Here is a 136,155-nt window from a genome sequence, read left to right on the forward strand (position 1 = left end):
CAATATTTGGAACCCAATCCCAGCTGTATACCCAGTTGCAGAGAGCTGTATTGGCACTCCAGGGGCTTCTCGGGAGATGTCCAGAAAGACCCTCAGAGGGTCTACTCTTCATTACCAGGTAACAGCCACTGCTGTCTTGGATGCGGTCCAAGTTATACAGTCCTCTGCTGACACTTGTGCATGGCAGTGGCCTTGTACAGTCCCAGAAAACTCTTGATTCGGTTCTCACAGATGCAACAGGACTACTAGTTTATAAAGCTTATCAGTCCTTGGAAACTTCCACAAACTAACTTTTTATTAGCCACCTTTCCTGTCTTATTGGACTATTGTTTTCTGGTAATCAGTTCTCTGTCCAAACCTATAGATCCTATAGAACCAATTCAGAGAATTCAGACAGAAGAGTCCTTTATGGCAAGTGTTACAATGGTGGATTAATCTTTTTGATCTTCTCAGTGTTGTTAGGAACTCACCTGAAATACCTTATCCACCAGTGCACTGTACTGTCAGAGGGACCTACATACCACAGAGCAGTCTTGAAGGGAACAGCAAAAAGGATTAGAGATCTAGACAACATAGCCAGTGAAATAAAAAGGGAAGAACTAGTGTTACTATCAAGAGCTATCAAAGATATAAGAATCTGTCTCAGAAACTGCTAGAGCAGTACAGCACATAAGTAGTCTTAAATTACACTTCCGTTAGATATTTATTAGGGTAAACTTTGAAATGTCGGGCACATGAGACACAGTTTCACAGGATGGTAAAGACAAATAGCTACTGGTGTTTAAGAACATGCTAGATTAGGAAAAGTGGATGATTATTTGTACATAGAAATTTAAGAATCCCACCCCTCCTTCCTTTTATTTTTACCTTTATCAGAAATTGTTCTGTTTAAGAAGACACATAAACTTTTACTTAGAACCAGCTTTTTAATGCTCATATAATGAACCAAAGGAGAATAAAAACTTATTTATATGTATTACATACACACGCAAAATATTTTAATTTAAACACAATTAAAATCTGTCAAAAGATTAAAATAACAAAAAATATCAAATTAAATAAGGACCTTCTCTGGACTAGAGCTTTAGGTCATTTGATTGTTTACATTTGGCATAAAACACACTGGAAAAGTAAAAAAAAAAAAAGAAAACAACTATATGTGAACCTACTGTATATTTTGGGGGTTTCTGAATCCAGAGAATATACCAATCGTCCAATATGAGATTCAATGCTATCACCTCAGCCATGATGCAAGTCTGTAATGATACTCAAAGGATTAAAACAGACTTGGACAAGGGGAATTTGGTTAGAAATTAGAAAAGACTTTCTAATGATAAGTTTCATTGGGCTTTGAAAACATGGCCTGAGAAAGCATGAAATCTTCACTGCTATTGGAGATTTCAAGAATAAATTTTATGTAAATGTTTCAGGTATGAATTAAGTATAATTCTTCCTGCCTATTCCCCACCTTTTGCAGAATCCTTTGAGATCCCTCTTCTATTATTTAAATGATAAAATATGTCTATTCACAATACATTCAAACCTCATATTATAGTTGATCTTCCAATGCATATGTTACAGAATTACAGCAGAAGAAAAGCAATTTACACTTTCCTTTCTATCAATCATATACAGAGGAGGAAAATGTGTTAATTCAGGTATTACGGGCAACACGAAGGGTTTCTGTGGGTACCTCAGTAGCAAAAGGAAGACATGGGCTCACAGCACAGGCTGCCCAGCTGAGGCAGGGACCTGCACCTGCTTTGAGCAGGGACCTGCGCCGGCTGAGCTTGGAGGTCCCATCCAACCTGCTCAATTCTGCCAGCCTGCTCTGGAGATCACGGGTGGCATTGTCAGGATTCCTACAGATCTGGATGTACTTTTTTGGAGCGTGCTAAAGAGCTTATTCTCACAGTTGCCTGTGATGAGCATGGTTCTTCTTGTACCTAAAGGTGATGCTGGACCCACGCAGAGACTGGAACCACCTGAGTGTTCACTTATGCAGTGTAGCTCCAAGTCTATGTGTATGCTCAACACTCCTCCCAGATACTACTATTTGTCAGCAGATCTCTGGATCTGCTTCGCAAGGTTGCTTGTTCCTGCCAGTACAGAAAGCAAGAAGTGTCCTGTGCAAAATGAACTAGAATTTCCATAGGAGAAAATTGTTTTGCCTTAAGAATTCTTGTATTCCAGCGCTTTAATTCCTTTCAAAATCAGGCCCAAGATTACCCCGCTTATTAAACTGTTGCCTGCTCATTTTGTTCAATATTGGTCACAAGACAATTTGATTCATGAGTTCCAGGGTCAGGATCACCACAGTATATGGCATTATCAAATCTGGTTGTAATTGTTTGCCGATCACGTCTTTTTTTATAGAAGAAATAGAGTGTAAGGCCAGTTCCTGTTAGAAGAAGGAAGATCAACACAGCAATCATCCCACCTAAACTATTTGAGGATGAAACAGCAGCTTCATTTTTTGATGCTGTGAAAGACAAAACAGAACAATTACTACAGATGACCAAAGACTGTTATTGCATGCAACAAACATCTCCCTATGTAAACCAACTGGGTGGACTGTAAAAGTACTGAACAATCATAACAACAGTTAAAATTGATGCATGTTGCAGATGAACAATGCAAAATTTGGCTCGATTTATGTTCATTTTAAAGGCAGTATTATACAGTACCACAGTACACCATTTGTAAAGAAGTAAAAATCAATAAGACATCCAGTTTGAGAAAAGAGCTCTCCTTTTAACCAAATTTAAAGTAAAATAATCTGCAATAGTTAAATATGTATTTAAATTAAACTTTTCTGGAGGCAATTTTACTTGGAAATTATAAATGCCTATAAACTTATTGAAATTTCTGTTTAACGTGCTTATAAGAAACCAACTTACCTTTATTGACAGGTGAGTCATGGGTTGGATCAACTTCAGTAACTTTAAAATTAAAAAAAATAGATATTATACACAGTTTGCAAGCAACCATTTGAAGATTAAATACTGTACACATAATTTTTAATTTGCGTTGCTATGAATTTTAAATAATCACAGACCTGTTTGGGATGGAAGGGACCTTAAAGATCTAGTTCCAACCCCCCTCCTAGGGGCAGGGAGATCTCCCACTAGACCAGGTTGCTCAAAGCCCCATCCAACCTGGCCTTGGACACCTCCAGGGATGGGGCATCCACAACTTCTCTGGGCAACCTGTTCCAGTGCCTCACCACCCTCACAGTAAACAATTCCTTCCTAATATCTAATCTAAATCTACCCTCTTTCAGTGTAAAACTCTTCCTATTGCCACACCCATTGACAAAGAGTCCCTCTCCATCTTTCCTATAGGCCCCCTTTAGGTACTGGAAGGTCTTCCCAGAGCCTTCTCTTCTCCAGGCTGAACAACCCCACCTCCCTCAGCCTGTCTTCATAGGAGGGGTGCTCCAGCCCTCTGATCATCTTCATCGCCCTCCTCTGGACCCCCCCAAGTAGGTCCGTATCTTTCTTATGCTGGGGGGCCTAGAGCTGAACACAGTACATGGAGGTGAAAAACATATGAAAACATTTTCCCTGACAATTCAGGGTGAATCTATCAAATATTCTTGTAAAAAACATTTTGAGGAAAAAAAAAAAAAAAAACAAACCAAAAAAACACCAAAAAACAACAAACCCAAATTGCTGTCTCACTTTTAATTGCTTTTTTTTGGTAGGGGAGAGAGATATTCAAAGTTTTTACACTTCCACAGTGTAAAGCTTCACACTTCACACTGAACAACTCAATTTTTTACACTTGCAAAAGTGAAAAGCACATTTGTACTTTGTTTAAGCTGTATTTTTAAGGAACTTTCTCTTCCTCCCTTAATTGCTTGGGGAGTACGATTCAGTTAATTGTTTGCAGGTCTGGCTGGCTGGGGCATACAAAGCTCATGGATGACTCCGTTGCCAACCTGCCAACATGGGGAGATCCACAAACAGGAGATTCAATTGGTTCCACGTTGTATCTATTAGATTTGTGCAGTGGATCTGTTTACCAAGGGCAAATATGGCCTATTTCAAACTCTCTCCCAGTTGATGTGTGCAAAGACAGCTGAATCTGTGTGTATGTGGTGACTCACGCCAGCTGCCAAAAAACCACAGGGCCACAAGTAACCATTAAAAAAGAAATGTACTATGCTGTTTGGTTGCCTTGCATGTCTCCCTATGCCTGTGTCAGCAGAGAAATGAAATGGGCCCCACCGCCCAGCCACACTTCACAGCTTCTTCTTGGCCATCCAACAGATTCCAGCACGCTTCACTGGCACCCACCCCACCAGCATCACCTAACTTCCTTCTGCAGGAGCTCCGTGACTTTGCACTGCTGCCCTTCAGCTCAGGTGTCAGGAGAGTGCCTGCCTTTCTTCTCAGCACTAGTTTAGGCATCTATTCATTATCTACTGCCACTTGCACTCTAACCATAATGGCTCTGAATTTTCTCCCCACTTTCATCAGGTGATGTGTCCTCCCCTACCGCAGGGTACACCAATTCCAAGAAATCAATGCTTTTAAGCTGAGAAGAGGAAATGGTGACAGGTTCTTCTCCAACATTGCTTCCCGCTGTCCTTAACAGAAGTTACTCTTGGCTTTGATGCAGATGCACGTGCATCAACATCAATACACAAAGCATAGCCGGTGCATAAGCAGTTTGGCTTGATGTATATTAACCACTACTTCTAAAATAACCCAGTGCACAGAAATTCAGAACTTACTTTTGGGGATTTTGCAGATAAAATTCTGGTCAACAGAGCAGTAATAGTTCCTCCAGGTTCCAGTTGAGACATCCATATCAACACAGTATTCATCAAAAATTGCTGTAGGCTCTCCTTTCTCCCAGTTGACAAATTCTACTCCACTTCTGTCTGTCCATAGCCATTCCCCTAAAATTATAAGTATTAGCTAGTGAGTGAATGAAGTGGGGAATCCTTTCTTGTCTACCAGGCATGACTCTGATTATGGAATTTGTTAGTTGATTAAATTAACATCACAGTGGGTTCATTTCTCACTCTTAACAGTCAGAGGCATTCAGATGGGAGCATACCAAATGCAAATGCTCACAAAGTTAACTCCATCAGCCTTCAGGGCCGTGGCTGTCAGTGATGTGAGGAAGACATGCCCAGGCTGCCCGAAGACTTTTAGCTGAAGGCTGTGCCAGAACTCAGCTGTGCCTGAGAGCCTGAAGAAAAGCAGAGTACCTGCACAAGCCACGTGTTGCAGTCCAAGGATCCAGATCACTGAGGAAATATTCTTTATATGTGGAACCAAGTTAAGTAAATTGCTGCTTCATTTCAGCCGAATTAATAAATTATCTTTGCAGACTGAATCATCTCTCTTTAATAATTACTCCCTGCTTATCTCCTGCTGAGGCCCATCAAATAGCAATAATTGCTATCTCCGCTCCCTCAGGGTGTGCTTTCATGGCAGCACATCCTGATCATAGAATGGTTTAGGTTGCAAGGGACCTTGAAGATCATTGAGTTCCAGCCTCCCCTGCCATAGGCAGAGACACCTTCCACTAGACCAGGTTGCCCAAGGCCACGTCCAGCCTGGCCTTGAACAACTCCAGGGATGGGACCTCAACAACCTTTCTGGGCAACCTGTTCCAGTGCCTGACCACCCTTAAAGTGAAAAACTTCTTCCTAACGTTTAATCGGAACCTGCCCTCTTCCAGTTTAAAGCCATTCCCCCTCGTCCTATCACTACATGCCTGAGTAAAAAGTCCTTCCCCAGCTCTCCTTTAGGTACTGGAAGGCCGCAATAAGATCTCCCCAGAGCCTTCTCTTCTCCAGGCTGAACAGCCCCAACTCTTTCAGCCTCTCCTCGTAGAAGGGGTGCTCCAGCCCTCGGATCATCCTCGTGGCTCTCCTCTGGACACTGATATAACTCACAACTGCCTCAGTGCCACCTCTTCCGTCCCCCCTATCTGCAGCTGCACTTTCCTCTTGCCTCTGCTTGCACCGCATGTGGCAGTGTAGTGGGCCAGGTCAGGAACAAATCACTGCTTTTGTACCATTAGTTTTCAATTAGAACGGATGAACTTGGCCCACCGTGCAACAAGGTGCCTGCCATTGCTGGTGGTGACAGACAGGAACTTGGGCAGCCATGACCAAGGCCACTCCATGCAGCCCAGTCAAGACTCACTCTGGAGATGTACCCTCAAAGCCTGCCATGAAAAACGGGCTTCAGAACTACAATGATATAGAAAACAGGATCAAATTTGCAGTTTTAAAAAAAAAAAAAGATTTTTTTTTAATTAAAATTTCCACCGAAAAATTTATGAAAAAAACCTGAAATTTAGATTAAGAAATGTTGCTAGGCAGCTTATATATGCTGCTATTCCCTGTGTTGTTTAGAAATAAATTTCAGATTAAGGCTGCCTCAGCTTTTAATTACAAGACAATATTTTTCTTAAAAGACTAACACTGGTTAAATGTCAAGCACTTCGAGTAAAGAGAAGTGACAGGAAACATTTTAATCAACTACTGCAGTGCTAAGCTAGAACCTTTTACAGACTGAAATACACTGTAATTATAGTAAAGATGCAAAAAGCATAGACTTTTTTGGTGGTTTATGTTTTAAGTATTTTAACAGAGAAGCTATTAAACACTTAACCGTTGATTTCTTTTTGATTATCTATTTAATATTTAGTACATTAATATTAGTACTTAGTATTAGTCTTATTTAGAATTCTCTTTGTTTATTTAGCATTTATTTTCATCTCAGTATGCATTGGAAAATAATTACCATCAATATTTTTGAACAATCCTATCCAAAATTTTCTGTATTCATTTGCCATTGGAGACAAATGAAGTAAGAGAAAGTTCATTTCAGCTGAATCTTCTATGGAAACCAGAGCAGCACCTAAAAATATCAATTAAATATTACATATAATTTTAGCAAGATTTTCCATTAGAAATTAATTATCTCAGTAAACAATCATGACATGTTTTGTGATCAACTTTTTCTTATGGTAGAAAAGCTTGACAATAAATTTAAATTAGCTGCAGCTTATAATTGATATACATACACACACATTTATGTATTATCTCTTGGTTCTGCATTAAAAAAAAATAATACAGAAACAGCCTAATAAAAAAACAGGCACCTACCCATCTGAGTACATATCATGGAAGCGTGAGGCCAGCTTTCCTCAGAAGTGATGTGAACATAGTAGCAATGACCACGGAAGGGAATCCAAGATCTACCACGCTTTGGTTCAGGACACTTTCCAGAAAGCTGTGGTGGTTCACTGGGGATTAACTCTGTTAAGGTGACACACAGGTTTCAGTGGGGTCTTAAAAGCCACTGGAAGCTTGTACTCCTGCACCACACACCAGCCCAACCAATTTGACAGCAATCCCAATAAAAGAAACATCCCAGAGACTTAAGTAATGATAAAAGGTTGAGCTAATCATGGTAAACTAGTAATAAACTATACTGGTTGGAGCTGGTTCTCCAATCAGCTAAAGAAGGTTTACATCAGTTTTACCGCAAGGCAATTTTTACTTACAACTTGTGAAACAGAATGAGGAATGAGTCAGTATGCATAAAGGATCTTGACAACATCACCACAGGCCAGTGGCTTGTGTCCAGCCAATTCGTAACAAGGTTGGCCAGAGAAGCTGTCTGTACCTGCCCTTGTACATACATCCTAAACTCTGTAAAAGTAGAATTAGTAGCCTACTGCGTCACCTGATTAAAACCAAAGCAGAGCTTAAATGAATATAGAATTTGCTGTGAAGTATGGTGCAGAGATCATGAATTTCGTATATAATTTAAAATATGTTTGAAAATTAGGTACAATATCTGAGGCCTAAAGTATCTCAGTAGAAGCTTTCCAGCATCTTAAACTTTTAACAAATATAAATTAATCAATTTGGTTGCTGTACTGACAGAAGTTTCTTATCTCCCAATATTACAAAAGATACTTTAAAATGTAAAAATATATCATCGATATATTTATAGTTAGGCTAAAACTGATCAGTTCTGTAGTTCTTGACAAACAAGGATGCAGAAAAGATCGATTGCTTGTGGCATGAAATGTCACAGTTGTCTTCATGAGGTGCATGTGTTGACTGGTTTGTGAAATGAAATGTCTGAAAATCACTCAAGAGAGACTGGATCTGGGAGTCCTTCCTTAACTAGAGCAATATTTTATCACAAGGCATACACCGTTTATCACAATTTTGCATCTGTGGAAAAGCAAAATTCAAATAAAGCCATGAACATAAATGCCAGACTCCCAAATCACATTTCTCCCAGTCACAACTTACCATCAGACTGTTTACAGAGAGATAAAAAGGTTTCATTGCAAGATGCTGTCTTCCAAAACCCATCCAAATCTAGATAGACACAGGCTGTGTTCTTATTTGGCTCTCCACTGGCCCAGTTATAATACCTGCTTCTCCTTCTATCTGACCATACATAATGGCCTTGAGTCTAAAAGGAAATGACAATAAAGATTGTGTCACGTGCAACGATTAGGTTGAAAGAACATTAAGACTGCACTTGCAGGTATGTAAAAGTTAGGAAACATCAGAATCATGGTTTCTCACACAAAATTAATTCATCCTCTGTCAGGACGTAACAGTCTGTCCCAGACTTCTGCTCTCCACAGCAGTTTAGGCAGTGATCCTACAGATGTTTATTTGGAACCCAGCCTACATAATTCAATTTGCACCATCTTGTGCATACTGTCTTGTGCGGTAGCTGGGCAAAGGGCCTTGCAGTAACAAATGTGAATATACAATTGAAGATTTTATCAATATCATATACACACAGATCAAACATAGATTGCGGAGAAACTATTGTTAGCATTCCTCTAACACAGGCTTCTCTATATATTTAGAAAGCAAACAGAAAAAGCAAAAGTGCCGCTGGAGAGAGGAGTACAGTGATGTTTTTCATGAGGCACGTGCCACAGACCTCTGCTGCCCATGCTAACAGGGCTTGTGGTAGGTTTCTAGCTCTCGCAAGGAGCAGCTACTTGAGACAAGCTGAGCATGTTTATTTTTAGTGGATTTCACCACTATTTGCAGAGGATGGCCAACATTAGGCACAGCCATGGCTTCCATCACCCTATCCTGCACAGCCTAGACTCTTCTTCCCGTGATCCTTGGAGGCAGGCTGCTATCCAGTTCTTTGTGCCAGTTCCTTTCCTGTCCTTTTTCCTTTGAAATCCTCGGCCACGTTTCATCTAGGATTCCTGTCTAATCCTGGTTTCCCAGTGCCTTCCCTCACTGAAGCTCAGCTCCAGTTCCTCTCACCTCAGCACCTGTGCCCTCTCTTAGTCCTGTGTCCCACAAAGCTCCGGCTCTACAACTCTTCTTTTGATTTCCTCACAACTCTGGTTCCACAAATATCCAGCTGCATCATGTTCTTTTCACATGCCTCTAATAGATGCTTCCCCTTTCAGGCCTTTCTACTCTTTGCTGACTGAGTCTGTGGACAGTTTTACACAAGGCACTGGCTTCAGCTCCAAAAACCAGCCCAAGGTGTCCCCACCGCCAGAGGCCTGCTCCTGTCTTTTCACTGCACCTTGCCATTTCCCCTGTTGCTCTGTACAAGCTCTTACAGCGCTAGGCTGGAAGTTAAAATGAGTCTTAAAACAATCTCACAAAGAAAGAACAGTTTTTAATGCAAGTAGTTGCCATGGTGTGCTCCACAACATGTCTTCAGAAACATGAACGTGTGGTAGACGGTGTCCTAGGAAGTGGAAACTTCGTAGCCACTTTCACCACTGAAGGCACTATCTACTGCAGATACGTCCTTGGTGGCATTTGAAATGCAGGCTGTGGCAGCTCTCACATTACGGCCAAACATTTGGGTGTGTAAAGCCTCTGAAGTGGAGGGAAGTCAGGTATCTCAGCGAGACTTTGATGGCTGCCACACATTCACAGATCTGCACTCACACGGGAGCAAACAGCGCACACAGCAGTGGATCCTGACAACCTCTGAGCAAGAAATATGGCTGATCTACGTTGATCTATGGTAGCAGTATGATTATCATAAGCATTTGATGGACATACCGTGTTGCTATTAAAACCAATCCATACAGGTTCCCCATGCTTTAATATTTGTAACCACAGGTAAGATTCGGCATAAGGATCCAAAACGCTGGCGAGTTCTGCAAACTGATCTCTGCAGTTCTTCTGTGCTTCTTCCCAGCTCATTTTGTAGTTGATGACTGCATAGCGGTCGTCACCATAATTGTTAAAGCCAAACATCGGAACTATGGGTTGGGAGTTTGGCAGTTTAGGGTCTGTGATGAGCAAACAAGCAAAAAGAAAAGTCAAACGCTTTATATTGGCTAGACATGTAACACAGAGAAGATCTAGTGTACTAGAGTAGTTAGGCAATTAAGAGAGGCCGGAATAACAAATTAAGATGCACCCCAACTATCACTATGCAGTGATGAAAGCCATATTTTCACGTTCTGTGACAAAATTTTCCAACTCTTGTCAGAATAACCTTTTAGCATACATATCTCTATCACCTCCAGAAATGTGCCCTGCGAGCTCCAGACCTTCCCAAAACATACTGTAACTGTGTAGGTCATTGAAGGGAACAATCCCCCCACTTTTTTCATGATATATTAGCATTTGTTGTATTTGTGACAAGGAATAGAGTACGGTAAGCACACCATGAGCAAGCAGTGGGATGTAAATGCTGCTGATGAAATTACCTCAGTAGGACTGTAAAGGAAATCAAGCAGGGCAGTTTTTCAAAACAAAGAAATTGTGTTGCTTTTAAGTATAACAGCAGAATTTTGGTTTTGAAGAATTTGCCCATATAAAGACAAAATACCATCCTCTGTCTCTCCCTCCTGATCACCAAAAATAATAAAATACATGATGATCAACAGATTTACTTCTTTTTTATTTATTTACTGATCCAGTCTTTAAAACAGGAAATGTTAAGAGGTTTTCTCAAAAAAATAAAATCTGTGCTCATTTTGTTAAAATGGTCCATAGCACATATGATACTCTCAGATTAATTTCAGTTAAAATAGGGTTGAATATGGGAAAGTCACTTTTAACACCAATTTGTCATAACCACAATAAATCAGCTGTACTAGAAAGTGGTGAAAGAAAACTCACCAGAATTTTTCTGGCATATGTAGCTTTTGCTTGGTTTACATTCTTCATCTTTCCATTTCCCTGCCTGCTCAATAGGGTTCTTCATCATAAAGACACAGTCAACCTACAGAGGAAATGAGATTAACAAGGAAAACGTGGATACGCAGGAAACATTCCTCCTCCCGCTGGATATACAGACCCACTTGCCACACGCAGTCGCACACAGATGAATAACATGAAGGTCATTATATGAACTCACACAAGCAATGGTCAGGAGCAGTACATGACAACAAACATTTACGACTCAGCCCTAGGAAAGTTTGCACTTGGATGACGGAGGAAGCTGCAAAGCGCAGCACAGAGGCATGAAGAAGAGGCTGGGACTATCTGCGTGTATGTAATCTGTGCATGCGTGTGTGTGCAGGTGGACATAGGTGTGGTAGGTCTGGCCCATGGGACATTTCAGCTCTGTTGCTGGTTTCCTGGAGGCTATGGGGAAATCCTCCTCAACGCTGAAGCTTGCCAGGAGAGCCGAAATCCTCTTCCTGCCCCGATCTGGCATGAGGATCCAAAGCTGTCACCACAGTGCAGTAGTGAAGAGGCAGTGATCAGAACCAACCTTTTGTGGAGGATACCTCCCAAACCCCTTCCCCTGCAATCTGGGCTCTTTACCTTCAGCCTTTGCCTCCCCCAGCACAAGAAGCTGCTGCTTGGCTTTCTGCAGCGGGAGGCAGCAGGTCTCCCCACCTCCTATCAGCCTGACCTCGTGCTACCTCCAAACCCCCTCGGGAGCATTAGACCAGGTCTTGGCTGCAAATGAAGGAAGATGTATGAGGAGCAACTTGTGCAGGGAAATGGGCATAGCCTTCTATAGAAAGCATACGCATGTGTGAGATGGGGAAGTCCTGCATGGCAGCCGGCTAGGACCTCACAGAACTTCTTCCTGTTTTAGCTGGACTCAAAGCAAGTTGTTACGAAAAAGAGAGAAACTTTGTAAAGCTAGCACAGGAGTCAGAAGCAGCACTGTCAAGTACAGTATTCTACATCATAATTTTACAACTACTGTATAACACTCAGTTTTGTCTTGCAATTAAACACAAAATGGTATAACAGGGCTGAAAGTTTCAAAGCATGCAGAAGAGATCTTTCAGAAGGAAGATTTGATAGAAAGTATAGAGGAAGAAGACAAAAATGACAAAGGAAGATGAAGAGTCTCCTGGTTTTGAGGATTTTGTTGAACATACTTATCTTAATAAGCTCAGTACCAGGAAAGTTAAATATAAACAGTTATCTGAGTGTTTTCATCAAGTCGAAATAACATTCACTGTATCCAAAATTATACAGTTACTGCTACACTACTGATTATTTGAATCAACTCATCAGTCATGGTAAAAGTGAGGGAAATTGCGCACTTGTCTGAATTTTGCACAATGCTTCCAAACCTCTGTCTGGATTCATTCAGAATCATGGCAAAACACAGAAGTTCAAAAAAAAAAAAAAAAAAAAAAAAAAGGTAGACCTCCCACATGATTACTCTGGTCCTAAAAGCAACAAGATTACTAAAAATCTTCATAAAGGAAACAACAGAAAATATAGTTGTAGCTAGATATATTTTATTCGTCTACTAAAGTTATAACATTTAAGTGATAAACAGAAATTAATGTTTACCTTACTATAATAACTTCGGGAACCTTTTGCCCAATTGGTATAGTAAACTGGGCTTCCATCTGTCCATAAGTATGTGTGCTCCTGATTTATGTCATTCAGTCCAATCCAAGCATCAGTTGCAGCAGTTTTTAAGAGGGACATGAGGAAAGCTGAAGGAAAAAAAGAAAAATTGTACAAGAAGGGAAACTGAATGCACCTTTCCCCAACAGTGCAGAATTTAGAGTCCCTGGAACCAGGATGATGAATTTTGGTTCCCTCCTTTTTAATAAGGCGGTAATCTTATGGTAAAAATAAAAAGAATAGATAGTTATCTGATGTTAGTCAGGAAAAAGTATTTACAAACTCAAAACTGGGCAATTTTTTATTCATAAAATTGTTTTTAATTTTTTTTTTGTACAGAATTTATGTGTATACTCTTCTATGCTGTTCATCATCTGAGGAAGCAGAAAAAATGTTTTAATGGTATTATGGGAATTAACATGAGTACACTAAACCCTGGCATATAGAAAATGAGTCTACAGACTGTGCACTCCCTTTCCTTCTTTGGTAACTACTTCATTAACCAGACTTAATAACTTCATTTCTAAATAGGCATAAGACAAATAAAGCTACTTAATAAATAACCTAGTATGTATGTACTGAGATCTCAGCTTTTCAGAAGGCCAGATTTTGTTTCCCTTAACTCCTGCCTGGACTGACTTTCCGCTAAAAGAACGTCCTTCCTCTGCTGTAGAAAAAAAGTATAAACCACAAGCACTGATGGAGCGAGCTAGGAGATGGTCCATGCCCAGCCCTCAGGACCTGAGGCATTACATTTCCTGAGCAAACATGAGGCCTCATGAAAAAAAATGTAAAAAAACCCAGCAGGCTGAGGTCCAGCAGAGCAAGAGGAACAGGAGGAAATTGGGACTCCAGTATTGGAGCCGCCTTCTACCTGTGTCCTCCACCTACACGCCCAGCATTTGGCTCAGCAGCTAGGTGCATGGTGCTTTGCTTTGGATATTAGTACCTTTGTGTGCTATTTTTACGTGTACACTTAAAAAAATTAAAATGTGGACATATTATTATATGACATGCCCTTAATACAAAATCTTAATAGTTGAACAGGATTAATTCCTTTGTACGTCCTATATTAACCCCAAAGCTATGGTTTCAAAAATTAACGAAGACACTAAAACCTATGCAAGCATTTTTCCAAAGGTGCAATTTCTCATTCAACATAATTTCATATTAATATGCATAAACAACAGTATATATTGCAGAAGCTGCAACATCTGTTTTAATCTGTTTATCAGGAATTACTTGATGTCTCATCCAGTATCAAAACATTGGTACTTTATACCTTGCGTTTCCTTTTTTGATATAGTAGCCAGATTTCCTCCAAAACTAATACAATTGTTCCGTGCAGCGTGCCATGTCAATGTATCGTTTTCATTAAGACCAAATACTTGGAAGCACTGAAAAACAGAAATGTGCCAAATCTGTAACCGGATGACATTTTAATTTCTGGTGAAAGCATCTTTGTTGGTAACGAACAAGATAAACTGGATATTTTAAGCAAAAAGGAGATTAGCTGATTTAATAGTCCTTTCTAGCTTGTGTTTAGGTCTTTATGAAAGAGAAGATCTATACTAGAAAACTAACATAAACACCAATATTTTAGCAGACACTTAGAAGAAGGAATATGTTAGTCCAATGATTTTAGTAGAAGTTATGTTAAAGCTTCTGACCACACTTCTGAGGTGTGATTTTGTGGGAGGAATGCCTAAGAAGACCTCAGAAAACAAACAAGGATGAGATACGGTATTGAAGTTCAACATCTCGGCTTCTGTTGCCCTGTTTGTCAAACCAGCTTTGGTTCTCACAGGATAATCACAGAAAGAGAATGATTCTGACATTACAAAGAGAACCATGAATTTACCATTTCCTGTAATATGATCTTTGAGATTTAACAAAGACGTCATTACACAGCTTTGTCAGAGTCAAGCAACCTAAATGTGCTAATTAAAGCATGCAACTGAAAAGTTAATCAGGAAATTTGGGCAAAAAGTTGGGCAGAAGGGAGGCAGGTCCATGACAGTCAGAAGTGGTTTGTAAACACTTGGAGAGGAATCAAGGAAGGAGCCTTTGGAAGTTCCTCTTCCAGCAGGTGAGGAAGAGAGAGACCTCGTAGCTTGAGAGAGCACCGTGAAAAAGAACAAACTCCGAGTTTGTGACTCTTTTGCCCAAGACTGAGAAAGGGAAGGAAAGAGGAGACAGCAGCAGCGAATCTCAAACAAAGGAGCTGCATCAAACTGAAATCATATTTTAGCTTAGCCAAAAGGAAAACAGATGGAGCTAGATGAGGCAATGTAATCAAGGATTATCTTCATTGCTAGGTGTATTCTCAACAGTGTACGCTGTGTTTTTATAGCTTTTACAGCTTCATTGTTGACAGTCTATGGATTTTCAATACATACAACCTCTTATCGTGGAGTATTGTCTTCAAAGAAGGCTGAGTGATCTTACATAATAAAGTGTGGTGAAGCTTTTACCTGGATTATTTAAAACCTTAACAGACATTTGGTTGTAGAAAAAAAAATAATAATGATAAATTTGCTCAAGGAAAGGTGCCTTAGTGACTTAAGACCCAGGGAAAATTAGTGTCCAGGCAGCTTGCGACAGCCAGATAAGCTCAGCAGAGTAAATGAGAACATACAACAGCTCCACACCAGCAAAGTTGCTCAAACATCCTTGGCAACACTAAACACTAGCAAAAATATAAGGTTGCTCTTTCTTCTTGCATGTCTCGTGACCTCCCTCATAACTGCTGTGATCTCAATAGAGGCTATAATTTATATTTCAGGAATCGTATTTTTATAGTTTTTAGATATACACAATCAGAACATATTTTGTGATAACTGAAAACCCTGCTACAACTGAAAAATGGAATCTAAGATAGTTTTTATTCTGCTCTTTTTAAAATACAATATACTAACATTTCATACTGCACCTTGTTATCAAAGAGGAGCCAGTCTTCTGGACACCCACCCTTTGGTGGTGGTGAAGTAGGAGCAACAGCTGGACGAACAGTATCGTTAAGCCTTTCACAGATGAATAACTCAACGCTGCCACAGTTGAGATCATTCCATGTACCTGAAAGCAAATTAGAATAAAAGAAAAACAAAATGCAATTGAGACTGGGATAAAAAGTTTCCTTTCCTAAAGCAAACCTATCATAGGAATTAGACCCGACTACCTGTATTTCTGTTACCTGTATTACCTGTATCTGTATTTCTTTCCCTCAGAAATAATGAGTAATTTTTATGTATGTTGCTTAGAAATATTCAGGTTTCCAGCAACATTCAGAATATCAATATTTTGTCCGAGAACAGAAATATTTCAATACTGCAAAACCATAGCATTGCCAAAAGGGCGTTTTAGTTCAAATGCTTAATTCACCTCTCTAAGGACTGTAAGATCTGTAGAATCACCCTGTCTACATAAGGTACTTGATCCTTGTTACCTCACTACCTGAGCTTCTCACAGTCTTACAGTCTTCTGGATATCATTTCTCCCTATGGAAACGTGATGTAAGAATGTAACATTATCATCCCCATTTAACAGATCAAGAATAAACAAGAAAATGACATTCGTTTCATTAGCTACAGACACAAGGTAATTATCTACAGCAGAGCTAATCGTACCTTATGTTTCATGAAGATATTGTTATTATAACGCAGTGAAGTTAAGGACATAATTCATCTAATCTTCAAGAAGATCTCCAAAACAGGACATAATATTTACTCGCTAAGTGTTCACTTCCTTCCATTTGACCTCTAACAGAGCCTAGGAAAATTACCTCAGATAGAGACTAGAAATGTTTAAAAGTAGAAGAGATTAACTGCTCCAAAGAAGACTAAGTGCTTGGCTAGTGTAAGAACAATTACTTGCAACTGTGTATTAAAGGATATTTGTATTTTAACTAAAATAGTGTATAGCATTGTTTAGCAATAATCAAAGCCATGCCCAAGCCCTAGATTTTTAGGAACTGCACAAATGATAACAGACACTGATGTCTTCGAGAGGCAGTCATAAAATGGACAGAGGGTAGAGGAAAAACAATACTAGCTCTATCTGCAGATGGTCTGATGCTTAACTGATTTGTTCACGCTGAAATGAAGGGACAAAGGTATCCCAATGAAGGGACTGAGAGAAGCTCTGCCAAGAAGGACTCGGGGGTACTGCTGGATGAGAAGCTCAACGTGAGCTGACAATGTGCTCTTGCAGCCAACCATATCCTGGGCTGCATCAAATGAAGCATGGCCAGCAGGTCAAGGGAGGTGATTCTGCCCCTCTACTCCACTCTCGTGAGACCCCACCTGGAGTACTGCGTCCAGCTCTGGAGCCCCCAACATAAGAAGGACATGGACCTGCTGGAGCAGGTCCAGAGGAGGGCTGCAAAAATGATCAGAGAGCTGGAGCACCTCTCCTATGAGGACAGGCTGAGAGAGTTGGGGTTGTTCGACCTGGAGAAGGCAGCTCTGGGGAAACCTTATTGCAGCCTTTTAGTACTTAAAGGGGGCCTACAGGAAAGATGGGGACAAACATTTTAGCAGGTCCTGTTGTGCTAGGACAAGGGGGAATGGCTTTAAACTAAAAGAGGGTAGATTTAGACTAGATATAAGGAAGAATTTTTTTTACAATGAGGGTGGTGAAACATTGGAACAGATTGCCCAGGAGGTGGTAGATGCCCCAACCGTGGAAACATTCAAGGTCAGGTTGGACGGGGCTCTGAGCAACCTGATCTAGTTGAAGATGTCCCTGCTCATTGCAGGGAGGTTGAACTGGATGACCTTTAAAGGTCCCTTCCAACCCAAAGTATTCTATGATCATATGAATTTTTCTGACAAAGCCAGGAATCAAATTGCAGGTGTAATCCAACGTGTTAGCTACATAGAGCTGAATTTTTTAAAAGTGCATAAAAGAAAGAAGAGAATATGATTTTATTTTCCTATGCTTTTACGTTGTCAATCAGCCTGCTCACTATTATAAATGACCCAGCCCTGCACCTGCGACCCTCCCAAGCCTGTGCCACACCGTGAAGACTGAATGTTGTTACAGCACCCACCTGTTTGGGCATACATGACCACACAGTTTTCATCATTATTTGCAAAATTGGGTTCATTTGGAGCCCAGGCAACATAGTTCACTGGAGTTCCATCCATCCACCTGAAAGAAGTTGAATTAATTAATATTTCTTTGTAAAGGACGTATTAGGGCTTTGTGTTTTAAGTTTCCCATATCCTAGCTTACAAACAACTGTTGTTCTCTGGTAAAGAAAACCAAGACTTCCACTTGGAATTAGTGAAAAATATCTTTACGCCAACTGCCTACTCTGTTGAACTGGATCAGGTCTGAACTAATCTTCTCAACTGGTGGTCCCAGCCTTTCTGGGTCTCTAAGCATTGACAGCCTGCAGGAAACACACCAGTGTAGCACTGGACCTGGCTTTGCTCTGGAGCACAGAAACAGAAACCTGAGCCTATTTTGGTAATTTTCTGGGTCGAAACGCAGTAATATAAGATTGTAGGGGTAAGAAGGAGCCTTGAACCACACACTGGGGACCACTTGGAACCATTTTGTTAAACAAAGGAAATTTTAATGTTATAAAGATATTGCTTTCAGTTGTGCAACAATCATTTCCTAGTTTGGCGAGCCACAAATTTATTCTCAAAACATCGCCAAGAAAAAAGTGAAAAAGCCTGAGTGTGCTGGACTGAGAGCCTCCAGACAACATCAGCTGCAGATTGGTGTTTTTCCAGTTTTGGAGAGTAAGCAACTTTATGTGTGTTTTGCAAGTAAACTACAAATAAGGGATTCAACAGGATGCCCAGCTGCTTCCACTTGCAAATCTCCTGAGCCAAATAGGAAAAACCAGTACATAATAAACCAGGAGAAATAATATAAAGACAAATAGTGGCACTGTCATCCAGCAGGGAGGAGGATGAAACTAGTGAGAAAGCAAGGGAGAATTGGACAAACAACAGTTTTTTCTGAGCAGTGGATGGGATGTAGAAAGAAGAGGCTGAGACTCGTCTGACCAAGCTTCAAATCCCAGGAGAAGGCACCAGAAAAGAATGAGGGGTGGTGGGGGAGGGGAGAACGATAACTGGAGGACTGGCGGGGAGGTGGAGAAGAGTGCCACAGGAGAAATGTGTGTGTAACTCATTCAAGGCTCCATGGGTTGTTTAGTATATCCCCAGGGCAATTTGTTTCTGAAGACATTTGTAGAAGCGTAATGGCTTCACGTAGCCTGGAGCTGTCCTGCCCTGGGCTCTGACAGTAAAACCATCTGGAAATTACCTCCCAGACAAGGGCTTTCCAGTATTGGTGTTTCAACGCTAAAAACCAACGTGACACCTCACTGCAGCTTTTGTGGTTTGTTTTTGTGTTGGTTTTTTTTTTTTTTTTTTCTTTGATCATCTGAATATTCAGTAATGTCTGCAAGTACCATCTGGAACCTCCTAGAGTCCTCCAACCAATTTTATCTTTCACCTAACAAGGAAAAGGGGATGACTCTGCACTGGCTGTGAGTGAACATCTCAACCTCACAATGAAAAAGCAGGTTATAGAACCAAAAGAAGGGGAAATAGCTAGTGAAAATATAATGAGAGAAGTGCTCTCCGCAGGAGCAGATTTGTATTTTAAAACTTTATGTCAAAAATCTGTCTACAGCCATGTCTTGTCAGTCACTGAACTTCAACAATCTTACAGACAGCCATGCCAAATATTCACACCATGAGTCTGAAAAACTTAATTTGTTTTTACTTACTGGAATGTCTTATCAAGGCTCACACTTAAGCCAATATAAAAGTTATTTCCCCAGTCTTTATAGAAAACCTAAAACACAAAAAATGAGAATTTTAATGAGCTGTAAGAAAACAGATTTCAAATAAAATAAGCAAGCTCTCAAAAACTGGTTTAGTTTCGGTTGTATGATTGTATAGTACGCAAAGCATAGGGAGTTCCTAGGATTGTGCAGCTGAACTGCAAAATACAAAATTTTCCTCCAATTTCCAGTATTTAATTTTTTTAAAAAAGAGAGCAGAATAGGATGAAAAAGAAATGGAGCAAAAAGAAGATAAGAACCACCTCTTAAGCAGGCTATAAAGTAACACAATATTTTTAAGAGAATTAGGAAAACATAATGAGGATTTGCCGAAAGGCTACAAGTAAATGATGGGGTTTAGTACTTAGCCATGTGGAGGAAAGGATAGAATCATATTTGTTTTTAATAGTATGAAACTACTTCCAAAAGAGTATATCATTATCAGGTACTCTTTCTATTAGAAAACATTCTGGCTTAAAACTTTTACTGAAAATCTGAAATACATTTTGAGAAAAAAGGGACAAAGCTTTTCTTGAAGTCTGTGAAAACAAAGAGTTGAAAACCAAAATGCACTCAGCAACTGTAGGTTTCAGCTAAACAGAGCAAGGTTTTTGAAAGTTGCTCCCTGAGACTGTTCATGAAAAGAAGCTGAGGTTTTGTCTACATGTAGCAATTTATCAAAATAATGATTATGGGAAAGCTGCTAAGTAGATAAGTCCATGACAGGTGGCACTGATATATTTTTTTTTTTTTTTTTTTTTATGATGGGGACCACTTTCTAATATTTCATAAGCCAGCTGAAAAGGGTGCAGGACAGAGCAGTGCATTTTTTAAGTAAAACACATTTCTTACATATTTCCAAAGAAATTTTCTTTCACTTTCAGTTTCAACAACAGCAAGATCACCACCATTCTTCTTGCAAAAGTCCCTGGCTTTTTCCATAGGCATTGTTTCCTTGCTGAAGTAATATTCCTTGTGATTATATATTATCCAGTCATCTTCACCAACGATATATTCATAATCTGCAAGGCAAAACATTAAGCAGTCTGTAATAGAACTTAACATCTTTATGCATTAATTTATTTCTGTTATTGAAAGAATGAGACTTACTGAATGTGGAAGTAGGCTCTGGTTTCAGTGGTGCTCCTGCAATGTAAATCAATACCTGAGTATATTATGTTTCTCAGACATTTCTCAATTAAATATATTTATACAGTTGTTAGCATTTTAATTCCAAGTAATAAAATGAATCTTAAGAGTTACTCAGCATGCTTATTTTTGTCGTAGAATTTCTCAGAATACCAGGAAAAAAGATGTTACGCTGAGCAAAATACCATATTAGAGCCAATTACAAGTTAAGCTTCCAGAAACTATGCTCAACTTTAGGCTGATGTATTTCACTTCCTCAACATGCTGCATATACAACCTTACATTTGTATCTCACAGGTGAATTCATAGTTCTCAACTGCTTTTATTTAAATTAAAATGTATTAAGTGTTTCATTGGGCTTGATGGCACAGCTGGCTCTAATACGTGCAGATAGTGTAATCAGACCTGGGAAGGATACTCATATCTGTCTCTAAAAGTTGCTTAAGGAAGAAAGTCACCTTACCTTTTTTTATTTGGCAAACATAGTCCCGCATATATTCACAAAATAAGTCATTCCAGTTCATATTATTGTAGCCACTAAACACGCCACATTTTTCATTTCCATCAAAGTTGTTTGGTTCTCCACGTGCCCATTTTTCAAAGTTCACCTAGAGCAGAAACACAGCTTTGTTACTATTTTCCTTTTAAAGTGAAACAATTGTCTTTTATCATCCTGTTAAAGAAGAATGTACTTCATTTGATTTCATCATCCATCTTGTGCTTTGATGCCAGACCTTGTAAGAAGAACATGACCCTTGCATATCATAATGATTCGTCTGTGTATTTATAAGACGTGTTAGTAAGCCAAGAAGTTGTTGCCCTCTTTGCTATCAGGAGAGATTAAGTTCTCCTGCCAAGCTCTAGAAAGAATTACATAAGTACTGTCACCTGACCCCTGGGTTGATTATCCTGCTCTGATGTTTCAACCTGAGACAATCCATCAGTGCTGCCACATGAAGTCGGGCCTTGCAGACCTTGATCTCCTTAAGACGGCGAGGGCAACAAAGCCTAGCTTGTGCAGACACGCAAAATTATTTCTAACAGTAAATGACAGATGGGAATATAGAGATTAATACAGACAGATTTGCTTAGATCAAGAGAGATATTCCATCACCTTTGGTGTTATTTCATTACTCTAAATGTCATACTTTCATCTATAACTATGAAGATAAAGACTAACTCCGAGAGTGGAATCAGGTAGTAAAGACTGAAGGTCGCTTGTGGCTTGTACAGGAGGAGTTGTGAGAACTATCTGCCAAGATATACATGGAAAATTAAGCAAAAATATGGAAGAATAAATTATTTACTCACTGGTGAGCCATCACTCCATATAAATCCACTGTCGGAGTCCAAGGCACTTAAACCCATCCAGAAAGAGAAGTGAAGATAATCTCTCTTTCTGAATCATTACAAATATAGACAATGAGACACCACATGAAATAGAGAAGGAGAATATATATCATTACGTTATTCTCAGTGTTTTGACGCTTGAAGTATCATTTAAGATAGTCATATAAAGTAATCATTCAATTGTCATGTGGGGAAGAACACGGTGGCACTGCGTGTTGCAGGAAGCAGTGAAACACAGAGTTTCATGGGCAGCTGTCATGAGTCCACAAATACTGAGTTAAACGAAAATATATTTTTAGGTTTTGGTTCGGCCAAGTAGCTTAGGCATCCAAATTCAGGCATGTCTGTACTCATAGTCTTGATTTAAACATTTATATAAGCACATCAATAGGTCAGGCTTTCCTTAGTCTCCCAATTTTTCCCCTTAACTAAGGAAAGAAAGCAGCCCAAACTATTCCTTTAATCAAGAGTATCTCATCTGCTGATCAAAATGAGCTAAAAAGATCAGTTTTATCCCTTTGCACTAAACTCCGTTGAAACCAATTTTGATGATCCTTCTTTCATTTTTGTGCATGTTCAGACCACCTCAATGCACAGCACCACTGTCCCAGAGGCCTGCCAAGAAACCCTTTTGCTCACCCCTTTCTATGCTTTTCCTTCTGCTGCTTTGCAAGGATATACATTGTCTTTGCAAAGTAGATCATCAGAAATCCTTTATGTCTTTCAGAAAGGTCATTTTTTAATCACACACACATTTAAACGATGCACTGTGCAGGCACTTACAAGCTAGCTATTAGGTTTTGTTCCTCTTCACTGTGGATACATGCCAGATCTCCTCCGATGGCTCTGCAAAAATCTCTTGCCCCAAACCACGTTTGCATTTTCTCCCTTCCTTCCTGAAAGATCTATAAAAAGTGGACAATTAAATACTCTGTTGAGTATTACAGAAATTTAGAAACAGCATTAGGGTCTTCTATCCTTCATCTGGTCTCCTGGTCTCTAATTTTATCACTTAGTATTTAATTGTGCAACCGTAAGCCTGTGGTCTTCTATCACATTTTATTATTGCAGGTTTGGTTTTCCTGTCATCTCCAAGTCCCAGTGACTCCAAATTCAGTTCAACCTACATACAGCACTTCACACCACCTGGCAATGGCTGGAGACATGTTGTTACCACAGACTCTGTATCAGGTGGGCAAGGTAAAATCCACCTTCCATGCATACACAAAACATATTCTCATTTGCAATGACAAGTGTTTACATTCAGAAGTTAAACACTTACTTTGAAGCAGAAGCTGCTCTGAGGAATGGATTGCCATCCCTCTGGGCACAATGGGAGAGGGGTCGTCGTTGGAGGAGGAGGGGGGGTCACTCCCTCCACCAGCTGCTTGCAGAGAAACATATTTGTTTCGTCACAGTTCAAAATATCCCACAATCCAGCTGAAGTTCCTGTTATCATGGCCACGCAGCCTGACTCGCTTCCTTCATGAAACATAAAATTTTTAAACCTTATTTATAAATAGCTGCATCTTCTCACAGCATAGGCTACTTCATTAAATGTAACCTGCCCTCCCTGCGTTTGGATGCCAGCAGCTCACAGTAGCTCACAAGCACTTCAACTGAATCCACGAATAAATTTTATCAAATTCTTTTCACATTTCACTATGAAACACCCATCAAAGCCATCAAACAACAGCAAATGGTACCAACGGACACATGCAGTCCCACATGGTCTACTGGAAGGAGCGACCATGATCCCTGTTCTAACCCCTTTAGCACAAACAGAAAGTTGCAACGTCATTTTTGCCACTTTATGCCAGCGGAGTTTCTAAACCACTATTTAGCTTCCAAACCCTCACTTCCCAGGTCCCCAGAGCAGAAACTCAGTGGCCCTCGTGGCACGTACCAGGCATCCCTGCGTTCCAGTGGGTGAAGGTGACCACATCCCCGTTGGCCCACCTGAATGTCCCCTGCTCCTTTGTATCTGAGAGACCAATCCAGAAATACTTTGCTGGGTTGAATCCAATTACAGAAGTCAAAAAAGCTTGTTCATATCTGTGAAGAATAAGTACCAAACTGATGTATCGCATTTTATCGTCATTTGCTCATTTCTTCAAACAGTTCATTGTAGCAAATCTGATAAAGTTAAGGTGATTTGTTAGTATGTGAGAAAAGATAATTATGGATTGAAGCAGGGGCAATGATCTTATGTTAAGAGTTCTAACTCTTACATAAATTAATTTTTATTTTATATTTTGGTAAAGTAAATCGTGTTTATAATTTAGAGCGATTCTATTCATTTGTAAGAACAGCACAAGCCAAACAACACTTGTGTTAATGCATATGTGTAATTCATTCTGTATAAATAAGTGCTACAGTGTTTTTACTGAGCTTTATGATAAGGTCTAGTTCTTTAAATCTTGTTACTCTGGGGAAAAAAATCTACTCTTATTCTAAAAAGGGTAAATTTCCAGATCTGCTTGTTGCAAAGAAAAGGCTGAAAAGCTCAAATCCAGAGGAAATAAATAATTCCTTATTTTTCTGTTTATTTTTAGTTAAATAAATTTTAAAACGATCTGTCAATTTGGTGTTGATGCAATTTTTTAATCCCTGGAGTCAATAACAGTGTAGGTGTGTAGTAGCAATGGCTTGAATGTTTGTATTGAGGACGTAAAAGCCCCTGATGTATTTTGTAGTACTTCTTCCATTCTACCATAAATTTTCCAGCAAAGGAGTGGTGTCACACGAGACACTATGAATATCCGCAAAGTAAGAAGAGATTTCTGTTTGGCCATTCCATCCTGGTCGCGCGTATGAAAAGGACAAGAATTACGCTTCCCTACCTGTCTCTCACAGTGGCCAGGTAACCTTTGTTTTCTTCACAGATTTTGTTTGCTTCCGAAAATGTTGCTGGTAACTGCCCCACGGAGTAGCAGTAAAAGCCATGCTTCATCCAGCCCTGTCAGCATCAACAGCAGAGATGCACGGAGGGGCTGTCAGAGCGCGCACCACTGTACGCTTCCAAAAGCCACGTTAATGCCACATCCCAGCTCAAAATTAATCTCAGAAACCATGAAGGGAAACGAAGAGGATAATCAGACATAGCTTTTGCAACCACAGCTGTGTGTCTTGCCCCTTCATAAAGGACACAGAGGTGGTCTTTGCAAGCAGTGAGCTGTGGTTATGTCCTGGAGCTGGCGAGCACGCTCATGGACACTTTGGGGCTCCTGCATAAAGCCCACTTTGCTTTCTCTTCATGTGAACGTAGCTGTTGTGAGAGGCTACGAACAAGTTGCAAAACAGTCAGCTCAAATATTCCTGCCTCCCAGGGCGGATTGATTGACCTGAGAAGGCTGCACGCAACCCAATAACGTCACGCAGAGAGCAGCTTTTATGGGTGAAGGGACCAGTTCTGCACTGGGAGGGAGCTGAGTGAAGCGCACGTGAAAGGCAGTGGGAAATCAGAAGTTGACCTAAATTTTGTTTAAATAAAGAAAATATTTCCCCATTAGGCTGAGATGTATCAATACATGTGAAATGAAATTTTTTTTAGGGCTCCACCAAGAACAGTCAAAATAATTGACTTCTGTGATACTCACCATCAATGACAGTGAAAGTAAGATGCAACAACCTTTCACTGCTTTTGTTTTACACTTACTTTCTGGCAGCCTGGGTAAGTAACCTCAGCTTCCCCTGATTCTTCTGCCAAAGGTTTCCTTTTACAGACGTAACCGAGTTTCGTTTCGCAAGCGCTGTCAGCCCAGGATCCACCCTGAGCACGGTAAGAAGAAACCACAAAAAGAAGTGAAATCTAGAGAAAACCCGGATCCAACAGGAATATTGACCACCCTCAGAAAGAACCCTTCTCTCTTCTCATGGCTGAGGCTTTCAACTCTCTTCCTTGCCCTGATGCTTTCTCCGCAACCCCCAAATAGAGAGCACAATAAAGACGGCGAGTGCCACATTTCCTCAGAGCTGTGAGAATGAGGGTTGCGGGTATTAAAGGTTCAGTGGCTGATGAGAGCAAGAAGGAAGCATGCTCTTCCACTCTAATGTCACCAGCATAGTATTTATTACGTTCATATAAGCAGATGACGATAGCAAGGAAATGCTGGATAAACTAAACACAAAATATGAAAACTGTATTCTTTAAGCCTTTTTTCCGTAGTATTATGACGTGTCATTTTACGCTGAATATAAAACAAGATAAAATTTTTTGTACCTAACTTTTTGCGCCTCCAGTAACACGAGCCTCCAAAGTAGCTCTAATCAACCTAGATTTTACGTGGTTTAGGGCAAACATAAGAAAGTCGCTGCTCCAAGAATGTACTATGCAGCTATGATCAGCCATGCTGAATGTGGGTGACGAGTTACTTCCGTCAGTTTCAGACAGATTTGTTGCAACTGTTGCAGACCAAGTCTCAGCCCAGTGTACTGGTTCTGGTGCTCCACCATGTACCTTCCTAGATCTGCTCCCCAGTTTCTCTGCGCACTGGGATATTCTGAATTAAACCGAGTTCTTAAAAGCCTTTAAAATCCTTGTCCCTTTTTACTTTTTTTCATTTTTTTTTTTTTCACAAATGTTTTCCTTTCTGGGGGCACAAAGGACAGAAGAAAGCATGGCAGTGGGAGAGGGATTTTTACCTCTCCCTTCATAACGACGCAGTCTGCCTTATTCCGCGTGTGGGTCGGCTCTCCGTGATGCCATTTGGTATAAGTCACAGGTGTCCCATCACTCCATTCAAAATACATTTGAACCCTGAAGTCATTTAGACCAATCCACAGCTCATCGTCTGGCTCTGGGAACACAAAGGGAATTGTGGATATGGGTATGGCTTAAGATGGAAAAATCACATCTCACACCCACTTTTTGCTGACCAAGGACTTTTTAAAAACCATTTAAGATCAAGGTTACAATGATTAAATGAATACTAACAATAGCATGATTCCAGATGAAAAAGTGACCGGCAGGAATACTCACTGTACCCAAGCTGAGACACTGCAAAGCTGTACTCCTCAATATTGTGAATACTCGCCAGCTCTCCATCTTCTTTTCTGCAGGAAGACTGGGCTTCTTTCCATATTTTGGGTGTTCTGTAAATTCTATAGCAATGACCTGCATAGGGAACCCATCCCCTAGGGCACTTAAAAGGCTTTAAGTCACCTAAAAAAAGTGATTTCAAACAATTAATGAGCAGTCCTGCTCAGTGCTTTCTTTTAATCAAAAAGAAAATTACTAGTACTGACACGAACTTTAAATATTGACACACATACAATGGAGAGAAGCAAAAGTCTGAGGATCACAAAGAATACAAAACAGATTTTTGCATCCCAGTTTTGCTGGGAGCTACTCCAAAAACTCTTTTAAAGAATGAAATAACCACTGAGTAATTTGGCATGCAAACTTGCAGGGCACAGCTCTGTGTTAAATCCCCCTCAGTGAGGCTGTGGGTACGGCCATGTTTTACAGACTTTATCTTGGTGAATTTCGGAGATTTTGTATATTTTTTCTCTGGAAACACCAGTTGCTCGGGAGCCAGTTGGAGCTCCTGCAAAGCCCAAATCACGTATCAGAGAGCCTAGACACGTTTATGTTATGCCGGACGTGTCAGAAATCCCATCCGCACAGAAATGCCACACGCTTTGTTCAGCGGCTGTTTCTTGGTGTCAATTTAGATTGGCCAACCGTCTTCTGCTGCTTTGAAGGTTCACATGGTCTGCACCTATAAAGTAAACTGAAGAGGGCAGGATGTGCACCCAACATTGGCGAGTGATCAAACACACCGCTCAATGCTCCCTGAACACAGTTTTGACCCGTGCGAACTCGCATTCCCCAAGGCAGCACCCAGGCACGGTTTGGAGGTTAGCACGGGCCAGAAACCATTCCCAGTAAGCTGTCTGGATGCAGCCAGAATGTACAAGATGCCAGCTGTGATGTGCCGTTGATCCCCCAAGCCAGAGAATAGTCATATATACTGGTATATATGTATTTGAGGGAGTTACTGCAGAGTTAGTAACACACTGGGAATTCCCAGCCGAAGTAACTGCACACCATTTCCTTCACATAGATAAAATCTAATTTGCCCCAGGTGGAAAAGGAACTCAGTTGGGAAAAGGTGCCAGCCCCAAATTCTGATTTTTTCCTTTCAGAATAGAGCAAAAAGGGTCAGAGAGAGCAGGGGGAACAGGAACTCCGGCTGACATCTTTTTGCAGAGCACATTTTTAGTGTATTTTTCTGAGCTTAGGTATTCATCAGTGTTTTGGGGCCTGGGTAACATGACTAAATACATTATCCTGCCTTCTTTAGTACCCTGGGATCTATTCAAAATGATGAACAACATCTAGACATCATCTTTAAAATGAGCCAGAAAATTAAAGTCTTCCCAGTGTTTGACTCACCTCAACAAGTGTAACCCTTTTGTTTTGACAATATACTGTCATTTCATGTATGACAACCTCCCAGTGCTTCTTACGCACTGCAAAAATAGCCTTATTTTAAGACCAGCTTACCTGAGACAATAGTGGAGGAATCTGAAGTGGAGTTTCTCTTTTGGCAGATATATCCCAGTTTCCGATCACACATCTGGTTTTCCCATTTGCCGTTCCTACCTTGGAAGGTCCCACATATTTTTCCGGATTCCTCAGAGGGATTTCCTTTAGGAAAGAGGCACAACAGACAGAGAATCCCCCTGTTAACATTAAAAATGTTCACCTCATCACAGGAGAAAAAGCACAAATCTTTTGCAGCTGCAAAGCTACGGGTGTATTATTCTTTAGAGTGATAATTCCCAAGAGAGGAGACGAGGGAGCACTGCTGGGATGGCCAAGAGGGCCAACATCTCAAACATGAGACTTGCTCTTCTCCCAAGCACTGTTTAAGAAGAAATCCAGTGTGTTTGAAGTGCTGCAGCATACAGAAAAAAAACCAAAACCTTTATACAAATGAAGCTTTTTTATCAAATCCTTGTGGGGTGGTAGCATTGCAAACAACTCAACATCCTTTACTGTTAAACATTGGACATGAAAGGCATGTTTAATTCCACAGGAGTGCTCACCCTTTGGGTTTCCCTGTAGTCACAGCAGCGAGCATGAAAATACATAATATGGCAACATTCAAGACAGTGACTTAAATCCCAAGAAAAGAGTGGAAATTTACTAAGATAATGTACATCAGATAAACTTCATAAGCAGTGACTGAGAAGAACAATTGAAAATATTTTTTATGCAATCTTTCTCTTCAGTTTTTTTTCTCTTTTCTTTACATTCTCTTTATATAATTTTTCATGATTTTGTTTTTTCCCGAATTTGTTTGAATAATATGCCTGATGAGAAAATTGTGGAAGGAAAAAAAAAGTAGAATGAGCTGTGGATATTTGTTTTTAACTGTTTTCTTAGGTGAGCTATCTGCTTTTCCTGGGAAATTCAGAATTAATGGCGATCCATCTCTGATGTGACGCCTCTTACTGTAATATCCTACTTTTACCATAATCCCCTGTAATCTGTGAAAATTCTGTGAAACCAAAGGAATAAGTGAACAGGAATTTGGGGCAAGGAAGAGAATTCTGGCTCAGACACTTATCATCATTTCAGAAAAGTTCAGTTACCTGGAGCCCAGTTTAAGTATCTGAAAGGACTGCCCCCAATCCACTGCCAGCCACTGTCAAGTGCACTGAAAAGACCAGTCCAGAGCCTTGCATTGAGACCCAGGTCACTGGTGAGCCCTAAATGGCCAAAAGAAACCAACAGTCAAGTTATTAAATGTCTCTGATTTTGTACGTTAATCAATAAAACTTGAAACAAAATTTTAAAGCATGGAAAAACAAAAAGTGTCATAGCAGATTTTTTGAATTTATATTATATTATATTATATTATATTATATTATATTATATTATATTATATTATATTTATTATATTTTTCCACTACTTTAATACTCTTTTTTTTGTGAGAAAGTGACAAGATTTTTTTACAAATGTCACTAAGACCTACTTTCACATGGTAAATATAAGAACCCATGTTAAAGGTCTTGGATGAGCTACATTTTAACCGTATTCATTAATTTGTTTGTTGATTTTTTTACTTTACCTAATAAATACATTTCTTCATGAAGGTCTGTGATACTTAATAATTCTGCGTTCTGCTGCTGGCAGCTTTTTCTTGCTTGGTGCCATGTCAAAAGTGACTCTGAGTTTATCTGATAGTGGGTTTCTGTCACAGGATTTGTTTTCCACAGGTCACTGTGGATCGTGTCTGTAAAACATGATAACAGCAACTTGACAAGATAATCATACTTGCTAATGCAGAAAATAAAATCTTCATTGCAGACTAAAACTGTGTAACTGTATGATTTACTAAGTTTTCACACATAGTTTTTCCCACATATATACTTGGTCCATTCAATATTAATAATACATTAATAACATAAGGAATTATTTCTCCTTACACATGTAATTTTTCTACATTCACCCTGTTCTTTTTTATTTATACAACTCATCTACTTCTCTCACAGTTCAAGCCACGTTAACCCACTCTGATATATTCTACCTGTACATACACATTTCCCTGTTCCCTATACAGAAAATCGTGGTCTCCACATTGATTTCTTATCTTGGGACCCCTCTTATGCTCTCCCAGACCTCCCAACATGACAGAAACCATTGTTTCCAATCAGATATGAAGCAGGGGTGAAGGGGTAGGGTATTTGTGCTGGGGTTACCGGAAAGCTGTGTTGGGTGATTCGTGGGTGTAAGGAACACCAAAGGCAAGCGAAGGTCACTGTTTATGTCCTGCACCCTTCCATTCACTCCAGCTCTCCTGTTCTCTGCTCCATCCTATGATACGTCACTGTCTCCTCCTTCCCTATATCTCACCTTCCTCATCCATTGCACTTCTTTCTGCCTTTCAGTTGCCCTGACTTTCTTCTCACCGAGTCATAGGGGTTTTATATTCTTTCTGCCATCAATCCCAGTCACCACCCTCACAATACTCCCTGTGTGTACCAGTCTCAGGGGCACCATAGAACTCTCCTCATCTCAGCTGGAAGAACAGTGAGAGTGAAGAGCAGATAGCTCATTTTGTCATTGCATAGCCCACCCTTGAACCAGGCTAGCCAGAATCCAGTCCAATCCTACTTCCACATCCCAAGGACACTTTGACCATGACAGTGGATGAAACCTTTGCTTAATGCCTTTCCTGAAGTCTTTATAAATAAATTACCTTTTAGTGGACAATTTCCAAAAAATTGGTCTTTATCAAAATCTGAAGAAGTCGCACACCAGAAAGAACCTGTGTTGTCGCTCCGAGGGATGCACTCAGCGTACCATTTACCCTTAAACTTAAAAGGGAACACGCAAGGTGCACCAAAGGCATTTCCTCCCAGTGTGTAGATATCTACAGAGAGACACATAGAGCAATAGTAGACAGTTAGCATCAGATGTTCACCACAGTGTCTGCTCAGAGGCAGCCCTCTACGGACACAGCTGAGTTGCGCAAGAGCTCAACACATCAATGCTTCATTACTACAAAGCCTTCCAGGGCTGTTGAGCCAGTTAGCCCTGACTATGGCAAGATATTCAGTATTAAGACTCTCAAACAACCCTTATTTGGCCCTTAGACTAATTTCTGTCTAATTTTTTTCTTTTCGTTGCTATCTGGACTACCGTGTCAGAGGTGCTTGTGACTCAGCTTCTCCCATTGCACACATACTGCTGTCCTCGGATGATTTCCCCCCCCCCCCCATATGGTTGAAGAGACTTGGAAAGGAGATATGAGAATAATTGATTACTCTTCATAAGAGGAAGTTTTATCTTAAATTTGCAAGTCACTCCGCTGGGAAGTGACGTTCCCATCTCTGTGCAGTCTAATCTGCTGCTGTCTGAACAAAATTATGACAAGCATCAATCATTCCAGCTGGAACTGGTGCGGGGCACAGAAAAATTTCATCCCTTGTTATTTAACTTCCCAACCTACCAGTGGGATGCCCACTCTACATATCCCGAGAGGGATAATAATGCATGGAAAAGGAGATCTGACTCTACAGCGATCCTTTGTCAGGGTGTTAGGCCTTATTGCCTCCTAAAGCTTTAAGCACTGTTTTCCCTTTAGTTTTTTTTCCAACTTTTTCTTCTTGCTGAGCCTGGAAAACACCGGGCAAGCACTATTAAAAGTGGATTACATCTATGTTAACTAGAAATTAACTTTTAGAGATGCTACATGGTCAAAATGGTTGGACTTGATGATCTTAAAGGTCCCTTCCAACCTCACTAATTCTATGATTCTATGACTTGTTCAGTTAATCCCATTTCAAACCAAGTAACAACAACAATATATATTTAAATTGCCACTTTACAAGTTGATCAGACAGACTTTTGAACAGTCATAGATTTCCTCCCACTGTTGCTGAACAAACGGAATTCCCATTCTCCCTTATGACTACGTCATAGGCCTTTGCCATTTTATTCTTTCTTTTGGCAGAATTGCATTTCCCAGGTTACGCAGATATGTATATAGTCATATTTGCCTTGCTTTTCTATTCCCTATTCGTAGTCAGCTCCGCTACTGAGGCCACTGTAAGAAAAGGGTTGCCGCACGACAAGCAGGCGGTGGAATGCTTTGTAAATAGGGGCAGTCAGGTTACCTAGAAATAGAGATTAATTTTCAGTACTCACCCTCATAGCGCCGGGAGCACACGCTGTCTGCAGTTCTGTGGATTTTCCACCTGCTCCCTTTGCCTGGTGATTTGGACAACCTGATTTTCTTCCCCTTCCCTTTGCCGTAGTTGAAAAATAAATCCTTGCCGTGGGTTGCAAGCGTCTCATTTCTACATTCCCACCACTGGAGCTCATTCGTCCTGTTACAGGATTCCAACGTGACGGCAGCCTCCTCGTCCTTGGTGAACACTCCCAGGCACAGCTTGAGGGCCATGCTCAGCAGCTGCGTGGCAGAGACCCACCTAAACTTTTGAAACTCGTTGTGCTCATCACAAGCAGTAGTTATGACTGAGCTAGAGTTTTGAGCTTGGGCGCAGAGCTTGCTGTCTTCATTATAAATTGAAAATATCCCGCTATCTATAAAATACAACGAGAATGCGAACATCTGAGGAGAGGTTTCATAGGAGATAAGTCTGTTACTTGCTATTTGACAGTCTGCTACAACAAAAAAATTGAATCTATAAAGTATACAGAGAAAGAAATCAAGGGAAGTTCATCATGAGTATGAAGGATATTTATGAAAATGTTCTTAAGATGGAAGTAACACAGAAGCTGAAAATATAGCTCTTTCAAGAGAAATTGCTCTTCTTCACATCCCTCCTTAAAGCACACTGTTCTCAAAATGCCATTCGAAAATGACCTCTATTAAATTTCATGAGCTCTACAAAGTTGCACCACCACACAGTAGATTAAACAGGCTTTAATTTTGCAAGTGGAAAGGGCTTTTTGCTTCAGAGCTATTAAAAATATTTTACATACTCAAAATTCAACCATTTTTATATGGTTCAGAATGACATTGTAGTCTTCAGCTCATCAAGCACGTGGGATATTTTTCATTCTTGGCTAATTATTTTGGAAATTTTTGTCAACTGTGCAAAAAGTCATTTCTTCGCAGAGTTCAGCTTGTGAGTTTCTCAGGAGGGAAGCCACAACTTGCAACATCATCACTTCAGTTCTGAGCACAGCTAAGCTAACTAAATATCCTAAGTGCCATTAATAGCTACGCTTGTAGTTAGAAACGTAACACACTGCACAATAGGGTCGTGTTTCTTAAGACCGACTTCAAAAAAGAGGCACAACTTCAATCTGCTCCAAAGCTTGACCATTTTTGCAGCTCGCCTTGCATCCCTTAACTCCCCTCTAAGTGACCACAACATCATCCAACTCTCTCTGCTGTCCCGTTGAGCTTTACTACCCCCCAAGGTTTCTTGCCAGGGGTGGAATAGTGAAATGGGGCTTCGTAGCCCCCCACCCCTCAGCGCTGCCAGGGAGTGGTTGAACGGCCTCCGTGATGTTTCCCTGAAAGGCTGCAGACCTGAACAAGCCAGACGGCGTTTCCCCTGGCACAGCTCTCCTGCTGCAGCAGTTCAGAAAGGTTAGCAGAGGATGGGTTAGACCCAGCTTGGTCTTGCCCGAAAACATGAACATAAGAAATTCTCATGTAGTGAATTCAAGCAATAGCACCGGGCTCCCACAGTTGTCTGGCTGGGAGCTTCCTAGGGGAAAGGGCTGCAGACACAGCATCGTGTCTTTTCCTTCTCAGCTGTAGGAGGGTCTGAAATCTAACGGACAGAAGCTTTTAAGGTCCTTCTTAAAGCCGTCAGTTTAGAAAAAGGATTCCAATATGCAACACTGTGCAAGAAACCCAAAGCACCCATCTGCCATCGGTTCTATGCATGCTGAGAGGATGCTGCCCTGTTCATAGGAGCTGCTCTGACCTCCAATGGAGTCATTTCAGATCAGCTTTTGCCCACATTCAGCCAGCTGGTTTTTCAAGAATCAGCACTCCCCAGGTTATGCCCACATCTGTTGGCATATTTCTCACTCATACCCCACTTTGAAAACGGGGTTAAGGAAACAGAATGCCCGTACAGATACCACCAAATTTAAGAGTTGAATAAAACTGTCTCATATTACATGCTGTGCCTAGATTCTAAACTCACCCTCCACCGAGGAGGACATCAGGAAAGCATGAGAAAGAACTTGCAAACCTCCGTACTCAGCAGAGGACAAAGACTTACCAGACATTTGAAGAGATGTGCTCAAGGGAAAGAGAAAAATCAGGAGCAGGCAGACAGCCATGGCCAAATGCCTTGCTCCCTTCTCGCTTCACCTCAAAGAGATGCTGAAGACCAAACCTGTGCCTTGCAAGAAAACTCTTCTGCACTGAACGAGATTGACAAATCCTTCTCAGTTTTTAAGATCTGACAGATACAGGGAAGTTCTGAGCTGCAAATAAGGAACTGCATCATGTCACATGAGTAATTTTAAAATTATACATTAATGAATAAACTTTGTTTTCTGAGCTAGTTTCTCTACTATGTAAAAGTTTTCTCTTCCATGGAAATACAAGATCCAGGAGGTAACATTTTAGTGAGGATTTTTGGAAACATACCTTACAATTCAGGATCATTATTTTTATGAAGAAGGTGACACGAATCTCTCTTTACCAGAAACAAAGGAAAAAGGTAAAAAAGAGAAAGATTTGTCTGTATCAATGAATGATGAAAAAAGCCAGAGTGCAACGCAGTACTATGAAAAATTGGCTGGGACGGCAGAAAATCATAGAATTATAGAATGATTTAGGTTGGAAGGGACCTTGAAGATCATCTAGTTCTGACCCCCCTGCCATGGCCAGGGACACCTTCCACTAGACCAGGTTGCCCAAGGCCACATCCAGCCTGGCCTTGAACCTTCCAGGGAACCTTCTCTGGGCAATTTGTTCCAGTGCCTCACCACCCTTAGAGTGAAAAATTTCTTCCTGATATCTATTCTAAATCTACCCTCTTCCAGATTGAAGCCATTCCCCTTCGTTCCATCACTACATGCCCCTGTAAATAGTCCCTCTACAGCTTTCTTGTAGGCGCCCTTCAGATACTGGAAGGCTGCTATAAGGTCTTCCTGGAACCTTCTCTTCTCCAGGCTGAACAACCTCAACTCTCTCAGCCTGTCTTCACAGGAGAGGTGCTCCAGTGCTCTGATTATCTTCATGGCCCTCCTCTGGACCCACTCCAACAGGTCCATGGCATTCTTATGTTGAGGGCTTCAGAGCTGGACAAAATATTCCAGGTGGGGTCTCACCAGAGTGGAGTACAGGAGCAAAATCACCTCCCTTAACCTGCTGGTCACACTTCTTTTGGTGCAGCCCAGGATACAGTTGGCCTTCTGGGCTGTGAGCACACATTGTTGGCTCATGTTGAGTTTCTCAACCAACACCCCCAAGTCCTTCTCCTCAGGGCTGCTCTGTAAATCAAGTAACTATGACACTGGAACCAAAAAGAACCAGAATTTTCTATCTCTGCAGTTCCACAGAAAAGAGAAAAGCTGTAGAAAACAGGACCTGTGTTCTTCAGGAGGCATCTGTCTCTTCTTTTGCTCCATTCCTGACTATAGGAAGGGTGCAGGAGCAATTTACCCAATCTGACAGCAACAGCTGAAGAAATTCTGAAAAGTAATCACACAATTCTCAGAAGAATATAATTTGTAACTGGAAAGTGGTGGATTTTCAGTTATTGCTGGAGAGAAAAACTAAACAAATAAGGAGTAATGACACATTTTTCATCCCGCTGGTCTGTGAAAGTTTGTACCCCCTGAAGTGCACATTTCTGACAAAATACTGATGTTTACTTTGAAAAAGCTCTTTCCTTCATGATAGGTGAAAGAATTAGAAACATGTAGAGGGTGGGGAAGAGAAAGGGCCCTCCTGTGGAAGGTTTACATCCCTTTTTGCATATGGCCTTTGAAAAACTGCAGTTCCCAGAGCATGGTTTGGGATAACTTCCCCAGTGTTGTATTTGCAGCAAATACTCTTTATTGTCTGTCCCTGAAAATTGTTGCTGTTGTAGGCAATGAAAACCCTGGACACCTACGTGAAGATATGGAATCCTGCTTCTATTGTTCGGACTCAGATGCAGATGGACGGCTCACTGGGTCTACAAAGGTGCACAAGGAATCAGAGCAGAACAAGAATTACAGGAGTGAGGCAAACTAGCGGGACCTGAAGGCCAGCAGGTACAGCTAGACCAAAAACATGGAAAGAATGGGAGCCTGAGAAGGACACTGAGACCTGAGGAAAGTGGGAGAAAAGAGAGGGCTGCCCCAACAAAGCAGCAGGTCATCAATTACTCAGTGAATTATGATGCGGATGCAAATATGGCTGCACTGAGGCTGGAGTGAAGCATTTTGCTACTCCCCAACACGGGAACACTTGTCCCTGTGAGCTCAACTTTCCAACTTTCCTTGTGTCCTTGTTCAGGAGCTCCAGATGTGCAGATGGAAAAAACATTCTTATTATTTAGGCGGGAGAAATGTAATGTCTTGTGGTTCTGCTGTATACAACATCTCAGCATCTCCAAAGCTATCAGGAGGCAACAGGTACAATTAGAGTAAGCAAAAAGAAACTAGGTCTGTTCTGAAGAAAGATCGGTGCTTGCTGAAGGACTGTTATCGATGATCTGCTGAGAGAGGCTAAAAAAGTGTAAAGGATACTAAAGTCAGCTTCACCTCCGGGTTTGTATGTTTGTCTGAACAGACCCCATCACAGCCCAGAAAGTGGGAAAGCAAATCAGAAGATTGCAAAGATGCAATCCAGCATCTTCCACTGGACGAGGCACAGCCTGAAATTTCAGAAGTGGCGAGGAAGAAAGGCTGCCGGGTTTTGTGTTGAGTCAGCATTGTTCCTTCGACAATCTCCGCTCCCAGGCAGGAAGTTACACTCACAGTGTGCAGATTCACCACCTTTTCTCTGAAGTCCGAACTCTTCTGGAGAAAAGGGGAAATGAAAATTAAGCGCAAAGGGTGTCAAGAAATGCAGCAGTGTGCAAAGAGACAAACCTTTACACGCTATCAAATACTGCCGTCAAGTCATTCCTCAGCTGCCCACAGAAAGGGACGGGCGAGTCCATCCAGGTCCGTCCAGATGCTGCCCTACAGGAGTTCAATAATTCATTTTCAGAAAACACTGGTGTTAAAATCTGAAGGGAATTTTGTGATCATTTAGCCTGCTACAACTCGACATAAGATTTCAACCCAGAATCTCCACATATAGCACAGCTGCATTTTCCAACTGAAAACATTTAAAAAAAAAAAAAAAAAGACATGCCCTAAACCTGGGTAGAAACATTCTAGCTTAAAAAAACCCAGACAGCGGACAACCTTTCCATTTCTCTAGACAGTCTCAAAACATACTGCAAGAGCAACATAAGGCACTTTCATGCTATATTGTCATGCTACGTTTCAATTCTTTTCTCTTTCATTTATCTAAACTGCCAAGATCAAACATAAGAAATCTTGGCAGAATCAGAGGATTATGGATATGAATCATTAGCGATGAGTTTAAAATTTCCTTTTCTTTTCCATCCATCACTTATCAATAAATTATTTTCCTTGTTTGTACAGCAAGAATATGTCAGAAAAGCAAGGTCCCGGTTCCTCTGTGAATGTATATTTATGCAACACACCTCCCGAAACCTTCCCAAAGTAGTGGCATCTACGCAGAAGACAAAATAAGAGCACCCGGGCGGTTTTAAGGCAGCTGACGGATCTCAACAGGACTGGCAGCCGGCAGCAGAGAGTGGCTGAAAGAATTGGTGATGGATCGGAACACATTGAGTAACAAATTATATCACAGCCATATGAATATTAATTATTTCCAAGAAGACACACTGCTGCTTTTTTTCAGTCAAATAGAGCAACATGGAAAATTTCCCCAGCCCAATCTTCGAAACTTTGTGTATGTAGTCAGTTCCTTCTCAGGAACATTGCAACTCAGCAGCAGGAGGAGGCCATAACACCAGATCCCCAAATGATGGTGGTAAAGCCATTACACAACTCAGTTCAGGGAAGATGGAAATAACATGAGGGTGGGGAAAGAGAATACCGGTTTGGCTACTACTCTCAATTTTTCTTCAAATTGTATGATCAGTTTTGTCACAAGCATGACCAAAGGAATGAGGATGTTAAAAGCCTGGGACCGGACTCTGTATTCACCTGATGAGTGAGTTGCCATCACTGAAAGGTACTAGCTGGGGGGGGGAGGAAGAAACAAAAAATCCAAACAAATTAACCAATCAAAGCCAAACAAAAAAAAAAAACACCCACCCACCCCCAAAAAAATCCTCTTTTTTTATAATTACAAGTCCCTAGGTAAAAGTCTTTCGTTTAATCTTATATTAATTAATTATTGTTTAAGGGTTCAAGCTTGTTCAGTTCTCTATATTCCATTCAAAAATTCCTATTAGAGTTTGTGTATAAATTATCAGCACTCGTCTTCAGCTTACTACATGGCACTGCAATGATTTCCTGTGCTGTAAAGGCCACCGCTTCCAGTTTGCTTTTTTTTAATAGGAAATTTGCTTCAATTCCATTGTATTGCACTAGGAGGGACAGTAAACCACGCAGCTTAAATTTCCTCCTCTGAAAATCTTTCAAGCCTTTTCCACTCATGCTCTCTCTCAAATCAGCAGGCCAAGCAGATCCATCTTCAGAGCAGAGCTTCTGACTTGGAGCCCCCTCTATTTTTTCTGTACCCATTTGGGCATGACGGTGGAACAGACACAGCATTTCACCAAAGCGGCTACACCTACTGCCGGCTATTAACTAACACAGCATTTTTAATTCTCTTCAACTCAAAGACGCTGCTGGATTTCAGGCAGTATATATGGGTGAATGAGTTCAGGACTATCCAGGCTGCAGTAGCCGGGTTCTCTCGCTGACACTCATTTCCAGCTGGGATGGAGTTAATTTTCTTACTAGCAGCTGGCATGCTGCTGTGGTTTGGATTTAGGATGAGAATAATGTCAGTAACACACTAATATTTTAGTTGTTGTTAAGCGGTCAAGGACTTTTCAGCTTCCCATACTGGCCTGCTAATGAGAAGGCACCCAACAGGCTGGGAGGGGACACAGCTGGGACAGCTGACCCAAACTGGCCAAAGGGATATTCCATCACATATGACGCCATGCTCAGCATAGAAAGCTGGGGGAAGAAGACGGAAGGGGGGATATTTGGAGTGATGGCATTGGTCTTCCCAAGTAACAGTTATGCGTGATGGAGCCCTGCTTTCCTGGGGATGGCTGAGCACCTTCTGCCGATGGGAAGCAGTGAATGAGTTCCTTGTTCTGCTTTTCTCAAGTGTGTGGCTTTTGCTCTACCTACTAAACTGTGTTTATCTCAACCCACCAGTTTTTTCACTTTTACTCTTCTGATTCTCTCCCCCCATCCCACCAGGGGGGAGTCAGCGAGCGGCTGCGTGGTGCTTAGTTTCTGGCTGGGGTTAAACCCCTGCACTCTCCAGCTGCAGAAAGGTACCTGGTAAGTATGGCAAAGCACCAGAAATGAGGCATCCCCTCAATCTTTATTTTCTTTCCAGCCATACATTTGCATATACACGTGATGGAACGTTATCCGGCAGAATCACTTCAGATTGTGCAGGGCCCCTGAACAGGACTGAACTTCTCTTGGGCAGGGAGCGACCCTGTTTGTTGCTTGCCCAGCAGCCCACGCAGTCAGGCTGGTGCCAGGCAGGGCCTCCCCACCTTTCACTCTCCCTTTCACCTACCTGCCTAGCTGGCACCACTGCTCCGGGTTACTGAGACGATGTCATCCTATACATCATTAATCAGTCAGTCGGGAGGTGTCTGGCGCAAAAACCACATCAGGTGGCATGAAGAATCACTAGAAGTACTACTCCTTGAAAAGATGTGCTCAAACAACCGGTCATCAAAATTGGAAACAGCAGTAGGGACAGAGGCAAGGAAATAACTGGGAGAAGGGAAGCAGAGCCAGAGGAGTTCCAGGACAAATTTCCCCATCTTCCCTACATGTGTATGTAATTCAAGATTTTTACTAAATCACTCAGCTGACATTTTTTTCCTTGGTTTTAGGCAGACAATCCCTGGACAGATCCAGAAAAATATGGTCAATATAATACCTGATCACAGCTTTGGATGGAATGTCTCCACATTTGTATAATCTCTTTTTTAACTTTACTCTGTTACAGAGTCTTATACAGACAAGACTATAAAATGAAAAACTATGTAAAAAAATAAAAGCTAGTTACTGTTTATTTCACAGAACAAAATGTGAAACCACAAAATGAAACCTTGCAAACCTTTGTATGCCAGTGAGGAATCATGCATGATTTACATTTTACAAGAAAAGCTGTGGGTGTTACCTACCTGGATTTTTGCAAAGCTTTTGACACCGTTTCCCACAGCATTCTCCTGGAGAAACTGGCTGCTCATGGCCTGGACAGGTGTACTCTTCGCTGGGTAAAAAACTGGCTGGATGGCTGTGCCTGGACAGTGGTGGTGAATGGAGTTAAATCCAGTCAGCGGCCAGTCACAAGTGGTGTCCCCCAGGGCTCGGTGCTGGGGCCTGTTCTCTTTCATATCTTTATCAATGACCTGGATAAGGGGATCGAATGCACCCTCAGTACGTTCGCAGATGACACTAAGCTGGGCGGGCGTGTTGATCTGCTTGAGGAAAGGATGGCTCTGCAGAGGGATCTGGACAGACTGGACTGATGGGCCGAGGCCAATGGAATGAGGTTCAATGTTGCCAAGTGCTGTATCCTGCACTTGGGTCACAACAACCCCATGCAGCGCTACAGGATTGGGGCGGAGTAGCTTGAAAGCTGCCTGGCAGAAAAGGACCTGGGGATGTTGGTGGACAGCCGGCTGAATATGAGCCGGCAGTGTGCCCAGGTGGCCAAGAAGACCAACAGCATCCTGGCCTATATCAGGAATAGTGTGGTGAGCAGGACTAGGGAAGTGATCATCCCCCTGTACTCGGCACTGGTGAGGCCCCACCTCAAGTACTGCATTCAGTTTTGGGCCCCTCACTACTAGAAGGACATTGAAGTGTTGGAGCATGTCCAGAGAAGGGCTACAAAGCTGGTGAGGGGTCTGGAGGACAAATCTTATGAGGAACGACTGAGGGAACTGAGGTTGTTTAGCCTGGAGGAGGCTGAGGGGACACCTTATCACCCTCTACAACTACCTGAAAGGAGGTTGTGGAGAGGTGGGGGCTGACCTCTTCTCCCTGGTGACAAGTGATAAGATGAGAGGAAATGAGTTTAAGTTATGTCAGGGGAGGTTTAGATTGAATATTAAGAAACACTTTTTCACTAAAAGGGTTATTAAACATTGGAATAGGCTGCCCAGGGAGGTGGTGGAGTCACCATCCCTGGTGGTGTTTAAAAAAAGGGGTAGATGTGGTTATTCGGGACATGGTTTAGAAGTGGTTTTTGTCAGGGTAGGTTAATGGTTGGACTTGATGATCTTAAAGGTCCCTTCCAACCTCAACAATTCTACGATTCTAAGATTTACAAAAATTAGGGATATAATCTCCACATTGGGGAATCTGAGATTTCCATGAACGGTAACAGACCTAGCCCTTTTAGAAAGGAAATAAAATCAGTAGTAACTAATACATTGGTAAAGCTAAATCGTTCCTGACTTCCAGCACACACTCCGCAAACCTATGCTACTTGAGAGGCCGCAGGAGAGCAGTACCAACACGCCCTCACCCTAACAGCTACCCAGTGCTCCTACAGACCTTCAGAACACGTATAGGTCATGTTCCTCCCTCTCCTCAGTCACTGTTGTCCTGATAAGAAGGAAGTTTTGCCATGACCTTTATTACCTCTCCCCAAAAAACCCACTTGTGTCCAGCCAGAACACGGGCAGTTAACGCTAACCCCACTTTTCCCTTCCAGAGGTCTGCCCCCAGATTCTACCTGATTAAATCCCAGAACTGAAATCATATCATAAAAGGTTTTTTTCCCCACATGGTTCAAAGAGGATGTGCCTAAATACAGAGCACCTACCCCTGCAGTTGAGTCCCTAAGAATACTCTGAAAGATGGTAGAATGAGAGAGATGTTTGCTGAGTAGCTTGGAAAATCTTTGCATTAGCATGGGTTGAAATAAATCTGGTGCAGAAACTTCAGATCTTGGGAGCCTTCTCAAGTGGATCTATCTACATTTTACTTCCTCTAGGCAATCCTGCTTTACAGGGGAGTTGGACTAGATGATCTCTAGAGGTCCCTTCCAACTCTGATAATTCTGTGATTCCTTTATTGCATCCATTTCTATCCTTCCATTTAATAATTAGTCAATATTACCTCTTTTCTTAAGACTCACACTGGTGAGTGTGGGTTATCAAATTGTGAGATTGGAAATCTTACACATTATACAATGGTTACAAAATAAAGTAACTGCTGTATATAACATTACGTACACACTGAAACTGGCTACTACAGCATTTGCACATGAAAAAGTAGCTTTGGCTTAATTCTAATTGCATAATTTTATTAAAACAAGGCACATTTTATTTTATTACATTACATTTTACATTACATATTACATTACATTTCATTTTATTACATTACAGTGTCGCGTGTTCATTCTGTTCTATGTTGGTCACAAGATCCTTTGTGTCACTAGTTCCAGTAACTGCATCACTATTAAAATACAAATTGTTCTCAAAGCTGTCATTTGTTGACAAGCGATTCTTCCTTCTTTTGTAGAAGAAATATCCTGCAAGGCCACTTCCAACTAGGATGAGGATGACAACAATAACTACAACTCCCGTTTTACCATGGTTCAGAGTAGCAGCCTTCTCGTCCTTTGTCATTGCTGAAAACAAATACAAAGAAATCAAGAGGATGCAACATATTCTTTAAATGACTACTGGAAACAGTTTCTTTAGAAAGCATAATGTTTTAAGCTAAAGTGTTCCATTTTTTTCAAAATAATGAGAGACAAAGGTAGCAACATAATATTAATTTATTTTAAAATGCTAACATTGCATGCTATATCACAAATTACTGTTTTTTTCAAATCTGCATTTGGACACTGAATGGAGTATATTGTATTCTACTGGGAAATAACATGCTTCTAGGAAACAGATCTGGTACTCCGGTATATCAGAAAATGTAAGAGACATAATACTGAATATTATTTGGTCTGTTTATGATCTTACATGTGACTAGTTTCTTTGTACTTGAAAGACAATATTCTTACCCTTGGTAGGCATTTCAGCTGGTGGATTTTCAGCTGTTGGTGGCATTTCAGTTGCTGGCATTTGGAAACATTGAAAAAGAATTATGTTATCATAATGTTCTGTTCTATATTTCTATATTATTTATTTCTATATTTGGAACATACTGAAAATCATATTCAGAGACATATATAATAATACATACCACTAAATACTGAAAACACTTGGGTTTAATCCATACAAAGCTATATACAGCTATCAAAAGGCATAGCACAATGGTCTGTGGTATTCTGGTCTCATATGTAGGTATTTACAAAAAACTAGCAGAAAAGAAGAAACATCAAAGAGCTCCATGGAGACAGATCCTGACATCAGTGTAAAGCCAAAAGAAAATCGACACAGCATCTTCAGGACAGAGATGATCAAACATAATCCTCAACATAATTACAAATTCTTGCAATATTTGTTATCTTATATAAACATAGCAAGTGTAATAAATTTGGTCTGCCAAGAGACTTTAATGGCCTACCTACACAGACAATTGAAATCACTCAACTCCAAAGTGTCTTAGCACGTATCACATCCAAACTAAAATGTGTGTAGCTCATTTAAAATTTAGTATATGGACAACAAAACCTGGCTTGCTGGGAAAACTGGGCCATCATTTAAGATGAAGATCCATATTTTACCACGTGGACATAAAATCAGCCTGTAACTAAATCTTGAATCAATGCAACATGTTTCATTCTGAAAAAGGTGAGCCCAGGAAGTGAAATTGTTCTACCAATCTCCCCACTTCCATTGCCTGATTTCATTAATAATCCAACAACCCCAGCTTCCAAAGATTTTCCAGAACTCTGCTGGAGTGTCTGTTAGCCCAGCTAGTTTTACATCTAGAGACAAATATTACCTTATATCTATATAGCTCCTCAAAGTAAAACCAGACATGATTATCTGGATGTTTCCAAGGGTTCTATCAAGTATCTATTAATGCTGTTTACAATGAAAAGCAAGTTGTTACTTGTCTACACTATACCAGCGTGCAAATCCATGGAAAGCAGGGAAACTGGGAGCTTCCTATACATGCAAACTTTTGAAGTGCTTGCTGGAGGCATTGCATGTCATGGCCAGTTCTGGGCTCCCCAGTACAAGATAGAGGTAGTCCAATGAAGGGCCACTATGATGATGAAGGGACTGGAACATCTCTTACATGAGGAAAGGCTGAGAGAGCTGGATCTGTTTAGGCAAGAAGAGATGGTTCAGGGGGGAACTTATCCATGTATACAAATATCTGAAAGGAAGGTGTGCAGATGACGAAGCCAGGCTCTTCTCAGCGGTGCCCAGTGACAGGACCAGAGGCAATGGGCACAAACAGAAACACGGGAGGTTCCCTTTGAACATCAGGAAACACTTTTTCACTGTGAGGGTGACTGAGCACTGGCACAGGTTGCCCAAAGAGGTTGTAGAGTCTCCATCCTTGGAGATACTCAAAAGGCATCTGGACACAGTCATGCACAACTAGCTCTAGGTGGCCCTGCTTGTGCAGGGGTTTGGACCAGATGACCTTCAGAGGTCCCTTCCAACCTCAACCATTCTGTAATTCTGTGAAGATAATGCCACCTCATATCCAAAAGCAGTCTCAGAAATGTAACAAGGAATAGGATGCAATAAATTACATTACGCAAATCTGGAAAATAATCTTCTGTCTGCATTTCTTCATTTGACTGGAAAATTTTTGGAATATAATAACCTAGGCACTTTTTCCTTGCTCCTCATCAAAAAGTGTTGACTGCCCACGTTTGGTATAGCACTGGTCATGCATATTATGGACATCACTGTTGGGTTTTGGTAGGAGATGCCCACATGCTAAACCTACCTACAAGCAGTTAAACAAACAGTATATTTAGCAATATGAATCTGCTATTCCTGAAAAGCGAGAGTGAGATGACATGAACATAATATACCTAGTCACTATTGGTAGCACAATGAACTAGAAGCTGTTGAACTGCTGAACAGCTCTTTAGAGTACCTCCTTCAGAAAAAAAAGTTAGATAATTTATGGAACAGACCCACTACACAATTTCAAATTACTAAGGTAAAAAATACCTCAAAAAATTGAACAGAAAATAGCATCTATTCTATGGGAAGACTTCAGTGACAGGTTTGCATTTGCAGCCTCTTCAGAAAACAGCAAACATAACAAGCCATAGCACGTGTAACTAAGCAAATCATGCTTCTAACACCCCAATAGCCTATAGCTATTTAATACATTTTTTTTTAATTCTGCAAATGGAGCATTGTCACTGCTTTGCAAAACTGCACTGAGCCAAGCTGCATTTCTACAACAGCGTAGGACTCAATTGCGTCCTGTTCCTGAGTGAGCAACTGTATAGTCCTTGAATTGGCACTGGCATTTGGCTGACTCCATGGCATTCCAGCTCAGGAGACTAGACTGGCTAAAGCTAATCCTAAAAACAAAGTAACCAGCTTTCATCTGCTTCAGGCCTTGAAATAGCTCAGTATCAAAATAGGTGAATGCCAGTACCAGCACAAACAGGTGAGCTGAATGGTTGGAAAGGATGGGTGGCCATTGATTTTAACACTTGTTACCTACATCTATAACTATTCTGGATAGAGAATGACAATAAAGTGCCTTTTTGTTTGTCAATCACATTTTAAAAGGACAGTTAAGTAGACACTGAATGGAAGCTTATGTATGACAGTTCTGCAGTATTTCTTGTAGAAGATAGTCATCATTACAAGCATCTGAGTAAGAATAATTTGCATGAGAGCAAATTTATAGAAAGGATAGCAGAATTTCTCTCATTTCCAGTCTTATAGAGGAAGTGGGCACATTTCAGCTACTACACACACTTCACTCTTCTCAGTAAACATTAGTAAGAGATTTTGACATCGCAATACATGCTGGAAGAAATTATTAGGATGACTTTTAGGAACACATATGCACTAGATGCCCTTACTGTCAAATTTGCACATTCAGTTGTTTCAGGACACTTCCAGTTTAGCACATTTCAACTCTGTTATTTCCTTCACTTTTCATTCATCCACCTTCTCAAAACAGGAGAACACAGAGACAAAAGGTTCAAAACTGTTCATTAATTCACAGTTCAGAAATACTCAACTGGCAGAAACACTACTTCATACTCTGAAAATGCATGCATATGAGACTTCCAGAGGAAAATAAGCAAAGGGTATTCCCCAGGCTGAGCAGAGGGGATACCCTAAAGACTAACTTTGTGATTATGCAAGAATTATTGAAACAGAACAGGAAAACTTGTTAGGTGTATACACTAGGTACACTTAAGATAGGAACACTGTCTTTTTAAAACAATTCTGAAGGGACTTGAGCACTGGTCAGCACTTCTATCTTCTAACAAGAGTTGTTTTTTCTTTTTGTTGGCATGTAAATGTACATCCCTTGCCATTTATAAAGCCTCAAAACACCCAACTAAAATGCACTGTGTGTAACAGACATCTACTAACAGCAGCACACATAAAACAAATTCATAAATGTAGCACTTACTTTTTGGCTTTTTACAAACATAGCCTTTGTAGGAAGAGCAGTAGATGTTATTCCAATACCCAGAGTTTGCGTACATTTCAACACAGTGCTCATTTTGTTGAGGGGAAGGTTCTCCTACATTCCAGTTGACAAAATTCACTGCAGTGTTGTCTAGCCACAGCCATTCTCCTAGTTGGAAAAACATTGAATATGGATAAACAAGAGAGTATTGATTTCCATCTTGACACCTGTTCCACTCAGTTGCCTTCCTGAGGCAATCTATTTGTGGCTACTCTTGGAGACAGGCCCCTAGACTATTTAGACTTTTGGTCTGACACAACATGTTGCCCTTCAGTTTTTATGCAAATGTTTATACAACATCAATTTTTAGAAAATGACAGGCCAATCTGGCTTATAATATTACTAAGGCAAGAAATTTTAAAGAATTATCTCCCACAATTTATTGCAATGGTACAGTGTCAATTACTTATTCAGTTTATAGAAATTACTGATGTCAAAAGATAATTTATCTTCAACAGAATGCCCTTTATTTCAGTAATTTGTACATAGGTTTTGTATTACTCTGTTCAAAGCCCTGACTAAAGTCTTTCTAAGTTCAATTTTCTTCCATTTGTTTTTCAGTTTCTGCTCCTTCCCACTGACCTTACAAACATGATTTTCCCTTTTAAAGATCTCCTTCAAAAATCTTGTGATCACTGTTGTTCAACTATGCTGGGACTTTCTGTCTTTCCCTTCCTGTTCCTTTTTTTTCTTTCTTTCTTTTAATAGTGTTTTTTATTTAGAATAAATGTGCCCCTTGTGACTCTTAAGTTGTACTCAAACAAGCAAATTCTTAGACTCAGCATGAAAGCTGTGTTTTGTTTTCTTATAAGATTCTTCATATTTTGCCTTTTTTTTTTTTTTTACCTGCCACCTTTTGTGTCAGGGCATGGCATCTGGATACAATTGCTTTTCCAAAGATATGAAATTTAGTTATGTAGTTATGCTGAAGTCACCATAATCACTATCTAGTAATACAATGACGTGTACTTGCTGAAGCAGCTCTTGTGGTTATGATCACTGTAAGAATTGTCTTGTTCTGCACCTGCTCTAGAACTATTTTAAAAAACATTTAATGTGTCAATTAACTACATGAGTAATCCTCAGCTTTTCTTTATGTGTTATGCTTATAAATTACTACTCTCTTCAAATTCTTTCTTCCTCAACTGAAAACTTTCCCTTTTCCTGGTTAAGATTCAAGTAAGGTAATTGAATACTTGTCTTCTCCACAACTGGTTTGCCACTGAAGTGATTGAGCAGGCAGCTGTTAAAAAACCCCACCCCAAGTCACCTCAACTATTCTGCAGTCCTGCCTCTGACATTGTTATACTGGAGCTTTTAGTTTGAACAGCACAAGACTGAAGTAACTTTTAGGTCTATCATAAAGACAGAAATACATATTAATTGAATACTAACTGTATTAATGGAATGCAATAATCAGCAATTTTAAGATTAAATTTAATGTTCTCTCACGTTCCTTAGAGTGAGACAGAAAATAGAAAAACTTGTGATACACAACTCCAAAGACACAAACAATTCCAGCTTCAAAGTGAAGCTGTTGTGAGGGCCAGCTGTAATAAAGATGGGTGCTGGTCATTCCAGGACAGTAATTCCAAAGACTAGAAGTGATGTTAGACACATTATTCTCTAGTTCAAAAATCGGAGTGTCTCAATGATAAGCAATCAATCCAGGGCCTCTCCACATTTGAGACTTTGCTCAACTCCCAACATGGTCCAGCCTGTAGATGCAATTTTGTGCCTTACTCTGTTGTGAATTACTTTTCTTGCTTTAAGATGAACTTTCTGTGCCTGGTCTTTCTGTTATATATTACTGGTTATTGCTTGATTACAATTGACCAGCTTCCCCTATGATGTTAATATATTACCTTTTCTAATTTCATTTTGTATGTATTACAGAAGTATAATGTGACATTTTCAACACCCATGTCACACAGCTTGTGACAATTATTCACCCAACAAAAAGATGTCAAAAGTAATGAAATTACCATCCACATTTCTGTACATTCCTGTCCAAAAGGTTGATGTTTTCCCTTCAAGTGGTTCAATGGTGTATGCCAGAAAGCTGGCTTCAGCTGAATCTTCAACTGATACCAAAGAGGCACCTGGAAGACACAGACGAAAAAAAAAAATGTCTTAGAGACATAAGTTTCACAGTGGAAAGTATTCTCATTGTCCTGGCCAATGTCAGTCTTATTTTTGCCACTGATTATCTGTGCCAAATTCCAAACAGAGCTTGACGTTCAAAACAGAAAATAATTTTTAGATAATATCTTATGAAGGAGTCTGGCATTGTTGCTGATGTATTTCTTATCCTTTCCATGACACTGCACGAGCATTTTGTTTGTTTCCTCATCCACTGGGAAACAGCAACATAACTGAAAACTATCAGCAAAATACAACAGGCCAATATGGTATCGAGCATAAACTTCTACCGATGTGTTACTATTTAAAAAAAAAAACAACAACAAAAAAAAACTCCAGACAAAATTAAAAGTTTTTAATAAAAAGTACGTATAGCTTCAGTCTGTACACCATATAACTTTGCATATTAATGATAAAATGTTTTCTGAGCCTTTGTATAGTTCACATACATCACTGACTTTGCTGACTTTCTGAAGCACAGTCCTTAGAGTAGCTCTTTAACCAGGTCTTGTTTATTTTCCTACATTCTCTTTGCAGCCATCAGAGAAAGAAAGATCATCCAGGTCATATGTTGCCCAGTTAGTGTAGTACCCTGTAAGTCATCCACATAAAACACCAGGCATTTTGCCATAATGATTCATTCTGTATCATGCTCTAGCAAAGTCAAGAAGTTACAGCATGGAGCCAGCAGACAGAATGAGGTACACAACTTTGTATGTAGTGCCATTAGACACTAGCAAAAGTGTACCTTCAGTCCTCTTCAGTTAGAGGCAGGAATCCAGTCAATAGGTATGAAGTCATAGCTGTGTTCGACACTTGACTGTTTTGATTTAGCTGTTGAATTTTTAAAGGTATTTTTCCTCAGGTAAGGAGGGCACAGTTACAGAGAATAAAAATATAAAAGCCATTTGAGTCACTGCTGAGCTACTGATAAATTCTACTATGGTTCAGAATTCTATTATGGGTAAGATATAATTGGAAAATGTCCAACTGCAAACGAAACCCAGAGTGCAAGCAGGGACAGCAGAATATAAGAGAACATGGAATGTTCCTCTTTTTTCACTGTAGTCTCTATGTTTTTCTAATTGTTCCTCTTTTGTTGCGTGGTATCAGATGTTTGGTTAGTTAGGTTGTGAGATAAAAAGCTTCACTGCACATCCACAAGGGAGCACAGAAAGACAATGGAGATGGGGAACCACTTCCCTGGTTACTCCCAGGCCCACCACAGGAGACATCAGCCCATCAAAGGCCAATCTCCGCAAGCCCAGAGAACAAGAGAGGCACAATGGCAGGGGAAGAACACAAATTATGGACTCGGAGGATGGGACATCCTGCTCAGGTCCCTCCTAGTGCTGTCGCAGGATAGCCTTAGCCCCAGTGTCCAGGCACAAAACCTATCAAGTCAAGTCAAGTCAGAGTATCTTTCAGACTGAGGCGAATTACTGTCTAGGACTATGGGACACATGATGGGATACAGAAGAGCATTTCAAGACTGCACGAGACTTAATATGAGATGTTTGGAAGAGAAACCAAAGGCAGGGAAAGGGATGGACCTAGGCGATTTAGGAGGAACATGGGAAAAGAGGGATAAGGGGATAAAAAGACTGGTCTTGTAAATAGTTTGCTGGTTAGTACGGTTGTCTGGCCACACCCTGTGCGTGATCTGGGCAGACAGTCCCACCTTCTTATTAAACTCAATTTCTAACTATTTTCATGGGTGAAAGACTCTTCGCTCTGTGTGCATGTGTGTGCATGGGGGTCTAAGCACCAGCAACTGGAGTGGGACCATGAGTTAGACACCCTTGCGTCCATGGTGCCAGCAACTGGAGCAAGTGCAGATAGACAAGTGAGTGCATGATCAGTAGGGAATATCAAGTCAGCCTAGAGAGCAAGTAGGTGAGCCAGGTGTGTGTCACCAAGGGTGAGACCACAAGCTGAGCTGGCTCTCAGAGGACATGGGGAGTTCCAGTCAGCTGCTGGAGGGACCGTAAGAGCTGCAGGTCTCTTAAGGATGAGATGCGCTGGTGTGCATGCATCTCTAGGGGTAAGATCAAGGAGGGAATGGCTACTGGGGAACCAGAGGAGTTCCAGCTAGCTCTGTATGTGTGTGTGCCCCTGTGTGTCTCTACAGGTGACACCATGGGGATTGACTACTGGAGGGACCAGTGCATGTGTGTGGCAGGGACGGGGTCTGTACCAGCAACAGGAGCCAGGCTGGTGGCCGTAGCGGCTCATATTTCCAGGTCCCAGCAACTGAGGACACTGAGATCCACCGGCCAGCTACTGGGCAAACTGAGTGTCTGAGCCTAGCTGCTGGAGGGATCCACGTTGTATTTCTGTACATATTCCCACTAACAGACCTTTATCCCCATCTACTTGAGAGGAGAATACAATCAGGGTGTTGGTGCAGATTGTGTTCATCTGAGTGCCCTGTGTGTCATGCCAGCCATGAATATACGCATAGATGTGTTGCATATGTGCATGCATGCCTACAAGGAACACATTCTCAGCCTTGTCACTGGTTGGACTTGCGAGCATAGAGCCTCTGCTGGGCTGCTGGATTCAGCCTGCCCTAAAAATTACCGTGAAAGATTAAGGGTTTTAAGAGAAGTGGATGTCAGTGATTCAAAGTCTTAAGTATAGTAGCATTCAAATTTTAAATTCCACGTAATGCCAGCCTTTTACCACACACACTGAAACAAACGGTCAGTGCTTTTTTTCAGGAATCTTAGTTCAACAGAAAAAGGCAATTCTGATGTAACTGCAGATTCCAACAACAAAGACGTGGGACAGCTGTGGACAACCTGAGTCAGTGAGCAGAGGCACCTGCTATTACATGCAACATCAACATTCAATTCCTCTCAAACTTCACCTTAAAATACTTTCATTTATTTGCCCCACTCTTCTTACTGAAAGTCTGTTTCAGAAACTCAGTCCTCCAAAAAAAGAAATGTTATTTAATTTCTCAGACAAGCTTATTCAAAATCATGATCATTCAACTTAAGGCAGAGAACTGCAGATAACAAGTAACAGCTGCTATGTGCACAACTGTCAAGGTCCTTTTGACTATGCACAACTAAGAACATACATTGCAGCTTTCAAAGACTGAGCATCTGCCACATCAACAGAAGAACTTAGACTATGGAAATGGGTCACACTCTAACAATTGTCATAGTCTTGAAGACTGAGCTACAGCAAGTGTTGTATTATGGAGACTTTTCTATATTTAAAAGTATATTAGCGAGTATCTTCATTCAAATGTTCATGTGGAGAATATAGGAAGACTTGAAGAACATATATCGAAACTTGAACCTTCCCTTAAAAATACTAATTTCTCAAACTAGAGCTGGCAATATAATACTTCATGAGAACCCAAGAACAAATCTGAGTACCAGCAGAAAGAGTGAGATTCTTCTTACCCAGCTCTACGTGTCTATATTTGACATGGGTTTCACTGGTAGGTTTATCAGTGGAGACCTAATTGACCCAGTCAGTGGAGTTTAGGGTGCAATTCACCTGTTCAAATGTCTATATAAAATTCCAGTGAAGATGAATCTGTATTCAGTTCCACTGACAGCATGAACAAGATCTCTGCATACTCTAATGGGAGGTTAGACACCTAAGTCACGTTGCCACCAATGCTATAGACATATGAAGTCCGGCATAATGAACCTTACATCAGTTTCCCAGAGAAGGAAGCTGCAATAGTGAAACAACACAACAACCCTAGTTTACTGATATATTACCCAGCCTAGAGAGCTGTAACTTTCAGTCCACTGGCATAAAACTGCATTAACAAAGGGGCAAATTAGATCAGGAATACAAAAGATGTAATATGCCACTAAAAATAAGATTTAGTGACTGCTGTGGATGAGGCTGAGTACCTCCTAGCAGGGTCAAAGAACAAAGTTTCCACTTTTGGAAGCTCCACTCCAGGGCACACAGCTCCTCTAATGCCTGGTCCCACACACATGAAAGACAGTGTGTGCCACTGGTGGACAGCTATTTTCCATCTCTTCACAAATTAGGGCAACAATTGGATGCAACTGTCTTGTCCAACATTTGGATTATCCTTGAAATCACAAAAATACATAGTGCACATTCAGCTCTCCACAGAGAGGAAAAGCAAGTCAGAAAGATGTGCTCTTTGATTAAGGTGGATACTTACCTAGTCGAAGACATTCTAATGAAGCCTGGGCCCAGTTTCTTGTAGATGAAGATTCAATGTAGTAGCAATGACCTCGAAAAGGGATCCAAGACTTGTGTCCTTCTGATTCAGGGCACTTTCCTGGAAGCTGAGGGGGCTCAGTGGGAGCTTGAACTGTTTAAAAATAAATTTAGAAAAAGAAAGCACAAAAAGTAAAGAAACAGCTTCTTATATATTCTTTTATCATGAATAGATTATTCTAGCCAAATGTTGGTAACAGCTTCTTATATATTCTTCTATCACTATTAGATTATTCTAACCAAATGTTGGAAAATTCACTCAGATCTTTAAAAAAAATCTAATCTTGGTAGTCTATACTGCTTACTACAACACAATAATGGGAAAAAGTCCTAAATCTATGAACAAAAAGTACTGCAACTGTAGTCTCGAGAAATCTAATTTAACAAAGAATCCAAACATGCTTTTACCTTTTAACACATTCTTAAGTTCAGCTCAACTCTTTACTCACAAATGTATTTTCCCACCTGACTGCTTTGCTGAATTTGGCCCATAAGAACATGGTCATATGGGTTGTAACCTAACACCATGGAATGCAGGAGGCATTATCAGATGATAGTAACAGGAGTTTCAGGTCAAAAACATAAGAGAAGGTGGCATGAAGAAGTATCCTTAAACATTTCTATACCACCTGTAATTTGTTACTCAGTTATAAAAGGAAAACCTGGAAAACTGTTATAGGTAAACATTCCTTGTGACACCTTATGGCTTAGTCATTCAGCTCTTCCCCCTTCAACAACACAGCCATGTGACTACCACCTAACATTCATTACCTTTTGATTTTTGAGGTTTTTGGTCTTGAGTGTTTACACAATATCAGACTAAATAGCAGAGGAACATGAGTCTAAGCTTTGCAAAATATATCTAACATTATTAATGTAAAGTGATGGCTATTCAGTCACACTAGCTCTTTCTTAATATGTGCTGGTCCTCATTTTAAAGCAGTCCCATTCAACCCAAGTAAATTTTAATGATTTCACCTATTTACCTCTTGAAAACCCCAGCATCTAAGTATATATCAGCAGACCACCCAGCACAATAAACTCTAAAGAGATAATAATTGTAATTACAATGGTTAGAATCAAGTTCTTACCATCAGATTTTTTGCAAACAGAGAAGTAACTTTCATTGCAGGATCCTGTCTTCCAGGCTCCAGCAACGTCTAGATAGACACAGCCTATTTTCTGCTTTGGCTCCCCTTCAGCCCATTTAGTATACTTCATTCTCCAGTTATCAATCCATTCATAATGCCCATTGGTCTAAGAACAAAACAAATCAACGGGAATGATTAAACCCTAAGCATTAACCATCTCTTTGTCAGTCAAATGTCTGTCTATGCAGCACCTTGTGCTAGAATATCTTTTTTTTAGAAATCATAACGAACACAAATGGCTCAAACTTTTAAATTTATGTTGTGACAAGCAGCTATTCATTGAGAAATACAGCATCACAACAACAGCTTTCCAGCAAAAGGAAATGCAGAATAAGTAACACAATTAATTTTGAACTTTGAACCAAATGGAGCGAATGCGGGACAAATGTCTGTGCCAAGAAAGGGTGAGGCATTTTAATATCCAGAAAGTATCAAAGAACTGGGAGAGGAGAGACAAATAAAAGTAAATTAGGGAAACCAATTAGTTATTTCGCTGCCTATGCTCAAAAATGTTGAAAAAGCCATAGCAACAGCACCTTATTCTATTTCTGAAAATTAGGTATTGATATTTAGAATAAATGCTTTGCACTGTACATCTTAAGATAAGTGGATTTTATCTCAAATACACCATATACAAAGATATATTTCAAGATGCTAGCCTAAAATTTCTTGTTTGGAAGGGCAGAGTGTAATATCACAGAAAAAGCATGAAAAACATGTGTAATATAAACAATTTAATCAGAGTAATGGAAGAGGATGGATCCCTACCTGTAAATCTTACAGCACATAAAAGTATTTAGGACCAAGATATAAATCAATACGCTGAAGTAAAGAGAGATAATAAGACTTTTCAGTTCCCGATTTGTCCATAAGAGAAGCAGCATCGTGTTCAATAAGTCTGACATTCTTACCACATTACTGTTAAGACCAATCCACATAGGCACCCCATACTTTAACATCTTTAGCCACAGGAACGAATGACTGTAGGGGTCTAAAACACTGGAAAGGTCAAATTGATCACGCCTGCAGTTTTTTCGTGCATCCTCCCAGTTCATTTTGGTGTGGATGAACAAATAACTACTGTTACCATAACGGATAATGCTGGACGGGGATGAACTTGTAGAAGGCAGAAACTCAGCATCTGTAAAATAAAGGATGAAAAAAGACTCACATACTTGTTCAGAAAGTGATTATGGTTTTGCTGTGGCTGAAAACAGAATTAAACAAAAAGCCTTTTTTTCTTGATTTCACATTCCCTGACTTTTGATCAGCATGGGTTAGATACGCTATTATTTAAGCCAGGAACAGTAGTAAAAATCAATTACAAAGCTGAAGAAAGAAAAAGAGCTCCTTAAAGCAATCTCTGACAAGGAGTAAAGGAGAATTCTATATAATGCTCCAGAATAGTATTACTGAAATGAATTAGGATCAGATTAGGTCACAATTTCTTCAATACAATATTTTTTCATCAAAAGAAATACTTTCCAGGGACTGTGTTGTTTTCCAGGTTTTTGTTTTGTTTTGTTTTTTTTTTTTTTTTTTTTTTGCCAGAGAAAAGGAAAACTCCACAACAGACCGGTCCTTAAAAATCAATCAGGTATTTAAATCCAGATTTTCACTGCTTTTTAATTTCCTTTTTGGAGGTGATTTAGCTCAAGTTCAGTGCAGGTGAGTTACAGTCACACTCCAGACAGTTCATGCTACATGTACAAGTCAGTATTTTCTAGAACATGTTTTGAAAGACAATGTGTTCAGAAAATGACAGACAAAATCATGGAACAAATATCATGTCAAGGGTCATACTAAACACAAAGGTGCAGATACAAATTTCAGCGCAGGAAGGTAGCAACATGGCAGTTACTGGGAAGGGTCACCTGAGAGTAGTGACTCTAACTGGACCTCTGACACATTGTCTTCCTGCCTGAAAAACAATTTGTGGATATATCTTTATTGGAAGTGAAATGATGTTGAAATCCATACACCCAAACAATTCCCTGAAAGCCCACAAGGTTTGACTGTGTTTTAACTAAAAAGACAAGTACCTGCATTAATTTGGCATATATATCCTCTGTTGTTATCACAACTCTCATCGGCCCACTTCCCTGCTTCTTTAACAGGACTGTTTCTCATGACAACACAATCAGCCTTGAGGCAAAAAGATATAAAATTGGTTACAAATAGCTAGAAGCAACAAATACAAAACTTTTGTCCCTCTTTTACATCTTCAGACACAAGCAATGCTGTAGTTTTGTATCCTTGTAACATTTAACAGCATAAGTTTTATGATGTGGAGGTTCTGTTCCTCTTGCACTTCACAAATTTCTTAATGTTGCTCTCTCTTGCGCAACGTCGGGGTGGATAAGCGGACCAGAGAAATTCCAGTATTCTCATATCTCCAGGCATACAACATGGATAGAAGGAAAGCCACAGACAATTTAAAGAGAAGTAAAATCAACTATTGTAGAAAAGACAGGTTAATTTTGCCCCAGAAAAAAACCTGGATCCTTAATGGGCAATGAAACATTTCTGACATATCAGTCTCTTCAAATTTATTGTTGCAAGCTGTAATAGTACACACAACAAAATCAGAACTGCTCCTGCCCAAAGGCAGGCATTGATCTGTCGGTACCACCCTTGCAGTGACATTTCAACTTCTCTGACATGGACACAATAGCTAGGACCTATGTTAGCACACAGCAAACAAACAGTGATGAATGCAAAAGGCTGCATGTGTACAAATAGTTTTATGCAATGAAGCATCCGTATTTATTTTATTCTATTTACTTATTTGATTCTGCTGTCCAGGAGGAGATGCACAGAAAAACACTTAATTTGTGAGCAAAATGCATTAATATTTAAATTTTGTATTAACTATGTAACTTATTTTTTCCCTAAGGTCAAGTAAACTTAGAAATAAATCTGAAATTTATAAAATAGGGACTATAAGTTTTCACAGAAGACTTCATAGAAATCCTACTACTTTACATAAAAAGAGAGAAAAATATATTTTTCTTCCCAGAAGTAACATTTTAAACATGCTTTCTCTTTTGAACTTTGAATTCTTCCAAATTTTCTCCTTCCATTAGAGATAAGAAGCTCAGAGATGCTACTCTCAAACAGAAAAAAGGACATTATATGTAAAAATAAGATTTCTAGATGAAAAATGGCATTCAAGAGAAATAGAGCTACTATAATGTGCTGTAGTTCCACAGCACAGAACTATCTAAACACATAAGATCAGAGAGAGGAACTGAATGACTGATCAGATCAGTCTGTATGACAGAGAAATAGGGGAAGTTATTTTCTTTTTTTTTTTCTTCGTAAAAACTGAATGGCTGTCTTTTTATAGAAGCATGTCCTTCCCGCAAATGTGACTGACAGAATTTGCTGCTATGTAAGACATGGTTGTTTGAGAGGATTGTTGTACGTGCACCTTGCAAGCCACATGCCAACTGAGAAACCTGCTATGTTCAGGCACTAATGTGGTCAGAGGACCAGGAGGATGTGCTCATTCAGTGTGTTTTTGGGGCAAATGCCATGAGGCAGGAATCCCACTGTCCTTTTTACCAGAGCCTATGAGAGAATGCAGGGGGAACACAGCAGCGTAGCCTTCATGGACACAGAGACCTGAAAACTGAAGCCAGTCTTTGTACAAGCACTTCACAGATCCTGTCACCAGCTAATACAGCAACTGACAAAGGCTCAAAATCGTTCACTCTATTTGTATTTATATTTGACATGTAAAAAAGTATGAAAGTAATAAGCCAAGCAGTAACACATCTCAAATCCCCCAAAAAATGCATAAATGCAATCTAAAAAACAAATTTCAGTGAAAAAATTGTGATTACTATTTACCTGGCCATCATATGAGTATAAATCAATACGTCCTGATGGGAAGCCTTTGGCCCAGTTTGTAAAGTAAACTCCTGTTCCATCTGTCCAGAGGAACCTCAGTTCATGATTTATATCATTTAATCCAATCCATGTATCAGTAACAAAATCTTTCATATGGAAGGTGAGAAAAGCTAGAGCAAAAAAAAGGCAAAGAAAGAGAAATACTTTTAGTGAAGGACAATTGAAATGTCTGGCCTCACTGAGATTGGTGACATTAAGTATTTTTTCTGTAATACAGAACACTTTGTTGTTGACAACACAAGCAGGTAGGATGAAAAGGAGGTGACTTTTGAGTTTAATGAACAGGGAACCAGACATATAACTGTGGCTTTGGGCAAAATACTTCAGCTAAGTATGTAACCTGGTACTGGGATGAATCCCAAAAGCATGACAGAAATGCTTTTTATAACATCTCATGACATTTTTGAACCCTAGTCCCACAATTGACTTAGAAATATACAGCTGTGTAGAGCACATACATTTTTGATAATCCCCCCAGAGTGGTTACCCCCCAACGGCTTCAGACAGCACCACTGAGCACCTACCACTTGTGCATCCGCATCTGTACAAGTGGTGCTGTTACAGAACCGCCCATGTTTCCTCTCTCCCTGCAACACCTAGGCAATAGTCTGCATTGTCTTAGCAGGGAGCAGAATGCACAAATGACCTGCCTAAAATGAGTCTCAACAGAACTACCCATCACAAGCAAATCAATTACCATAGCTTTGCACAGTCCATGAAGGTGCTTGTGTGTCTTAGCGAGCGTGGCTATCTCAAAAATAGAGCAGGCTAGGTGAGCAGGCATTCATCAACCCACTAATCCACAATATATCAAACACTGTGATAACATAAACATATCATGGCTTTTGCCAACTGCTACAGTCATTATTATGAGCTTTCTTTTCTCTGCAAACAATGGATGAATTTCTGTCTGCTCTATCAACCATTCACTTTCCTTTAGTCTTTTAAAATGAATGCAACTTACACTTCTAGGAATGAAACCTGTAGATTTCTTTGCCAAATGTTTAGCATTGCTGTCCTACCAGAAACCATAACAGGAACTCAAGCCTTTATGCCTACACCGCCAGCAATAACAGTAGTTTTGTGCTAATAGCTTTATTGCTCATTTCTCTTTTACCTAGAATTCAAGCCCTGTGCATGAACCACCTGAAATCTGTACTGCAGAAATTATGTTGCATAAGAATTTAACTATGTTTGAAAAGTGAAAGTTTGATTCTTCATCTGTGGAAATGTGGAAAACATAAGTAGTTCTAAGTTCACGTCATCTCCCCCAGTCAGGGATGCAGCTCTTGTGTTCATTAAAAATAAGGTCCTCTAGTGAAAAGAACGGTAAATCTATGTGGTGAATTGTGGGTAGGCGTAGGAGCAGTCAAACCTCTGCCCCAAGCTGCCCAGAGACAGCAAGTTCTGATCCTAAAGGTGTTCTGCTTCAGTTAATAGGAAAGCCATGCAGTGAGTTAATGCCACCTAGTGAAACTACATCATTTGGAATGGCACTTGCTGGGTCCAGCTGGCATCCTGTGTAAGCAGAAAAAGCTCTGCTTTGGCTGCCAGGAAAATATACATGTGTGTATCTCTATCTAACCCAACATTAAAATTTTGTAGATTTAGGTGAAGAGTTAACTGTAAATTTCAAAAAATTATATGTTTTGGAACAAAAATCAGATGTGCAATCATTATTCAAACCTTGTCTATATTCACACAAATACAACAGCCATCCTGTAAAGATTAAATGTCATCTCATCTAATGCTACAAAACTATAAACAGTACCTTGCACTTGTTCATTAGGGATAGTGGCCAGGTTTCCTCCTAAATTCATGCAAGCTGTTCGTGCAGCATGCCAAGTGACACGTTCATCTTCTGTAGATCCAAATATTTTGTAACACTAAAACATGAACAAATTCTCTATATATTATCTTTACTCCAATACCCCTCACAGATTGATAACCACTGCTTTAAGCAAATCAGGATGGAGAAAAGATAGTAAAATAATGCATTTATTTGAACAAAACCACATTCAGCTTAAAATGAGCTTTTTATGCTGGTCTTTGTTCTATATAAAATTGAATGTCTCAAGAAAGTGTTCTGCTCAACAAAACACATACTAGATTTTATCTGAAATCTCTAGAAAGTAAGTAAAACCTGACTTTTTATAGACAGTCAGCTAACAGTGGTAAGTTATGCGTGACTGATATCAGTTTGCGTGTTTATTTATTTGACTCTACAAAGCATACCACATTAGTAAAGTTAAAGAAGACAAAATGCATTCAGTACCAAAAAAGGATTATGGTTTGGTTAAAAACCATCAAGATTGAAGCACCAACGCTTCAGAAACTCTGTCTAAACTCTTTAGGAAATGCATCTCAAGAGGTTTGCAGAGATGACTACAGAATAACTTTCGTCAACTGCAACTGAATATGCTCATCTGCCACTTCATTAGAAGCATCAAAAAAGCACCCTTTCTGCAAAACAGTGGATGGGCAAACAAACAAAAGCATGCAGGCATCAACCAGCTCTCTGCAAAAAAAAAAAAATTATTATTTTACTTTAATACAAAACAATACTATTAAATAATTCCTTTGTTTTCTATTTAATGTTTTGCCAAACATCCAACTTGTGCTGTATTTGTTATGGTACCTTATTACGAAAGGAAAGCCAAGTTGGATGACATCCTCTTGGAGTTGAAAATGTTGTTGGAGGAACAGTTGAATTAATGGAACTGTTGTGCCTTTCACATATGTAGGGATTTGGATAACCACAGTTTATATCATTCCAAAATCCTGAATGTAAGACAAATGGGAAACGGTACGACACCACATCCAGAGCTGGTTAAATGGAAATCAGTTTCACTCATTCTTACACAAAGTGCTTTTAGTTGAAAAGATAAGAGTAAATCCTCAGAGTCTCTCAATTTATTATCCACTTCTAGGTTAAATATGTCACTTAATACACACTGTAATTACAGAATGTTAAAAGCAGTGTAAAACCAGGAACTAGAAATATCAATTTTATAGTGGCACATTAGGCCGATTTTAATAAAAAATATAAAACAGTTGCATAGCAATCACAACCACAGACCTTTATCCAAGGTTCCCCATGCTAAGCTTAAGCACAAAATATATAGCACAAAATTACTAAGTCCTGAATGTAATACTATGGTCTACTTCTACTACTTCTACACTATTTTGTAAAAGAACTAAAAAAAGGGGGGGAAGGGGTGGCTCAGAATAAAAAAAAAATAGTTGTGACACAAACACACAAATAATGAAATTCAGGAACAAGCATACAAAACTCACCTAGATTCTTATACATAACTACGCAGTTTTCATCATTATTTGCAAAGTTAGGTTCATGTGGTGCCCATGCCAAATAATTCACTGGAGTGCCATCCATCCAGCTTAAGAAAAACAATCCAACAAAACACTTCTTTAACATATAAATAGGATTGCTTTCATGATACAAAAAATATTTTTGCAATATGTTTAATACAGCCACTCATAGTTTAAGGTGTACAAGGTTTTTTGACCAATTTGCCTCTTTGCTAATTGCACTAAACTTCTCTGCTTTCCCCCAAATCATGCATTCTCTGTGTCTATTACAGAGATAAGAGATTTTATTCGTAACACTGGTAAAATGTTTGATCTTTCCCCCATGCAGAGGAAAACAGCATGACAAACCACCTATAAGGAAATTCCTGTGACAATGTGCCTTACCATAAGGTAAAATACAAACATCGAAAAAGTTGTATATCCATGTAGGTTAAACAATAAAGAATAAAATCATAACCAAGAACCAAACCCTTATTAGGAGACATATTCCTATTGGACTGCAAGTGACAGGTTCGCTCTTCATGCACATAAGATACTGCACTTAAAGCATATTCATCTTAGGGTCCCTACAAAAACAATGGAATGGCAGAGACACCTCATTTTCAGAAGGTGATCTGGCCCACATAATATCCTAACTATCATCTGTAAGGTCCTCATTGTCACTGTGGACTATAAGGAGATCCAAGAACTACTAGGCATCCATCCAGGCACTTCAAGACCTAGACTGAACTGAATCCAGGCCTAAATTAACATCACATGTAAAAATCAATATGGTGCTGCATACTGATATTCAGAAAACCTTGCAGAAAATCTGATTATCCTTACAGTGCACCTGAAGATATAATGAATCATAGAATACTAGAATCATAGAATACCAGGTTGGAAGGGACGTCAAGGATCATCCGGCCCAACCAGATGGTGATAATAATAATGGCAACAGCTACCTTTGTTCTACAAAAAGAAAATAGGTTGCATTTTCCCATTTATTACAGTCTGTTCCCAAGAGTTAAGGAGAGGGAAAAGAATGTTTTTACCTACCAAAAATCTTATCTATTTTGAGCTAGGGCATCTATTTATATTTTCAATATAAATCATAGAAGAAAGGAAACTAGAATTCCTGAATAAAAATTCAAAATACATAATCTGCAGTGTATTTTTTCTGCTAGCTTTGGGTGAATTCTATTTAGGAAACATGTAGCATTTCTCCTGGATAACCTGGAGCTAAATTATCATGGAATTAAACCACTTGAGAATACAACCATGTTTAAATTAAGACTCAATACTAGGTATGTTCTTTGAAAATCTAGGCCCTGATGAGTTAACTTGTTTGGTCCCACAGACTACAAAATCTTAAAAGAAACAGTAAAGCAGAACTTTCAAAATCTAACAGACCTGATGTAAACTTTATAAAAAACAAGTTAATGCTTTTATATTGTTAAACAATACATCAAGTTTTAGGGTTTATAGATCTACTCTAGCTTCCAGTGGTGTCAAGGAGAAATTCCATTTACTTGAAAAGGACTTGGTCTTCTACAAAGAAAAAAAATTCATCAGTATCAACAGGAAATACTTTTTAAAAACTCCTTATATTAGCTATATTTTATTGGAATATGGACAAGGCAGACAACAGCTGAGGGCAAAACTCAAATCAAGCTTTTTTCCTGCTATAATCAAACATAGAATAACAGTAGTATTAGTAGGGTGAGAATGCCTAACAACAGAAATGGGACTCAAAAAGTGGACTAAATATAATGGCACATTGTGGTATATTTACTACAGAATACATTTTGACAACCTTCATAATCAAACACTATGCATGAAAGTCCCACAGAATTCAGAGGAAAAGCATTGTCATTTGCTTTGACAGGCCACAATTTCATTCAAGCACTTCATTAATTTTGTTGCACTCAGTAGATTTCTTTATTTTAAAGCATGATGCAAGCTCAATAGTTTTAGTTGACCTACCTTGTCCTTTGGTCAACACTTAGTTGTAAACCAATGAAATATGAATCCTCCTTGCCATTTTTCAAGATCTAGGATATAAAGATTAAAATCATATAAATTTCCTCTTTTTATCACAGAAATCTACTATGTTAAAAATGAGTAATATACATCTGACTGACAGAGGATATGAAATGCTATATTCTCTAGCTACAACATTTAAGTTAAAGCAGCGCACAGCTGCCAGTCCACAGTCAACTTCACCATTGGCCAAAAGGTTTGGTCACTTTATCCACACTTCTCAAAGTCTTACTTCAAAGTCACTGAAATCAGCACATCTTGCGCACTCTCTGCAGTGGACATCATCTGACAAATTTCTTGAAAGGGACAAGCTTTCCTGCAATTTGGATATAAATTGATACAAACCCTCGTGTCACCTCACTGCCACGCTTCAGCCAGCTCCTAAGTTTTACGTAGTTCAAATCTGACTTTTAAGCACATTCCTGATTAAAAGAAGTTGGCCTCAAGACAGTATAAACAGGCAACCAACACCAACCACCTAGGAAGTATCATGGAGTCATAGAATACAAAGTTGGAAGGGACCTCAAAGATCATCTGGTCCAACCTTTCTTGGCAAAAGTGTGGTCTAGAGAAAATGGCCTTGCACCCTGTCCAGCTGAATCTTAAAAGTGTCCAATGTTGGGGAATACACCACTTCCCTGGGGAGATGATTCCAATGTCTGATTGTTCTCACTGTCAAAAATTTTCCTCATGTCCAGTCAGATCTCTCCAGGAGTAACTTGGACCCATAACCCCTTGTCTCTTTCCATGTGACTCCTTGTAGCAAAAGGAGTCTCCATCTTCTTGTGGCCAGTAGGTTGAAGGAGGTCATTCTCCCCCTCTACTCTGCACTGGTGAGGCCACAACTGGAATACTGTGTCCAGTTCTGGCCTCCCCAGTTCAAGAGGGACAGGGAACTGCTGGAGCGAATCCAGTGAAGGGCGACTAAAATGATTAAGGGATTGGAGCATCTCCCTTATGAGGAAAGGCTGAGAGAGCTGGGACTCTTTAGCCTGGAGAAGAGAAGGCTGAGGGGAGACCTTATTATGGCGTACAAGTATCTAAAGGGTGGGTTGAAGGAGGATGGAGCCAGGCTCTTTTCAGTGGTTCACAGTGACAGGACGAGGGGCAATGGGCACAAGTTAGAACAGAGGAAGTTCCGTTCAAATACACGGAAACAGTTCTTTACGGTGAGGGTGACAGAGCACTGGCACAGGCTGCCCAGGGAGGTTGTGGAGTCCCCTCCTCTGGAGATTTTCAAGACCCGCCTGGATGCAGTCCTGAGTAATGTGCTCTGGGCAATCCTGCTTTAGCAGGGGAGTTGGACTAGATGATCTCTAGAGGTCCTTTCCAACTATGAAACTCCGTGATTCTTTGTAGCCACCTTTCAAATACTAGAACATGGTGATAAGGTCTCCCCTTTAAAAGCTCTTTCTAGTGGCATAATCCATATTCTTCCTGCATAATTACATTCTCTCCACAAGGAGAATGAGGCAAAGGGGTAAACTTGAGGAATCAAAAGAGGCTACCAGGTAGACTACGTCCCAGGTACACAGACAAAATCAAAAGCCAATGTTCCGAGTGTTGCATGTAAGCCAATATCTGTTTTGATCCACTACTTAAGACATCTTGAGTTTATCTGTTGATAAACTTTACTTTCAGTTAACTCACCTGCCTTACAGAATTTTTGCTATTTTAGCTTCTTGCTAAAATGAAGCCACAGATCAATTAAAAGTAAGCATTAAGATTTACCTTAGCACATTACCAGTTGCAGCTAAATGTAATGTGGTGTAACTGTCACATTGAATAGGAAAAGCAGATAACGATCTGTTTAATGCTTACTGTGTTTATTTCTATACAAAACACTGAACCAAAATTGTCCTCGTCTCAGCTATGAAACCATCTAAAAAAGACTTGAGTTTGTTCTTCATATTAATCTGGCTTAACGCTACTGCACTTTTACTTTCATAAAACTTGTAGGGAGAATACCAGCGTGAAAAGGATTTGTGCCCATGCTCACTTGTTTTGGATGATTTATTGCATAGCATTAATGATTTTTCTTACATATCGCCAGAGGTACTTTCTTTCACTTTCACTCTCAATGATGGCAAGGTCTCCAAAATTCCTTTTGCAGAACTCCCGACCTTTTTCCATAGGAACACTCTCTGTGCTGAAGTAATATTGTTTGTCTTCATGTATAATCCATCCATCCTCAGTTGTCTTGTATTCTGTAAAATAAATGGTAAGCTGACCATATTTTTCCTGAGATACAAGACATTCTCATTGGTCAAATTTTTAAAATGCTTTTAGACATACACACACACAAATAGTAATAGCAACAACACTTACCGGGTGCAGGAGATTCTGTTGGTTCAGGCTTTACACTTGCCCCTGTAAGAAAAAGATATTTATTATGATTGTACACTTTCTGCTGTCAGAGAATAATATTTACTATGATTCATGGGCAAGTTCTTCTATTAACATTGAACTTTATGGTTAGCAATGGATTTAACACCAAAACCTAGAAGGAACTAAATAGCCTAAATCTCTTATTTTTGGTACACTATTCAATTTTAAATACATATTCTTGTTCCCTGAGGCTCTAAATATAAGAGATTCTTAATTTGCAAGGTATTATAAAATACCTTGAAATTTACCTGAATTAAGTCTTATTTTTGGTATTTGCTGTATGCAGAAAACCTTATGTCTAAAAGCATTAACTCTATTAAGACAGTCCTTTATCGCACTCTCCCTCCTTTTCCCCGGTCACTTAAACATGAATTGTGGCTTAAACCAGAGGCAGCAGGAACGCAGGCTGGGTTATCTTTTTCTGTGGTGCACTTGCTACTACACAGTGAGGTTCTTTCCATCTTTATCTGGTTGAGAAGAGCTTCTATCTGGATCCTAAAAATTTCCCTAGATAAAATCTCACTGGAAGAGATCCCAAGAAATTAACTGGTCCTTTCTGAAAAGAAGACTTCAGGCTAAAGAATGCCCCTATTTATTTTTGCTATGGCATCATGGAGATGGTATCCTGGATGCCATCATCAGTGTTTCAAGAAAACAGTTTCTAATACAGGAGATCTCTGTCTTTATAGGTTTACAAATTTATTTTGTGCCAAAATGTAATCTCACAGATACTGGCATTTAACAAAAAATTCTCTGCCTAAGAAATTCTTTTGCCAATGTAAAGCAGAGCTGGTACTTTATTGTCAATAATCTAATGCAGCATCTTTATTTTGCTCCCCTCCCGTCATAAGGAAGTGGTAAAATGTTTAAATGAGGACTTTCTAAAATACTCAAACTTAGGTAGATACACTGCTTCCGGAACTCAAGATTTCCCTAAATTACAAATTTTGTTTTGATGTCTTCAGAAAATAAAAAGCATCCAGACTCGGATCTTAAGAGAATTTAGCAAGAAACCAACATATGAATTTAAAGCCTGGTCAAAGCAAAACAAAGTATCTTGAAACCAGGCTCCATATTGCAACTACAGATTCAATTAACTAACAAAACAGTACCTGAGCCAAGTAAAGGAGGGAGTTTTCACACATAAAAATTCAAATATGTGAACTGATTTGCAAACTACTTTCTAATAACTTGAAACTCAACTCAGAAAAAAGATGCCAAAATAGGCTTTGCTGGAGAAGGCATGTACTTCTTTAAGAGAAAAGTCAAAAGCAAATGTGAATATTCAAAGTAACATTTCCTATTTTTCAAGTATCACATTTCCCCTTCTGAAATCAATAATCACCAAAGGCTCTTTATCTTTAAATGCATAGAAGACATGAAAATCCTTATACCACTTTGATATTTCACATTCCACTGGGAACCATTCTGACAAACAGGTTTTGACATTTTTTATTTCTTAAAGTTAAGGAAAAAATCAACTGACAATCTTTTCTTGTTATACTAATACACAGGAATAAGAAATACCTTTTCTTATCTGGCAAATCCATCCATATAGGTAATCACAGTGTCTGTCATTCCAAAGCATACTGGAATCGCCACTGATCTCTGCACAAAGTTCAATTCCTTGATAATTATTGGGTTCTCCAAAGCCCCAGTTTTCATACCTCACCTATAAAAGAAAAGGTTTTGTGAAGATTCTGTTATATAGAAAGAAAATAACAGAGAGAGGGAGAATACTTCAAACCACAGGCCTGCAATTTGTTCTTACTGTCAGTTTAAAAACTTAGATAAGAAGAAACCAGAAACTGTGATCCCTGTGCAAAAGCTGACATTTAAAACTTTTTTTCAGATTGCAACTGGACTGCAGTTTAGATAACAGTTATTTCTGATCACACTTGGAAGAATACTGACATTTTTATAGGACCTAAATTCTGTAAAATTCATCTTATAACAATGATGGGGAATGTTACATTGGTATTAAATTAAGTAAATATCCTCTATGAGTAAAATAGTAGGACATTATTGAGACACAACAGAAATGTTGGCATTTTTCTCAGAAAAATATTACTGCTCTTCTAATTTTCCTGTAAAAATTCCAATTTCAGTTTTCTGTATGGTAAACTTCCATCACTATATTTTGACCAACATTGCATGAAATACACCCACATCTCCAAAGCCACTTTTGTTTCTGCAGTTTTATATCTTAGTCTAAAGTACAGTGAAGTCACACTGGCACAAAACAACTGCCATCCACTTCATGGAACGTAGGCCATTTCAGATAAAGATCTAATCACCAAAGAACAGAAATACTAAAGATGGACTATTTTACTCAAAAAATCCTTGCATTTATAAGAACATCCTTTTAGTCAACATGAATTTAATTTTCTTGTTGATTCAATGCCAATTTTTTAATCAAAAATCAGTATATTTAAGCCAAAAAAATCAAGCCATGAAACTGCTATTCATAAGCTCTCCTAAAGAGAGCATGACACGGTAGAAGGCTATGAGTAAGCATAAAAATACACAGAAACACATACACCACACACTCTTGGGAAGCACAGGGAATGCAAAATAACAGCTGTGGAAAATTAAATCACTCACTGGGGATCCATCACTCCAAACAAAGCCATCATCAGGATTCAAGTAATATAAGCCCATCCAGAAATGCTGGTGGTAATAGCCATTGTTCCTAAAAAAAAATCCAAAAATAACAAATGTCCCATTTATAAGAACTTTAAACATAAAACCAAAACTGATAAGGGCATTACAATATTTTTAATAATCTATCATTCACAACAGTCAATAAGCTTCTTTAAAAATAATCCTTAAAGCTGTCAGAAACAATAACAACCAGGGTGGAAATTAATTAATATCCAACCACTTCTAGCTGTTATCACTATACATTAACTCAGATAGATTGAAACACTGACCAAGAAAACATCCAGATCCAATTCAACTCCTGAAAATAAGGTGGCTTAATACTTTTGTATAAAGGTTCAATAGCTACTGTTGCTCCATTTATCAAGTTTCCTTTTTCTCTGCAAAGGCACTTACAGTTTCCAAACACAAAGTTACTTGCTGCAGTTGAATCACATTTGAAAAATAGCACCTTAAACTAATTCTTCTCTGCAAGCAGACATACTTATACTGATTTATCTGAATTTAATGAGTCAATTTTTGGTAATGCAGAGCTGAGACTTCTTCCTTACTATAAATACGCAGCTGGGATTCTAGTACGGTTATAGCATTTTGCAAGGCTGCCACGTTTCAGTCTTGCTTCTAGTTAGACAAGGATATACAAGTTCCTTGAGCCCTGTCTATTCAGGTCATATTTCAAGTGTTACCTTTTTAAGCGTATTTGATCTCATTCAGAAATCTCACACCTGCTTTTGAGAGTGCAGGGAGTTACTAGCCTTATTTATATACCCTGTGTAGGAAACAATGAATCCAAAGTTGCTTCTGCTTTCTGATTAGTTCATAAAAATGACAACCGACACATTGACCAGATTTATATCATGACTTGCTACCCTACTTGTACATTTGCTTATGTGAAAACAACTGGCATCTGTGGTAATTTTACAATATCCCCAAATCCACAGCAAGTATTTTTACATCAGATCATAAACGTTGCCTCAACTAGACATCATGTCAATCTTATTTTAGCATTAGCTTCTGGGGTGATTGCCACTAGTCATATAGCTCCCACTATTTCATCCGCTCTGCTTTTTTGCTGTATTTGATACATTAATCCAGACTGGCTTATACTGAAGCAAAAACATACACATAAAATGAAATACTTCAGAAAGACCAAAAGGTTAATTAAAGTGAATGGATGACCACACTACAGATACTTACGCAATAGAATGCCATATCACATACTGTTCTTCTTTACCATTAATGGAGGCTAGATCTCCTCCTATAGCTCGACAAAACTCTTGAGAATCAAGCCACGTTTTCTTTTGCTCTCCTCTTGAAAAAGGCTGAAGAGAGCATTTTGCAATCAGACAGACCATATAGATCACAAGATCAAAAAACATCAGCTACCCAAAAGCAATTCATTTACAATTCAGTTTTTCTGTGGGGATTACAGAAACTTTGAATATAGGGTTTATGAGTGTTCACCTTTGTGAAACACAGGCTTCTTATGAGTGTCTTTAAGCCAAATCAGCAAACTGCATTGCTGACAGGAGTATCTGCTGCAAGACAACAACTGGGACAAAGGCACTTTTAATCCAAAAAGAATGCGAAATTCAGTCTTAAAAGAATGGGAAAAGATCAGAATATCAGGCTTAAAGATCAGACTTTAACAGAATAAACAAACCCATGAGCATTTCAATAGAAAGGAACAAGACCTCTACCTATAATCTGTAATTAAGCTTATGAAACAGTAAGACATACGTATACCAATTTTTATTGCATGTATGTGCAGCAAATAGAAACTACCTTTATGAAGAAATAAGCAACATACTTACTTTGAAACAGAAGCTAATACGATTGTTTGAGTCCCAACCTTCTGGACACCGGGGAACAGGAGTTGTTGTGGGAACTGGTGGAAGCGTCACTCCCTCTGCCCACACTTTGCATAGGAACTTTGCCTTTTCTTCACATTTTATTACATCCCATAATCCACCTGAAATTCCAGTCCTCATGGCAACACAGCCTGGCTTTCTTCCTGGTTGTAAACAGGAAAGCACAAAAGCAGCAGTTAGGGGGTCATGAGAATGTAGAAAACTTCATATTCTATCCTGATGGAAATTAAGTCTTTGTACAGAGTCAAAAATTTTTCTAATATTAAAGCAGGTCCAGAGGAAAGCCACAAAAATCATAAGAGGGCTAGAACACCCCTCCTGTAAAGAATGGTTGACAGAGCTGGGGTTGTTCAGGCTGGAGAAGAGAAGGTTCCAGGGACACCTTATCACAGCCTTTCAATATGTAACAGGGGCCTAAAAGAAAGATGGAGAGAGACTTTTTACCAGGGCCTGTAGTGACAGAACAAGGGGCAATGGTTTTAAAATGAAAGACAGTAGATTTAGATTGGACATAATGAAAAAAAATTTTATGATTAAGTTGATGAGACAGTGGAACAGGTTGCCCAGAGAAGCTGTGGATCCCCATCATTAGAAGTGTTCAAGGTCATGTTAGATGGGGCTTTGAGCCACCTGGTCTAATGCAAGATGTCCCTGACCATAGCAAAGGGGGCATGACTAGATGATCTGTAAAAGTTCCTTCCAACAAAATCATTCTGTGATTCTATGATTCTAATTCATGAAGAAAAAACAAACAAACAAGCAAAAAGATCTGTGGTTCATTGATATCCATGATAGTGAATTGTGCCTCACATCAAATCACCTCTAGTGCCTGACTCTAGCAACATCATAATCCTGTGATCCAACAAACTCTCCGCTGAAATGGAAAAAGATGCAAATCAGAAACCTGATCTCAATTTAAAGTTTCTTCCCAGGCTCATGTTAAAACTCACTTCCGCACTAAGCAGGAAGTTAGCAACAGCACCGCAAGCTTCAGAAACCAGACAGATATATTTGAGAGCAATTAGTCATTATACCATCAAGCGAGGGCTAAGGAATGAAGTAAAAAAATTCAAGTAGTGAGTGATGTATTTTGGGCACTGGACTCATTAAACAGTATAGAGCCATACCTACCAGGCATTTTGGAATTCCAGTGCGTAAATAAGACAGATTCACCATTAGCCCACTTGAACATTCCCTTTTCTTCTACATCTGAAAGTCCAATCCAAAAGTATCTTTCTGTTCTCAGCCCAACCAGGCTAGTCAGATAGGCTTGTTCGTATCTGTTCAAAGGAACACAAACATTAAATTAATACTGTTAAATTTATTTTAAAAAGTTGTAAAAGGCTTATTTTCTCAGAATTACTGCTATACCTTCTTGAAAGTGTAGCTTGGATGGATTTAGTTGAACATAGCACAAAACAAAACATTGCATAATAGATATTTTGTAAGCTTGAATATCACAGTATTTTGCCTTCTCTATAAAGAAATTGAGATAATCACAGACTGACATGAAATTCATGGGAAAGAAGAAACCTGACATGACTTTTGTGTTAAACCAGCAGGGTTTTTTGAGAGTTTCTAGTACCCTTGTATTTTAATGACTTTTTGTTTCAAACAAATCCACATTTGGAAAAGGAATCTCAGCATTATTGAAGAAATATACAAAAAAGAGGCTAGAGTAGTATGATACTAAATTATCAAACTAAGGAACAGTACAAATTAGATCAAATGTTCATGCAGGAAAAGTTATGTTTTGGAAACAAAACTATGTAGAGGTAAAGCCTGTCATAGTTCATTATGGTGTTTAAACAAACAGCTCTTAAGAAATCAAGGCAATTAAAATAAGTCTCCCCTTAAGTAGGTATAGTTTGAAGACCACATTAGCGTTACATCATTTTTATTAAAGCTGCAATGCTACCTACATTTCATGGAATCACAGAATTTTCAGAGTTGGAAGGGACCTCTAGAGATCATCTAGTCCAACTCCCCTGCTAAAGCAGAATTGCCCAGAGCACATTACTCAGGACTGCATCCAGGCGGGTCTTGAAAATCTCCAGAGGAGGGGACTCCACAACCTCCCTGGGCAGCCTGTGCCAGTGCTCTGTCACCCTCACTGTAAAGAAGTTTTTCCGTGTATTTGAACGGAACTTATGTTCCAACTTGTACCTGTTGCCCCTTGTCCTGTCACTGTGAACCACTGAAAAGAGCCTGGCGCCATCCTCCTTCAACCCACCCTTTAGATACTTGTACGCCATAATAAGGTCTCCCCTCAGCCTTCTCTTCTCCAGGCTAAAGAGTCCCAGCTCTCTCAGCCTTTCCTCATAAGGCAGATGCTCCAAGCCCTCAATCGTCTTAGTTGCCCTTCGCTGGACTCTCTCCCGTAGTTCCCTGTCCCTCTTGAACTGGGGAGGCCAGAACTGGACACAGTATTCCAGTTGTGGCCTCACCAGTGCAGAGTAGAGGGGGAGAATGACCTCCTTCGACCTACTGGCCACACTCTCCCCTATGCACCCAGGATTCCATTGGCCTTCCTGGTGACAAGGGCACATTGCTGGCTCATGGATAATTCACTGTCTACCAGGACCCTCAGATCCTTCCCCTCAGAACTAATTCCCAGCAGGTCCATTCCTAACCTATATTGGTACCGAGCATTCTTCCTCCCCAGGTGCAGGACCCTGCACTTGCTCTTGTTGAACCTTATTAGGTTCTTCTCTGCCCAGCTCTCCAGCCTGTCCAGGTCATGCTGGATGGCAGCACGGCCCTCTGGGGTGTCAGCCACCCCACCCAGTTTGGTATCATCAGCGAACTTGCTGCGGATACACTCTGTCCCCTCATCAAGGTCATTAATGAATATATTGAACAAGATTGGACCAAGTATTGACCCCTGGGGACTCCACTGGTTACAGGCCTCCAACTTAACACTGCTCCATTAATCACAACCCTCTGAGTTCTGTCACACAGCCAGCTCTCAATCCACCTTGCTGTCTCCTCATCTAGCCCACACTTCCTCAGCTTCCCAATGAGGATGTTATGGGAGACAGTGTCAAAAGCCTTGCTGAAGTCAAGGTAGATGACATCTACTGCTCTCCCCTCATCCAGCTAACCAGTTATAATATCATAGAAGGCTATCAGATTGGTCAAGCATGATTTAGAGCTACCATCCGTGACAGCTAGAGCTTTCACACTAGAACACATCTATGTAGATTATATAGAAACAAATAAGAGAAAGTGTAAATCAACAAGTCAACTGCAAGCAAAATAAGCTTTGTTTCTTAAGCCTAACTTTCATTTTCCTAAAATTCCACATTCAATAATGTGTACCAGTTGATCAAAAATTTAGCACACACTGAACCCTGGGTGAATTGTGATGGATTTTCAGGTACCAAGCACTTCTACCACCATTTGGTTTCTTATTTATATTTTTTAAAAGTAGCTCAATTATGAGAAGACCGGATAGGTGAAAATGATATCCTTTTGCTAACTTGAACTACCTTTTGAAAAGAATTCAGAGCCATATCTCTTCATTTAATAATCAAAATTGGATTCTGCATCCTTCACTCAAGTAAAACCCATCTTCAAGCCACTACAGTTAAGGGATTGACATAATCATCTATATCACTAGTGATTTCATAGCCATCGCCTATTTTTACTATAAACTGAATTCCTGGATTTGAATACACATGCAAAAACTGTGAGAAGCTCTGTATCTAAAGATAGCTGTCCTCTCTCAAACATTTTTGTCCAGATCAGAATCTTTGTTTTAATATTCAGATGATGCTAAAGGTGAGATGTTAATTCCTCACGTGATCCTGTCATGCTAGTAGACTTTTACATACCTGTCTTCAATAGTTGCTAAAAAGGCCTGATGCCTTCCACAGGTTTGATTTGCTTGAGAAAATGATACAAATGTATTCCCAATGAAGTAGCAATAAAAACCGTGTCTTTTCCAACCCTGTCAAAATAAACATTATGTGATCACATACATTCCAGCTTTTCAAAACTTTTAAATAAAAAAAAAAAGAAAAGAAAATAACAACAAAACAAAACTTATATATACCACTGCCAGCTAACCATTAGACAAAGGAAAACTGAACTGAAAAAGCCAGACTGGAAACAGGCAGGATCACAGCTTTTTATTGTTTCATAAAACAATTTTTCACATTTACTGAATTTTTAATCAGGGCATTACACTTATGAAGGCATGAGAGGCTATGCTGTGCACCTTTAGTGCCCAGTATGGGATTATAACTAACACATAGGCACTGTGCAATCATGAGAATGCTCTTGAGAAGCAAATTTCATCTTGGCTTTTCAGAAAGGAAATGACACCTCAAACAGGTTTTTTTATTATTAACTAATATTAACACTGTCTTCTAATGTTTTGTCGTTCAAATGTCATTAATTCAGGAATATGCTTACAGAGGAAGAGTTTGCTGTGACCAGCCATAATTGATGCAAATTTTCTTCTGATGGTTTTCAATTTCTCACCTATGAGAGAATTTTTCTATGAGCATGCACTTAGTTGTCTAGGCGAGGATAACATCCATAAGCATTAGGATCCCTCTATCTTCTCCAACAGTTGAATATTTGTAAGGTTCCCAGGTACTCTTTTACAAATACTGGGAATAGACATCAAAGTCTTCCTCTGTAGCAGTGTAAAGCAGACTTCAGAGAAAAGGCATTTTCTTCATGGAAGACAGTAAGATTCCCTATTACATAAAAAATTACAGTAGGTTTTTTGGAATGACTGAGTGTTATATTACCAGAAGGCGAGTATTACCAAATAAACAACAGATCCACTGGCAGTTCAGAAGGAGCCCTATCAATTCATTTTGCTCAGGCACTCATACCAAATTCTTCATAGAGACCACTACCAGAGACCACGGCAAAGCCTTGCGAATAGCATGTAGACAAGCACACCCTTCCTGCTGTGAATAATTTGGAAGAAAAACATAGGCAGAGCTGAAGAGCAAGTGCTGGTACAGGCAAATTCCTTAGGAAGGCATGAATGCCAATCAAGGAAAAATGGCCTGCTGCAGGGACTACAGATTTGAGTTTGGGTTTAAGTTCTGGAAAAAGAAAGGGAGCATCAAGCACCAAAGGACAGACAAGCCTAGATTTATTAATAGGTATCACCTATTCCATCTGCCATAAAAATGAGGCGGCCAACTGTTCTGACAATGACAATACAGGACCCATTTTTCCTGTTTTTTCTGTCACCTAGGTGGCATTTTCTTCTCTTAATCATTCCTAGCAGCCTATTCAGATCAGATAGCTTTTTCTTCACTTACTCTCTGGCAGCCCACGTCAATAGTTTCCTCTTCTGTAGAAGCTTCTGCCATGGGTTTCCTTTTACAGATGTAGCCGATTTTCTTTTCACAAGAATGGTCTGCCCAAAATCCATCCTGAACATAAGAACAGAACATCACAGTCAAGGGGAATTTAGTCTTCAAAAAAGGTGCTTTATGCTTTTAAGTATTTAATTAATTCTTTTCTAGCTTTAAAAGAAGCAAAACCTACATCCAAAATCAGCACTTCATTCCAAGCTCACTTGTACTGGGGCTGATTCACCACTGACTTACACCTTTGATTATCTACTCTTCTGAAAAGTGAACCCTTGGAGGTGATAGCAATACACCATCTTTACCAAAGACTACTCATTTATGTCACCTCTCCCCACAGAAATCCGGTGGCAACAGAAAAAAAAAAAACAAAACAAAAAACCAGAAGACTACATTCCTTAGTCAATACTTTTATAAAACCTTGAAGATGCAAAAAGTTCCTTGTCAAAGTTAGAATTAACACTGTTACTCCTCATACTACAGATTCTCAGAAGAAACAATCACATTCAGTGGGAGCTGTACTGAAAGTAAGAAACCTCACATCATGTTCCTGTTTTGGTTCAACAGATAAACTAAGGTATTAGCAGAGGAAGAGAAACTCCCTGTGCAAAGCACTCTCACCTGTGCCTTAAAGCCTCAACTTTTGTAAAAGGAAAATCATAGCAGTTGGTGGCAATTTCTTTCTCACCCCCCTTCATGGCAATACACAGTCCCTTGTGTTACGATACACAGAGTCCCCAGGCACCTGAACAACCCCGCTTCCAGCCAAAACTCTCCCAAAGCTCAACACTACTGCCTACAACAAAGAACCCTAGGATGTTCAGCTGGTGCTTGTATCTTCTCTGTCCTATGCTGACTGCAAGGCAAGCCCATTGGTGGCTGTCTCATCATCTCCTGCCATTTCTTTCTCAGTCTCACTAGGCTGGCAGGAGCTTCAAATCACCACCCAAAACTCTGACCTTCTCAATCTGGAAGAAATCAGCACAACTTTCATAACCTGACTTCTTCAACACAGGAAAACTTACTCTGAAGCTTTGGCTTTCTAGTTGCAGGAAGATCCTTTGCTGTTTTACCATAACTGTGTCTTCACTGGAAAATTCATACAGTAATTTCTGCAGACTTCCTACCATGTCTTATGAGCTGCCTTTTGCAAATATCTCTCTGTTCTCCTACTTCCTCATTAACTAAACCCAAACACTTCTTTTAAAAAGAAGGTGGTGTCATAAGCAAGGGCAGGTTTTGTTCCATAAAAACAAATGATGGATTCAGATGACTTCAGCCAAGGAGTGAACAACCCAAAATAATTTGCAATGGAATCATACGTACTTAGGTAGACAAACCTCAACAAAAACCAGCAGAAGTCAAATTATAATTACGCTTTGTTTGGTCAGTTGATGGCTGATTCCAAGAGGCAGTGTAACTTCCATAGAATCTAAAGTTATTTTTCCTACTAAGATCGACTATTTAATAGATACATATTTTGGAAGAGTTCAGAAGAACCCACAATACAATTATCTTGCCACAGAAAAGCCACACATATGAAAAGTCTGTACACAGCTAAAATCACAGAATCACAGAATTTTCAGAGTTGGAAGGGACCTCTAGAGATCATCTAGTCCAACTCCCCTGCTAAAGCAGGATTGCCTAGAGCACATTACTCAGGACTGCATCCAGGCGGGTCTTGAAAATCTCCAGGGAAGGGGACTCCACAACCTCCCTGGGCAGCCTGTGCCAGTGCTCTGTCACCCTCACCGTAAAGAAGTTTTTCCGTGTATTTGAACGGAACTTCCTCTGTTCTAACTTGTGCCCATTACCCCTCGTCCTGTCACTGGGAACCATTGACAAGAGCCTGGCTCCATCCTCCTTCAACCCTCCCTTTAGATACTTGTACGCCATAATAAGGTCTCCCCTCAGCCTTCTCTTCTCCAGGCTAAAGAGTCCCAGCTCTCTCAGCCTTTCCTCATAAGGTTGTGTTTTTTTTAAATTTATAGCTCTCACAATAGAAATTACTGACTTTTGAACGCAAGGGAATACCTGGTCTGATGGCAAACATCAACCTCTTGAAATTTAGCCTTGAAAGATGTATTTATCAGTCTGACTTACTACTTGGTATAGAAAGCAAAAGAGTATTCCCATTAAAAAGAATGGTGGAAAAACTAAAGTATTGCATATATCAACAGCTACCCTTTCAAAATGTTAAACTAATTAAAATGAAAAGTAAAAACAACATAATGAAGGAGAAGCTCAAATAAAACCACATCCAAGACCACCAAATTCAATGAAAAATATGCAAAAATCATAACACAATGAACATGCATGTTATAAATTGTCCTTTTTGACAGCATTGTTGCATGCCTTACTCTTATAATTCATTTCTAATTTTCCATTAGCAGTCTGAGGGCACCAATAGATCTAAATGGCCCTGACCATCCTCACCTGGGGCCTCTACCCACCTGCCTGCCTATGGGCCCTGGGCCTCCACTTAAGCTCAGACCTGGGCCTTCAATTCTTGTCCATGCTGTAACAGAAGTACTTGTCTCCGGCTCCAGCCATATCTGTACCTGGGCTATAGGCCTTGTTGATCCAGACCCTGACCTTTGGATCCTGGCTTGATCTTGGACTTGCCTTGTTGCTATGGCCTTGCCCAGCAATCAACAGATTGTGTCTGACCCTGGTTACTCTCTCCAGACCTGATCCTATCTCAGCTACTTGGCTTCGTCTTGGACCTGGCTCATCATCCCAGACACATGCTCCAGTTTGCCACCAGCTGCCTACCCCACCTGCTCTACTCCCTCGCTGGGGACAGTGGGACAGGCTCTGGCGGGACAGGCTCTGTCCCTGTAAGCTGGGCTATTACACTTGGCTTGTGGCTCCTCATTTGTTAGGAAGGAGCTGATCCTTGTTGCTCCCTGGTGCTTCCTTTTTTTTTTTTTTTTTTTTTTCTTCATTATCCTTGAAGGTTAATTATCTGCTGCTACATATATAAGCAGCAGAGAGACCAGCCACACAAAGCAATGGGTATGGAACACTTTTATGACAGTTCACACTCTCTGAGAACCAAAGAAATATTTAGTTAGAAGACCTCAAAACATCCTCTATTTCAATCTATCAAAGTGAGAGAGGAAGCAATCTATTTCAATTATCCCTGTTTGCTTCCAGCAAACCTGTTCTTAACCACACCAAAAAAAATCCATCCTAAGTGGCCCATTCTGCAATTTTACTAAATAAACAATTGGAAGAATTGATCACAACCTCTGTAACAAGCTGTGTATACTTGAAGAATTTTGCTCTTTTTCAGATTTCTCTTTTACAAATCAAAACCCCTTTGATTTTTTCAGCCAAAACCTACATCATTCTTTCCGTATTGCTTTTCAGCACTGATACAAGTGAGAGGATGACAGCTCTTCTAAAGCAGCAGAATGGAACAGCAGACTGCTGCTTTTATTTATAGCTACAGCCATAAATATATCTATCTATTGCAGTTGGAATTAAAAGGGCCTCTGGGGCTTAGATAAAAGTCTCACTCAATACATATTCAGTGCTGGAGGACCCCAAGATTCTTCTGTAGTGACAGACACTGCGTTAGGTGAAGGAAGAGAAAACTTGGTCTACCAGAGGATGGAGTCTTCTGCTTCCTCCCTTCCCAAAGTAAAGGCCCAGCAGCCTGAACCGGTATTTTCAGCATAGTATTAAACATGCCAGCCTACCATGAGAAACTCTACTTCCGAGTAATGATCATGGGTCATCTGGCTGTACTGAATGCTTCCACTTTCAGCATGGCACACATAACATGACTGGTGAGTCCAAATCTTAATGCTTTAAGACCTTTGAATTAATTTTGTTTTAATACCCAACCAAATGTTAGATACCTTTTATAATCTTAGGTCATCTATCAACAGATCTGCCTAGACACATACAAGCAATCACACACCACTGCGTATATTTGTAACTATTCTTGCCGCCTTGTAATTGAACTGCTTCTGTGTTCCAGTGGTTCAGTCTGGGGATGTACTTTAGGACTTTACTGACCATACAAAGTGAGGATAAGGACATAAAATAGGAATGACTCCTACTTTTCCATGCATCTCCTGATCCAGTAGGCTTCAATGAATGGCCACATGGAGGGCAAAAAAAACATTTGGTAGACCAACGGTTGTTCTTTCAAGGCTTGGCATCGCACAGGGGCATGAATTTACACCAGACCTTGCTGTTCCTGGCCTGCACCAGAGGATACTGCCAGGTCTAGTTGCGATCTCTTCCTGCCTCGCCTTTCTCCTAAAGTCTTATGGAATTAACCAGATGTGTCTTTCCTCTAATCTTGCAAAAGAAACAGAGGTAGCTCTCCCTTTCCTGGAGAAATGCAACAGGCCCTAGAATTCAAACTAACACAGTAAGTGATTTGCTTAGGTTTGCAGAAAATTAGAATCTAGTGGATCTCAGCTTCTGTACACAAATAGGGAGAAGAATGGAGAAGAATTTTTAAAAGATTAAATAATCTTACCTGTGCTTCTGACTAATTCTTCACTAAAATACACATCAAATTCTAACCTTTCAGACACAGCTGGCTGCAAATGAAGTTCCTTCCCCCTGCTCAATTCATAAAGCAATTAAACTGTTGATCTGAACTTTGGCCCAGCCATAGAACACCTCCTCAAACACATAGCTCTGCTCAGGTTGGGGAGATTAATATGCTATACCCTCTTCCATTGATACTACTGCAGTTTTGTTCTCCCAAGGATGCTGTTTCAATTCTCTCCCTCATTCCTTCCTGCAACTGATGACGTGGTCCCTTTTTCACCTTCTTCTAACGGTGCACCTTCCAACTCCTCTGTGTCCCCTACAACTTCCTCCTGCTGCAGAGCTGACTCAGCCCTCTCCCACTGCACTCAATCTCAATTCTGAATTTGAGTGTTTGTGCACCAGAATTATGGAGACACATGAATCAGCTGCATGCATATATGCCACTATTGCTGTTGATGATTGCACCTAAGTGAAGCAAGTTAGAAAACTAAGCCTACTGCTGTTTGAGCGTGGACTTACCCTATGAGGCAAGCTCTGTACAGCGTTCAGGCCAAATGGCAAAAAAAAATTTTAGTTCACCTCTTCAATTTATAAGTGTGCTCACCAAAAGTACAACCTTCAAATTTTAATTTTGCAAAATAAGCAAATGCCTTTGGTATGGGTAAATACTTTTTTTCCTCCTGATAAAATAGGTAAACCCTAAAGGAGGTGATATACTTAGTATTTTTAATTATCACAAAGAGGAAAAATACCATTTTGCAACATTATACAGAGACTGACTTCTGTACCAGGTATTACCTCAGTTCCTGTAGTACACCTACATCATTGCCATATTCCAAAATGGAGCCTTTTCAAAGCAGCCTTTTAATTTTAGATATACAGTCACTCAGTAAAGGCTTCCACTAATGCCATTGCTAACCACTTTTCTCACAGATCTTCATGTGAAGTGCAGATACAAGCATAACATCTAATCCACCTAGACCCAAGATTTATAACTTTGCCTAGAAAAATAAAATTAAGGCTTCGGTTTTCTTCTAAAGATAGTATTTATCTCTAACATCATTAAAAATTGCTAGTCAATTTTAAGGTAGCTGTATATCCCATATTCAGTCAAAGCAGAAAAAATCCAAACATCAAACGTGTCATTGTAGCTTCCTGAAGAAAGGCATTTACACGTTCATGTGCTTCACAGTGTAATTAAAAGTTTTTTCAAAAAAGCCCACGTGCACAAACTGAAATCCAGAAATATGGGGGGCAGAAATCTTTCGGGGCAGTTGCCTTCAAGGAAAGCCACCCTTGCCTGCTTCTCAGGGAAGACAACAAAAACAACCTTCTGGCAACCTTGGGCAGTGATCCTCAAAAACTTAACACTTATAAGACTCTAAAATAGTCTGCTTAAAACAGTAATACCTCCTACTTTTGTGCTTGTGCATAGAAAAAAGCCCAAATGATAAATAAAATTATAAGATAATTAAGTCAATATCTATACGACTTTACCTTTCCCTTCATAACAACACAGTCCTCTTGCCTGTTGTTTGCATGAGTGGGTTCACCGCGAAGCCACTTGGTGTAGGTGACAGGTGTCCCATCGCTCCATTCAAAATACATCTGAACTTTGAGGTCATTCAACCCAATCCACAGCTCATCAGCTGGCTCTAAAACATATGATTAACAAGGTTGATAACAGTCCTTTTATACGATGTGAACTTTTATCTTCATGAAACAGAAAATAATTTATTCTCAGGAAGGTAAAAGGCAGTCAGAAGAAATTAAGGTTCCCTGTTTTACAAAGAGGGCAGATCATTCCTCATAGTCCAGTCATCAGGAAAGGCCACTCACTGTAGTGACATTACAATAAGAATGTTTAACTTAGTATAAAACTGTCATGGTTTTGGCTGGGAGCACACAAAAAAGTTGGGAGGAGACACAGCTGGGACAGCTGACCCCAACTGACCAAAGGGATATTCCATGCCACGTGACATCATGCTCAGTATATAAAGCTGGGGGGAGAAGAAGGAAAGGGGGGACGTTTGGAGTTATGGCATTTATCTTCTCAAGTAACAGCTATGCATGATGGAGCCCTGCTTTCCTGGAGATGGCTGAACACCTGCCTGACAATGGGAAACAGTGAATTCCTTGTTTTGCTTTGCTTGTCTGTGCAGCTTTTGCTTTACCTATTAAACTGCCTCTATCTCAACACATGAGTTTTCTCACTTTTACTGTTCTGATTCTCTCCCCCATCCCACTGGGGTGGAATGAGCAAGTGGCTGCATGGTGCTTATTTGCTGGCTGGGGTGAAACCACAGCAAAAATAGCCAAATTACTCCCTTTGTGGAATTATGTTGCAACACAACTAGGTTTATTCTTTTTTTCCAGCTCAAAACTCTTGTAACAAGATATGAATAAATACCTAAATAACATGATACTTCCCCTTTTCCTCTTACCCTTAGTAAAGAAAGAAGTGCCCACTTTCCTCATGCTCAGACACCCAGTGTTGTCTTTTAGAGCTGACAACCAGAGTACTTGCAAGTCTTCCCATTACATGCGTTCCTATATTTTATCTAATTTCAGAGCAAAATGAAATTCATGTAGTTGTTGGACTTTTTTCAGTTTACAGTTAATTGAGTTAACTGCTGGGTTTTGGCTGGAAGGAAAGCGCAGTACTGACCAAGGATCTTACTTTACAGCTGCTGTTTCTTAGAGCTTTATTTGTCTGTGCTTAAGATCATCCACTAACATATTACTACTATAATGTTCATACATAGTTTAGTTTTGAATAAACTATTTGAATAAGGAGGACTAAAAATTTGGGCATTTATAATCAGTCTAAACTCCATCATCATCAAAGGGTATTTCTCTCTAGAACTGATTTTATGACTTTCTTCAGTGCAATTGGCATTTTTTAAATTATTATTTAATTATTTATTTGTAGTCTGTCATCCAGCCTATGCTAAAGGCAGCAGGTGTCTACTTTTGTCCACAGTACTTTGACTCAGCTCACACTGACCAACTACAAGCACAGTTATTTCCTTAGATGGCAGTCTTTCCAAGCAGAGTATGAACTACTCGGTTGCTAGAACTTACTCATTATGAGTATTTTTCATGAATGATAGGGAGAATACTTTTTAGCAGTTTTTCCCACCATTTATGATCTTGCATTTCTATAACCCATCTACAGCACTTAGAGGTGTTCCCTGTTCGGTTTGTTATCATAGTTCTTGCCTTCTTCCAGAAGTCTTCCTCTAACATCCTCTATCCAGACTGAACAGAGTCAACCTGATAATGAAACCACTCACGGAAATTAAAAATGGGAATGTGAGCCCACCCAAAAAGACATCAGCTGCAGGAGTGGGTCTCTCAATGAAACAGGAACTGTTTCTTTTCTGTCACTGCTGTCACTAGCAACAGAAGTGCCTGTAAAACAGTTAAAAGTCATTGCCCGCAAGGCAATCATTTCCAATTATCACATTTCAGATGAAGGTTTTCCTAGATACCCCCACAACTTAAAATTCTCCTGTGACATTTCCCCATCTGCTAGTTACAGAAACATGGAGGCTTCCCATTTTAAGCAACCAAGTTGCTGCAAAAATCATGGTCCCTGCCTGTCACTTTAATGGAGTCAAATCCTTTCTTTTCCCCTGCCTTGTCTCTCCCATCTTTATTATACCCAGATCAGTCTTCATAGCTCATCCATACTGTCCTTACGAACTCTCCCCCAATAAGAAGGGCTCAGATTCATAGAATCATAGAATGGTTTAGGTTGGAAGGGACCTTGAAGATCATCGAGTTCCAACCCCCCTGCCATAGGCAGGGACACCTCCCACTACACCAGGTTGCCCAAGGCCACGTCCAGCCTGGCCTTAAACAACTCCAGGGATGGGGCCTCAACAACTTCTCTGGGCAACCTGTTCCAGTGCCTCACCACCCTCAAAGTGAAAAATTTCTTCCTAATGTTTAATCTAAACCTGCCCTCTTCCAGTTCAAAGCCATTTCCCCCTCATCCTATCACTACATGCCTGAGTAAAAAGTTCTTCTCCAGCTCTCCTGTAGGCCCCCTTTAGGTACTGGAAGGCCACAATAAGATCTCCCCGGAGCCTTCTCTTCTCCAGGCTGAACAGCCTCAACTCTCTTAGCCTTTCCTCATAGGAGGGGTGCTCCAGCCATCAGGCTCTATTTTTAAACAGGCATCCTTACCCCTTCTTCCAGACTGCTCTTCATGTTCGGAAGTCCATAACATCACATTTCAGTACCCTCCTTTAAACTCTCCTCTGCTACCAAAATTGAAACCTGTTCCAATTCCACTGCCCATCATGCTCTCATTCCCTCCTTAGCTACCACCATCCATGCTCTCTAATCTCTTTTTTTGTTTAGTTATTTGTTAAAACCTTTCTGTCTATGTTTATTGAGGACCTAGCACAGCAGAGGCCTCATCCATGGCCAGAGCTCCTACTATGGTGGGCTTAAACCATGATATTACGAACAATAAACAGCATTTTTTAACAAAATGATTACATCAAAGACATCTAAATAAGCCATGTAAAACAGAAATGGCCAAGAGCCATTTCTGGCTCTGTAGAGCCTCTTTGTACATAACATTTTCTCCTCTGAAGCAGAAATACTGTCACAGAGTTTTGCAATCATCTCTAAAGCTGGGTGATTAAATACCAAGGGTTTTTTTTTCCCAGCCACTTGTAAATAAGCTGTTTCCCACTCTCTCGGACATGCACTGGGCCACGTTTGTGCTGTATCACATGTTGGAATTCTGTGTAAACATCCAGAATGCACTTCTTTATTCTTCTTCATGTTCCTCTCTGAAGTTCTCCTTTGTGGGCGACACCAACAAAAGCTCAGCTACTATGACAGTACTCATCTCATTGTACCCCTTCTTCCTTTGTTTTATCATGGGACTGTGAATTGTTTAGCACAAAGATAGACTTTTGTTCTTTCTGTACAGCACTTACTGCAGCAGAGTTCTGATGCAGACAAGATTTTCTAGGCACTCCAATACATGGTGTTCTCATCTCAGTGCTGAACAAGGGTAATCTGATACTGTCATAAATTGCCATAAAAGGCTTCTTTAGTTGATCCAATTTTATTCCTCTGAAAAGAATGCTTTCAAAATAGTCTGTTGCAGTCAGTGTGCCATATGTGAAAAGCCTGGTTTCCTTCAGGACTGTTTGCCTTTCAGAAACATTCACTTTTAACAGTGCAGCACAGTCAGTTCAGGAAAGGTCTTTGGAGAAGGCATTAAACTATGAAATAATCTACTTCCAAGGAGCAAGGTGAAAATGCAACTAATTTCCTTTAGAGCCTAATTTCTTTCAAATGTCCTCATCAAGAGGTCCCACCTTTCCTAATAATCTCCTTTGAAAGAATGAAAGTCTCATGTAGTTCAGGAAAGAACAACAAATCACTCCTCAGGAATGTGAGGACAAGCACAAGTTGCCATGGAGTTGGCTAGGATACAAAACTAAAGCATATCAGTTTTTATGATTGCCACTCCAAGACTGCTGTTACACTGCAGCCCAAGGCATCTTACTGCACTTTCAGTGAAGGATAAACTAACTCACACTCACCTGGCACTAAAAACACACATAGGATCAGTTACCGCTAAGAAGCATACATAAGTGTGAACATGCTCCTCCCGTCGAAAAGCAGTAACTGATCCTACATGCAAAATGTGGTCCATGTAAAGCAATAGCAACCACAAAATTGCCTCAGTGTCAGCATGGTTGCATCTCCCCTAAAGAACACACAGCTTCTGTAGCTTAACTTGCAACAATTCGAGTGCGTGCTCAGAAACCAAGCACTTAAGTACCATACTTAATTTGGGGCACATCTGAATCCACACACTGGGACAGATGGCTTCCTTTTTCAGAAGAAACACAAGCAGTGTGACTTGAAAAATATCGATATGGCAGTGCTGTAACAGGACCCAGACCTTCCTAAACTGTCTTTGACCAACAGACTTTGCTTCCCCTCATCTATTTTTTTTTAAACAGCCTCCTCCTTCTATTAATAGATACAACATATTCAAAACCCTTTATTTTCTTAGTATAAATATATATATGTTATTGTAAAAAAAATACTCACGGTACCCAAGCTGAGAAATAACAAAGCTGTACTCTTCAACATTATGGATGCTCGCCAGATCCCCATCCTCTTTTCTGCAAGATGTTAAGGCATCTTTCCATATTTTGGGGTCCCTGTGGATTATGTAACAGTGACCAGCATATGAAATCCATTGATCAGGACATCTAGTAGGCACATTAGTCTCTGAAAAGAAAAATGACCATGAAGAGTTTCAGAATTCTATTCTTAACTAAAGACTGAAAATCACATAAGGAAAGATTTAACAAACAAATTAATTATATATTTTTTTCATGAAGAACGGCAGAGCTGAAAAATATGTGCAGGGATAATAATCTGCACACATGAATAAAGTTGAAACTTTCAAATTTTTTTAATAGAACACTACAGTTGCAACCAAGTGCTTGCAACTTGTGAAAAGACAGAATTAAAAATTACCATAAGCACCATTTTGACTTTTATATTCATACATATATACTGAAAGGTATGGTCTGCAGAACTGTGCTTTATCATTTTTCTACACTCATCTCAGCATTTCTCTTCCTCTTCCATGCTATATAGCTATGTGTTAAGAACCTGGACTTACAAAACATATGTATGAAGGTTATTTTTTCCCCAAACCTTAGGCATTTTATGGATTAGCCCCATTTGCCAGATTAGCAAAGAAAAAATAACTAGGTCTACAGGATCACAAGAAAACCCAAATAAGAATACTGCTTTTAGAAATCCTTTTTAAAAGCTCCGTTGAGAAAATTATTCTGTCAAAGTAAATGATTTATGCTTAAAACTTGTTTCTAAAAGTTCAACAAAACAGCACCAGATTACTGCCAACAAACTACATTGCGGTTCAGCAAACAATTCAGCTTTGGGAAGAGTGCCACCCGAACATATAATAAACAGACTATTGCTGTTGTAGAAACAAATCATAATCCTTGCAGCACTTTATAATCAGCAGATGGGTTTAGCAAACACCAATATATAAAGTAGAACAAAGACAGCAGGTTTGCAGAAATTCTGTTGGCAAAAAAACTTGTGAATGTCAGGGAAGAAGCAATGTGTTCTGTATCAATGTGGGGTATACTCCATAGAAATATTTAAGTAGGCATTCAAAGTCATGACCAGTCAGGCCCAGGTTGCAAGCACATATCCTGTTTCAACTGGAATGATGATTAGTGGATACTTAGTGCAACAACACAGCTATGAACATAGTCTGCTGTTTGCAGACCTGCATCAGAAAAGTGCTAGCATGTTCTCACAAAGTTTAAGTAAAACTGAACTTTGTCACCACAGGACAAGGGATTCAGTGCTTGGTCAGAGCCTTGCCAATCCTGCCACAGGAGAGGAAGAACTGGAATAGAAAGTGGGGGAATCCCAGAAAAACAAACTGAATATATGTGGTGCTGTTGGGAGAAATGAGAGAGGACATATGTGGCAAATGCTGTTGTAGAGCTCAGTCTGATGCTTCAGACAGCTGCCTAGTTTGTTCTATGTCTGGTCTCAGCTCCGAGCATATACATTTTACAATGTATATGTTACATTTTTAACGTAACAGTCAGAAAATTGCTTTGAAAAAAAATCTAGCCATGTATGCACCCAAAACATAGTGCATGCTTCTGCAAACTGCAAAGACTGAATAGAACAGACATCAGCAGTTCAGACATGGCTACAAAGACAGTCACAAAGGTATTTATTCTCTACTGAGTCTGTGAGAGTCTCTTTTTCAGACCAGAGGAGACTGTGAGACTATTGCTGTGAACGCTAAAGCAGCTATGGCAGGGTGTGAGGCTCCTTTGCTTGTAAACCCAGTAACGCCAGGGAATTTGTTGCAGGCCACAAAACAAGAAAAGCAGGTGACAGTCTAGTTTCTTTGGTGTAAGAATGACATAGCTGGGGATTTCTCAGTAAAAGAAAGTCTTCAGTTCTTCATTTCCACTACTCAGCAAAAATGAATTCTGTGCTTCCCTATTCTCCTTTAAAGAAAATACACCACAACACAAAGCCATACAGTCTATTTTTCATCCTAATGGAAACAAATACTACTCCCTGAACTTCATTTGACTTAAGCAAAAGAAGCGAAGCAAATTAAAACAAATAAGATGAAACAAAGGAAATGACATTAATGTGTAAAATATATTATTCCAAATGTAAAGCTGATGAATTTACTGTGGAATAGATCAAGATACAGAAATTAAGTTTGTAAGTGTAGAATGGTTATTCCTCAAACAGAGAGCAAATACTTTTGTAAACTACAATCTTGGTTTCCTGAAGTCCAAAGATCTTACAGTGATTGACTTGGGGGTCAAAAAGGGTGAAAGCACTAGGTGAAGTCTGTCTCATGATTCAGGCATTCAGATTTTTCTCTCTCATGTTCTCTGTGGTCTGATAGGAGAGAGCTCACGCAGCAGTCACAACAGTGATACTAAGAGCATTTATTTCCTCTAACAGAATGTTTTATGAAATGTTAGAAACTTAATACTTTAAGATTACTACACCTTGTTGGATTGGGATGAAATCTATTTTGGCAGTCACTTGGTGGAGGTAGACAGACAGACAGACGTCTCTTCCTTAGAAAATTCAATTAAAAATATACAAGTTTTGCAGTACAAATTAACAGGTTCCTATTAATCCACTTTGCTGTATTACAGGACAAATGCTTTGAAGCCCAAAGATTCTGCATCACTTAGATGTATAAAATGATGTGGCCCCCTGCTGGAAAAAACACTTCTGGTACAAAAAAAAAAAAGAACAGCTGTTGGCTTCATGAAAGTCTTCATCTGCAACAAAAATAAATATTCTAGAAAGATTTTTCTCTACTTTGTTTGGGACACAAGTGTGATTATATTCTGTTGTAAAGTGTTCTTCTGTCCCAGAGTCCTCACATACTGCCTTGTTAGGCTCACTTGTAACTTCTGGGTTTAAAATTTCAAAAGATTGACTCCCTGTTTAATGTTAACTGCACAACTAAGTGCATATATAAATTCACGATTAATTTATTTCTTGACTTAGGAGCCCTAGTCAGGAAAACATCATCTGCCATGAGTTTACACCATTAGAAGCTGAGGGCACTTAACACCTTGCATGATCGCATGCTTATTCTTTTTATGACTTCCCCCCATGGGACATTTTTGAAAATATTTTATGAAGTGAATCACTGCCAATCTCTGGTTAATCTGTCACCATGTTTACTCAGCAATTTCTGTACAATTTAAAACTTTTGTCTCATTTCTGTTTTTCCTCCGAATTAGTGGTAATCTGGGGTGGGGGAATCAAAAGTCTAATGCATAAGAAAGCTATGGCCATTAGACCCCCTCAAAACTTAATTCATATCTAAATAAGATAGCAGCCAGTGTGGAATTGATAGTATATTTATGGGCATCAGTGTTTAAGAACTGATGTATGAAACCTGAAAAGCTGAGCAGCAGTCAACTGAACAATCTAAGACAACTTATATAAATTAAACTATTCAGTTATCAGCTGTATACAAATATTAACAAAACGTTACATCTTCATTTAGGAAAGAATTAAAATATGCACTGAAGCCCTTCTCAGCTAAGGCAACAAATATGCTTGATTTCGATACTTTAGTATTAATGTAATGAAAGTATTAATAAATAATTTTATATACCTATATATAAATATATATATTTATTTTATATATTAAAAAATTATTTAACCCTCTCAACAGTATTTTTAAAAACTCCTCTAGTCCACTACCGACTTGCACTGGCAAACTCACTCTATTTCACAAGTAGTAAAAATGACAGCATGAAGAAATAGATTAGTTTCATTGAGTACATGGGGCTTTAAAAAGTTAAATCACTTTTTCTTAAAAATTAAATTACTTCTCTTTTTATTTTATGAACAAAATCTGACAGTTCTGTTTGTTTTTGGAAAAGAGAACTCTACCATTTCTGCAATTTAGAACTCAAAGCTACTGAAGAAAAATTACTACACAGGAAGTAGGGAGGCCAGAACAAAAAAGAAGTACACACTGTTCACTTTTACAGGGAATCTTGGTCAAGCAACAGTCTGCAGAGCCCTTTACTTGGTTTTACCATGTGCAATAATGAATACCTATTAGAATGACAGATTAAAACCCCTGGTCATTAACAATTTATTGAGGGCTTATTACCAAACCTACCTGTAGGAATAATGAAAGATTCTAAAGTAGTATTTCCTCGTTTACAAATATAGCCAAGCTTCTGATCACATTCTCGGTTCTCCCACTTAGCACCTTTGCCAGGGTTTAATGCTGCACAGATTTTTCCAGGTTCTGGAGAAGGATGTCCTTTAAAAACAAGCAAAACAAAACCTCAACAACAGCAAAGTACAAGCACATCATGGTCAGCCTCCCCATTACTCTCACATTCTAATCTGTTCCAAGCCTTATTTATAAGATACATTAACATATAGACAACTGTGATTCTCCACAGTCTTTTAGACTAAACAGGGAAGTGCATTCCCTTAAGAGATATTTTTTCACAGCAACCACAAGTTGAGATATTTATCCAGTTCACAATTTAACAGCCTCTTTACAGGTTCAAATTCTTGATGAAAGGTATTACAGTGCATCTATTTATTTTGTCTGGATTTTTTCCCTTTCTAAATGAAGAACATCCAAACTCCAGACCACAATCTCTAGGTGAAAAAACTGTTCAGTAAACTGGTTAAACTCTGTACTTAGTATAACAGTAAAGACTGAAAAATAATAAGTATTTATTTTGCTAATGTGAACTTCTTATCCACTTGTCTAAACAATATGACAACAGCAGGATATTGGGATATTTTCAGTTGAAGATTTGCATTAGCACTAATGGAAACATCTAGAAGAAAAGCAGAACCTATAGAACAGAGTAAGTCTCTGCAATAAACCAGATGAACTTTCCAAGATCTGGTCTAATGTGATTGAACTTAACATGGATTTTCTTTCATTTCTGAACACATGCCACTATACTACATAACAAGCAAGTGTCAGTACTACTCAGCAATGAACACCGCAAAACAAAATTTTTTAGTGTGCAAGGTTGTACACTGAAAATTTTCTCATATCATTATGATTTCGTTACCTTAGATTACAGTTAGTCTTATATTTGCAGTCACGATATATAGTCTTCCCACAGAAGAAAAAGATATGCTTACTTCAAAAATACAAATTTAAATTGTTTTAATGCACACAAAAAAGTTCAGCTGTTAGCAGTTAGCTCTCCCAAATGCCTAACGAGCATAATTTTACTCTAAATGTTGATAAGTTAGTTCCCATGTTTTTCTGTTATTTATTTACGGATAGCGAGGCGAAAGAATATGAAGCTTCTACAAATTCTTTTAAAATATACTAGTGCAAGAACAGCCAGCTCTTAAACATCCAGGGTAATGGGGATGAGATAGAGGTAGTCCAACCAAACTAAAGTCATGAAGGAGATAACACAAATACAAAATAGGTTATATGGACTTAAAGAGTATTATCTTTGAATGAAATTAAGGAACATAAGGAGTTAAAGATAAATGGGGCCCATTTTGGTTACACCAAAATCCATCTAATTCTTTACAGGACAACTGAGAGTTGTCTGCACTTTTCTCAACCATGTACAGCTCCCCTTGCTGCTTTGGCTCTACCTCACAATCAGATTTCCCCCACTCTTCATAACATGCAGATCCTCATCAGTGCATTTGGATGACAGACCTATAAATACCTTCACAGCAACTTGCAGTTCAGCCCATCTGTTTACCCTTGTGTGCTCACTCCATTGGAGAGCTATTTATAAAGTAGTTCAATTCACTCTTCAAAGCTTACCTACTCCAGAAGTTTGTTCACCTGAAAAGTGCTTTTGGCCTTGTCTACACAAGGAAGCCACTGGGTGATACAAAGGAGCGTGCATTTATATTTACTGCAGATTAAATATATGTGACATGCTCAGTGAAGATAAATGAGTATTTACACTGCATAACTTCAGACATCTACTTTAAATTAGTCTCCAAAGGCTTCCTGAATAGCCAGTGCAAGGGAACAAGGGTTCTGCAAAAAGACACCTTAGCATAGGCACTCTGAATAGTAAACCAGAAAAGCACCTCTTCTTCACCATGTATACAGTTGGCATAGAGACCAACTTTTTAATAATGGCATCAGAGTTCAACACTGCAACTACAAGCGTGAAGTAGCTGGGTTTGCTTCAAAGTAGACTAGCCTAACATGTTCAGTTTGATACATGTTACTGCCATGGGTAGGCTAATCCCAAATGAAAATGACAATCTAATCTAATCTTCCAACAAATAATTAAAACAAACTGGAAAGGAAAGGAATTAAAAAAAAAAAATCCAACAAAAAAACTGAAAAACACAAACCTAAAAAACCTACACTGACCAGTCTAATCTCACAAATGAAGACACCTACAGCATCAGATTTATTGTGTATTCATATAGAAATAAAGTAAATTAAGCAGATATACAAATGAAGTGTAAATAGATGACTTTTAAAACTTTCCTCTGGATTTTGAGGCTACCATTTCCATTCTGAATAATAAATTAAGCCCAGTGTGTATCCCTAGCATAAGGGCAGCTACTCACAGTGTTTATAGCCATAGTCAAAATCTTTCAACATCAAAACAAGCTCAATAATTGCAGGAAAATAGAGTACTAGAAAAGAAATATGTTACACAATGACCAAATTTTTGCCTTTTAAACTGAGTAGCAACATATTTAACCTTACCTGGAACCCAATTTAAGTATCGAAAAGGAGCACCACCAACCCATTGCCATCCACTGTTGAAATTCAAACTGTTAAGACCAAACCAGAGAGCAGAACTCAGTCCGCCAGTCAAACCTAGGTAACAGAGACAGAGAGAGATACTGGAATTGCACAGCAAGAGCAAACACTTTCTCAAAACGAGAGCTGAATTCTAGCTAAACCATCTGCTTCTACTTTTTCCCAGTACAAGTTTTAACAACTTTTAACCTTTTAGTTAAAGTGACTATGCTAAAGCTGACACATGTCATCGTTTTAAAGTCTTCACAGTTTTAGGTGAGGAGAATTGTATTACAATAGAAAACAAAATGATACTTCTGCATGCTCTTTATAAGCCAATGATCATAAATATGAAACAAATCATTTTTTTGCATATTTATGAAATATTAAATTGATAAAGTTGCACAAAAGGTCACAAAACTTACACTTGAGGAGGGGTAACTTTGATCTCTTCAAGAAACTGCTTGGGGAGATCCCGTGGACTAGAGCTCTGGAAGGCAAAGGGGCTCAAGAAAGCTGGTTGGTATTCAAAGACCACTTCCTCCAAGCTCAGGATCGGTGCATCCCGAAGAGCAAGAAATCACCCAAGGGACGCAGGAGGCCTGCCTGGTTGAGCAGGGAGCTTCTGAACAAGCTCAAGTGGAAGAAGGAAGTTTACACTCAGTGGAAGAATGGCCTAACCCCTTGGGAAGATTACAAGAATGCTGCCAGAGTGTGCAGGGATGAAACAAGGAAAGCCAAGGCCACCTTGGAACTAAACCTGGCAAGGGATGTCAAGCTCAACAGGAAGGGCTTCTTCAGGTATATTGGAGGCAAAAGGATGACCAGAGAAGCTGTGGGCCCACTGTTGAATGAGGCAGGAGCCATGGTGACAGAGGATGTGGAGAAGGCGGAGTTATTGAATGCCTTCTTTGTGTCAGTCTTTACTACCCGGCCGAGCCCTCAGGAGTCCCAGGCCTTGGAGAAAGTAACGGGGAAAGAGGAAGACTTCCCCTGGGTTGAGGAGGATCAAGCGAGGGACCAGTTAGGTCAATTAGATATTCACAAGTCCATGGGCCCTGATGGGGTGCACCCAAGAGTGCTGAGGGAGCTGGCAGAGGTCATTGCTGGGCCACTCTCCACCATCTTTGAAAGGTCCTGGAGAACAGGTGAGGTGCCTGAGGACTGGCGGAAAGCCCATGTCACTCCGGTCTTCAAAAAGTGCAAGAAGGAGGACCAAGGGAACTGCAGGCCGGTCAGCCTCACCTCCATCCCTGGAAAGATGATGGAACAGCTTGTTCTGGGCATCATCTTAAGGCACATGGAGGAAGAGAAGGCTATCAGAAGTACTCAGCATGGATTCACCAAGGGGAAATCATGCCTGACTAATCTGATAGCCTTCTATGATGGTGTGACTGGATGGATAGATGAGGGAAGAGCAGTAGATGTGGTCTACCTTGACTTCAGCAAGGCGTTCGACACAGTCTCCCACAGCATCCTCATAGGGAAGCTTAGGAAGAGTGGGTTAGATGAATGGACAGTAAGGTGGATAGAAAACTGGTTGCAAGACAGAGCTCAGAGGGTTGTGGTTAGGGGCGCAGAGTCTAGTTGGAGGTCAGTGATGAGTGGTGTTCCCCAGGGGTCAGTACTGGGTCCAGTCCTGTTCAATATATTCATCAATGACTTAGATGAGGGGATAGAGTGCTCCCTCAGCAAGTTTGCTGATGATACAAAGCTGGGAGGGGTGGCTGACACACCAGAAGGCTGTGCTGCCATACAGAGAGACCTGGACAGGCTGGAGAATTGGGCGGAGAGGAATTTTATGAAATTCAATAAGAGCAAGTGTAGGGTGCTACACCTGGGGAGGAATAACCCCATGCAGCAGTACAGGTTGGGGGCTGACCTGCTGGAGAGCAGCTCTGTAGAAAGAGACCTGCGAGTCCTGTTGGACAACAGGATGACCATGAGCCAGCAATGTGCCCTTGTGGCCAAGAAAGCCAATGGCATCCTGGGGTGCATCAAGAAGAGTGTGACCAGCAGGTCAAGGGAGGTCATCCTCCCCCTCTACTCTGCCTTGGTGAGGCTGCACCTGGAGTGCTGTGTCCAGTTCTGGGCTCCCCACCTCAAGAAGGACAGGGAACTGCTGGAGAGGGTGCAGCATAGGACTACCAAGATGATTAGGGGACTGGAACACCTCTCTTATGAAGAAAGACTAAGGGAATTGGGTCTCTTTAGTCTGGAAAAAAGACGGTTGAGGGGGGACCTGATCCATGCTTATAAATACTTAAAGGGTGGGTGCCAAGAGGATGGAGCCAGGCTCTTTTCGGTGGTGCCCACTGACAGGACAAGAGGTAACGGGCACAAACTAGAGTATAGGAAGTTCCACCTAAACATGAGGAGGAACTTCTTTACCTTGAGGGTGGTAGAGCACTGGAACAGGCTGCCCAGGGAGGTGGTGGAGTCTCCATCTCTGGAGACATTCAAAACCCACCTGGACACGTTCCTGTGCAACCTGCTCTAAGGTGTCCCTGCTCTGGCAGGGGGTTTGGACTAGATGATCTCCAGAGGTCCCTTCCAACCCTATCCATTTTCTAAAATGAACCTTGAATAGTTTCTTACCGTGTATTTTATCTGCCAATAAAATTAACAAATGTGAGTTTCAAATTTACAAAAAACTGTAAAAAAACTGTTCGCATTTTATCAAACTACATTAAAATGTGATCATTTGAAACATCATTTTTTAACAGCATATCTTGTACATTTTTCAGACTCATCTGATTTCATTTCTTTCACCAATGATACGTCAGCTTCTAAAACCAGTTCCAAATTAATCCTCCAGTTCTGAAAAGCACCTAGAAAAATCACGCTTATGTATGGTCCTGCTGAATTCTCCAGCATTATTTATAGTCATTATTAATCGTCTGTCTCTGTCATTTGCATAAGACTTGGAAGCCCAGCTGGATGACTGCTAATTTTTTTTTAATTAAATGTATTTCTGCATAGATGACAGAAAGTCATTGCACTATATATATTATTTATTTCTGCTTCTGCCGATGGCATCATGCCAGTATATTTTGCTCTATATATTTTTGTTGTCTTGGCACCATGATTATGCATTGCACTTGAAGTGTGGCAAAGTTAAAAGGAGGGCTAGTTTAACATTGGAAAGGACCGGATTGTCATACCAGAGCCTGATTTGGCACCAACACATTAACATGTTCCAGTACTACTTCTACACAAACAGGCTGTGGTTAAGACAATCAAGAACTGAGCACGATAGGAAATCCTGGTTCTGCCAGGAGAGCTGTAGAATGAAAAACTGATTTTCACATACATTTGGCAGCAATATCTACTAGTTAGCAACTAAAACACACCTACTAATAACTCACTTCTATATGTCAGTGCCAGATTGCTCCCTTGAGCATTAATTTCAACAATAATTTCATCACACTCAGTAAAAAAAGACCCATGTTTTGAACAAATCTTTAAATTGAAAACAAAAGTTTAGAGAGAACAGGCTGTTCATAGCATTAAAAACACATTTATCATTCCTCTAAATTGGAAAAATATGGATTTAATGGATGGACTACTAGATGGATAAGGAATTGGCTGGATGGCTGCATCCAAAGAGTTACAGTTAATGGTTCGATGTCCAAATAGAAATGACAGTGATGCCGCTCTAGGGTCCATACTGGGACTGATACTATTAAAAGTAATCAACAACAAAGACAGTGGGATCAACTGCACCCTCAGCAAGTTTGCAGATGACACCTAGCTGAGTGGTGCGGTTGATACACTGGATGGAAGGGATGCCATCCAGAGGGACCTTGTCAGGCTTGACAAGTGGACCTGTGTGAACCTCACAAATTCAACAAGACCAAGTGCAAGGTCCTGTATCTGGGTCGGGACAATCCCCAGTATTAATACAGACTGGAGGACGAATGGATTGAGAGCTGCCCAACCGAGAAGAACTTGGGGGTACTGGTGGATGAAAAATTGAGTATGAGCCAGCAATGCACGCTTGCAGCCCAGAAAGCCAATTGTATTCTGGGCTGCATAATAAGAAGTGTGGCCAGCAGGTCAAGGGAGGTGATTCTCCCCTCCAGTCCTCTTGTGAGACCCCACCTGGAGTACTGCATCCAGTCTTTTCAGTGGTGCCCAGTGATAGGACAAGAGGTAATGGGCACAAACTTGAACATAGGAAGTTCCATCTAAACATGAGGAGGAACTTCTTTATTTTGAAGGTGGCAGAGCACTGGAACAGGCTGCCCAGAGAGGTTGTGGAGTCTCCAACTCTGGAGACATTCAAAATCCACATGGATGCTATCCTGTGCAACCTGCTCTAGGTGTACCTGCTCTGGCAAGGAGGTTGGACTAGATGATCTCCAGAGGTCCCTTCTAAACCCTGTCATTCTGTGATTCTATCATTCTGTGAGACTGTCTCATGCAGTGGGCATTGTAGGCTTGAATACCTGTAAAGGTATTCAAGCACAAATTCAGGACTGAATTTTCTCTTAGAAGTTTGGAAATTACTTCAAAAAACATTGAACAAGATTGAAAAAAAAACAAGCTATTTGAAAGTCCTTTTTTTTTTTTTAGTTCTATTTCTTTCTTTTCATATTTTAGCACATAGTGATTATATGACAGCTTTAAAGATATTGGTCAAAAATGCTGACAAGTACACACACCAAGTAGAGCACAAAAAGGATTCAATCTTGGTATCTGCATGTTTGGTTTACAAACTATTTTGCATCTTTCTGCATTCCAACATTAATTCTTTATTGCTTCCATTATTTAATTGCTGTATTTTTTGTTACCATAAGTTTCTGGCGATATTAAATCGGGATAAAATAATCATTATCTGTCCGATTTTTCCAGCTGAATCATTCAACATAACAATTTAAATCTACCAATTACCAGAACTGAACAAATAACCATTTTCAAGATGGAACATTCTCTATAAGTGTCACTGTTACAATAACGCACTTTTAAAAAAATCCGATGGATAATATTACCCTACCTGTCAGGTATGTTTGTTCATGCAACTCTGTGATGCTTAATAATTCTGCCTTCTGTTGTTGACAGCTTTTTCTTGCCTGGTGCCATTTCAGAGCTGCCTCGGAGTTTATCTGGTACTGGACATTTGTTAAAGGATCTGTATTCCACAGGAAATCAATACTGTTAACTGTAGGGAGAAAAAGAAATGCCATAACTGATCATGAAGATGAAGCCAGATAAAATATAGAATAAATTGTATAGCAAAAATACATAAAACCTAAACACTGCTATAGACAACTGGTTTGAAAGAAGTCCTAAGGCTCTCTAATGTGTTAGTAAATCCAGGGCAGAGCTAAACTATGTCAGCCATGTTGGACAGTACATTGGTAATGAAACAACATCACCATTTTCTCGGGTATAACAAAGCTGCTGTTTAAGGTAGAAGATGAGCGGCTAAAGTCATGCTAAAACAGTTGATTTGTCACTGTGGAGAAAACGACTTAAAACTTCCAGACTTATGCTAGTTAAGGTGTACATCAAGCTGACCACTTTTCTGAGATAAGAAACCTCAATTTTTTTACTAATTTGGGGTACTATGTAAAGTGGCTATGGATTTTCTTACTGTGATAGAGGTAATTAGTCCCAAGCACTGAATGTGAAACTTATATTATCAGCATCCATCTCACACTTTCCTGCAATTCCCAATTAGTCTGATGCATGTACCTGACATATATGCTTTCTTCTGACGTACGCTTTCTTCTCTGCCATGTGACCTGACTGTGATCTCCTTGAATACCTGAACTTGGCACTTTTAGGCAATGCCAAACCAGTGAAAACATCATCCAGCAGGGCCCAACATTAGAAGCACACCCAGAAAGTACCACACCCCTTACACTGCTGCAGCCTCCAGCATCTCCTGGCTCATCTCAATTGAATCCCCACAACAAGCAATAGAAAACAGTGTGATCTTGCTCTGCCAAAAATGGAACCTACAGGAGGCCCCAACACTGATCTAAATATCACTCCATAAAGAGATTAAAGTTGCACAACAAAAGCAGAATATAGCAGAGGTCACTGTATGTCTGCTGACAGTGGGAAAATGACTGAAATTCCTGCAGCTTGTATCAGTTTCTCAAGTTGCAAGCTGTGAAAAATTTGAGAGAAAGACGTCTTTTCCTTTTCCTAATTCAGAGAGCTCAGAAAATCTAAGTGTGCAAATAAGAGGAAAACAGTACAATAAACAAAACTCAAGACAAAGGATGATACATGTTAAATGTCAGCAGGTCAGTAACCAGTTCCACTTTTTCCTGTATGAAATCTGATATACTATACATAATATGAAGTGCTTCTTTTCAAATTAGCCTTAGAAAACAAAAATCAAACATAACCTACTGTAATATTGACATTTGACTGAACATGGGAACTTTCACCCTATTATCATTATCCACTTCCATCCAAAATATTTAATGACTATCAGAAGGCAGCATTTCTTCACTACACTATGTTTTACAAGACCATAAATTCCTGTGCACAAGCACAAGCCTGGGATAAAACAGAGATTGCAAAAATATTAACATCTATATTTCAATAAAGAAAACTGGCTTTGACTTGATACAAATGGTTTTATAAGTCTTGTACAATTATAACAGAGGAAGAGGTAAACAAGTCTCAAGCATTTATCCAACCTTCCACCTCACTCTCCCAGTCTCATGATTTATAGCTGACTTGCATATGGCGCTCTTCTGTAGAACTTTGGTCTTTCATAAAAATAAAGTTAATTTCCAAACCTTGGAAAAACTGTTTTTAAGATATTTGAGTTTGATGAGGTCAAATGCCTTCACAGAGCAGGATTTTGTAAAATCTATATGCTATTGTTTAAAGCTTAAGATCCCCAGAGAAGTCAGAAGATTAATCACTTTTTCTGGAATGATATATTTTAGCATCTAAACTAAATTAATGTTAAACCACACCTATCCTTAGTACATAACTGGAAAAAGAATAAAAAAGCTGAACTTTATCCCTACACAGATGAACTCAGCATGCATTTTTGTATACACTGAAATCAGTGAGATCTAGCTATTTCCACTATGATTACTATCAAAATCCCCAAAATACAATACAGTAAAGCAGAAGATTTGATTCATGTCTTTGAACGTTCTCAGTCTTTAAATCAAAGCAAAGCAGATCAAAAATGCATTCAATTTCATTATCAACATGATTATCATATCAAAATATAGTATTTGTCCTGAATTAGGAAATGGAAGAATCAGGAGACTAGTAATGGATTTTAATTTGAAAATTACAAGCTGATATATGGCCTTGGACTAGCAATAACAATAAAAGTGTTCTTGTTTGTTTAGAAACAAGTTGTAATCTCAGTCCAATATACTTGGAAACTGCACTAATAGAATCATGGGAAAAAAAAAAAAAAGGATATAAATCTTGTTAGACAGACTATAAAATAACTGCCATTGTTTCTTCTCTGAGGAAAGCAGGGAAGGAATCTCACAGTAAAGACATTACTGTCTATGTCAATTTATAATATAGTATATAAAGTTATAATGCTGTCAATAGTAAAAAAGTCAAAAGTATACTAAACTTCCTTCAAGTACTTATCTTCACTTAGATATCTTTTCCTAAAATGATCCCCTCTTTTTTTTTTTTTCCTAGATAAATTTGTGAGGTCCAAAGTCAAGTTACGAGTTCCAGATAAATCGGAAGAAACAACATGAATCACCCCATACAACTTAGTTTACCAATTCACCGGGCATTCTGAACCAGACACAAAGTCACAATGAAAAACACTTTAAAACATCTTGAAACACCAGTATGGGAAAAAGCCTGTCATGAAAAATAAATTTAGTATTTGTGAATGGATACAAGGATGTAGATTTGCCCAATGATTAAAACACTAGGCTAAGACCCTTTAAATATTTCCTTATTCCCTGCACTATTTGTTTCCTTCCTAGTCAGCTGCAAGTTTTCACACTACTTATACGGTTTTCTAAATTCTTCACAGGAATTCTAGCTGTTTCATCTATCAAGAAAGGGGCCTCAATGGACTTTTCCCCACTTGAATACAGCTACAGGCACACCTCATGACTTACCCTCCTGATTGTCTTACACCGTACAACCTGTTTTCTTGCCCAAAACCTATTTTTACATTGTACTGCAACATACAGCTCAAAAAGACAGAGTGTAACCTGTAAAGAACCAGTATTTCCTAGGCTACTAAAAATTGTCTGATGTAGCAACACTTCTCAGCTTCTTCCCATGAAATTTAAGTTTCCAGCATTATATGACCATATCTTTTTAAAGCACCAAATTAGGAGCTCATACTCACAATTATGTTACCTCTACTGGTCAAAATTCTGCACTTTTGTTGCGTATAACAAATGCTTTAAGTATAGTCTTATGCCTTCTTCATTTTGGAGAACATTTGAGCCAGTTTTGCTCACAATGAAAAAAATTGACGATAATTTCACTGTATGGCCAGGCGCCAGTATGAAAAACTGTAATAGTTCGCATCACATATTTTCATCTAGGCACCTTTGCTCTCCCAGACAGTATAAGAAACAACCAACACTTAAATCTTACTAAATAAAGTGTAACATACAACAACTTAAATGTTCTACATTTAAAGGTGCTGTTGAAGTTTATTAACTTATTGATCTCTCATGCAGTGCATTCCTCTTCCATAAGGCTGAATAAAACTTCTGCTACCACAACCTGTCTCTCATTAAAATGTATCACCCAAACTTGAATATTTTATAGCCAGTACTGAAGAATCAGGAAGGAAACATGCAGGCAATCAGCATAAAGCAGCTTTGTCCAAAAACAATCATAGCCATCTGAATGGATTTCCTTGAATTATGCCAAAGAATTAAACAAAATTTTAACGATGCCTTCTATTTGCTTTACTCAAAGAACACTAGACAGGTAGCATTCTTAAGTTGATCTTGCATGTGCTGTATTAATAGGATTGATATTCCAAACATGTTTTTAATATATTGAGAATAATACCGGCATAGGAAAAAAAAAAACATGCATTTTTTATTTGTCTGAAATAATGAATGCAATGTTCATGGAAATCAGGCAAGGACACTGATACTTCATCATCAAACCAGATAAGATCAACCCACACTGTTTTCTTCACATCAAAGGAAAGACATATTTTTCTCCCTAGCTCTGACTGCGGTCAGCTGGAGCTTTACAGCAAAACACAGTAATAAAGAAGAAAGGAGGGAGAAGTGCTACCTCTCTCAGCATGACAGAATAAGCAGCAGCTTGCAAACAAAATGCTTAGAACATATTTCACAGCAGCTCAGAGAAACTTTACTCGCATTTAAAAGAATTCAAATACATACAGGCATATTACTCCAATTTACTTAAAGTAATATAAGCATTTCTAAATAAAGTTCTATGTATTCATAATACTACAGTTGAAACTAACTATATTCAAACCAGGGCCTTTGGAATATAAATACTTCTCATTGATTTTAAATACAACATAACACACAGATTTGGGAAATACTGGGATTCAGTAAAAAGTTCATGTAAGCTCCTTCATGTTTAAAAGGCAACTCATTCTACAAAGTAGCCTTAATTTTCAATTAAGCTATATTTTAGCTTCCAATTCTGCTGCATAAACTTCTACATGGGCTTCTGCATATAGTGATGTAACATCTTTACATCTAATTAACTTTCTACTTAAGTAAACGGTGTAATTAACACACTTTCACCTGGATGTAGTTAGTCTGGTTTTTTTTATGCTGAGCCCTATATTTGTGTATGTAAGTAGATCCTAAAAGGATAGCACACACCATTTCAAACCGTATTTTGTACAGTAAAGCACATGATAAGGACACCAATACTTCCTGGCAGCTGAATAACAGCACAGCAGAATCTTGAACATAAAAAACTTACATTTCAATGGGCAAAATCCATACATCTTGTCAACATCAAAGTTTGAAGTGGTTCCACACCAGAACCAGCCATCTGATCTGCCAGCATCTGTGCAGTCAGCATACCATTTATCACCAAACTTAAAAGGGAATACACAAGGTGCTCCATTGGCATTTCCTTTTACTGTGTAGGTATCTAAGGAGACACAATAATTTAAAAATGTATAAGCAGTAATAAGCACAGGATATATATCAGTTCAGCTTTATGATCATGTTATAGCATATTATAGCAAGCAGAGCTTACTAGCTTAGTATACAAACTGTACTAGAAATGGGGCATTGATAATTTTAGTCTCTAGGTCTAAGCTGATACCCATATCCACAATGAGACAAATTTTTATTCCTTAAGTAGACCAGAACTGGTTGAGCCAAGACAAGTACTTTCCCGTGGTAAATTTTACATACATAACAATCAAAAGTATAAAATCCACACAGTTAAGCAATTTTCTTTTTGAGCGCAAACAACTGCTGATTCTTCTCTCAATAGCCCACTTGATTACTGACCATTTTAGACAGGGAAGAGCACATACATGTAAAGTTGAAAGATATATACCACAGAGCGATTCCAATATAATTTGCCCAAATAAAATTTCAATTGGCATCTAAAAATTTTTGTTTCATCAGAAACCTGACTCAATGAAACTTATGAAAGTAACTAAAGCAGCTTTCTGCATGTGCACATATAACATACATGCATTGATGGGAGAACACACAGAGGAGCACTACTTGACAAGGATTGCTGGAGAGATGACATACCAAGGTCAGGAAGGAATGGCAGGCCATCACTTGATCTCCCCGCTGTCTCCTTTCACACATTTTGGTTTGCTAGGGTTCTTTTATTCTGGCTCTAGACCAAGAACTAATACTGTAGTCAGCCACTGTGTAAACCCTAGAAAATGCATCCTTACCTCCCTCTGTGCCCATTTCTGTTTATCAAAGAATACTAAATGGGAAACTAAACGCATTCCCAGATACTTATCATAAATATATATATATATGTATGTAGGTATCATACATAACTTTTTCAAAGTTAGCTATTTAAATTATCTTATTTCTTTGTCTAACACTTCAGCACCAACTCTTGAGACTCACTTCAAACACCTAGGAAGGCATGTTCAATAAGCTGGAGCTGAAGATATCAAGAGTTAATTAAATCCTTACAGCATAATTCGTATTTGCACCCCAAGGAAAAAAAACAAACAAAACACATAATAACAGACTATACACTCACACTACGTCCTTCTGTACACATGTAAATAGTGAAAGCTATTATTAACTGTTGTGCAATAGTTATACACGTGTTCTGACTAACCATAGACTTTTTTTCCCATCTCCAAATGAATCTCTACCATGTATGGTTAATTATCTACTAGAACGTTGACAATTTTGACAAAAAGGCAAAATGAACCTCTTAAAAAACATAAAATGCACGCTCGAGTATTGCTGATTTCACCAGAAGTCACACTCACTGATCATTAACAAGATGATGGAAATTCTCGCACACTTCTAAATATTTTAATTAGATACACATAGAAACGAGTTTGAAATACAGAAATTAATTTACAGAACTTTACCTTCGTAGCCTTGAGAACACAGATCGTCTGTGGTTCCGTAGACTTTCCACCTACTCCATAAACCAGATCCCTTGTACAGCATAATATTCCTTTCCTGTCTGTTTCCATAGTTGAAAAACAAATCTTCCCCTTGGATTGCAAAGAGAGTCTCATTTCTGCATTCCCATCGCTGAAGTTCACTAGCCTTGTCACAAGGATACAGAGTGATCGGAACCCAGTCTTTCTTCGAAGGTACTCCCAAGCACAATTTGAATGCTATGCTCATAAGCTGGTGATCTGAGACCCACCTGAATTTTTGTGACTCATTTTCTTGAACGCAAGGAGCAGTGGTCACTGAATTAGAACTTTGAGCCAGTACACAGCGCTTGTGATCTTCATTATATATTAAGAAGATGCTAGTATCTGTAAGACAAAAAACACTGGAATCATTTGGTTTGAAGTAATCTTACCTACTATCTCAATGAAACATTAATCTGGACACTGCTCTTGGGGTTAAAATCTCATCATCTGTTCAGCCAAAGAAGGTGCGGTACTTCTGTGACCGACACTTGTTAAAGTGACTATAGAATGCAAGCAGTTCAGATATGAGGACATTTCAACTATTTTGCGTCAGTGAAAGAATCTACATTCAAAAGTGCAAGGCAGCAGAGATGCAGATCTAGTGCCTCCTGTAGCTTTACAGCACAGCTTAAACTGAAGAGAAAAAACACACTCATGGTATTATTCCAAGTTGCACCCATGGGAGTTACAGAAGCAAGGGAGCACACACACCATACACCGCAGATTTTGACAATGAGTGCTCCAGCAGCACTGGCTCCTTGATCCTGGCTCCCAGGCGTGACGAGATGACAACAGTCATTAAGTTCTTCAGGCTCTGTTTCCCCGCAGTGGGGAGGTCTGTTCCCATAAGCTCTGCTAAAATCCTTAAAAGTCTGAACTGAGGGGAAGGAATTTTTTTTAAGCTTTATACACAAGCTACTTGTAAGGGCTAGAAAAGCATATTCATATTTCACTCAACTGCAATAATCAGGGATTCCTTTCTCCTTTCTTACATTTCTCCATTATGAATGAAATACTGGCAACAGTGGGATTTGCCATCATCAGGTATGCCTCCCAATGACTTATGAAAATCAACGAGGCTCTTCATAGCTCCCAAAGTTATTTCTCCGTCTTAGTAAATAGAGCTTCAGCATGCATTTTCATGTATTCAAGATTTATTTCAAAATTGTAACAACTAGAAAAGTTTTTAGCCTCTCTTACACTTGAATGTACTATGCATGCAACATTTCTGAGCTGGTCTTGCCCAAAGACTGAGAATTTCTCCTCTCGAATCCCCTTGAGATACATATTAGCATGGTAATTTAATAGTCCTCTCTGATATGGGATCGCATAATGTAATAGGATGCACAAGGTCTTTTTAAGACCTGTATTTTAAACAGGCTACAGGTTAGGGAAGAGAAATGCTAATTTATTTGACTCTGGGGATTGAAGCTAATTAAAACATTATTTATTTTAGTGTATGGTTACCAAATTAAACAAATTCTGTAATGGAGAAATATTTAAGGGGAAAACAGGTTAGCCACAGAAAATTTTCCCTTCTCTGCTGAGGCTCCAATGTGGAAATCATTATAATTGTCTGCAGAAGGATAAACTGGGAACAAAAAAACCTCTCTCAGAGAAAAAGCTGACCTAGACTTATCTCATCCATGGTTCAGTTTCCTTCTCCTGTCCCTTGGCTTCCAACTCACTGAGAAGTAGTGTAAAACTGATGAGCGCTGGAAACCAAAATTGTTGCCCTTTGCCAATCTGTTTTACTCACAGACAATACAAGGAAATGTATATTTATCACTGCTGGTGATAACATTTTTTATTCTGCTTTTCTACTACCATTTAGCACAATGTTCTTGTAAACTGATATATGCAATGCTTGCAACTCTCCTTTTCCTGAAATCTTATTTAAAGTTTCTGGGTAAAAGAGATGTCAGACACTTTCACATGTGTGGAAAATACTGCCTGATCTTTCAAACTACTAAAATTGTATTTGTGGCCTAAAATAACATTTCTTATTTTATGCAGTGTATGGTGTTACAGAGAGGATGCTATGCACGTGAAAAAACTACCCCAAAGGCAAAAGCCTGGATTGCTGCACCCAAGCCTGAAAAGGTGCAGAGTTTTGGCTTCAGAAACAAGGTTAGAAAACTGAACAGAGGTCTGGCCTGGGCGGGGGAGGGAGGGGGACAACAACAAATCTTTGGTCCTCTGCTTTTCTGACTGCACTTTTACAAAGCATTAGCAGTGTGTAAACACAACACGCCTGCTTATACAAGGGGCCCGGTGCATGCAGGGTTCTGACAGGGAATAATACATAGGTAAGCAGCTAAACAGCCAACACAAAAAACCAGGCACCAAAAGTTGGCACCAAAACGTGAGGATAGAATAGGAGTTAGCCGGATGCGGGAGCAACTGTGGCTGAGACTGTAGTTGCAGGATTTCCTTCCCCTCAGAGTTGCTCCTGTCTCATCCATGACCGTACAGCGGACTTGTAGCATGGTCCTGTGTTGCTCTATTTTACAGCTTTTTTTCTGTGTTTGTTCTGCCTGCTTGGACACCAAAGAGGATTCCCATACAACACTTCCCATGTGAGTCATTAGATAGCCTAGAAGAATATAAAACAAGCCAGGTATTTGTGCAACACTTTCTATGCCCAGCCAACTCTTCTCTGTAAACACTTGATATCGCTCCTGTCAACATGATGAGTTGTATCTGTAAAATGGGCTGAGCAGAATGACTCATATAACTCTGTTTCACTGTTCTGTAGCAATATTTGTTATAGAGCTCTCATAACAGGGTGCTATTCTTTAGGATAGATGAGCTGTAGGTGGTACACTTAAAGGCCCACCACAGTGCGATCATGAGTACCACAGTCTTGGTACTTTGAATTACACCAATTTCTAACAGACTAGTTCATATTTTGAAAATTACTCCTGGAGGGAGGTTCTTTAAAATGCACAGGAACGTGCCAGGCATAGGAACCAACCTACCTCACCGTTATAACCCATTCAGGGAAATCTAGCATCTTTTCTCTCAACTGTCACAAGTAGATCCTAATAGAACGTTTCTCGGTCTTTCATTTTGCTTCACTCACCACACTGTGACTATTTGCCTATCATCTCTAGCCCCAGATTATATGCAAAGAATTGTGCCATATACTGTAAAATCTCACTGGCCAAGTATCTTTTCCAGAGTAGAGAACTCCAGTATGCCAAGGTAGCTTCACACTCTGCAGCATTTGCAAACTATCACAGATTACGCAAGTGTAAATCGAGAAGTAACTCGTGAAGCCCGTGAAGCGCTATCGGGGTTGAACACTAATGGAGAGCACCAGAAGAGCACACCAAAAGCCAGAAGCGAGAGGAGGGGAGTAACGAGGCAGCAAGCAGGTAGGATGACTGACTTCTCCACGCAGACTCTCACTCACCAGGTAGCCTACAATGACTGCTGCTAATTACACAAAGCAAGAAAGCAGCGTTGTGAAGTCTTGCTTCAGCAGACCTCAAACTGGAGAGCAGAGGATTCTGAGAGGCTTTTGGGAAGGGCAGATACAAAACTTTCACTGAAAAAAAGCAGCACACTGCAAATCACAGTAACTCCCAGAGCGAGACAGTGCAAGCGCCGGGTTTCACCAAGAAACAGCTTCCACCTGTTTTCACAGCTCTAATCCGTGCCAATACCTCAGCAACCTTAACATCCCCCCGCGAAAGCCATCTGCCAAAAGTAGGTCCCCAGGCCCATGGAAAACCAGAGGACAAGCAGAGCCCCAACTCCAGGCCCTTCCGCAGACCCCAGGAGGTGGCTGAAGGTTGACGCCGTTAAATCAATGGGGGGTCGGGCTGAGCCCCCGAGGCAGCTGGGGAAACGGAGGCACTGCCAGTGGCAGCCCAGTTTGGCACCCGCAACGCCATGGAGCTTCGCCTACCGGGCTCCTCAGGGTGCAGACGAGGAGGGGGAGACATGTGAGGCGGGCGGCTGAGGGAGAGCCCGAGGGGAGGCAGTAGCTCTCCCTCAGCCGCCCGCCCGGCCGCATCGAAGCTCCCCTCAGAGAGCACCGACGGGGTTAAAATGGCCGCGCGCCTCCCCACCTGCGTCGACGCTCCCTCCCCTTACAGCTCCAGGTCAGGCTGGGGCTCGGTACCCACCGCGACCTGGCTCTTTTCTCGGCGCGTCCCATCCCGCACAAGCCCCTGCGGGCACTTACCCAGCAGCGGGAAAACCCGGGGGAGAAGTGCGAGGAGAAGCAGAAGGAGGGAGGCAGCCATCGCCCCGCGGCTTCGCCCCTGGCGCCCCGCCGCTGTGAGGAGAGGGCTTCCCGCCGGGCAGGTCCTCCGCACTTGTGAAGGGCTGGTGGATCAGGGGAAAAGCTCTGGGCTCGAAATGATAAGGAAATATCCTGTCACATGGGGCGTTTTGAAATAACAGGAATTCGCTGATCAAACTTTGCTTTCCTAAGCTGATTTCCACCCCCCCCAGCGGAGGGAAGAGCCTCCTTCCAGGCACACGCAGGTGATAAAGTGGTGATAGATGAGAGGAGGGCTGGGTGGATTTTTTTATTTTTTTTTCCTTCTCGTGGCGGTGCCGGTGGTTCTCTCTCTCGCTCTTTTTTTTTTTTTTTTTTTTTTGCCTTTGCGACCCTGTCAGCTTCGCATGTGGGTCAGCTGTTTGTTTTCCAAGCCAACGAGCCAAACCCGCGCCGGGGGAGCAGGGCATCCCCCTCCTTTCTTTCGGAGGTGAAACTGAGTCTCAACAAAAAAAAAAAAAACCCACACAAAATAAAAAGAATAAAGAAAACCACTCGCTCGGAACGACCGGGCTTCTGCCGAGAGCCGGGACGGCAGCAGCAGAGACCTACTTTTGGGAAACCGGGATTTAGGTTGCCCGTCCCCCCTCACGCTTCCCCCGTGTGCGAGCAGGTCGCTCTAGCGACCGCCGGGGAGCGGGGAGCCGGGGCCGGGAGCCGGGAGCCGGGGCCGGGGGGCGGCGGGAGGTGCAGCCCGTGCCCGGGTGCGTAAAGGAATGAGCCAGAGGGGACGCGCGGGCTTACAAAACTCTTTAACGAGGCGTTTTCTGAGCGCCAATAATTGAAATTCAACCGATTTATTTATTTTATTCGTTCTTCGGACCGCGGTAGCTGAGTCAGCTGTTAACAGGATTCAAATCTTGCTCACGGATCAGGAGCGTGAGAGAAACTGACCCTTGCTCGCTAGCTGGGTTTACACGAGCTGAAGTGCCCATGTGGAATTAAATAGCCTCTCTGAAAAGGTGCGTGTAGAGCACAACCTGCCTTGAGGTTTTTACAGCTTCTCCTGGTGCTGGGTAGGAGACCTCTCCGTGCATTTTTTGGGGGGAGGGGAGCAGTGGTTGTTCCTTCGAGGCAGTTAGCAGTATATGATCTGAAAGGCCCCAAATGGATTGAAAACATCAGCCTTACTGATGTTTTGCATATAGAGGCTTTTGTAACATATGGGACTTACTGAGCGTTGTGATACAGCATACATGAATTTGTGAAGCCTCAAACCTACCATGTGTGTGAAGCTTGTTGTACAACAGCTCTCCCTGTACCATCATGCACTCAGAAATCTCTGGTAAGTATTGGAAAATCTTTGAAAGCCTCCTTGTTGGAAGTTCTGAGTGGAAAAGTAGAGCACATCCAGGGAAGCACCAATGTGAGATTAGTATGGAAGGAGACACCAAAGACTGAGAAGGTACCTTGGCAATATTATTAGAGGAGAAGAAACAGTGAAGTCCAAGCTCGTTTGAAGTCAATGATGAAACTCCCATTAACATCAGAAGGGATTCCAGCCAGGCCCTTCAGCTGTGCTGGGCCCTCCTGTGGGCTACGTGCAGGGAGTGAAGAGGAAGTGCTTCATAATTTCTCTTGACATCTGTGGACCCATGTAAAGGTCAGGAACAGCCTGGCCCAGCGACAGAAGGTGGGAAGTCTTTCAGCCATAATCGTCAATGTTCTGCATTGTTATGTTCATGAATTCTCATCTGGGAAACTTGATATATTGCTGCAGTATATGGCAGATATTTATTATTCCCTAACTATTTGCAATGGCCTTTATGCTGAACAACTAAAATATCTGAGTGCTTGCACTGAGGAGATTATAGCTAACTCAAATAATCATAATACAATTCAGAAATGAAGAATTCCTCCATAGTCTAGCGCTACCGCCTTCAAAAGATTCAGGGATTCAAAGCAGGTGTGAAAAGTGTTTTTAGAAAAATTAGAAAAATGTTAGAAAATATTAGAAAAATTTTTAGAAAAATATTTTCCTAAGTCACCTTAATATTTGTGTACATATTTATTTTACTAGCAGTTTGCAACGCCTGGAAGCCCAGGACAGCATCTAGCGCTAGAAGGAACAAGTCAGACGATGGAGAATAATGCTGCTGCGAAAACAGAATACTGTTATTTGTAAGACCATCACTGAAAGTTTGGGAATTCGTGGTATTCTTTTGGCCCAAGATAAACAGAGACACTGTGTGAAGTTCAGTCTTAATGTAAGTAAGTACAACTGCCACAAAAGTCTTTAGCTCAAATGCGGATGATTCAAATAGCAAAGAGAGCTACACATAACTTAAGTGCATATGTGTATCACACAAATAGGCAGAAAAATGGCAGTAAGTGGTTGAGTACACCTATTTGGCAGTCAGTGGCTGTACTGAGAATGAGCTATACTCTGAAGTGATGGAACTGTATTAGCTATTCTTGGAGATTCCCGAAACGGAACTGGACAAGGAGCTGAGCAACCTGATCTAAATTTCAAGATGGGCCTGCTTTGGGGAGGGGATCCATACTGGATCGCTTCCATTCCAACCAAAAGGAGACATCAGAAGAGCTGCTCCCAAGACAAGCCTTTCTTGGGATCTGTGCCTGACCAAATTAGCTCCCTTCCGGAGCCGAAAACTGCCCTTTTCTCATTGTTCCTGGCACATACTGGAAATACTGCCGCTTCAAAGCCATTTTGAGTGTGTGGGGTGTGTGTATATGTGTATGTGTGTGTATATATATATATATATGTATATATACACCCTTTCTAGAGCAGCACAGGTCTCGATGAGCTTATTCACATAGCCTCCATGCCTCATCTGCAGCATACTCCTCAACAATTATCACAGAATCACAGAATTTGCAGAGTTGGAAGGGACCTCTAGAGATCATCTAGTCCAACTCCCCTGCTAAAGCAGGATTGCCCAGAGCACATTACTCAGGACTGCATCCAGGCGGGTCTTGAAAATCTCCAGAGAAGAGATTATGTCTGGATCTGGCTTGCTCTTTGGGAATCATCATGCAAACACATGAATTGTATATTCTGATCTGATGCCTTACAAGGGAAAGATTTTCTTTCTTTTGAGACAAAAGGATTCAGCAAAGTCTCAGGCTATAGTGATTTGTAAGCAAATAGTTACCAGAAGTCCAATCTGCTAAATAACTAATGACAGGATACATGCCCTAGATAGCCATATGTTTTCATCTCTTCGTGGGTAGCAAGCCAGCTGCCATTTACTTTTGGAACAGAAAGGCCTAAATTCCTCTGAAACAGGTCGGACCCTCTCTACTTCTGGCACATCCAGTACTTGCAACTGGTGACTGTTCCTGGCAAAACACCCTGAAATCCTGAAGGCACGGTGGCCCTTGACTTTGATGGTCAACAGGAAGATGGAAAGTTCAGTCTAAATGAAATCATATCCAGACCTGAAACATAATATGGCTGTTTTGTTTGTGTTGAAGCAAAACAACTAGATTATCATCCGTTCTTTCCCATTTCCATCCAAGATGTTTTTTGATATTTCACGTGGGAACCTGTGTCTCTCAGATGGCACTCAGTAGTTTTCTATACATTTCTAATGTCTGCATGGTCATATATAATAAACATATACTCAAGAACAAAATGTGCATCATTTGTACTACCTATACTATGTTAAGAAGCTATATAAACAAGACATTGAGCGGGGGGAAGGAATTGGCAAAGTTAATATTTCCTTTTTATGCAAATCAGATTACTCTGAAATATTATCCAAACCCTGACTTTGAGGTTTCTGACTTCTAAAACCAAAATATAATAAAATGTTTTAGGAAGGAGGACAATCACAGCTTTAATATCCATCACTGGAGTTCCTTTACCTAGTAAAAGTCCCTCAAGAATACCATTAATATAATGTATAATATTCCCTTTAAATTCAACTAATGCAATCTTTTATCTGTGCTTTAAATTTAAAGAACATTAAAAATTCCAACGTTCTGCCTTTACTGCAAAGCAAGAATGTCATTGTTCCTTGCATATACTTAAATCGCTTTATAAATATACGTGGCTATTGGGAATGTGTGTATACTCCCATGATTTCTAACATTACAAGTTCAGTTTATGCTCGCCCCACACTATGAAAATAAAGAGAAATGTCCATGCCCTTGAATTTCTGCTTGCTTACAGCTACAAATGAGTGTTGTCTGCATAGTTAAAAGCCACAGTAAATGCAGCCCATAGTTTTCAGCTGCTCACGCCAAATAAAGAAATTCTAGAAGGTTTCTGCTTTCTGTCATCATAGAGGAGTCTCAGGTGGCCAAGGAGAGAAGATCCGTGACTGCAGAACACCCGTTTTGCCTACACAGATCCTGTCATGTGCCTTTTATCAGCTCTCATTTGATTTTTCCCGTGGTCTTCTAGTGTGTCACGTTTCAGAAATACAGCGAGAAATTGGATTGTGGGGTGGGGATGGTTTTGTATAAAATAGATAAGAGGTCATTAGTTATAATGTGTTCACATCTTAAAATTACCATATTATGTTAGGGGCAACTGGGTGAACGCAGCCGAGACTTACTTTCTTTTAACAAAAGGACTTCTCCTTGGACAAGCCACCAGCTTAGCATACACATGATTTTTTATCTCAAAACCAGAGACTTATTAAGTTATATACATTTCAGAAAGTAAAGATACTCTGCATAGGGACAGGGAGGAATGTAGCCATAAACTGGGCCACCTTCTATCCACCCACCAAGAAAAACGGCCTAGTTTAAACAGAATCCAAAGATACCAAAGATTTTTTGTATTGAAAGATTTCTTCCATGGGCATCATGAAGCCTTCCAGCATCAAGACACCAACATTTGGAAGTTCTGCGGTCAAAGATGCTGATGCCTTCTCCCCAGCTTAATTCTTCTCAGTGTTTTTTCTTAAATGCTTGACATCACAACTTGCTTGTGAGATACCAAGCTGTAAATGCTTTCTCTCTTGATACGGGCATTACGCTCTTATTCTGTGAACAATGAGGGAGTTTATATGCAACCAAGCAAGGTCTTTTTGATGCTACAATGGGTTGCCCATAAAGGAAGACTGTAAACATTGAATGATTTTGGAGAGTTAGCTTTCTAGAAGATTGTATTGTTGTAAAGAGCTAATTAAAGTTAGACACTGTACTGGTTTTGGCTGGGATGGAGTTAATTTTCTTCACAGAAGGTCAGATGGTGCTGTGTTGTGGATTTATGACCAAAACAGTGTTGATAACACAGGGATGTTTTAGCTATTGCTGAGCAGTGCTTGCACAGCATCAAAGCCTTTTCTGCTTCTCACGTTGTCCTATCAGTGAGTTGGCTGGAGGGGCACAAGAAGTTGGGAGGGGACACAGCCAGGACAGCTGACCCCAACTGACCAAAGGGATATTCCACACTGTATGATGTCATGCTCAGCAATAAAAGCTGGGCAAAGGGGGAGAAGGAAGGGGACTTGCGGCATCTGTCTTCCGAAGGCCCTGCTTTCCTTGGTGTCATGGTTTAACCCCAGCCAGCAACCAGGACCACACAGCCACTCGCTTTCTCCCCCTGGTTGGAATGGGGGAGAGAATCAGAAGAGTAAAAGTGAGAAAACTCGTGGGCTGAGATCAAGACAGTTTAATAGGTAAAGCAAAAGTTGCACATGCAAGCAAAGCAAAACAAGGAATTCATTCACCACTTCCAGCCATCTCCAGGAAAGCAGGGCTCCATCATGCATAGTGGTTACCTGGGAAGGCAAATGCCATCTCTCCAATCCCCTGCTTATTCTTCCCCCAACTTTATATACTGAGTATGGTGTCATATGGCATGGAATATCCCTTGGGTCAGCTGTCACAGCTGTGTCTCCTCCCAGCTTCTTGTGCACCCCCATTCTACTTGCTGGTGGGGCAGTGTGAGAAGCAGAGAAGGCCTTGACTGCTTAGCAGCAATCAAAGACCCCAACACACAGTCGCACTATTCCCATCCCAAATCCAAAACATCGCCAGCTACTAGTAAGAATGTTAACTCCATCCCAGCTGAAACCATGGCACTTGGGAAGTAGCTGAACACCTGCTGGCCCATGGGAAGTAGTGAATTAATTCCTTATGTTGCTTTTTGCTTCACCTTTTAACTATCTTTATCTCATACCACAAGTTTTCTCACTTTTACTCTCCCGATTCTCTCACCCATCCCACTGCAGGGGAGTGAGCGACAGGCTTCATGGGGCTGAGCTGCCAGCTGGGGTTAAGCCACAACCGACACAGACTAAAACATTATTTATGTGGATCTTTTCAACAACTTTACTATTCTATAAATTACAATTATTGTATAAGAGTCAGAGAATTTAGCTTTATTCAAACCATAATCTTTGAGGGGTCAAAAGGAGGTAAAAGCTAAGAGGAAAATCACAGAAAATGGGCAGAAATCTTGAATTTTCTCTAAGAATTTTAGATGACAGAAAAACTAAATGTAACTATCACATTGAGGAAAAATTATAGCACTGCTGTGTATGAACTAAAAGAGCAAAGACACAAACCTATGGGTGCTGACCAACAGTCACCAGAGCTGATTTCAAATGTAACGAAGGCTGGATCAGGCACCCTTCCTCCATCCAGGAGTTAGTAGAGAGAAGGATTATGAAAACTTTCAGCACTTTTTTATCTCATCTCTTGCTTTGTAAGGCTTAAGCTCATCCTGTTGACTTCTGCAAGCACATAGAAATCAGAGAGCTAATAGGAACAGTGAACAAAACTGCCTAAGTTCAGAGGATCCAGTTCAGCACTGGTTCTACAATACCATTATCTCAACAAGAAATTTTGACCACTGGTGAGGAAAAAAAAAAAAGTAACACACTGCCAAGAAAATAGATTCATTTTTCTGTAACCGCTTTAAATCCCCCCCAAAAAAAACCCAAACCTCTAAATACCCAAATGTGTTCACTCCACCTACACAATTCCTAAGACAGCAGTACCACCATCCTAACCTCCCTGTGCTGTCAGTGGAAAAAAAGGAGCAGTTTGGCTCTCATACCCTTCCATGAACATCTCAGATGTCCATTCTTACCTAACTTAGCCTGGGTCTGCATTCCTGAACAGGATACGCACATCATTGTGCTAAGTAGACCAATAGAATAAATATTAAATCTGAATAATCATTTTGTTTTTCTCAAGACAACAACTCAAATCTTTATTGTGAAGCCCTACATGCTTTTATTTTTTTAAAAAAACACCTTTTTTTTAATTACCCATTTTACCTTTCACTTGTCCAGCATAAAGCAAACGGGATTAACTTCATTTCCCTATCATCTGCCTACGGGCTATGGCAGATCTGCCTACAGGCTATGTTGTACAGGAAGAAAATAGCTCACCACTGATATGGGAGGTAAAGTACCTTAGTTCACTCCCAGAACAGAATTGCTCTCAAACATGAAATCCATCCTACAAATCCTCTCCAGACAAGAGGTGGAAAGGGAATGCCACTGTAGTAGCGTTGGTTGCTCTTCACAGTCTTCAGTTTTCTCTCCCATTCTGTAATAATAAAGCACTCCTAAGTGATAACTGTGGGAATTTTGTTTTAATTACAGTGCTCAGCATGGCCAAGAGCTGTACACAATCAGAGCAGTGGGAGCCACGGCACTGTTATCTGCACAGGAGACAATTATGAAGCTCTGGACTGCCATTTCTCATTCATCTAGGTGACGCGAGTCTTGTGATAAAACTACTTCTCAATTAACAAAATGAATACACATCTTTAACTCCGCTCATAACTGTACAAGTACACCGGTGGTCTCTTAAGTTTTCTTCATGCACAGTAATATCCAACTATGTGGATATTATTGCAGAGTCAAAGGTCAGCAGAATTTGGAACTCAGTGGGAGCGGAGCAGAGCATACCTTGAAATTAGTGTAATGGTATAACATACTGATAACAGTTACTGCCTTTGAGCTATACACGCAGTTGTAGTTATTTATCATGGTTAAAAAGAGACACAGCAGAAATGTTCACAGATGAAACAGTGTTTAATAAAGGATTAAGATATTTTCTTACCAGGAAACAAGTTGTTTTTTTTTTTTAGAAATGAAAGGCAAAAGTTGAGACATGACAGAGAAAGCTAAAAGGAAAAATGGTATAGAGCTGGTTTGTCAGTCCTTTCTATTTACCATATCATGGTACAAGCACAAAAAAATCCAGTTTAGTTCCAAAACAACAGTATTCATATTCATTGTCACTATCAACTCCAAATACCACCATAGACATGAGCTGTCAGATGTCCTTCAAGAACTATGATCCTTTAGGACAGAAATAAATGAGTAGAAGACTATTTAAAAACAAACTTCCGAGCAAGTAATGAAATTGATAGGTAACTGTCAGGCAGAGAGTCTGGGTTGGCTTTGTTTGCAGAGATAGGGATTATTTGGGGGGTTGTTTGTTTATTTGTTTTAACTTTACTTCAAATAATCTAATTTTGGATTAAATCATAGGCCATACTCCTTAACCACAGATTTGATCCTGTCTCACTGGAATAGGAATACTGCGGCATTCCTGTAAGTATTAAGAGGATACCCGAGAAATCTTTAAATCATTCTTTTGGCAACTGTTCTGTGGGGTATTGGTTGAGCAACATTGCAATGTTCTTTATTATTAATAAAAGTCTGTATCCATCATCAGTGTGACAATAAGTCTATGCCATCATGAATATTAATTCATGATAGTTACAGTAGCAAAGTAGTGAACAAATGTGACAGAGGAGTTTTATCTGAAAAAAGGAAACAGTTTTCAGTGCAATTTCCCAAAGCCATGAAATTAAACAATAATATGAGTAAAAAAAAGCATGTATTTTTTTAAAAAATGATACTGATGATTATTGTTACAGAAGTTTAAACATATGCTAACTTCAAGTTTATGAGGTGTTACACATAGTACAGGGTTTATCCATGAGCAGAATAGTAGATTTTTGGAAGGAAATATACCTAATTTCACTAAAGGCACTTAGAATTGCAGTTACATCTATGATTTAATGTTCCAACCTCCTGTCTTATTCAATGAACTCCTTAAGCCTGTGCTGTCTGGAAGTTTTTTCACCATTTTTACAGAATTTGAAAGTCTTTTTTCATCAGAAAATGAACTCAGTAAAACTGAAATGTTATGAAGTATCATATAAACTAAACAGTCATTGAGTACATATTATTGCGTTTTCAATATAGTAGAGGAAAAAAGAAATTTTATTTTGCAGAACATCGGTACATCTCATTCTCATTTCAACAACAGGAATTTTCTTTTGGTAATATTTCCTGCAGAACAGCATAAAATTTCCACACCTTGGTTCTGTCCATGCCAGAACAGCCCGAGCATCCCTCCCAGCGACTTCCCTTTCGGCCAGCACCAGAACTGCGCGATGGCCCTCTGCCCCACAACAGCTCACTGCATGTTTTGCTCATAAATGTGCCAGGTTTGTTCTGCCCGAGAATGAGCGAGATTGATAATGATGTTTTTATTTGACATTGTTTAGTCACCAAATAATGTCATTTTGATTAGTCCAAAACTGTTTATGCATTCAGACACAGTTCACCAAGTTTGTTTGCAAAGTGATTGTCATGCTGGATTCACAAGACGGGATGACTCATTAGACCACAGCAGGGTGCGTTAGATCTGGGCACGTGTACGGTGACGTATGCCTCCCACAGTGGATTTCAGATCTCCACAGCACGTGTCCTGTCACTGCAGCATCACCCAGGAACGCCGCCAGTCCTGACACAAACGCAGTTCCCCATAAAGCCAGTCCTAAGTACCTAACTTAGTGATCCTGTGTTTCACTTTATTCCTGCCCTCACTTTCTTACTCTTGAAATAAGATAGTTACTACCTCCCTCGACTTACTAGAGAAGCAAATATAGTGATGTCTATATTGAATATAGTGAAATTTATGAGCCAAAAAGTGGCTGAGACAGTCTCAAAGCTATTCTACCCTCCAGCCTACTTCCAAGAAAATAAAAGCCGTGTAACAATTTTGAAGATTGTGGTCTGAAGAGGTATGCGTGAAGGAGAGTGACCTGCGAGACAGGGGGAGAAAGTGGGAGGCTGGTACTACCTGGTGTGTGGGAGTAGCGCTGATGGAGGGAGCAGACCTGCCAGGGGGTGAGGAGGGGCAGGGATGATACCGAGTGCTGCTGTGAGAAGGCACACACTGAAATAGGAGGCTGGGTCTGCTGTAAAAGATACCTCAGAGCTTAATCCTTACCTGGATCTCAGGAGGCTGCTGGAATTGCTTTCTCCTCTGCTCCAAGAGATAAACACCTTGCCACCTTCTCTTGATGCAGTGTCTCCTGTGCTAGGGCTTCATGGGAGAAAGATAAAGAGAAGACAGAAGTTTAAACCGCTCTCCTCCTCTTACAAAGGTTTGACGACATATGAGGGGTGAATCTAAGGCTGTAAATCATCATTTCTGGGAAATTCAACAGCCTTGCCTTGGATTTTGAGAGTTTGGCAAGAGCTCCAAAGTTATTCAGAAATGTAGCAACATGTTAAACACACGAACAGCACTACACTGTCCTGAAGAACCTACCATCTGAAAACTGCTCAGTGAAGCAGCAGTAAAATGGTTGACTCAGGCCAGAAGCATCCTAATGTGAGCCATCCCTTCAGCTCTTCACTGGGTAGCATTTTCAGCAGAAATGCTCTGGCATGAAAAAGCAGAGAGACTGAATCACCTTTTTCTCTCCTACTGGGAAGCGTTATGAGGAGTCACAAAATCTCACACCACCTCAGAGCCAGGCTGTACCTGTTGTATACGTAAGGAAAACAGCCAATTTCACTGTTACGTGTCCAACTTCTTTCCCATTAAAAGAAATATTTTTAAATGTTGAGATTTAAGTGAAATGTCTTGTGCCACTGTGTAACAGACTCAACAGGCATTTCCTTGAGAATATTTACGAATATTGACTTTGTAAAATCTGAAAGGGAAGTAGTACAGATTCCCGGGAGCTACGCCAAGAGATTTTGAATCCAGGGAAACAGTGCTCTCATGATGTGCAAACAGGACTAGAATCTGGAGCTCGTGGAATTTAACCTCAGCTACTGTTTTTCTGCATGTTCGTGGCACGCGGTGCGGTCACTGCATGCCACATTTCACCAGTTTAAGGCACGCTGACGTAGTGTACTGTGTCAGTCAATCAGTACTTGTAAGATGATGAGCACTTGTAGGTAAGTTTGTAATGTTCCTAGTCATGAAACTGGTTTGCAGAGTGAGCAGTAAAGTACAATCATGAAAGCTTTCCTGAGAACAGCAGGGAGCCAAATTCAAACATGGTTCTGAAAACCACGGTGCTGTGGTTTAGGCCAAATGGGCTACTGGGGATGTGGGGGATCTCAGATGGGACCAACAGATGTTGCCCCCTACCCCTCTTCAAAGAGAGAGGCAGAGGAGGGAAAAAGAGACTTCTGAGTTTCAAAGGAACTAAACTACTTTAATGAAATATTAATAATAAAATTAAAGGAAATAATGAAATATATACAAAACCATATCAAGCTCCCAGGATGACAATCACAACACCAGCTGACACTGGGGCAGTCCCAGGCTGGACGGGAACTGGGTTCAGGATCTACATTAGGGATCAGGATCACAGGCAGACGAACAGAGTCCTCCTCAGATGTCGGCCATTTAAGACAGAGAGAGAGCTGACCCTTTGATCCCTCAGCTTTTATACTGAGCATGAGGCAGATGGGATGGAATACCCTGTTGGTCAGTTTTGGGTCACCTTTCCTGTCCGCTCCTCCCTGCAGGTGGGACCCCTCTACGCTTTTCAGGTTCTGACCCCCCAAGGGGGCAAATAACAAAGTTGGTTGGCCTTGGGGGTTATAGCAATAAGTATAAGCAGGAGCCTCTCTGCATCCCATGCCTGGGCATCAGCTGTAAACATTGGCCTTATCACTCTGAGAGAGTGAACACTGTCTGCACAATATGCAGTTAATTTCAGTAGTTAGAAGAGGCCCAGCTAAGAAGCGAAGTTACTGAACAAAATTGGTTCTGTTTTACCTCAAACCAGGACACATATGAAAGACCAAAACACGAGGCAACAGGACCCAGTCTGGGCCCTAGCCAAAAAATGTCCTGCTCCACAAAACACCTCAGAGTACCGTTCTATTTTCTGTGACTACCATCTCCTTTTTTGCACCAGCAGCGGCGATCAGCCCTCACACATATGGACATCAACAGCACTGTAGGGCTGAGAAGCCTCATGCGCTCTCCCTTTCTCTCCTATGAAATAGAGCTGTACCTCCTCCTTGGCCAAACAACAATGGTCCTGTTAGCAAGAGAGCCTTCCTCTCCTATTTTCATACAGATACAGGTTGTTTATGGGTGACCTGGACTCTAGCTTTTGTAGGTATTTCCACAGGCGGTACAAGACATTTATTATGCAAGTCAAAATAATAATAAAAAAAAAAAAAAAAAAAAAAAAGAAAAACTCCAAACCACATGTGGGAAAGAACATCCAGTAAAAGGTGCCTAGAGGAAAGGCATAATAGTTGCAAACCAGGCAGGGTTTGGGATTATTGAGTTGCTTTTTCTGGTGCCGTGGCTAGAAGCAAGAGATCGGCCACAGTTGTGGCCGGGTTATTTTGATGCCTCCTTTCAGTGGGAGTTAGGCATCAAAATGACTTTGAAAATGTGAAACCCAGCTGTTAGTTTAATCCTAAATGTGAAAACTGATTAAATGGCAGTTAAATCCGAAAAAATTCAAATGGAAACAAATGGAAACAATTACTCTGATAGGTTAAGAATAGTGTTGTGGTAGGGTAGGACTTCCCCTTTATTTGGACACTCTTTTTGTCAAGACCAGTGTCTTTTCTATACTTCACCATCTCCACCATTTCACAGAAGAAACTTCTTGATATTTCAAAGCACTTCTGTCATTTCAAGCACTGTGAGAGTCCTTAGATAAAACATACTGATTTTTCATTGACTAGTAGTTGGCTGTGCTGTCTGTATTTGAACCCCAATGAGGTTGCCTCCACTAGCAATCCCAGAAGTGAGGTATCATCTGCAGCATTCAGTTGAGTACAAGAGATCCTCACAGCCTGTTTCTGAAGGCACAACACCAACTGTGCCATTTGTTATTTCAGCCAGTACGGCGTGTGACTGCTCGGGCAGACCCACCATGGCAGCCTGCCGAGCAACCAGGACAGCAACCACACCACAACTTTGTTCTCTCTTACTTCATTTCATACTGACGGTGTCATCTTATCTACGCTTTCTGTAGAGCAATGGGTTTGAAATCACGAACAACTTAAAATATCTGTATTTTCTGAGAACAGCTTCCTTCTGCAGTATCAAAATATGCCGTTTGCTTTTTCTTCCTAAAATAAAAATACTCACTTCAGCTCTGTGCTGCATGAAGGATTTATATGGACTATTCTTCTTAGGAGTGCTGGCAGCTCTTCCTGCCCGTTATCTGTGACCAGAAGTGAGCTGATGTATCAGTTTTTACAGGAAACCAAATCAGCAAATGTCACACAGGCAGCGAAGCAGGATATAGTAAACCATGCTCCATATATACATCCCATGCTTCCTTTACGCTCTTCAAGCTGAGAGCCAAGTGGCAAACAGCAAAGGAGGGGGTGGGGGGGCAGGGGGGAGGAGAAAGCTGAAGTGCTCCATAAATCATAAAACCTGATTTTCCCTAAAAACTAGTAGGGAAAATGTAAGCAGTTGAAGATGAACACTGAAGTGCTCAGGGTACTGCGTGCCATAGCAGTTGGAATACTGTCCAAAAACCCTCACCTATATATCCTTAATTTTTGTTCGTTGTAATAATTCTCCTAGGTGAGGTGCTGAACTACTGCACCCAAAGCAGGAAACTTCTGTAAGTCTCTTGACATTACAGAACATGTTGTAATTCTGATTTCCCTCAGAGCCCTGGATTACTTCACATCTTTTATAACACAAAGAGGTTGCTTCTTACACGGACTTAAAATACTGCTTGGTTTACAGACAATTGAGGGTTTCTATGGATGAATCCTCTCTATACAAAGCATGCGTGTCCTAGAAACATAGCTTTATTATTAAAAGTTCATTTATTTGCACAAAGTCTTCTTCCTTCTTCGTGTCTCCTGATTGCATCATCCATTTCAAGTGCTAATTTGCTTTTTTCCTTCATTCTCCCCCACCACTCTTAAGTCTTTGAGACCCTACCCCACATGTCATACCCAATTTGAGTGAAGCCATCACTTGACAAATTTGGCAGTGAAGTACTAAGAAATTTAATCCATTCCGTCATGATCTCTTGCTTGTCATTGCTGTTCCAAAGTACAACATTACCCAAAAAGATTGACCACTATATTCTGTGTTTTACCACAGATACCTTCAACAACGGCCCCTTCTGTTCTGTTCTGTTCTGCAAGACAAACAAGTATTAAAAATAGAAAGTAAAATAGCCCAAATACCTGTAGTGAGCTATGGATAACATTTCTCAGCTTTAGCTGAGAAATTCAGACAAAATAAGTATTTCTGGGTAATTATGACAGGCTAGATCTGCAGTCAAGATCCAGTTTGGCACTGGGAATCACAACCAAGGAAAGATCAGAGAATCAGTGAAGCAGAGATTACAATCTGTGCAATGCATATGCTAGAAGTGACATCTTGATCGGTACCTGAATACAGCATCCTCCTATCAAAGGAGCTGAAGACCATCCCTTACCAACCTTCTCAAATGAAACACACCCTCTTGAGGCTGGCAATGCTGATACTGATCTCATGCAGGACTGATTTTTATTCTTAAAATAAAATAACTCAAGACTCTCGTAGCTCAGTAGTCAAGTGCCTGGGTTTCCCCCCCCCCCCGCAAGGGACAATTTAAAACTTTGTGCCTCCCATGGAAATTGAAAAAGCAGTCCATCTTGATATTCCGGTAAACTCAGTGCACAAGGTGGGCTTAAATATTCTGCGAATATGTAAACAATGCTACAGCTGTCCTGTAGGATCCCAGGGCTTAGAAGGGAATCATGAAAGAGAGATTTTCGGCAGACTCTGTTGATAAGAAAGATTCCTAAGCCTACAGGATTTGCTGATGTGGAACATGCTGTAGGGCTGCTGATAAAAACCAGTCTGGCGGTAATGAACCAGGAGGTCGTATTCCTTCACATGGCAGTGGAACAGTCACAAAATAAAATTGCATGTGTAGGAGGTCAACACCCTTTTCCTGACTGCTGCCTATATGTGAAACTGTACGCCAACTGCAATAATAACAGTTTTGCTATTAGTAAAGATACAGAAAATTAACTCGGCAGGCATCCACCAGCCAGCATCTAAGACATTCCAGTCCCTCGTTTAGGACGAGCAAGTGTGCAGTGCCGCATTCAGTCTGGAGCACTCTTTCAAAAGTCATGTCATGTCTCTGGAGTCATGTCTCTGGTGAGGCATCCCTTTGCGTACCAGTAGCCCGGGATATGGAGGTCCCCGTGAGAACGGGCAGTTGGATCTGGGTTTGTTGGAACACATCCAGGGAATGCATAGCACTTACCCTGCTTTTTATCAAAAATACGAACGGAAAGTAGTTCTGATCAGAGCTGCTACTTATTTGGTTAAATCTCTGACTCCAATGTCTTCCAGAAAAAAAGGAGTTCCAAGATCATAAACTGAATATAGTCAGCACCGGCATTATATAGGTAAGACAAGAGGCTGTAAGAGTCTAAATTGACATTATTACACATAATTCCAATAGGTAATGGGGACATTATAACTGTCAAGACACACTCCAGTTCAGCACATGCTCAAAATATTTAACCAAGACAATTATCTTTGAACTTGGAGGAGGGGGAACTGCACAGTACCCATTAGTGTTCTGAAGCGTGTTAAAAATCAAACTCAGTTAAAAAAAAAAAAAAGCCAGAAACAAATCAAGTGACTAAAGACTGCAATGCTGGTCTCCTCCTGGCAGACCACAGGAGGATTTTGCAGCAAATCTTCAACAGTGAAATGTGATTTCCAAATACTGAGGAGAGCTGTGCATCACACAACTGCCTGCACCCTGGAAGACTTGCCTTGAATTGAGACCAGTAAAGTCGCGGTTTGTTAGGATAAAAATGAAAGGAAAATGCAAACCTAGGAAGGAGTAGGAGGTAAGGCAGAAAATAGGAGAAAAATGTCTAGATCACCATGGTTTTAGTTATTGATTTGTTTGAAAAGGAGCCAATACAAATGGGAGAGGGGAAAGACTCACTTTTTCCACCTAATACTAAAATAAAGAAAAAAAAAAAAAAAAAAAAGAGAGAAAAACAAAGGTTGTTGAAAGAGGCTTGTTAAATCAAGTATCCTGAAGACCAGGATGGGCACTCCCAGCATGATTACAAATGTGCTGCACTTGGAACCACTGCTGACTCCATATCTTATGAAAATTATTCTTTTTTAGCTGGGAGTTGCCTTTATGTAAACCCTCTTAAAAAAAAAAAAAATCATTAAAATGACCCAAAATAAAGTAGAAAAATATGAGGAGGGAACAGATTAATAACACAAATACCATGATAAAAATACAGAAACGTACTGGATTATGCTTAAGTGGAAACTCTTACAAGGTCTATTACAAATTCCACTTCTTAATAGGGTCAGCTAATTAGGCAGACAGACATTTCCTTCAGAATATTGTGTTCAGCACAGTACGACACTTAAAAACGACTTCCAAAGGAAAGCATTTCCTTTTAACCACTGAAGTCTATTCTATTTGCTCTACCTAAATGATACAATTAAAATAATTAGAATAGCCTCCTCCTGAGTAAAGCATGAGAAAGAAATGAAGAGCTGATTATGAGAGTTCGGTTGTTATCTTTAGAACTGTTCCATAACAGAATATTTTTCTAGCAGTTTATTTTCGAAGATGAAACCAGGACATATCAAATAGAATAGTGCCAGCGGCACTGACTGACTGACTGATTCTTGGAGATGCTTAGAGTCTTCATCTACCTGTGTGGTAAAAATGGCAGCCATGCAGTAATGCTTAAAAATTTATCGTTTCTAACTACTTGGAATTTGTGTGCTTACATTAATTCACTGTAGAATAAAGAAAATACTTTATTTTCAAAGCAATCCATCGTGTTCTGGAAGTACACCCATATTTGTCACAGATTTAGAGATTTTTCTTTTTTTTCAGGAAGTTGGGGAAACAGCCTATGCTCTTGAAGGACACACTTTCACTTCATATATAATTAACAATATAACAATTAACAATATAAATTAACACCTGAAAAATCGAGACACAAACTTTGATAAATGCAGGGTTGGCATAGACCACTCTTACACTACTAACAGTCAACTAACCTACATTCCCTCCATCCATCATATGAAGTCCATGGCCACAAACTAGAGTTCAAAGAACCTGAAAGGAGGTTGCAGAGAGGTGGTGGTCAACCTCTTCTTGCTTAGTAACAAGCAATAAGACAAGAGGAAATGGCCTCAAGTTATGCCAGAGTAGGTTTAGGATGGATGTTAGGAAAAATTTCTTCTCAGAAAGGGTTGTTAAGCATTGGAACAGGCTGCCCAGGGAAGGGGGGGAGTCGCCATCCCTGGAGGTATTTAAAAGATGGGTAGATGTGGTGCTTAGGGACATGGTTTAGTGGTGGTTTTGGCAGTGTGAGGTTGATGGTTGGACTTAGTGATCTTAAAGGTCCCTTCTGACCTAGACAATTCTATGATTCTAAAGAATGTACAAAGTCTCTAGCAGAGACAAAACACGACTGCAAAAGCTGTTAAGTGCATGGTCTAGTTGGCATGAAGGCTGCAATAATCCCTGGGATTGTATAAGCATAATCAAATTTTTAAAAGCGAAAAAGTGCGGTGAACCACTCATGAAAGTTTGCGATGGACTTGCCACGTATACTAAAGTAATTGCCTTTCTGAATCCTGTAATGGATAAAAATAGCAAATAGGATGTAACTATCAGCTTGTGTCATTAAGCCCTTTGGAACTAAACTTCAGTCCCCAAGAACAGAAGTGCTTTTTATCCTGGGTTGAAGTCTGGCCAGTTCCCTTGTGAAACTGTACCACTGGTGAAAAAAAAAAAAAAAAAAAAAAAAAAAAAAAAGGCAAATCAGAAAACAATGATCCAAAGTTAATGGCAAGGTGCTACGTGAAGAACACACTGTAGGCCAAAGCCACGTTACAGAGACTCGAAAAATACAAAGCCCAATTATAGCAGTTGTGCGACTGATGAGGGGAAGAGATGGTACTTCAGATATTAAAGATCAGAACTGTCTGCATTTCACAAAACAACTTAAAGTCTCCACAAAACACTGGTATTATTGTGGAAGGACAATCTGTAGAGTGGAAATGTCCAAATATATACATATATATGTATATATAAAATTAATTAAATTTATGATTTACTAACCATTAGTACTTGTGGGCATGCTTACTATAAGGATCAAGTATGAGAAAGCATATGAAAGAAGGAGATAACCATTAAGAAACACATACAGTAAATGGAACGGATTGAACAGAGAGAGAGAGAGAGAGAGAGAGAGAGAGAGAGAGAGAGAGAGAGAGAGAGAGAGAGAGAGAGAGAGAGAGGGAGAGGAGAGCCGAGATTTGGATTCTTTGCATTGATGCTGCTGAACTGCAGGATCCTGCTGAATGTTGCTCAGCTCAGTGCTGTTTACAGATACGCAATTAATTGCTTGCTACCGACTATCTGTCCTGAATAAATAAACCTGAGCAACAAATCCAGTGTTAATTTGAGCCTCATGGAGAGACAAATTCAAGGGAGTCCAGTCCTTGGAAAAGGCAAAATTAGGGACTGGTTTGAGCAACTAACTGCCCCCTGAAGCGATCAGTGGGACTCAAACCTTGGAAGGAACAGCCAACATTTACAGGAAGCCTTGATTATCCGGAAGATAAGAAGTGCTCAAAAGTAGAAAGCATGTCTGTTTTGAGAGAGAACAAGCTTACGAAGATAAGCTAAATTAAGCTAAATTAAAGTTATCTACTTTACAGTTAAGTGAGCAGGAGGAGTTTTAAAAATTACTAATGCTGAATCCTACCTGAGTGTCGTTACCCACACAATCAGATAATATAAATCACGATTCCATGGAAGCTGCAAGAAATTTGTTACGAAGTGAGATTGTGGACTCTGTTAAAGCAAAAAATTCTTCACAACTTGTGTTTCCTCAACGCGTCAGGAGAAAAGCGAGACCTCTGACCAAACACACCCCGAACAAGAGTCTTTTAGACAACACCTATGGTTTCTCTGAAAAACACCTATTTGAATGTTTGAAGAGTACATTTCAGTGGGATGGTTGGTAGTGACCCTGTCTTCTTACACGGTTCCAGCAAACCATGACTTCCCTGTCCTCGGCTAAGCTGAGACTTCCATTTGTTCTTATGTAAAAGACCGTATTTTTATGTAATCATCACACTACCTATATTCCTCAGGCCACATGTTTTTTGCTGCAGGGTTTGCCTAAACGAACTCTGCCACCATTCTTCAGCATCAGCTACACGAGTATGTCACCAAGGGAATGAAGAAAAAGACTAATTTGGGAAAAGACATCAAAACCAAGGATCTAAATGTTCACACTGCTTTGTGAAGCACAGTAAATTGGGACAGTCTGACACATCGTTTGCAAAAGTAAACATGTCTGCATAATCCACAAATACCTGAGGATGCAGCAGTCAACAGGGGCGAGCCATCACAACTGGCTAGAAATAGATTCCAGTGTGATTTCAGCAGCAGTCAGGGTAGATTTGTTTGCTTATTAGTAAATCATGCTTAGAAAACAGCTATAGAATATACTGTATAAAATTAAGTGGCGCAGGCCTGGATACATTGAAGGGTTCTATCTCTTGATACATGTGCTTCCTATAGCCAAAAAGTGGTAAATAGACACACTGACCAGTCAAATAATTATGATTTCTACTAATGAAGTGTCACACTGGTGATGGGCTTTACCAACCACACAACACGTTCCTGCTGGATTCAGCACCAAGAGTGTCCAAAGTACAACTGCTAAGGTAGTGGATATGACCAATATAGAACCATGGAATCCTAGAGTGGTTTAGGTTGGAAGGGACCTTAAAGATCATCTAGTTCCAACCCCCCTCCCACTAGACCAGGCTGCTCAAAGCCCCATCCAGCCTGGCCTTGAACACTTCCAGAGATGGGGCCTCCACAAGGAACATGGGGCATAAACACCAAGCTGCATTAATTTTACAAATAAAAGGTGCACATATAAGCACTCCAAACTCACGCTTAACATGGTTAAGCGAAGTCAAAGCAAAAGACATGGTGCTACAATCACTAGTGATTATTTCCTTACATTTTACATCAACTCAAGAGATTATACTCTAAAGATGTTCTCAATCTGCAACTGGAAATATATATTTGCCTTCCCCACCCCCATGATTTTCTGTATTATTGCATGTTGCCCATGTATACTCCCAACATTGATGTGAATTTTCAAAAGTGCAAATCAGCCTTAATCAGTGGAAATTTCTCCACAAGTTCTTTCGCAACGGCTTAGCTCTCATTTCTCGCTTAAAACACAGATCATGATCAGTTTCAACCAAAGCAGCCCTGACTTAAAATAATCCAGATAATTTAAATTTACAACTCTTGTGAGAGATAAGTCTTTATCCTGCAACAGAGCACCATAAGATTTTGAAAAACAGCTACAGAGGTAAGAGAATGCATAAAGGTGCCCAGCTTTGTAACGCAGTATGAAGTGACTGCTATGAAGAGAGATCACATATGAACCAGTTCATCGAACGTTTAAGTGAAGACAGTTGGTTTGACCCCCTCAAACACAGACTGATGTTTATTTTACCTGTTGCCCAGATTCATGGCAGCAGATTTAAATACTACAGAACAAACTCTCAAAATACATTTTCATCAACAGAAACACACTTCCTGTCTAAAAGAGAGGGGCAGTAAAGCAAACTCAGTATTAATTTCCCCTCCCTGTTCCAAATTAGAGACATATTTCCTTTCTACATAGTCTGTAGGTATTTTAATTCTGTCGACTGAATCTATATTCTCTTGAAACACAGAAATTACCGTAATGAGTTAACCCACAGTGCACATAATCACATATCCTAAGGTGTTTAGCTCACATTTTTAGGAAGAGACCCTAAGAACAGGCCAAACTGATAATCTGCTGCTCACTGCTCCCAAACTCCCATGGTCATCTTGGATACTTACATTGGCTTAAGCCAGAAACCTATAAAATTTAACATTGTTTTAAGAACAGAGCATACATATGTCAAGATAATAATTTCAACTGTGACAGTATTTTAAGCAGTAACGAAGGTTCAGGAACCAGGCTTTAGCCTGATCTTCACCTCGTTTCACATAGATCAGACCACCCAGTCTTAACCCTACTTTGTGTTCCCATCATCAGAAATGAAATTAACTGTCAAATAACTGTAAATTAACTGTCAAGCTGCCAGGAGTATTTGCTTATTGATCTATAAGCAAATATATACATTGTAGTTGTTTTCATTTGTTCTTTACCACCTCTTTAAAATAATCATGCTGTATTTCTTACAAAAAAAAAAAAAAAAAAAAAGGACTTTGAAGTGAGCTGTACAATGTATTACTTGGATTTTAGCTGAAGGAAGTTAATGACAGATGAAAAACTTCACAAGTAAAAATCATATGTTCTATGTGTAAGCATCATCCAAAAAAATCCACCAAAAAAAAACCCCCAGAACAACAAACCCCCCACTTCTCGCCTGCCTGAAATCAGAAAAATTTGAGCTAAGTATTTCTAACAGACCTTGCTTATTGCATCACCAAGTCCGTCCAGCAAAGGAAGTCCTTTTCTGGTTATTCTTCCATGATATTTAGAAATTGACTTTGCAACATAATGAACTAAATACTCCAACTTTAATATTTTGCATTCATACCAAAAACAATTAACAGTTTTTACAAATAGTGTTATTTACTAAAACAATTCTTGTACAACAGTGCAGTATATCTAAATATATACATATCCCAACATCAAAGGGAGCATCAAAACAAACAAAACCAAAGATGCACTTTGCTACTGTGTACACTTTATTAAAAACCAAAGCAGACTGCAGCAGGCTTCGCTTCTTTTTTGTGACAAAGACAAAAATTATTTGGATTTCCAGAAGCACATGCAGGATAGAAGAAGAAAAAAATCCTACCACCTTTTTGCCAAGGTAGCAGCATGAAAAGTGAACTTCAGATCTGCAATTTACATTGTAGCAAATTGAATGTTTTTAAACACAAACACCCTAATTTCAGAAACAAGGCTTCAAAAACGTACATAGTGGTTTTTACATCTTGAAGCAAAAAGTTCAAAAGGCAAGGCCTTCCCATGTTTTACTGTGGTGTCAGATAGTCTATGCGTGAAGGTTAACATTCTTCATTGCAGCTGAAAATGAAAAAGGAGTATCTGTAGTGTGGAGTTGGTCAGCTTTACGAAGATTGAATAAGAGTAAAAAATGATTCTGCCTTCTGTTCGCAATGAAGGTTTTTTGTAGCAATAGAGGGTTTTGTAACTTTTACTTGACCTTTTTCTTGAAAGAAAGAAATCTCCTCCCAATTTTTAACTGGAAAAGTTATGCTCCCTTGTTCCACAACAGATACATGCAGCTTCTCCCAAGGAAGCTGCAGTTGTGTAATTCAAAGTGCCATCATAGCTGCTGCAATTAGAGATGCTCTTTTTCATTCTGTCTGTGAAACCCAGCAGACAAGGAATAAGGTAAGACCTTTCTGTATAAAGACTGCACAGATACCTTTGAAATGTGAGTGAAAAATAAGGTAAGTGATATTAGAGACAATACTAAAAAAATTGGAGAATGAGGTATTAAGCAGTTCTCCAGTGTAAATCTGATGTTCCTGCCATCTAGATGAAATCAGAGAACTATAATAGCAGCCTAGATTTGATCACCAAAATATGTACATTCTGTTAAAAGCAAATTTATCTCCTTTGTCACATCTAAGCATCTGCAATCTGGCAGAATTCTCTGAAGTTCTGGTTACTCAAATTCATTTCAGTTCTCCTCCCCTCAAAATTCATGAATAGTAACTGTACCATGAGGGCAATATGCTGCTCCACAGCTATTGAGAAGCATGCAGTAATTCTTGTATTTTGTTCCTTTTTACTGTTGTTTTACACCTGTCTATATGTACTTTGGCCGGTGACATAAACACACATCTGCACGGGTACCAATTACTAAACAGAGGTGGGTAAATATGTTGCAACTGCTTCTGCAGCTGCGCACTCTGGAACATACTGCCATGACTTCACTGTAGCAAATTTTAATGCACTGTCTCAGTATTTTTCCTGGAATGCTTTACAGTAAATCTTGACATCTTTGTTATGCCCACATAAATTGAGATGATACACAAGGGTAAACAAGCTTTGTTTATAGAAGTGAAATGCACAGAAGGCACTTTCCAGCATTCGCTCCAGTTCATGATAAACAAGCCACTAAAATACCCCTTCTGGAGTTAATTAACATTTTTGTATTCCTTAATGAAAGGGTTAAATAGCAAAGGTTTATACAAAATATTATGAAAACATTTTAGCCTTTCGTTGACAGTTTACATATAAAAGAAACAAAGACATTCAAAAATTAGGTCTTCTATTGGAACACGAGTAACATCATTTCCAGGGATTCTTAACTTTCAAATAGATTAACTTCCTGACACTATTTATTTGCTAAAAAGCTTTTCCATACAGTAGCTGTACATGTACTTTCCCCCTCTCACCCATATTCAGTGTTCAATAGCATAGTAAGACCGAACACACGTGAACTTGGTCAAAACAACGCATAAACGAGGAATCTCAGAATAAATCACAGCAGATAAGCCCCAGCAATGGCATCTCCAGGTTCACGATACTGAACCAGCTGAGAGGAGGTGAATTGAAATACAATTGCTAAATCATCAGTTAGAGAGGAAACGAGAAGATGAGTGAAGAAAATAGTGCCATGACAGCATCTAGCAAGGTAGGAGGAGGCATCACTTTCGAGTATCTAGCGTACAGGACACAACCAAGTGAGAAGATGAAATAATCTTTTCTGATAAATGAGAAAAATAAACATGAAGCAATATAGCTCCAAATTCAATTTAATCTGAAAATTGCACCTGAAATGGAAAATGTAGGATGCGACAGAAACACTAAGACTCTGATCCTAAAATTCTAGTGATCTACTGCACCAATTGTGGACAATGAAAACTGATTCTAAGTCAACTAAAATTCACAACTTGTTGCAGGAGATATCTTAGAGCAGTGACTCTAATAAAGGCATGAAGGAAAATAAAAAGTGTCCATCTTTTTTTCAAAACTTTTATTAGACCGAATTAATAGTGGCATTGCATTTTAGAAAATGTTTTTGGTCACGATGAACACAAATGAAAGGTGATTTTAATTTTCTTAAAGATGGATAAATGCCAAAAATAATTTTTTCTCCTTCCAACTTAATTAAGATATACATAAGTTTTCAGTGTTCAAAGGAGAAACCAGGAACAAGCATTTCTGTGTTTTAAGGAAAGGCGACTTAAAAATTTTAAAAACAAAGACAAATTAGTAACAAAAAGTGTTTTTGCTAAGTTATTTCTGTACAGAAGTTCCATAGACTCTTATTAGGGAAGATGTGACACAACATGTGAAAACCTGAGAATACAAATAGTCAATGTCAGCCAGACTATTTTGATACTTCAAACTCCTCCTTGAATCAGGGCCTAAGAACTATGCAGTAAAAAGTTATTTTTACTTTTGTGTACAAATTATACATTTCTATACACATTGTTTCTCTGATTTTGGAATAGGTTACCTAAAGCATACAGACAATGCTATCTAAATGATACTACATGCCCTTTCTAAAGAAAATCACCTCTTCAATCTGTTAAAAGTTATCTATGACAGTACCTTGGATGCCTTTTTTTTTTTTTTTAGTATTTCCTTTCAAATTCCACAGACTTTTGTGATGACACCAGATACTGAAGTAATTATGGTTTTTGAGCATGCTTAAGAATTCCAGAGCTAAAAAAAATATCATGAAAATACTAGTATCAAGACAGCCAGCTAGCTAGAACATCCCCACAACTGGAACACATCAGCTATGGGCACGCTTTGTAACCACCCCAGTTAGAAGTTATGCAAAGCAGTCATCTGAAAGCATTAACAGGCAAAATATCAGTGCCTATTAAAACAGTGAAACAAAGGCATGTTAGGTAACTGTGAACAGACGCAGGAGTGTATGGGATAACTGAGGTCAGCTTATAGTATAATGTACAATTGCAACACTTAATTCCTGAAGCATCACCCTAAAATATAGTACACAAAAGCAAACAATTTCTGACATACACACTAACAAGACTGAAAACACAGATCTGATGTTGAAGCCATCTAGTATCACTCTAATTGGAATTAGAGTCGCTGGAAAAGATAAGAGGAAACCAGGATGCATTAACAGACTGAACACAAATGCAAAGTAACAACAGCCTTTGTACAAGAAACTGATCAGGCATATCTAAAATGCTGCCTTCCATCACCATGTTCCTTTTGCAGCACCTCAGCTGTAGAAAGAAAATATCATGCTTTAAAGAGCCACCTGGCTAAGTTACTGAGAAATGCAAGGGTTTAAAAAAGGCTTATGTATGTTGCTGTGGAAGAGAATTCAAAGTAACCTGAAAGTGAATGAAAATAAGATGCCTCATAAACTAGTCATACTATAGAAGGGCTAACAAACTCAAATGGTACAACTGGAAATTGAAACAGATGTTTAAGGCAGAAGTGTTTGTGTAAGAACAGTAAACAGAACAAATTGCTAAGCAAGGCCACAAGAGATAAAATAAAGCCCTGAAGGTTTTTTCAGCAAAGTGATTTAAATGTCCGTAATTCTCCATGTTCTCATTAAGAAGCCTTGAATAAAGTAGTGTTATTCATGTTGTGTGTTCCAGTTTAAAACTCCATAATTTCTCCTCCAACTCAGTTCCTCTGTCTTTGGTGTAATCTCTACCGACACACATAGAATACAGTTCTGGTTCTCACTGTAAAAAACAACTTGGAAAAAATAAATTACATGCTGTCGTGATAAAATGCAAGATTCTGATCTGTCGCATGGTCCCATGATATGTTTAGCAGCCTCTGAATAGTAGTTTTAAGTTATTAATTATATCTGAAGCAGAATCATAATTTGCTGTTATCCCCCCAAATCACTTAACTAGTTTACTTTGGTAGATAAGCCATCTAATAGTCATGATACACTTGGGTTCAATTCAAGAAGCAATGAAACCTAGACTCAGATAAGTTTGTAAATTCATATATAGACCTTAGCTTGTAAGTGTAACCATGATATGCAGAATTACTGCTTTTCCTGCATTGGAAAAAGACATCACATCTGTCATAAAACTAGACAAAACTATGAAACATGGTTGTCAGTTCATGATTAAAATAAAATAGTAAAGTAAATTATTTTTAAACATTGTGTTAAATATATTCACATGATCACCATAG

At 39.8% G+C, this 136,155-nt stretch overlaps 2 protein-coding genes across 3 annotated transcripts; both read right to left on the reverse strand.

Annotated features, from left to right (window-relative positions):
• Window positions 1-873: 873 nt before the first annotated feature.
• Window positions 874-34,936, reverse strand: LOC309669024 (macrophage mannose receptor 1-like; the record flags this gene model as incomplete). Its single annotated transcript, XM_082479592.1, has 30 exons — window positions 874-2,482; window positions 2,901-2,942; window positions 4,742-4,909; window positions 6,774-6,890; window positions 7,139-7,291; window positions 8,303-8,468; window positions 10,058-10,290; window positions 11,129-11,231; window positions 12,776-12,924; window positions 14,118-14,232; window positions 15,768-15,910; window positions 17,886-17,986; window positions 19,590-19,657; window positions 20,499-20,668; window positions 20,757-20,792; window positions 21,259-21,403; window positions 22,107-22,194; window positions 22,929-23,050; window positions 23,428-23,623; window positions 24,048-24,200; window positions 24,989-25,104; window positions 25,804-25,917; window positions 26,790-26,944; window positions 27,127-27,309; window positions 28,657-28,800; window positions 29,751-29,867; window positions 30,231-30,395; window positions 31,362-31,535; window positions 32,813-33,211; window positions 34,876-34,936. 30 exons carry the CDS (start codon window positions 34,934-34,936, stop codon window positions 2,238-2,240), a joined length of 4,341 nt encoding a protein of 1,446 aa, XP_082335718.1. The 3' UTR covers window positions 874-2,237.
• An 8,203-nt stretch (window positions 34,937-43,139) lies between these two features.
• LOC309669025 (macrophage mannose receptor 1-like) lies at window positions 43,140-109,691 on the reverse strand (the record flags this gene model as incomplete). Of its 2 annotated transcripts, XM_082479593.1 has the most annotated exons (30): window positions 43,140-43,493; window positions 43,881-43,934; window positions 47,402-47,569; window positions 49,447-49,563; window positions 53,772-53,924; window positions 54,922-55,087; window positions 55,893-56,122; window positions 57,024-57,126; window positions 58,837-59,006; window positions 60,668-60,782; window positions 61,535-61,677; window positions 62,194-62,294; window positions 64,192-64,259; window positions 66,292-66,455; window positions 66,577-66,618; window positions 68,164-68,308; window positions 69,241-69,328; window positions 70,495-70,619; window positions 71,112-71,311; window positions 72,300-72,448; window positions 75,005-75,120; window positions 76,460-76,573; window positions 82,529-82,686; window positions 87,125-87,307; window positions 91,263-91,409; window positions 93,825-93,938; window positions 98,860-99,024; window positions 103,764-103,937; window positions 105,376-105,777; window positions 109,631-109,691. In XM_082479593.1, 30 exons carry the CDS (start codon window positions 109,689-109,691, stop codon window positions 43,243-43,245), a joined length of 4,386 nt encoding a protein of 1,461 aa, XP_082335719.1. In that variant the 3' UTR covers window positions 43,140-43,242. The 2 variants fall into 2 exon arrangements, with proteins under 2 accessions (XP_082335719.1, XP_082335720.1); XM_082479594.1 differs by lacking the exon at window positions 109,631-109,691 and having other exon boundaries at window positions 105,663-105,681.
• Window positions 109,692-136,155: the final 26,464 nt, after the last annotated feature.

Source organism: Vanellus vanellus, assembly GCF_965231255.1.
Source record: "Vanellus vanellus genome assembly, chromosome: 2".
Lineage (NCBI taxonomy): Eukaryota > Metazoa > Chordata > Aves > Charadriiformes > Charadriidae > Vanellus > Vanellus vanellus.